The sequence below is a fragment of the Spea bombifrons genome, chromosome 3, assembly GCF_027358695.1.
Source record: "Spea bombifrons isolate aSpeBom1 chromosome 3, aSpeBom1.2.pri, whole genome shotgun sequence".
Classification (NCBI taxonomy): domain Eukaryota; kingdom Metazoa; phylum Chordata; class Amphibia; order Anura; family Pelobatidae; genus Spea; species Spea bombifrons.
Window position 1 is genome coordinate 17263345 of NC_071089.1, and position 144179 is coordinate 17407523.

Here is a 144179-nt window from a genome sequence, read left to right on the forward strand (position 1 = left end):
TGGCAAAAAGTAAGTTGTTAAGCAAGATATATGCTATACCTAAATGTGAATTTTCTGATTTAATTAAGCTTTTTATCTACACATGAATCATCATTACATTTATGAAACATGGTAACAGTACCTGTCATTTGGCTCAGAGGCTCCATCAGAGCTGCCCCTACTCTCTCCAAGGCGAGGATATTCTGTTTTTTCAAGAACTGCTTGAGGGATGGATGTATTACTTTTTGGCACACAAGGACATTTACTTGGTCACTGACCAAACGTTTTCCTAAAACATGCAGCTGATCCAACATAATACTTTCGGGATTTACATCACTTGCCAAGCAAAGGTTTCCTTCACCAGTATCAGAAAAGTCACCCGATAAGGAGACAGAAAACATAGCCAGCTTAATATCCGTAGAGGGTAATCCAGTGGAAGGGTCAAGTCTCCTCCAACAAAACTCAGGCATTTCAATAAGGAGGCCGGGCACTACAGAAGACTCCATAACACTCCGGCCTTCAACATGGACAATAACACTTTTTCCTATAGTAACGCTGGCTCCTTTTCCATTTGGGATTGATAAGAGGAAGGCTTGGACAATCAATGTGCTCACATACTCTGCTTCTTTGATGGTGAGCATGCAAGCAGGTTTGCTAGAAAGCACAGTATATGTTATCTGTAGCAAGGACTGGCTGCTGCCAAAATCGGCAGTCACCCTACACATACATCCATCAGAATTCAGATAATCAATACACATGGCCAAGAGACTTCCACTTATTTTAATCACAGTGTGGGGTGGGATGTTTAAACTAAGATACTTGTCAATCAGATTACAGCAAAGGATTGCAGTAAAGAGACCACAGTCACTAAAAGAGGATATATGATTACGGACAGAAGCCACTAAAAGCCTCAAGGCTGGGTGGGTGACAGAAAAGTTTCCAAGTAAGGTAGAGGACAGCGACGTTGTAAGAACACAGCCTCCTTTACCATTGTGTACCTGTTTGAGTCGACCAGAAGGGCCATAGCATGACATGACAATTCCTTGTAAAACACTCAGGGACTGCCTGATCGATTGACTGCTCAAAGGTCCAGTTGTACACAGAGACTGCGTCTTAGCTTCCAGTCTTGACATTATTCCACTTTAAAAAGATACAAACTCAGCCTGCACTTTGTTTATTCCATTTATTGGGATCACATGAAATGATTGTGTTTGGACAAACCACCAGGTTAGGACGTGACAAGTATCACAAGTAGCAGTGGATTTAGGTTAATTATTCTTTATTTAATAACAGAGAAAATTAAGCCATTGGAGACCGGTGCTGTCATTGATTGTTTTTAGAGTCTTTCAGCTCTAAGGTGGATTTGGCTGAACTTTTTGCCAGCTTTTGAATAAAATATGTCCCAAAGTGAATGCCTAAAAAGGATACTCCAGCCACTAACAACCAGTTCTTTCTCAACCACGTGCTATTTTTCATTGTTGATTCTTTATGTAGAAAATACACGAAACCTGAAAAACAGAAGCAAATTGTTTATCAATTAAAAAAATAGATTACTTTCAAAATGATTTTAAAGATTAGGCAAGATGAGCAATCACGGTTGTCCACCTGTTACTAAACTAGTCCTCGCCATAAAGGCTGAGCAGGAAAGGACTTGTGGACATGTTACTCACACGCATGAATCATGAAAACACGCAGAATGCACATTTTAGAGTACTGAAAAAAGTGGATATCATGTATAATATATTTATAGAATTTACAAGCCAATCCAGATTCTTCCAACCACATACAGTGGTGTTAAGAAGCTCACATAGCGGAATGCATTTACCAAACCTCTACGTTGATATAAAAAGAAAAATTGAGTAAATAGAATGAAAGTAGTATAATATATACACACACATCAAGCAGATACAAGTACGGACAAATGTAAGAGGCATTTAGGAACTAGACACAATCTTAGAAGCCAGGTTTCATTCTTATTAGTTAAGTAGCCAAAAATAAAATATATTAATGGACCACCATATAAACAGGTGGCAGCAGTAAAGTGGTCGTAGACTTCCTTAGATTTGTCCACCCTGGATTATATTACAGAAAACAGAAATTAACATAATTTTCAGATTTAAAAGGACAGAAGGAAGTTTCTGAGCATTCATAAGTTCTTAAAAGGGTAAGTTTAATGCAATCCCACTTCACACTAGACAGCCAAGCCTTTAAGGTTGTAAGTTTTAAAAAGGTCTGCGTAAAGAAACATACCTACAGTTTACTCAGTAGACAACTATTTGGCCTTTTTCTCTGCATCTTTGTCGAGAACATATCCAACAATGCCTGGTTCTGGGACATTGTTATCTTGTTCGGGGTGGAAGATTGGGCTTGATTTAATGTTGTACCAACCCCAATGTACCAGTCCAAGAGCAGTTCCCATTACAATCAAAACCTTGTAGTTCTTCCATATGTTTCTCAGTCCCATACCTCTGGTAACAATCTACACAAAAGAAAAAAGCTGCTATAAATCACAAGTCCATACACAACATGCTATTACAATCACAAGCCATATTCCACATGCTGTAAATCATGCTGCCCAACAGGACTTAAACGGTAACAAAGCCTAACTACAACACAAAGATTTATATGCACTTAACATTTTAGAGGTCACATCCCCTCTCCTTGCTAATGTAAAAGTGAATTATTTCCTTTTAGAGGCAAACGGGAGAAAAACATAAAAACATGCAAAAGTTGGTATCCGATAAAAAAAAAAATATCACGCATATAGATTGAATACTATGGTGGTAATATTTCCCAAAATACAATAATAAATACTTAAATGTTTAAAAAATATGTGTTTATGTTTTGCAGATTTCTGAAAAGGATATTGCTTTGAGAAATAAATTAATGTTTCAAACCAGCTGATCTAGCTGTCATTAAAAAGACTGCAGGTAATTAAACAAAGTAGACGAAGCACATAGCGATATCCAGAACTGCAATCCATCACTGCTTAGATCATAGATAGATATACAGATACCACAACATGGAAGTTTAATGACATTAAAAAGATTGTCCTTACAAACATGCGCCAATTCCAAAATATCAAGACATAATTTATAGGTAATGATAAGAAACCTAAGATCCATAAATGCCAACACAAAAAGCACCCAGTTTCCAAAAACAAAACCTTTTTTTTTTCATAACCCCCCCTCCAAGAAAAAAACTAGTTACTAAGGTAGCAAGAAAATGATTCTTCAACCAGAAACTAGCCAGACAAAGCATTGGAAAAAAAGAGTGCAAAAGTCAATACAAGAAGAAACCAAACCGAGTTTGTAAATTGGTCACAATACTCCTCCTTCAACCAAGGACAGTTATGGAACACGCCAGAGCTGCATTTAAACATCAGTAACCAACATAATGGATTTTTTGGCCAAGTCCCCATTAGCAAGACCATCTGGTAGCGTTAATCGCTGGACCTGATAAACAATGAGCCACCTCCAAACACCAAACATGAATGCAAATGGCACACAAGTCCTGCTGTAACAAATTGCCTTTTTGCTTATCGGCACTAATGCTATTAGATGTGCCAATGATATAGAAATATCAAACAACAGCCGAATACCTTTAAAAGGCCACAACATTCATCACAAAGTTATTCCCAATATGCCAGGACAGTACAGAACTATATAAACTCATTACAGAGGATAGCTAAATATGAGGTATTCTTGGGAAGAGGGGGGTACACTTTGATGAAAACAATGTAGATGACGTGTCCCTTAAATGGTAAGTCCCAAGGGAAGAATAAATATTTTTTTTTTTTATTTTAGCCTTAAATACAGTATCGAATACAATAGACTGATTATTAACCTCTTCATGCTTAAGGATTTTTCATTAACCTAAGGAACAAAATATTGTCGTCATTTCTAAAACCATAAATATACAAAACAGAATGTTTGTTGGAAATAGCTGAACAAGAAAAACCCATATACTAAATTTTGCTTATACTGTAAGTACTACAACTGGCCCAATTATTGTTCGGCAGAATCTCCCGATAACAGTCATTTTTTTAAGTTCCAGAGGGTCACATCCATGGTGTTTGGGGTAGTGATTTACTAAATATGTTTTTACTCGTATTAGAAAGAATTTGCAGAATGGCTCGAGATCCCTTTTGGGGGGTCTCTCATTTTTGATGCCAGTGATGTCATGGTGTAGCTTAGCTTTAAGCAAACTTGTTGTACAAGACTTAGAAAACTGGTGATAAATACACAATCTTTTTTGAGGCAGATTCTTCTGAAATTACAATTTCAATCTAGTTTCCCATTTATAATGTTTTAAATTACACTCGCACTGAGTTGATAAGAGAACAACACACATCTATTGTTATTTATAACAGTTGGTAACTGTGTGACTATAACTCAGACCAAAGTCTGTGGACACAAGCCGTGACCTCCCACTCCACTATACATTATAGTTTAATGACCCCCAACAATTACATGCAATAAGGCCTATTTTGGCGCTATCTCTATATATATATATATATATACACACACACACACACACACCTGTGCAAAATTGTATTTATTTCTTAACATACACTACTGTTCAAACATGTATGGTCAATTAACTTATTTTTATGCACAGAATTTGCTTTTCTTTCAAAAACAACATCGAATGGATCAGAAATACAGCACAGATGATGTTAATGTTGTACATGACTATTGTAGCTGGAAACAGCTGATTTTTAAATGAATATCTTTATCACTCCTGTGTTCCAATGAAATGTTGTGTTTGCTAAGCCAAGTTTTAGTTTAAAAGGCTAATTGATCATTAAAAAAAAACCTTTTGTAATTATATTAGAGATAAAAATGTCCTTGTTTTTTCTATAAAAACAGCTAAGTGACCCCCAAACTTCTGAACCTGTTTTCTCCTTGACCAGTAGCGGCTTTCCTGATGTATACAGACTACCATACATAAAGCATAACATACATACATACATAAATCTCACGTAGAAAGCTTTATTACCTGGTTATAGAATAATATTGAAAGCGTCCTGCAGCTGTACAGAAGGATTTATCCTGGAAAGATGCAAAATAATATAATTAGACTGCTGAAGTTATGAATCAATTCATTCCAAAAAATAAGTATTAGCAGTTAGTCCCTGTGGTACAGTAGTTTCTATAAGAGTGGAACTTCAGCACATCGACTTCATTATACATTATGCAGGGCATTCAAGATATCTTCAAAGTATTTCTGTACCAGTGTTGGCCCTTCATAATGAATAGTGAGAGTTAAAACCACAGCTCTCCCTTTAGTGAATAAACCTCATTGAGTTGAGTGAATCATGTAGGCCCAACTGCTGTACTAAGATCTGGCCTTGAAGTCTCCTCACACATTGAATTATTCATCAGCCCTCATAATGTATAACAAAACCTGAGGGAATAAGTCAAATCATGTTTGATGAGGGTGCGAAGGGCTCTGTGTCTCTAGAAATAAACTCGTTGGGGTCACAACGACTTGCTAGAACTGATACTAAGCGCACACCCGCTATTTATAATGCGATAATAAACGTTAACTGCCGGCTCACCCGTTAGATCCATATACGAGGACACAAGGTCAATGTAGCGATACACACAGGTTACTCACGCTTGACACCGGCTGGTAACGACCTGACGTCGTCTGCTTCCGGGGTCGTGACGTCATCGCGCCACAGCGCCGTCTTCACAGCGCTGCGTTCCAAATGTGTCACGTGATTGTGATTTTGGCATAGCTAAAGCTTATATAGAAAAATCAGACGCTGCAAATGCTAAAAATAATTTGTTAATAGCTTTTAATAGAACAGCATAGTAAATAGCGGACTCTGCATTAGAAGAAATGAAATTATTTGTCTTGAAACCCCTACCGGCCTGCGATTGCTGTCTTTATGAAGTTTTAATGTTCAAATTAATCTGTGATTAAATGAACAGAATTACACATAATAATAGGCAAAGTGAAATGGGTATTTTGCCTCTGTGAGGACACCGTAGGTGAGCGTCCATATTTTATTAGGGCAAGATTTCCCGGAGCGGTGGAACCGCACTGCCCTTACAAGGTAGCCATTTCCTTTTAGGTGGTGTACAGTGTTAATTCCATGATGAGTGAGACAAGGGTCTGACAGAGATTTAATGCAGTTTCACCCAAGGTAAAATAAACAATAAAACCCCAAGCCCTTTCTTTACGCAGTTGGTGCTGCGTGGTTTCACTAGTGTTTTTGTTGGCGGTTTTTTTTTTTGGGGGGGGGGGGGGGGTGACTGTGTGTTAAGAGCGGACGTAATATTTCAAACTGCGCGCCTTTTTTTAAATACAACACTGACGAAGAGTGTGGTTGTTGCGGCTCGGGTTATCTCCTCAGAACAGATGAGAGATGGGAGTGCTGTTAGTGGTAATTCATGGTGATTTATTGTAAAGCATCTGTGAAATAACAATAGAAACATTATGAACCGAGTCCTTAAAATACACTTTTACCCACCTTTTTTTTTTATTGGTTTCAATGCTTTGCTTTAAAGCTTTTGGTTAAAAAAAGTGGCAATACCTGAAACATACACCCTTAACATTCAAATGATGCTCAGGGAACTGGGCTTTTACTTTGTGGCATTGATTTCTATACATGCAGGTGACTAAAAGCCTGTGATAACACCTCATTTACAGAAATACTCCTATATTTCAGAAAAAAATTATAAACGCCGTTTTTGCTGTTTGTGTTGACATTTTTGAGACTCTGGGCTGTTGTATCCACCGCTTCTAGGATCGTGAAGTAGGCACGTGATATAAGCACTAGCGGGACTGGTCCTCCTCAACAGGGGCAGTTGGGAGGTATCACATTGTCATCTTGGTTTCAACCCTTTCTTATACTAATGCGCTGGTGTAAATTGGTAGAACCTACAGGTGTTGGATGTAAATTGGGGAGGCGTAGAATAGAATAAGTGGTAAATCTGCATAATCTATATTTGTCCATTAGGGTCCTTTGTGGGTGAAATATGCCAAACCCTGTGAACCATATTCACTAAGCTGCGTTCAGGTGATATGAAATGTTGCACTTGCTAGGCATTACTGATCTCCTACAGAAGGGCTAATGCTATTATCCCATTAATGACTGATGACGTGCCGCTAAATGAGCTTTCTTCACTCAAACAGTGTTCCAGCAACATCAAACACTGTTCCCGGGGGGGCACTTGTGATCCCTCCCCAGAGCATCCACGTGGCCCTATACAATATGGCGACATTCAGCAACACCAAAACCCACCCCAGGACGCCATGTGATTGCTCCAGAGTAACCACAAGCACCATAGTGAGAGCTGTTGCCCCTTGCAAGATGCTGGTGCCCATTAAAACATAAATGTGATCTGTTAGCCTCCAAGTAATCTGACTAAACCTAAGCATGGTTGGTATCGCTGTACGCAGGTTGGGGTGTATGATAGTGACATATCCCGGGAGCTACTGAACTACTTGTGCAAAAAAACACACCAACAAAAGTTACTACCGCAAATTTTGATAAAGGCTGTTGGTAGAATGAGTGCGTGGAAAGTGTTCAAATACCAGCACTTCAGATGCCCTGGGGTGCCTAGTTTAAAAAAATATATGGTTTGAAGGGGATAAATTGAATTGGCCAGCTTCAAATATGTCCTTAATAGGACATTGGGGCATTAAAACCATTTCTAAACTCAAGACAGAATCTATTAAGCAGGTTTTTCTTTAGCTTGTGTAGATGAGTCAACCATTATTCAAATAAGTCTTAAAAAGTGTTTTTTTTCTTAATTTTTCACCTTTTTTTGCTATAGTTAATTAGGTGATATGATCAAAATAATGGGATCTAAATAAAGAACTGTACTGAAACAATTTCTGACGTGCGTGGGTACATTACAAGAGGGAAAAGAAAATTACCGCTAAACATGAGTACCGCAGAAATCTTAAAACAGCCTCGTCGCGAAGGGTACACAAAGAAAAAACAGCCTGGTCATTAAGGGGGTTAATGCTGGAATTTGCAAGAAAGGGACTTATTCACTAAATCCAGCTTTCCAGGAGAGTGGAATATTTCACCTACTCGATAATATTTTTGTGCTTTCTCACTGCAAAGAAAAAATGGCTATGACTTAATGGAATAGAAATGGAGAAAAAAAGAACATCTGTTTGTATAATTGCTGCACTTCCCACCATTTACTTAGTGACTTAACTGTTTCAGTGCCAGAAGTCCTAGCAACGCTCCTCTCATGGCTACTGCTGCCAAAATAATTAAACATTTATTCCCAATAGTATTAAGTTGCAAGTAGGAACTAGCAAATGTGCTTATCCTTGGTTTAAAAACACAGAACGTTAATTCACTAATACCTATGCTTTATTTTAATTCAGAAATATATATTCTTCACTGCTTTCTCTGCATAGACATACAGTGATTTTGTTCAGCTGATAAATACATTGCTTTATTGTCCATATCTATTGTGTATGTAATTAGTTTTAGTGCCACCCTGTGGTAGCTATAAGTATAACAGTTTCATTTTCTTCCAGTGCTGCCTACTGACAATCCCATATCCACCAAAACATACCGTATTTCCCCAAGTATAAGACGCACCTTAATTTTGGGGGCTGAAATTTAAAAAAAATATATATTACATTGTTACAGGCCTCAGTATACTCTGTTTAATGTTGGATTTCTGTAATTTTTATTATTTTTAATAAATAATTACTATTTTGAATTCTCAGTCCTTTCTTATAATTGTGCTCACTATTTCATTTATTGAATGTGAAACCTAGCCACATGTATAAAATTAAAATTTGGTAACTTATCACTTAGGGTGGAGAATAACCTCTTTTTAAGACATTACATGGGAGGAAAGGTGTGAACCCATCACAATATAAAGTTATTATCCTGGTTGCCTGGGCATGATATGAGTGTGATTGATGTTAGCTGCTAGCAATTGTTAGCAATCACACTCCTATCATGCTCAGACAGCCAGTACATGCACATCACTTTCGGCCTCCCTGTGCCCCCTACACACGGATCCATGCTAACACACACACACACATATTCATTAATTTACTCCCCCACCTTACCTGAATTGCAGATCTTCTGGTGCCGCTCGCAGACTTCCGTGGTGGCCGCTGTTTCCCCTCTGCCTTGCTCGAACAGGAACAGGAACTGAGCAGAGTCGTGTGATGTGATTTGCATTCACGTGACTCCGCTGGGTTCCTGTGTCGCTGCGACGGATCAAGAGACGCTGCTGAGCAAATCATGTAAGCAGCCGATCCCCTTTCCAGTAAAAAAAATTCAAAAAAAATCTACCATCACTGTATGACGCACCCAATTTTTAGACCCCAAATTTTTCTAAAAAAGGTGTGTCTTATACATGGGGAAATAAGGATATATGGTGTTATAATGTTGCACATGAAGTGATTTTCACCTGCCTTAGAGGTGAGCCCTAGAAATTGGAGGAAATAGAGGAGATGTGATATAATATAGCTCTAAATACTTTAAATGATTAAACAAAGTCTAGGGGGGAGAAATGTTAGACTAACTAGAGGGTCAGAGATTATGATGTAATGTAAGGAAGTTTTACTTTACCAAGAGGGTGGTAGATAAATTGAATAGTTCCTCATCAGAAGTGGTAGAGGCTAATACAGTCGGGAATTTAAACATGCATAGAATAGGCATAAAGCTTCCCTTAATCCAAGACAAGACCAAGGGTTGATTAAGGTCTGAGTCTCTACATCAGGAACAATGGTCAGAGTAGATGGGTTCTTATCTGCTGACAAAGTCTATGTTTCTATCCCGGGATGTAAAACACAGCCTCACACAAACTATAGTTGCATCCATGCTGTATACGAGATATGCCCATTGAACCATTTCGACCACCTAGTCTACCATCTGTAAGACCCCTCAATCCTTAACTTGTTTCTTGGCTTTGTCCCATGCCTACGCCATATGCATTCTGTATGCATGATTAAATTGTCTCAGATTATTAACCTCTCCCATTTATGCTATTTCACAACATCTCAATGAAAAAAATCCTTTTTACATTATACAGGGTAAGTATCTTTCATCTAACCTCGGACAGCGTCCTCTTGTGTATCATTTCCTCCCTTTGGCATAAGATCACCCTTTGTATTTTGCTTAACGTTTTGATGTTCTCTTTTCAGTTGCATTTCCTCCAAGCTGTACATATAGATATTTGTTTCTGATAACTTGTGTCCTGCTCGGTTTTGTGTTTGGAATCAGTACGAAGAGTGCAAAGTAATACGGTTAAATAACGGCAGTTGCAAAAGTAAAAATTTCTTATTGGAGTGTATATTGTACAGGTTTTACCCTGTCTCTATTGCTTTGATGCTTTCTAAAAATTGGAGAAACTATTGTACTCTGGGTATTGGGTAACTCGTCAGTGATAATAAAACCAATTAGTGTGCTGTCATCCAGTGCACTATATAGATATGGGTGCAATTAGTAGTTAGTAGAGATCTTTCCTGGGGAACAGGTGATTTATGCTATTTATTTTTACTATCAAGGTAAATAGTGCTGTGGAATCAAGTATTGGTCAACCTATAATAGGATAGACAGGGGTTCATTTGTAAGATGCTTATCTTATGTCAAAAACAGGATAGTGATACAGCAATGCCCAGCAGTGACATCAAGAATAGACTTCTTTGTGTAAAGTTTGAAAAGTGGCTTTAGTTTTGCAATAACCAATGAGACGGTCCAATCAGAAGGAACATCCCATTGGTGTCCATGGTGATAACCATACCTGGGAACTTCTGTGCTCCGGCTACCTGGAGCCTTCCCTTGTGGGATGCGGCCAGGACTGCACACTGATGTCGGTAGGTATTTTTTGCAATAACTGATTATTTTTTAACATTATAAAACTACAGCCAGAAAAGAAATGCTCCATTTAAATGCCCAACTTCATCAGCTCAAGGCAAAGGTGTGATTACTCTTGTTCTATTGCCAGAGTTAATTAACATTCCAAACTCTCAGGACTCAACTTGTTGCTCACTGATAAATATTAATAACTATCTAAATAACAACCCTGTTTAGAAACTATGTCCTCTATATATTTCAGTTTACATAATATTTAGGGATGCAGAGTAGTTAAGGTTCTTTTGAATGTTATACAAAATAAAAACACAGTCTTGTCAAGTGCATCCAGAGCATTTATTTTTGCAATTTTGTTGGGATTTGCAGTAAATTTAACCAATGTTTCACTCTCTCAAAGGTTAATCGTGGTCAGTCAAATTACCACCTGGGTGCATGCTGTTTATATATGGAGGTCTCTATAGGAAGAGTGGGCAGGCCTCACATGCTAACTATGTATTGTATATATCATTTATAAAGTGCTTCTCTTCATTATGGGGGTTGGGGGTAATACCGTATTTGCTCGATTATAAGACGAGGTTTTTTTCAGAGCAAATGCTCTGAAAAATACCCCTCGTCTTATAATCGGGGTCGTCTTCTAATCAGACCTCAAATAGAGGTCTGATTAGGAGACTAAGATCCAGATCCCCCGCACCGCTGCAGGGGACCTGGATCCTCCTGTCGTCGCCCCCCCCCTCCCCACACACTTACCGGTGCTTCCGGAGGTGAAGTTGGCAGCGGGGGTTTGTATGCGTCCGTCGCAAATACCTTCCCCGACTGTCAGAGATCAGAATTCCAGAGTTCCTGATCTCTGACAGCCGGGGAAGGTATTTGCGACGGACGCATACAAACCCCCGCTGCCAACTCCACCTCCTTCCGGCTGCCGCGGAATGAGACGTCAACCCGCTGCCCCGGCAATACAGCAGGAAATTGGAAGCACCGGTAAGTAAGTGTGTGTGTGTGTGTGTGTGTGTGTGTGTGTGTGTGTAGGGCATTTCTGGAATGCCTTACACCCCTATATGCCACTCTGGCACTTAGGGAGTTAAAAGGCATATTATGGGGCAGAGTGGCATATAGGGAGGTATAAGGCATTTCAGGAGGCAGAGTGGCGTTAAGGGGGCATTTAATAGTGCACTCTGCCTCCTGAAATGCCTTATACCTCCCTATATGCCACTCTGCCCCATAATATGCCTTTTAACCCCCTAAATGCCAGAGTGGCATATAGGGGTATAAGGCATTTCTGGAGGCAGAGTGCTCTATATAATGCCTTTTAACTCCCTTAATGCCACTCTGCCTCCTGGAATGCCTTATACCTCCCTATATGCCACTCTGCCCCATAATATGCATTTTAACCCCCTAAATGCCAGAATGGGATATAGGGGTATAAGGCATTTCTGGAGGCAGAGTGGCACATAGGGGGTCAAAAGGCATACCATGGGGCACAGTGGCATATAGAAGGTTAAAAGGCATATCATGGGCCACAGTGCCATATTGGTGTGGCAAGCCTGGGGGCAGATGTGCGTAACTGGGGGACAGGTTGGAAAATACAAGAAATAAAAACAAAAAAAAAATATTTTTCTCAATCATAGCTTTTATTAAAAAAAATAGTTTACATGAATTAACATTTACTGGTAAAACTTTTTTCCTTTAGGGTCGTCTTATATTCAGGCTTTTTCTTTTTTTCCTAAGTTAATATTCAGATTTTGGGGGGTCGTCTTATAATCAGGGTCGTCTTATAATCGAGCAAATACGGTACATTTTCTCCTGTGAGTTTATTCTTCACATACCACAGGCAATGTGGGTAGTAGTCAGGAAGATGTAAAAATTAGACATGTCCTCGTAAAAATAGCAATGTATCACCCATGCATGATGAAATGACTGGGTGTAAGAGTTAGCATGCTGCGCGTGCTCGCGCTGATCTCCGGGTGGAGGTAGAGCTACAGTATCCAGGTGCGCATGTGCTGGAGTTTTGTAGACTTAAGAGACAACCCATGATTCTGACAGTGCTGGTTCTGTGGGGAGGGTGACTGACAGTAGAGCACTAAGAGTGGGATCCTATTTTTCTCACTTATGTCTATCTCTTAGCTCTCTCTTCTCTTTTTGCTCTCCTTCCTTATGTTCTCTGTCCTTTTTCCCATTTCCTTTCTATACCCTATTTTCTCTCCTCCTTTTTATTTTCTAATTGTTCCATGGTTCTCCCCTGAACTCTTTTTCTTTTTTTTTGTTGATTCTCTCCGCTAAACATTTTAGTTGTGACCAGTAAAACCTCCACATGCCCGGATGCAAGCTCTCAAAGCGCATCTAGGAAATTACAGCCCTTCTCCACATCCACAGCTAACAGGAGACCAAACCACATGGAAGTAGAGAGAAATGTGCCTCAGGAACAGGGGCTTGGGGTCTGATCACAGCAGCAACCTCAATGATTACCCTACTGAGCAGTCAAATGGGATGCCTGTGATAATACGGGTTCCAGAGTTTAAACTCTATTGTTTCTGTAAGTGAAAATTATATGATGCACTACGTGGTATGTCCTGTTTACCTATTGTACAGCACTGCGGAATATGATAGAGCTATATAAGACAAAAATATTAATCAAGATTTGTAGTCTCGAGTAGAATGATGAGCTGTATCTCACAGCACTGGATGCAGTAAATTACTGTGCTATGCAGCCTCCTTCTTTCTACCTGCTGTGCTTATAGCTCACATCATATTCATTTAGTATCTGGATGAACAGGGTGGGTACTACAGGGTCTGGGAGTTCCTGGCATCGTGTGGATGAGCTTGATGGGAGCTGTAGTTTACCACATGTCAGGCAGTTCTAATATTTTGCTTTTCCCATAAAGAATGCTTTATGAGCTCTGTTTTGCTGGTGGAGCAATATTTCTTGGAAACATTAAGTATGAAATCTGTTTAGCATTGTTGCCAATATGGGCTCTCTTTAGGTCATGTATGTGCTTAAAGTTGCACAGTCCAGCGTAATGTAGGTTTGACATATCTTGTTATACGATGTGCGATTTAACTTAGGTTTATGAATACCGAACTTGTATACTTTTTGTTAACTTTATTTTATGTGAAAAAAGCCTCAAGAGGATATGATAGTGTTCAGTTTTGAAAATGTAATGTTTACTCACAAAAGTACAGATTGTATCTGGCTCTACTTTGTATGTATTTCACCTGATTTTCTCACAGTAATTGTATGTTGCTATGTTTGCAGGTCTCTGCATTGTTTGTCATAATGTCGAACAAACTTGCTATAAAGGTGAGTGATTTTTATTTCTTTCTCATCACCAATAATTGATACCATTTTGAATTAAGAATCTTTGTCACCTGTAATGAGAGATGAGATAATGGAGAATGCTGTTGTGGTTTGATTCACTAAACCATACATTTGGCGAAAGGCATACAAGATGTAGTCATTCTCAGCTTAATATTAAATCTCTGCAATATTAAAAGGTCTCCGTCACATTCCATGTGATTATCCTTCCATTGTAGTTATAAATTGAGATAAATAAATTCACTTGCAATGATTGTTGAATTATATTCAATACCTAGCAATTTGAGGATTAATGAATAGACCACTAAGTAGTTTTAAGGAGGTCAAACCTAATTTTACTATATTGTAAAACAATCAATCTTTGTGTTTTTTGTGTAAAGCTTTTTATTTTGGCTTATTATGTTTAGACTGCTCTAAAGCTTAAGTTATGTTGCCTGGTGTACAGTATACACTGTGTGCACAATTATTAGGCAAGTTGTATTTTTGTGGATCAATTTTATTATTGAACAGCTACAGTGCTTCTGTCAGTCCAAAATATTAAGAAACCTTAAACCTGAATATTTAAGAAAGCACAAGCGAGGTTTTGGCTTAGGAGAATATCTGTGTGTGCTCAATTGTTGGGCAACTATTAGTGTGCAGAACTATCATGCAACTAAATGAAAATCGATAATTTTCCCATCTTACGTGTTTAACCCCTTTGCCGGTTCAGGACCGGCGACCTTTGCCGGTTCAGGACCGTCATGACAAGAAGGTCACTAAATGACCTTTGACGGTCCTGAACCGTCAAAAAGTTAAATAAGCTTAGAAAGTGATCAATGATCACTTTCTTCGCTTAAACGGCCTTGCTGCAATGCCTCGATGTCGAGGCATTCAGCAAGGCCGAGATCGGCATCGGGGGCCATGTCTGGCCCCTCCCCGGGGCGTCAACAGCCGCCATACATTGTATGGCGGCGGACGCCCGTTTTAAAAGCGTTTAGGAGGCGATCAACGATCGCCTCCTAAACTTAAATGGTGTCGCTGGAATGCCTCGATCAGGAGGCATCCAGCGACACCAAACACTTACCTTTAGGTGGGCTGTGACCGCTCCGGAGAGCGGTCACAGCCGCAGCTGCCGGTGATCTTCGCCATCAAGTAAGATGGCCGCCGCTCTGTAAAAAAAACAAACAAGAAAAAGTTTGCTAGATGGTCTCCAGACCCTCTAGAGAACTGGCTCCACTTGCTGGTTGAATACAGGTACTGCATTCAACCATGCAAGTCAATGGAGCCCAGCTTTCTAATCACTATGTGATTAGTAAAATATTCAAAAAAAAAAATGGAAAAAAAAAAATGTGCTAACATTTAAAAATAATTATGCAGTGATGTCACTAGATGAACCATCCAGTACCAGCAAAATGTGTAAAAAAAAATATAAAAAAAGTATTAAAAAAATAAAAAAATAAAAAAATAAAGTTTATTATTTTGAGCAAGTGCTAAAATTTCTTAAAAATCTCAAAGAGTTAAAATAAAAGCACTTCAAATACCCAAGGGGTGTCTAATATATAAAAAAAAATGGCTGATGGGGTAAATTGGAGTGGCCTAGCTCACAGATAGGGCATAGGTACAGACTGACCAAAATGGAGAAAAAAAGCGCACTTCCCAAATGTGGCATTTTAAATCTGAAACAACCCGACAAACCCATGCATGTCGGGTATCACTGCACTCAGGAGATGTTCCTGAACACATATTGGGGGGTTGTTTGACAGTGACATATACCAGAACCTGTATATCTATAACTAAAGTACAATTTGTGTGAAAAAAAATACTATTACAAAGTTTGACAAAGTGTAGTTCTATAATTGGTGCATGGAAAGGGTTAAAATAACAGCATTCGGAATACCCTGGGGTGTCTAGTTTTCCAAAATATATGGTTTGAATGGGTTAAATTGAGTTAACCGGCTTCAAAGATATTCCAAAGAGGAGATGGAGGCAGAATGACCAAATGACCACCTGAATTATGCATGCCCCAAAAGTAGCCTTTTACCAGCCAAACAATCTGACAAACCCATGCATGTGGGGTATCGCTGTACTCAGGAGATGTTCCTGAACACACATTGGGGTGTTGTTTGATAGTGACATATACCAGAACCTGTATATCTATAACTAAAGTACAATTTGTGTGGAAAAAAAAATAAAAAAAATTACTATTACAAAGTTTGACAAAGTGTAGTTGTATAATTGGTGCATGGAAAGGGTTAAAATAACAGCATTTGGAATACCCTGGGGTGTCTAGTTTTCAAAAATATATGGTTTGAATGGGTTAAATTGAGTTAACCGGCTTCAAAGATGTTCCAAAGAGGAGATGGAGGCAGACTGACCAGATTTGTTAAAAAAGATTTGGAAATCATAAAACGCTGCTTGTACTTATTGCCCTATAACGTACAAAAAACAGCAAAAAAACATAAAAACATTGGGTATCTCTAAACTCAGGACAAGTAGTAGAATCTATTTAGCTAGTTTTTTTACTTGCTTTTTTAGGTGAGTAAAAGATTTTTCAAATAAAAGTCATAAAATGTCTTTTTTTTTCAATTTTTCACCATGTTTTTTTTATTTGTTTTATAGTAAATAAGATGATACGATCAAAATAATGGTATCTGAAGAAAGCCCATCTTGTCCTGAAAAAAACAATATATAACTTATGTGGGTACGCTAAATGGGTGAGGAGAAAATTACACCTGAACACAAGCACCACAAAAGTGTCAAAACAGCCTCGGTCCCACAGGGTAGAAAACGAAAAATGAGCCCGGTCCTTAAGGGGTTAATATTCTCACTTTAATAGATGAAACTAAACAAACAACTCAATATTTACAAATAAACATTTGTGACATTTCCAAAAAAAACAAAACAGTGACCAATATAGCCACCCTTCTTTTCAATAACAGTCATAAGCCCTCCATCCATTTTTGTGCAGCAGCAACCACAGCCTCCCAGACACTATTCAGAGAGGTGTACTGTGTTCCTTCAGCATAAGTCTGCCGTTTAAGAAGGGCCCACAAGTTCTCAATAGGGTTTAGGTCAGGTAAGGAAGGGGGCCATGTCATTATATCTCTAAGGCCTTTACTGGCTAGCCACGTGGTGGAGTACTTGCCCGTGCGAATTGTAACCTCAGTTTCCTGTTCTTAGCTGACAGGAGTGGCACCCAGTGGGGTCTTCTCCTGCTGTAGCCCACCTGCTTCAAGGTTCGATGTGTTGTGCGTTCAGAGATGGTATTCTGCATACCTTGGTTGTAACGAGTGGTTATTTGAGTTACTGTTGCCTTTCTGTCATCTCGAACCAGTCTGCCCATTCTCCTCTGACATCAACTAGGCATTTTCATCACACAAATATCGCTCACTGGATATTTTCACTTTTTCGGACCATTCTCTGTAAACCCTAGAGATGGTTGTGCGTGAAAATCCGAGTAGATCAGCAGTTTCTGAAATACTCAGACCAGCTTGTCTGGCACTAACAACCACCATGCCACGTTCAAAGTCATTTGAATCCCCTTTCTTCCCCATTCTGATGCTTGGTTTGAACTTCAGCGAGTTGTGTTGACCACCTCTACATGCCTAAATGCATTGAGTTGCTGCCATGTGATTGGCTGATTAGCTTTCTGTGTTAAGCAATTGAACAGATGTACCTAATAAAGTGGCCAGTGAGTGTATATCACATGTATAACCTGCAGCAAATGCTTTTAAACTCAGATGAGTGTAAAAGGTGGTGGCATATGGCCAATTAAATGTACTTTCAGGTTGTCACATTCAGTTCCAGATCTACCAGAATAATTTGTTAACATTGTTTTATTTGAATCATAAAATAATCTGACACAGCATTTTTCATATATAAACTAATTGTTCCTTTAAAAAAAATATGCATTTTAATTAATTTTTTTGTGCAGTGTGAATAGATTTTTTAGTGCACTGCTTTTGTGAATTAAAAATATACATCTTTATAAGTATCTTATTGTTTTACAATTCTTATCAGTAATCTAGATAGTAGCAGATACCACAGTTTAAAACCAGGATCTTCACCATTTTAATTGTAAACATGTCCAAAATCCTGGCACCGTGCAACCACGTGTGGCATATAATTACCCCATTGGTGGTCATTGCTAAGCTTTCCCTTTCTATAAAGTTGCAGAGGATTAGATCATGCGGTTTTAATGGGGAAACCAATTCACGAAGTAATCCCTTGTCTGCAATCTGCCCCAACTCATTTACAAAAAAGCTGGATGTGTAATTGTGTATATGTGTGTGTGATCATGGATGTGTAAGTGGGTGAGATCGAGTGTGTGTTTGAATGTGTACGTGTGTGTAATTGTGTTTATATACTTGTGCCAGACAATTTTCGCAGCAGGGCCCTGTGGTCTGTAGTTACGCCACTGGCTTTAGCTAAAGTTAGTTGGGCAAATTTTTTTGCATGAACATAAATTAAAAAAATAGCAAAAATGATTGAGTCAAAATAACTCTCTTGTTGAGACTGAAACTTTTTCAGTTTTGTCTATACTGTGAATAGTTATCAATATATCATTTTATTCTCATATATTTAAAAGAAAATCCTCGCTGTGTTCTTTCTTTTCATGAGATTATGGATTATAACTTTTTTTACTTTACATACAGTGCCCTTCACTAATATTGGCACCCTTGGTAAATATGAGCAAAAAGGCTGGGAAAATGTGTCTTTATTGTTAAACCTTTTGAACTTTTCTAAAAAAAATACACAAAAATATTCTGCTCTCATGGATATCGAACAATTGCAAACGCAACACTGGTTTATCTAAAAAGAAACTTGTTAAATATATGTGTGGCACGGTTATTGGCACCCCTATGAATTCATATGATAAAAATATAGTTGATGTATATTCCCATTGATATTTTAAATGTTATGGGTGACACTAGGAACAGGAAATTGTTCAAACATGACTTCCTGTTTCTCAGGGGTATAAATATTAGGTAACACATAGGCCAAATTCCCTTAGTCGTTCATCACAATGGGCAAGACCAAAGAATATAGCTGTGATGTGCGGCAAAAGCTTGTTGAGTTTCACAAAATGGGAAGTGGCCATAAGAAAATAGCAAAAGCATTGAAAATGCCCATTCCCACCATCAGGGCAGAATTAAGGAGTTCCAGTCAACTGGAATTGTTATGAATCAACCTGGAAGAGGACGCGTGTCTATACTGTCTCAACTCACTGTGAAGAGGATGGTTCGAGAGGCCAAAAAATTGCCTTGGGGTCATATAGTCTCCAAAACTACAATCCAACATCAACTACGTCACCACAAGTAGTTTGGAAGGGATTCAAGAAAAAAACTCTACTCTCATCCAAAAACTCTCATCGTTTTATGGTCGGATGAAACCAAAATAGAGTTTTTTGGCAATACACACCAGTGGTGGGTTTGGTGAGAGGTAAATGGAAAAGTACCTCATGCCCATGGCTAAATATGAAGGTGGCTCTTTAATGTTTTGAGGCTGTTCTTCTGACAGAGAACCTGAACATTTTGTTAGGATACATGGCATCATGCACAAATATCAACATGTATTAACCTCTTGACGGCAATTGATGTGCCAGGCACGTTAAGGAAATGCATCCCCTTAACAACAATTGACAAAAATTCCCAGAGGGTCTCTCCAGCCAACCATGCAGGTCAAAGGAGCCCAGCTCACTAATCACTATGTGATCAGTATGTGATCAGTGAAATAAAATGTAAAAAATATATATAAAAAAAAACAATAATGTAAACATAGTGAAAAAATATATAAAAATGTCATAACATTTTAAAATAAAAGACCCAGTGATGTTATAAGGGTAATCATCCAGTTCAAAGAAAATATGGCCAAATGCACACCTCCCAATTGTGGCTCTTTGGCCCCCAAAACAGCTAGACAAACATGCATGGATGGTATCCCTGTACTCGGGAGATGTTGCTGAACACATATTGGGGTTTTTTTCAATTTTTTTTTTACCATATTTTATATTTTTTTAGTAAACAAGAGGATATGATCAAAATAATGGTATCTAAAGTAAGTGGTTCTTGTACTGAATAAAAACAATATATAACGTGTGGGTACACTAAATGAGAAAAAGAAAAAAACTACAGCTAAACATGAGCACCACAGAAATGTTAAAACAGACATTGTTGCAAAGGATACCAAAAATAAAATCAGCCATTGTCACAAATGGGTTAAATGAACACCTGACTGCTTCTGCCAGGAAGCCTGAAATGGGCCATGGTTGGATCTTCCATCAGTACAATGATCCAAAACATACATCACAATGAACACAAAATCCAAGGTCCTACCAAGGCCATCCCAGTCTCCTGAATTGAACCCCATAGAAAACCTGTGAGGCGAACAGAAGAGGAGAGTCCACCAGCATCAACCTCGAAATCTGAAGGCCCTGGAGAGATTCTGTATGGAGGAATGATCTCAGATCCCTCGCCATGTATTCTCCAACCTCACCAGACCTTATAGAAGGCTCAGAGCTGTTATCTTGGCAAAGGGAGGCAGCAAAAAGTATCGACTAAAATGGTGCCAATAATTGTGCCACACATATATTTAACATTGTTTTTGGTAAACCTGTGTTGTATTTGCTATCGTTTGATATCCATGAGATGAGGGTATTCTTAAAGAAAATATCAAGTAGTTAAGCAATAAAGACACATTTTCACAGCTTTCTTTGCTCATATTTAGCAAGGGTACCTATATTAGTGGATTGCCATGTATGTATGTGTGTGTATAATACACAAGCATAACAGATGCTCCTTTGTAACTGTACACAATAATGACTGTCAAGAAGAGGAAAAAAACAAACACTGAAAATAAGAATTTGATGGTCAGAAATTGCATCCCAGAATGGAATGTATTTGTTTCATAGCAAATCCTGTTCCTGGTGCCATAAGCAACTATATTGCATTCATAAATATTACGAAGGTAAGGGTAAATACAGTTATTGTAGCCAAAGCAATAATGGCTCCGAGATAACAGGGCTGTAATCTTTGTGTCAGTCACCTTGAGAAACAAGGGAAGAAAGATACACATTTAATGAAGTGTTCTCATGAACTTTGAACATAACAGGGATCTCAGTCAGGTAACTCCAGTGCAGATTCTCAAATAGGTGGCAGTAATGCCATGTTCTTTTAAAGGTTCCTTGAGGCAAATTCTGAGTTTGTTTCACACTTTGTTTTTTTCTGTAACTACAGGCAGTATCGGTCAACCTGCACTGCGTTAGTGTTGCTTTATCAGCCATTTCTCCCAGGACACGTCTAATCTTTACATGTTGCTGACCACCTCCTATGAAGTGCTTTCCCGTTTTATGTGGATGTATAAACTTCAATATGTGATTTTCTGTTTATACCGTACACATACTGCGGGGCAGCAAGCCCCTAATTAATTTGGATGGCCCAGTCAGGTCACCTATGTTGAGCTGTGTGGCATGAACCAGGAAGGGGCAGGGCCAGCAGTAGGCATGGCTGACACCCACCTTAACCAAAGTGCCACCTCGCAAGGCTCAGCTGCATAGAGTTGCAATGATTTTTACAGCTCCTTGGGGCAGTCGTGGAGATTAGAGGATCTCGTCAACTGGCCCATGGTTCCCAATGCATGCAAAAGCTGGCCAGATATGCAGCTGCCGTGGACAAAAAAACAGGTCTGTTGGGGAATATAAACAGTAAAAACTAGGAAAGAAACAACCCTACTATACACACTGAGGTTTTCAGTTTTGGTAAATTTGTTGTTAATATACATTGTTGAGGGCTGCAGATAGTATCATTCAAAATAATTAGGATAAAACAATAACTGAATCGCCTAACGTGACATCTGCCTCTACCGAAGACACGGAAGTAGAATTTCATGCACTTTACACTGGTTACACTGGAATACTGCTATTAACTCATTAAGGACATGAGCACATCCTGGACTGTTCAGCAGACTGCACATGTGCTTCTAACACTAGATATCTGTACAGCTGCTATCATGACTATCTGAGGTTATAGCAGCAGTTTAAAATGTGATGTGACAGCAAGACGGCAGCTTTCAATTACAACACAACATAAAAGTGGTGTGTTTTATATTACGGCTAATAGGAGTAAGGTTAGCAATCTGAAATGGAACATCTTTTCTTTAATAATTAACATGTGATAAAATTGGATCTCCAGCAGAGGGAGCAATTTCTCCACTTTTAAAACAAGATTCAATGATTGGATTTAATGCAATGGAAACATAGCTGACACAGTAGAAAGTGTTGCATACTTCTGTCACAAGAACAAAGCTAGTACCAAGTTCTAACTACATACGTCTTTCTTGCCTGAGGACTACATGGCGTGCCAGATGTGTTCCATAAAAGACGTTATGCTGTGGCAGCAGGGTATAAAGCCACTTTAAGATAACATGAGTGATTCATTCAGGTTTCTTATTTTAAAATAATATGCTCAGATCACAAAAATATAGTCTTTGTTTCATATAACTGCTTATACAAGAAAATATGTAAAGTATAAAGTGAATGTTAAAAGGGGGCACAGTAACATAATTACATAAGCATTGAAGTCGTTATAGTAGGGATAAGCTTATTCATATAAGGCTGAAAACTTTACAGCCTCTTTGTAAATGAGTTGGGACAGAGTATACACGAGGGATCATTTGGTGACTTGGCTTGAATATCACTGCATGCTTGTGTAGTAAAGGGCTTATATGCATCATTACTATGAACCCAAGGGGTTAAATGGACACTCAAGCCATCATATGCTAGCAGGCTGAGAATTTTAAATATTTAGGTGGTCCCTAATGCAAATACATTGAAGGATATTTGCAGAACCCCCTGTGTGTATTTGCCCCTTCCCCTGCCTCCCTGCTATATGGTCTGAAGAAGGTTTATTCATCCCAAAACATTTGCTGCCACGTTATATACTTACTGCCAGTCGGTTAGGGTTACGAAGGCAGGGACAAAATATTGGACCATGGAGGACGCTTTATGCTGCAGCTTCTCCTGAAGGTAAGGGATTTATTTGCAGGTTTAAGAAAAGTATATTAAAGTAGCATTTTTTGTTAATGAGGCTGCCTGAGACACTTTGTTATTCCTTTAAAGTGCCGGGCAGAAGCAGGGGTTGTCTGCGCGCATTATGCAGACTCAGACACCAGGGGGGAGTCTTGGGCACTGGGGGCAAGTCTGGGCATGCAATGGTAGGTCTTAGGGGCAGGTTGGCAAGTCTGGGAGGCTGAGTGGCAAATAGAAGGAAGTAAAAACAAGAAACGTGTTTTCGCTGTCATAGTTTTTATTAAATATGAAAATCAGTTACATGGGAATGAATATTTACTAGTAAACTTTTTTCATATGTGGTTCAGGCCTTTTCTTTTTCCATAAATTAATATTCAAATTTTGAGGTGTCATCTTATAATCAGGGTTGTCTTATAATCATGCAAATACGGTATATTCATTGTATATACACAGTGATACTGAAATTGCTGCCAAAGGCTGTATGTAATAATGTGAGGTTTTCTGCACTAGCTACAGGGTCACACATGCACATTTCCAAGATGAAAAAAATACGTTTTCACAGGTGACACTTGTCACGTTTTAACTACATATTCAGTTAGAGTATGTCAGAGTCCAAGTATATGTTAAAGAGGGCATGCACGATTGTGAGAATCCATGGATGTGTATGCATGGAAAGATTGCCCCCTAGTGTGACTCTTAATTTTAAAGTTAAATTACTATTGAATGGCTTATTACTTTTTCATTCTTTACCTTTGTGGTAACAGCTTTTGAAAGCTGTGGATGTAATAATCTGACATCCATCACTATTGTAGAATCCCCTCTTTACATTTGATAAAATATTGTGATGATAATTTAGTGCTCGAGCTGGGGTGTATTAATGACAATGTGAAGTATGTTAACATATTACTAAGTAACTCGTGAAATTGTTGTCGTACCTAATATTGACATTTTGACTGCATTTGGATTTTGGGTTGTGTTCTGTCTACCAATTGTTCCTTTATATAAGTAATTTATGGACATGAAGAGCTGATAAACCCTCTAAACAATTGAAAAGCAAGTTCATTTAAAAGCTTAATTTATCTTTGTGAACTTTGCACATTTTGTTATAAACCTCTACTTCCACATGTTCATTTACTACTTGTTTGACTGCGTCTTGCGTAGATGCGCAGAGAATGTGAGTAAAAATGTTACTGAAGGCCTTGGCACCATCCTACAGAATGCATGGGGTATAACCCAGCTGCCCCGGAGATTAATGTCACCATTCCTGCTCCGCATCACCTCGCAGATGTACTGTTCACCAGAGAGCAACGAAAGGCTAATAATGCGTTAACGTCTTTTTCCAGAAAGTGAAATTATGCTGGAAAATTGCCACACTATTACACGTTTATATATTTAACTATGTGAATTGTTATTCAACCATACTTCACAAAGTTTACACATATATTAATGCAATGCATGGGGTAATAAACTCACCAGAGATAAAGCAGCATGTATGGCAAAGAGGGCCCTGCTCACAATATGTGTGTGTGTGTATATATATATATATATATATATATATATATATATATATATATATATATATATATATACATATATACATAAATATAGATCAACAGTCTATATTAGGCATTCCAATAATAGCAACCATTGTTCAATGAAAAGAAATACACCTGAGGATAACCCTCAAGAGATAAATATTAGAGACGGAGTGCGTGATAGCTCTATAAAACATAAAACTACTAAAATCACTACGGTATTAAAAAAAAAATCAGGCATACATTTACCAGAAATATTTACCCGGAAAAGGAGATTGGAATAAAAAAGAAAAAACAGGAATGCTAAATAAATCTACCTTCTTAGCCTTATGTGTGATATATGTAATAGGTTCCCCTTCTCTAGGGGTAGGAATTGTACATATGTAGGATCATACATATGTATAATTTCATGCTAGTCTTTATGGAAATGCAGGCAATCAGAGAACGGTGTGGGCGTCCCCCACGCGGTGCCACTCCTGAGGTTTCTACATTACAGGATGTTGGCAGACGTAGCTGGTTGGTTATACTCACAGAAAAATGCATTGTGTACTCACCCGCTATGTTGGCATGTAATGGGATCACTTTGTTTCTCCACTAAAATGTTTATTGATTTGCATACTGAAGCATGTTCCAAGTCACAAGCCTTGGCATGAAAGAAGTGAACCTTGTATTTTGCTCTTTTTCCTTTGATTACTTAATTGCATTTCCCCTCCTTAGCTATATTAGAGGGAAAACCAGAAAAAAAACTAAATATGTTGAAATGTGGAGGAAACCCATGAAGACCATTCTCTGGTATGAAGAGTTTAACATAGATGCCGAGGCTTCGCCAGCATGCAGTTACATCTAAAGTAACCGGTTTAATGAACGATTGCCTTAGTTACACCACAATAAATGGATGTAAGCTTTCAGTTTCTTACGCTAGTACCTCACAAGAAGATGGAATTTTGTGCTATATTGGCACACAATGCAGGATTTACAGTTTTACTGATCAGCAATGAGTTATAAAACAAGATTTTAGAAATGCTTTTAGGATTTTATTGGAATGTGAAAGTTAATAGCTGAGAGCAATAGAATATTTTATGTATAGAGCCAAACAGAATGTTAATCAGAGCTGTAATATTAAAGAACTCAAACACACATGCTTTATATGTAAGTATAATACATATAACAATTAAAGTGATAGCCAACACTATCATTTTAATACTATTTGAACCACTCTTCAGAAACACTTTGGGGTGTTAACCTATATCATGTACTCTGCTTTAAAGATGCATTATAAGCGTCAGTGAGCTCCGTCTAGTGGATCATTTTCTCTCAGATCAGGATTAGCAAGATCTGTTACAGAGCCTTCCAGAAACTGCTGTACGAAATCTGAGATCAAGTCATCCTTTGTTTGTACATAAACTTCTGAAGGCAGTTGCTGGCACCCGAGCATAAATAGGGATTTCACGGGAAAGGAGTAAATAATTATGCAAATAGGGCTTTTCAGGTTTTTATTTGTAAATATGATCCTTTTTATACACAATACAGTGTGGTAATATGTACAATTCTGAGACAAAAAACCGCAAGTGTGCTTGAATAAAAGAGTTTGAAAAGTGATCTTATCACCATAGCAACCGATGGAGTGGTTTCGCTGATTGGACCTCTATATATCTAACATGCAATGTGGATTAGTAGTGAGATGACTCTACTAGAATGCAGCATACCTCCTACTGATGTTGTGGGATGTGTACTTACTCAATTTTATAGCATGATAAACTAAAAAAAAACAAAAAGGCCAGTGATATCACTCTAGATTGTAAGCTCATTTGAGCCGGGCCCTCCTCACCTGTCGTTTCTGTATGTCATCATATGTTATATACAACTTATGTCCTGTCTACCCTTTGTACAGAACTGCAGAATCTGATTGCACTATATAAAACAAATAATAATAAGTACATCAGTATTATACATAAATTAACAAGGGTTGTGACAAGTCATCACTCTGAAGTACCTCGGAATGCATGGGTTCCTTAGTGTGACAATTTCCTCTTTTTTTTTTTTTTTTTTACGTGTATAAATACCGTATTGACTCAATTATAGGCCGGACCCTTAAATTAAAAATACACAAATACATAGATATTCCCCTCTGCTCCTCTGATATGCCACTCTGCACCCCTGATATGCTCTATGCCCCCAGATATGCTTTATGCCACCCTGCCCCTAGAAATGCCACTCTGCTCTGCTCTGTCTGCGTGCAACCTCCGCTGCTGGCACTTCCGCCAGGGCTTCTATGGTGGAGCCCTGGAAGGTTATGTCACGCTGGAAGAGCCGCCAGCGTAGGTTGTCTATGCGCATCACGTAGACATCCACCGCCTGCCTGGAGAGGAGGATCCAGGTCCCCTGCAGCGCTTCGGGGGATATGGACCCTAACCCTGCTGCTTGCCCACACTGTTTTCAGTGCCATTACTGATTGTTGTTGTTGTGTTTTTTTTTTTTTTTTTTTTTACTTTTTCTCTTTGTGGGAACAGGAAGAAACTTGGTTTCTTGCTCTCTTCCCTCCAATCTCCCCTGCATTGATCACACTGTGATCAGCAATCAAGGCTCCATTGACTTGCATTGCCAATTGGCCAGCAGAGGAACTGGAGATCCCAGTAGTCTAGACATACCCTGCTTAGTATATCCTGTCCTCCAGTCACCTTCCAGAATCAGGCATTTCATATGTAACTGCATACCAGCACTCGCACCAAGCACTATTACATAGAAACATAGAATGTGTCAGCAGATAAGAACCATTTGGCCCATCCAGTCTTCCCAATTTCTGAATGCTTTCCCTAGTCCAGGGGTGTCCAAGTTTTTTCTGCAGTGGGCCACTTCATCAGATTTGTGTACGTGCGCGGGCCGCACCTCATTTTTCACTGTGACAAAAAATATGGCCTTTAATAAAATATGCAGATTAAAATAAAGTAAAATGACACAAAACCTTTACTCTTCCTCTCACTGATTTCTGGGCCTAGAAAGTTTTGCGACTACAAATTCAGGATTCCCTAGATTTATTCTAGGGATGAACTAAAATGAAAATTCTGGACCAAAACATTCAGGGTTCACTTAGCCAAAACCGAAAATGGCCCCCACCTTTAAAAATAATAATAAAAACTCACATTTTTAATAAAAGTAGGTAACACACAATTGGACAAAATTAGCAATATGACTTGGCAACCAGTAAATGCTGGCAACCCAGGCAACCAGTAAATGCTGGCACCTAGGCATGATGGGACTGTGCTCGCTGTGATTGCTGTTAGCAATCACACTCCTATCATGCCAAGTCAGCCAAAACACGCTGGTACAGGGTGGCTGTAAGTGATGAGCAGACCCCATACTGCTGGCAGCATCAATACACAAGGGGGGCAGCTAGCCAGGTTTCAGCATGTACTGGCTGACTTGGCATGATAGGAGTGTGATTGCTAACAGCAATCACAGTCCCATCATGCCTAGGTTCCAGCACTTACACATCCATCCAGTAAATGCTGGAACCTAGACATTATGGGACTGTGATTGCTGTTAGCAATCACACTCCTATCATGCCAAGTCAGCCAGTACTGCTGGCAGCATCAATACACAAGGGGGGCAGCTGGCCAGGTTTTTAGCATGTACTGGCTGACTTGGCATGATAGGAGTGTGATTGCTAACAGCAATCACAGTCCCATCATGCATAGGTTCCAGCACTTACACATCCATGCTATCACACACACACACACACACATTTATTCATATAATCATTCATTCACAGATTCATTCCCTCAATCACACACACTCATTCAAACACCCTCCCCACCTCCTTACCTGCACTGCAGCTCCTCGATGCCGCTTACAGACTTCAGCAGGAGGCGCGGCCTCCCTCTGCCTTCTCTGCTAAAGCACAGAGGAAGTAGGATGTCACGTGAACTCCGCTTCCTCTGTGCAGTCCAGAAGACCCTCCCACAAGTAAGTAGCAGGGCTTGAGGTGCGGCTCGTGTAAGATCGGTTGCCCTGGCTGCCGATCTTACGCGGGCCGCACCTCGAGGTCTCGCGGGCCGCATGTTGGACGCCCCTGCCCTAGTCCCTTCCCTTATCTTATATCTAGCTTAGCCTTATGCATATCCAATGCTTACTTAAAACTCCCTCACTGTAGTTACCTCTACCACCTCTACTGGATGGATATTCCATGCATCCACTACCACCTCCATAACGTAATATTTCCTAATATTACTTTTAAAACTTTCCCCTTCTAATTTAAGACTATGTCCTCTTGTTGCGGTAGTTTTTGTCTGTAGGAGATGTCACTGCTGCTGAGAAAATGCAGGAGGCACAGGTATGTCCTAAGGGTAATATTGGCACATCTTTTGAGAACGTACCTATATGTCCATACGGTAATGGAGGAGTTAATATGTATCCTTCCAAAACAAAATACAGCAATTACCTGATTTAGAAGTTAAAGTCGTGCAGCACTCGGTGCTTGCAAAGCCAGTGCTGCAGCTGACAAGAGGTGAGTATATGACGTGCAGTGAGATGTGTTCAGCCAAACTCATCTCCTGCAGGATATTTTCCTGGGGGGGGTGGAGAGTCCCTCCATGCATCTGCAAAATACACACCGTGAATACAAAAAGGGACCATGCAGCTCTGATGCATTAAACTGCATATAATGACTGGAGTGTTAACTGTTGCCTTGATCTAATTGATTGAGTCTTGTAATATTCTGTGCTGGACAGGCACGAGTGCCAGGAGCCGTGTCAACTGCATGTGACTTAAACAATCTCCTGGCTGCTAAAACTCAGCAGTATTTTTCCAGGCATGTGTATAAAGACACACACTTGCTCTTGTGTGCGTAGAGTGCTCTGCACGCTTTTTACGATGGCAAAGGTTTGTGTACCTATTATCGTAAACTTTCCAGTGCAGGTTCATATTTCATTAACTGACTGTCAACAAATGACCTTTACTTTGTTAAATGGCTTTTACTTTCTGAAAAAGCAAGGTTTTAGCTGTTAGAACACAACAAACCGAGAAAGCAAACAAAACAAAATCACACTGAAAGCACAATATCAATAATTCAGCTAAAGTGTATTTATTTAAGTTTAGTTGTGTGTGTTTTGTAGTAGTAATTGTTTTCTTCTTGAAGAAATCTTTAAGAAAAATGACATAAAATACGTTGGTCCTTTTGAATATGAAAACCCCAGGACTGAACGGATTAAAATGGAAAGCAGCGCGGTTACTATATTAAATATGGAGGCTTCCTATGTGGACAAGAGTTCTTGAAGCATCAAAAAGTAAAACGCTTGCAGCGATTAACCCATGAAGCAGGCAGATTAATATGGCCGATTGCTGCCACATAACTATGGTAAATATCTCCATATTCAGCCTGTTGGTGCTGGCTGTCTTTGTTAAGTAAGAGTGACTTGTGACTCCGGCCTCACCGTCACAGTGAACTCTGTTCTGTTGTATATAGACATTTTTTTTATGGCTTCTCCATTTTCGTTTAAACTTCGTACGTGGTTGATGAAGAATGTTTGTCTTATAATGCTTTCATGTAGCTGGAAATGCCAGCTCTGTGGCTTTGGTTGCTTTGTTGTGGTGGATAGAGTCAGGTTTTAGCTGTCAAAGAGCCATTGAGGCACCCGTTTGTGTGTGTTTAGCTTATCTGCAAACCTGATAATTGAAAGTTACTTGGAGGACAGGGGTGTTTCATATGCCCGCTTATCAGTGTGACTTGAGGAGTTAATGTCTGCTAATAAGTGGATGACTGTGACAAAAATGACTGACAGAACCTTTAAAGTCTTCCACATAAGAAAAATGTTTTTAAGCTCCTATAAACAGAGGTTAAAAGTTTTCTGCGTTAAATGAACCTGTTTGAATGATGTTTACATATAATGTAACGTTTTCTTATATCAAATGGATACTAAGCATTCACTGTTTCCTTGCATATGGCCCGGAGAATACATATGTGTGTGTATATAGTTATGTGTGTATAATAGTTAGATCCGCACATCAGGTTATAATATATTTACTGTCTCGTTATCTTGTGATTCATTACCTTCCTGTGGTTCGTATTCTGTGGTTAAGCTGCATTTACAGTAGGGGCATTCTATTACAGACAACTCAGATGTTCATAGACAATTTAGTATTTTTTATTGGGTTTTTTTTGGGTGGGGGAGAAATCTTATGCTGTCCCCCTCAAGGTAGATTCATCTTATAACATCAGTTTAAAACCCACAGTGTGTTGTTTCATTAGCATGCAGCGAGATTAATAATCACACCTTATATTAGTTAGTGATACAATTATATTCGTGATAATAAAAAAGGTTATTAATGGTCTATGTAAAAAAAAAAAACTCCAGCCACCATCTGCCATCAGGTCATAGAGGAGGTAGAGGGGAGATTTAACGAACATTAAAGGTGGGATTCTTATGGTATAGTAAGAGGCGTAACTGTAGAAATATGGCTTTATTTACACGCTGTGTGACCTGTTACCTTGATACGTACCACACGCGCTTTGAGAAAGCATTGTTATCAGTAGCATGCTTCCATTTGTCTCTCTCCTGAGAAGCGAGACTTTCAGTTAAAGCCCAAAAGCCCTCTCAAGCTCACTAAGCTGTAACCAGGGCTAATAATTATCACGAGATGTGAGTTGACATTATCCTGTACTGAATGTTCATTTTAACAACACCCTGGGAAAAGATCATGTATGCGGCTTTTTATCGAATGCTGGATTTCCGTCCGTGTCTTAAAAAGACCGAGTGCGTGGATTACGGCGTGTTAACACGTGGGCCAATGTTCATGAGCTATACAGAGACAGGTTGGAAGAAGGGTAGGTATGTTATGAGTCACGTGTCTTAATCAAGAGAGCGTTCATCTTATTATTTTATTATGTTTGGTTATTTCAGTTTCTGGTGAATTTACTTCATTTACTAGGATATGTTACCTTATATTCATCTTAGGCTGGTTGGAACTTCTACAAATTGCTCAGAACAACTAGGATTTTCAGTTTAAAGGCGGTGGTTCAACTAACAAAACCAAATAATAATTGCAAATATATAAGATCCTGGGAAAAAAAAAATATAAAAAAAATATTCACCACCACTGTGTTTCGCCGGCTGAAGAGTAGCATGTGTTATAGATCCTACGGAATCCACTGTAATAAATAGTCAAGGGTTAATATTTAAAAGGATCTCTACATCCACTTACTAATTATGCATATCATTTAGGTCTCAATATTATGGTTCAATCAGGATTTTTCATTTGAAAGCAAGTTTTACTTCAGTGTGATGAAATTCTGACTTTCCAAATTCAAAACATTAGTGAATGTGACAAAACCCCTTATTACTTATTTTAGTTAAAAAAAAACAAAAATTCAGAGCTGGAGTCGTCGGTCTGTATAGTGTTTGCATTTGGCATGGCTGTATTAGTATTGTGTAGAAGGAAAAACAGAAGAAAAGAAGAAAAACTTTTATGAGATTCCCATTTAAGGAAGTATGGAAGTAAGAGCTGTCATGCATGTTGAGTGCTTCACCACTTATGTGGCTGCAATAGTTGAAATGTAGCATATTACTCTTTTTATTCATAGTTCTGATACGGAATTCTTCGACCACACACACGGAGTATAGTCTCCAGTCACTTAAACATGTAAACAGTCTGGGTTTCCTACAAAGTGGAAATGATTGTGAATGCTAATGGGTTAGGGTAGTTTGTGTAATTGTATCAACATATTTATCGCTATACTCCGTGCTAAAATATATCACCAATGTTTATCACCTAGAGAACAGTTTGTTCATCGGAAAGGAAAAAATTGTACTAGTTTTTCTAGCATTATACAGCTCTATGCCCCCCCTAGGCACTGGGAGATTAAGACCCTCATACAGAGAGTGGGGACTTAGGTGTCTAGTTGTATGTTTGTTTGTAGTGACTGCTATAAACTGGAGGAACATTCTGAAAATGTGTCACCCAATGGGGCAAATTATTAGATCATATTGTTTATCAAAGTTAACTCTTTAGACACTGGTGTCTTTACACTTTAGTGTATTGGTTTATTGAACACTTTCATTGCAGTCTGCTATTTGGCTTGAATGTCTCTGCATGCTTTCTCACCCACCACACTGTTCAGGTCCAGACATTTAAAAATGAGAAATATATCATATCATCTGTCAAGTTACACATTTAAGTTTTAAAACTAGCGTGATATATATACGAGTGGGAGTTGACGGGAGAGTGTGCAGAAGAGCAGTGGTTCAACTCCCTGAATTTGCTGTGCATAATATAGGGTCATCCCTGGCCAATCAAGATTCTGCAACATTCTGTTTTTTTGCGTTCTTATACACTGGACTAATACGGCTACCCCAAACTACTGCCTAATGCATAAACCATTCAATAATATGACTTTCAAAAAAGCTCATTGATTTTAAATATGGTTTATATATGGCTATCCAAGCCAATAATGGAGCAGAATCTCACTATGATTGGCCCTTCATCATGTATAAAGTTAAGTCAGTGAGAAGAAATGGACAACCTCTCCTGCTAATTCCCTCAGTAGTGTTGCAGACCTCTGCTTGTGCCATTGATGTCCTTCTTAGTTGTATCATTTTGGGCTATTTTGTCTTCCACCTTACCTTTTACCTATACATTTTACTTGTCAATAGAGTAGCTATTGTATGGGTAAAAAGTTATTTAAACAATTAAATCTAGCCTCTTATCATTATACAGTCATTTATAAAGAACTAAAGACATTGCACATGCACACAACCTACCCCGCAACACAGCCCTGTCAAACCTCTGCACCATGTCTCCGAATGCTATGCGTGCGTGATTGTACACTTTATGTTCCTGTAAAACATTTGACATGTTTAATTTAACACCTCAGGTATAATAAGCACCCATATGCAATATGCTTGCTGAATTGTAGACTAAAGCTACAGTGGAACTTTCTATTAATATGTTCGTGTTTTTATGCACCCACCGTGCAAGTATACGAAAACATGGAGAAGCATATTATGCAATTTTACACTAGTTTTTAATGTTATATAATCACAGCTTACCCATTTCCCTTTATTATATATAGTGCTTTAAAGACAATGGTCATATATGTTATTAAATGTATAGCTGTCTGCTAGAACAGCTTAAAAAAACCGCCAGAGTACACAGATGATGACCTCCAACTCTTTCTTGCTATCTGTGTTATTCTCTTGTGAATCCCATCATGCAGCATGTAGTGAGAGGGACCTCTTTAGAACAAGGACAAAATTCCAAAAGTGAAATCCTTTTTTAACCATTTTCTTTTTGATATATGTAAATCTTGATGCACACAGTAATAAGAAAGGGACCAAAACAAGTTTGTTGTGTAACTCAAATTGTATTAGAAGTCGTTTATTTCGATCACTGCTCAAGTGTTAGGATAAATCACAATAGTGACAATGATGTTAAAGTGCATGGAGGTGTGAAGAAACATTTCTCATCTCTGCTGATGCTTTATTCCTAGAAAAACAGAGGTTGACAGTGGGAAACCGGACTAAAGATAAGGGGCGTTGAAAAGTTGCTTGGGAACCGTCAATGATGTAGAGCAGAGTCCTAATCAGGAAATTAAGAGAAAGGGACTTTGTGTAAATAATGGGCTAAAATTATTTGATCTGTGTCTAGGAATAAAAATAGAACTTCCGCATTATACAGCCATCCTTTACTCATTAATAACAGAGTGGTGATTCAAAGATTACAGCCTAGCTTGCGTTGGCTACAACACTTATCTTAAATGACTTACACATATAATTTCATAAGCATTTCATATAATTTTAAAAAGATTTTTCCTTAAACAGGAAAATGGAGGAAAGATTTCACTCGGTAAGACCTAAGTATTTTCTTAAAATATAAAATAAAAGCAATGAAAATTTGGAAAAGGGAAAACCCAAGTGAATACCATTTTAAATGTATTGTTTAATAATAATAATATTAAAAATCATGTCTGCAAATTTAGATGGAAACTAATAATAGACATAGGATAATAAAAAAAACCCCACAATATATGTTCTAAGTTCAGATATCACTACCTCTCTGACATTTTGTTTCTTCTTTCTTTGTATTCAAACATCTTTTATATATTATTTTGTTTTCTTTTAAATATTGTCATATTTACTGATTTTCTACCTTATATATGTTCTACTTACATTTGTATTTCAGTTTATTCACCTATCTATTTTTTGTTTTATATAGTTTAATAAACCTGTTCATAATAGTATCCTTTTTATATTACCGTATTGGCTCGGATATAGGCCGCCCCCGTATATAGGCCGCACCCTAAAAGTTTGGTGCTTTTTTAAAGAAAAAGTTTTTTTTCTTTAAAAAAGCACCAAAAAAAACATGCTGCCACTCTGCCCCCCCCCCGAGATACGCTGCCGCTGTCCTCCCTCCCCGCGATACGCTGCCGCTGTCCTCCCTCCCCGCGATCCGCTGCCGCTGTCCTCCCTCCCCGCGATCCGCTGCCGCTGTCCTCCCTCCCCGCGATCCGCTGCCGCTGTCCTCCCTCCCCGCGATCCGCTGCCGCTGTCCTCCTCTGCCCCCCCTCCTCGACTTACCGGAGCAGACTCCCGGGTGTCTTGCGGGGCCGGCGAGGGACATCTACGCAATACGCGTATGCAACTTCCGGTACCGGAAGTTGCATGCGCGTATTGCGTAAATGTCTCCCGCCGGCCCCGCAAGACACCCGGGAGTCTGCTCCGGTAAGTCGGGGGTGGGCAGAGGTAAAACGCTTAGATAACCTCCCGTGCCGGCACCCCCCCCCCGTGGGAAGTGCTGGCAGGGGAGGCTGTCTGAGCGTATCGGGGAGAAGGATGCAGGTCCCCTGCACCGCTGCGGGGGATCTGTATCTTAACCCCGCTGCCTGCCCGGCGCCCGGGACTGCATGTCCCGGGCGTCGGGCGCTAGAGCCCGAATATAGGCCGCACCCCCACTTTAAAAACTTAAAGTGGGGGAAAAAAGTGCGGCCTATATTCGAGCCAATACGGTACATCCACAAAAGCAGTTTGGCTGGGTTTAATTTAATCTGCTCTTCCTTAGATTGGTAGGTAAATACAGAAATAGATAGACGTACATACATATGTACACAGATGTACAGTAGATTCTATTTCAGATTCTGTAGCAAAATTCCGATCGCAACATTGCAAGAGGGGAAAATAAGATCAACGCATAGTAAAAGGAAACTCTAGTGCCTGTATGCAGCCCCACCATTAAAAAATGCACGTTAAAGTACTTTATAAGTTCTGCAATATACATTATTTAGCTATCAAATAAAACATTTTAAAAACCTGACCTTTAGAAGAAGCAGCAGCTCCAGAGCTGCAGTTCTCTGCCCCCTCCGGGGTCTAGTTTTCGCACCACTTATGGCTACTTGAAGCAGCTGACAGGAGAGCACTTTCATTGAAATCTATGGGCAACAATTTCTGCACTAGCCTAGATCACTGGAGTTTTGCTGGTGATGATTATAGCAAGCAGGAGATATAGTCAGCCGAATATACTTTTCTGTTTAGTTTGGTGTAAAATAGTTGTGAGACGGATATGTCGGAATGATCCACACAACTTCTTCTTAATGTGTCAAATGTTGTTGCATATGCTCTAGCATGGTGCTTCCTCCACAATCATCCATGTCACATAAAAATACAGAGATGCAGTGGCTCCTGCAACTGCAAATCGGTTGCTACGTGGCTCTTAAATTAATTTTTAAATAACACAGTACAAATCCCCGTATCTGTTTTGGCCAGCTGATAGAATCTCATGCAAATAAATGTAACCCTAACTTGTGGTTTTTGTGGCACTTGAAGAATGCACTGGCTCTGGAGGAAGAGTAAGAGCTTTACTGAGAATAGTTATCAGTATGTTGTGATGAAGCACAACTTTTGTCATCCTTCACCAATGCTCTATCAGCTGTCCCTGACACAGCAGGGATGGAATATGTAGATTCCATGCTTTTCCATTTAACGTTGAGTTGAAACTGTTCAATGACCTTTCAAGTGCGAGCCGTGTGAGGCAAATCACCATTTCCTACTAATGTGTTTGAATGTTTGGTTCCCATGTAAAGATAATTTCAGCAGCCATCTGCAATCTATAACTGGAAATCATCAGATGTGTGCCATGTAGAAATTGGGTAGTAAGTATGAATATATATAAAAGTATTAGTATTAGTGTACTTTTTTGAAACGTTATTATTCTTGTTTTTCAGTTGTCCAAACCTTGTCCTGAAATAATTATTCAAATCAGGTATTGCTCCATGGCAGGAGAAAATGTCTGTTTGTTTTCACATTGTTCTATCTTTCAAAGAATGAATGACAACGGATCTGTCTTGGTATGCTAAAGCATTAAGATTTCCCTTCACGGGAAGTAAGGGTCCAAACTCCTGAAAAACAGCCCCATACCATTATCGCTCCAAACTTTACAGTTTGCACATTGCAGTCAGGCAGATAACGTTCTCCAGGCATCCGCCAAACCATCAGACTGCCACACAGAGAAGCGAGATTCATCAATCCACAGAACACATTTCTACTGCTCCAGAGTTCAGTTGCGGCGTGCTTTACACCGCTCGATCTGACACTTGGCTTTGCACTTGGTCGTGTGAGGCTTGCACACAGCTGCTTAGCTATTGAACCCGATTCCATGAAGCTCCCACCGCACACTTTTTGGGCTGATATTAATGCTAGTGGATGTTTGGGACTCTTCAGCTATGGAATCAGCAGCATTGGCAACTTTTCTGCACCATGTGCCTCAGCAGCCGGTGACCCCTTTCTATGACTTTTCGTGGTCTTACGAGTTGTTGCTGTTCCTAAACACTTCCACTTTCCAATAATACCACTTACAGTTGACCGTGGAATATCTGATCACAGTACCACACTTTAATTCAGAAGGAATTTCTTTTTTTTGCAAATGTTTATAAATTCAGACTTCATGGCTAGGTGCTTGATTTTATACACCCGTGACAATGGGTCTGATTGAAACACCCAAATAATTGTATGTCCCAATACTTTTGTCCATATAGTGTATATCCAAGCCTGACTGTCTTCTCTGGGATCAGTTGCAGACAAATGAAACTTACAAATAACTTACTTTATCCATTTGTTCTATAGTAGTTATGCTATTACTAGCATTCACAAAATGTTATTATTTAGCGGTCTATAAATAGATTTTAATGCCACTTTCGTATCTGCAAATTAAGTCCTAATTTGTATAGATGGTGAAAGAGTGCAGCTCAAAAACTCCACTGAAGACGATTTACATCTTGTGGTTATATGGGATAATACTTCCAAAAATCTATAAGCCAAAAATATGTCCGCATTTCATTCCTTATCTGGTATTATCATCAACATTCATTTCCCAGGATTCTCTTGCTTCATTTTGGCTCTCAGTGTTAAATATAACCATAGGATCCAACACAATACATTGATTTGAATATCACCGGCCTATTGCCGCATCAGTCAGATCGTTTTTTTCACCAAAACAAAACTTAGTTAAAATAATTATATTATGTGGGAAACAGTAGAGTATCACGCTAGTTTTAAAACTTCAATGTGTAACTTGACAGATGATATATTTCTCATTTTTAAATATCTGGACCTGAACGGTTGTGTGGTGGGTGAGAAAGCATGCAGTGACATTCAAGCCAAATAGCAGACTGCAATGAAAGCAATTTTAATTTTACAAGGAAACCAACATTACTTTTACTTATATTGTACCAGCAGATTCCTTAGCGTTGTTACTATAAGAGGCAATACAAATAATTTAAACTCACACACAACAACACATACTGGTACAAAAGGAAAAGAGAGCCGTGCTCTTGCGAGCTTACGCTCTAGTCAGGGGTTGAGGGAGAAGTGAGACAGTGGGAGAGAAGGAGAGAACTACTTGGATAGAGATGAGTTGATCGAATCATGATGATCTGTAGAGGTTGTTGATCATTCAGGCGGCTTAATTAGGAGGCTGGAAAGGTTGTATGCTTCTCAAAAAGGGGTAAAAGTTGCTCTTTACAAAAAAAAAAGTGAACACCTCCTCTTTATTAAATTAGTGGTACATTCACTACTGGAGGCAATAAGTTGGCTGATTCAAGCCAATCAGCTGAATAAGGCTGATTCAAGACATTTCAGGCGTTGAAGTCTTGGAGCCACATTTCAATGTTAAGTAAATTATCATACGTAGAGGAGGCTCAAATTTGGCCTAGCTAGGCACACCTACTAGAGCACGTATCTAAAATATACACCGATCAACATTATGACCACTAACAGGTAAAGTAAATAATACTGATCATGGCACCTGTCAGTGGGTGGGATATATTAGGCAGCAGGTGAACATTTCATCCTCAAAGTTGATGTGTTAGAAGCAGGAAAAATGGGCAAGCCTATGGATCTCAGCAATTTTTAAAAGGGCCAAATTGTTATGGCTTTATAACTGGGTCAGAGCATCCCCAAAACTGCAGCTGTTGTGGGGTTTTCCCGGTCTGCAGTGGTCAGTACCAAAAGTGGTCCAAGGAAGGAAAACCGTGAACTGGTGACTGGCTCATGGGCGGCCAAGGCTCATTGATGCACGTGGGGGGTGAAGGCAGGACCGTGTGACAAATCCAGCAGAAGAGCTACTGTAACTCAAATTGCTGAAAAGGTTAAAGCTGGTTCTGATAGAAAGGTGTCAGAACACACAGTGCATCACAGTTTGTTGGGTAAGGGACCTGGCTGCAGACCAGTCAGGGTGCCCATGACCTCAGTCCACTGCTGAAAGTGCCTACAATGGGCACGCAAGCATAAGAACTGGACCGCGGAGCAATGGAAGAAGGCTGCCTGGTCTAGTGAATCACGTTTCGTTTTATATAACATGGATGGTCTGGTGTGTCTCTTACTTGGAGAACACATGGCACCAGGATGCACCACCTCACAATTTACAGGACTTAAAGGATCTGCTGCTTACGTCTTGGTGCCAGATACCACAACATATCTTCAGAGGTCTAGTGGAGTCCATGCCTCAACAGGTCAGGGCTGCTTTGGAGGCAAAGGGCGGGCCTACACAATAGTAGCTTTGTGGTTTTAGGGTTATGGCTGATTGGTGTGTGTGTGTGTACGCATGTGTGTATGTGTATATATATATATATATATATATATATATTCCATAAATCTTTGTAAGCCGTTAGTGTCATATTAAGACAATGTTTAGCAGCTATAATCTCAAAGACATCCTCTGTGCATTCTCCAGCCTGCACCCGGACACCATACATACTGTTACATCATTGCTATGTTAAGCCTACTGGCATATGAACATGGGGGGAAAAAAACTAGACAGCACAATAGCTACAGCACTCAAGTTTGGAACTAAGGTATATACAAGATCAGTATGTTGTTTTTGATGTGACATTTTAATCTAGAGGGTTTTTTTTAATTACGGTTCATATATAAAGAAGCCAAAATACATTGCCAAACCTCATTATACCCTTTCTTCATTGCTTCTATCTGTGTAGCTTAAAACATTTAAATTGTTTAACAAACATATGGTAAAAATAAACTCCGGTCTTTAGGGTTTGAGAAACCCACACAAATATATACGCAAATAACATTTTTAAATACCTAACTGGAGTATTATGGTGCCTAAACTTTGTGTTACATGACTTTCCAGATATACCTCCTCATTGTATTCACATACAGAAATCTATGATCTACCTTAAAGATACACAGATGATAGCTGGTGAAAATTAGCTTTAAATTGTTAGTATTTTTAATGCTTTTGTCACTAAAAACTGTGTGTCCATTTAGGAAGAAAAGGTTGCGTTCTCTGTTATTTTGTATGTTAGTGATGCTGTGGCATTTGGAAGGGGTTTGACAAATATAATTTTAATTTGGTGTTATAACACCCTTATTGCTATGAAAGAATTAAAGAATATCTTTATAACTCACATATGGGCATTTTTAAAATTTAAGTTTGATGTTAAAATTACGTTGCCATGCCAGCAAAATATGTAAAAACAACTTTGCTTAATTTTATAATACAAGCGTAAACGTTTTTCATTTTCTTATGCATCCAAATTGAAATCATATTTCTGTTACAAGGAGCTTGATTGCATGGAAAACCAGAAACAATACGAGAACAAAGTAGCGTGAATTAACATAGTATGGGACTATGGGCAGTGTGGTTTGTCTCTCCCCCCACTTATTCTGTGTGTTAAAGGACAAACTACATCTAATCAAATTGTTTTATGACTCCTTGGAATACCACTTTGCCCTCGTATAGCAGCTCTATTTGTAATCAATTGATTTGTATTAAAGATATATATTTTTTGAGAGTTACCAGGAGGTCTAATGAGACCCTCAGAATATATGCACAGAAATAGTTCCTATTCATCCCAGTGAGAGCACTTATTGCCAGTGATTGGCAAGTGCTGACAGCGAGGGGGCAGGATGCTACAGCTCTGAATCGCCACTCATTTCCATCATGTAAGCGTTTGTATTCTTCGTTTTTGGTTAGGAAAATAATTCATATTATATTGCTTACAAACTACTTTAATATATGGTCTTTGTTGGTGGGGCTGCAATGGACTGTCCCTTTTATGAAGTTTGTACCTGAAAAGATAGTACATATCTCTTCTTAGTACACAGATGAGAGGGTTAAGTTCATTTTGGATGAAATTACACATCATCTGCAGGGGACTTTATAGAAAATACCATTCATTAATCATTTTTGGAATAGGCCCAATCAAAAAGACCACATTCCTGGACTTTAATTGCATGGTTACCAATAATAGACCAAAAGTTGTTTTCTTCCCACAGGGCCCCAGTTAAGACAAAAAAGGGAGGGGGGTATGGGCTTTTGGAGTGTACGTCTTTTCCAAAGGAGAGACTGCATATAGTAGCTCATATTATGAATACCCCCAAAATGCCAGATGATTTATTTTTCTAGTTTTTTTTCCCCTTTCATGCAAAGTGTTCAAGTATAACAAATAAAACTTGAAAACAATAAGAGAAATCCAGGACACTCACAAAGACAAATTGTGGTTTTCTTTGTTGTTGTTTTTTTAAAAATTCATAAAATCCTTATGATACCCATATTGCTTGAGTTTTAAATATCTTGTGTATGGAAACCACAATAATCTGTATTAAATAAATATATCTGTACGTGTACATACGTTACACACTTTAGTCTTACCATTATGGCTTCCTTGGTTACCTGTTTGCTATCAAGTTGTGAAACTATGTGGCTGGATAAATACCTTCTTCTTAAGTAAGCAAGGTAAAACTGATGTGTTGTGGGGCATAATATATTTAATGTTTTTTTGGGGGTCATCATAGAAAAAGTTGCATAAACTAAGGCTGCATTAAGCTCTCACGCAAGCAACATACAGAAAAAGCAAATGGTGAAAATCATAATGCATGTATATGTAATTGTTCTGTTTAGTAAGAGCACAATTATGGTTCATTCCCCTGGTGTCTCTGGTTGTTTGACAAAGCACATGTAGTTCCCATCCTCATGCGTTCGTCATTGTCTTAATTTACCCCTAATTTTATGAGCTAAATTGAAAAGTTCCAGCTAGCTGATGAATGGATGTAAAACAAATGGTCTGCTGCCTCCAGCTGTGGGTCAAGTCATCATGTAACACGATGTGTTCCTTTTGAGTTTTAAGCTCCAAATGATTCTGGATGGTGGCTTCCTTTTTGTCTGCTGTACATGTGCCTTACAACATCCTGACGGTTTCATCTTTTGTTTTGCAGTGTGGGAACTTTGCTGTTCTGGTGGATCTTCATGTTTTGCCTCAAGGCACCAGTAAAGACACCAGCTGGTTTTCTGACCAAGAGAAGGAGGTACAACAAAACCATTTCAACTTCAAAAGCATCTAGCTGCAGGGAAGAAATTGGACTGCCCAGATTTGTTCAGATCTTATTTTCATTGTTATGTTGAGACTACTGTGAATTATAACTAACCTTTAACGGCTCCTAGGGGACTATTAGACATGTGCTCAGTTTCCCTTTAGTTAATGACTCTCTTTATTTCTGTCCTCATAAATACATTATTTTGCTTATTTATTTTCGTATCTCTCTAGTACTTTTTGCCTCACAATACTAAGTTTCCATAAGGATGACACAATCATAAAAACATCTTTATTTGTTTTATTTTGTAACAATATTATCTAGACTGTCTTGTACTTTTGAATATTCTGTACATAGGAAATATTTTAATGTATATACCATATTGGCTCGATTATAGGCCGCACCCTTAAAGTTTGCTGCTATTTTAAAGAAAATTTATATTTAAAGAAAAAATACACAGTGGAATGGTAAAGCATCATTTTATCTAATGAACAGTAATACATTTATTTTAACATTTTTGGTATCTATTATGCAGTTAGTCAGCATAGGCTATATACAAACAGAATTTTGGAAAACCAATAGCTAGTTTAAGCCCCCCCTAATTCATAATGTACTTATAGATGAGCCCCTCTGCTCCCCTTATATGCCACTCTGCTCCCCAGATATGCTTTATAACCCCTGATATGCCACTCTGCCCCCAGATATTCTTCATGTCCCCATAATATGCCACTTTTCCCCCAGATATGCTTTATGTCCCCCTGATATGCCCCTCTGCTCCCTGATATGCCACTCTGTCCCCCCCTAAATATGTTTTATGCCCCTAGATATGACACTCTGCCCCCCCTGATATGCTTTATGCCCCTAGATATGACACTCTGTCCCTCCTGAAATGCTTTATGCCCCCTAGAAATGCCACTCTGCCCCCCCCAACTTACCAATGCATCCCCAGACCCCCAGGTCTCAGCCGGTGGACGTCTGTGCGTAGACAACCTCTGTCATAGAAGCCCTGGCGGAAGTGCCGGCAGCAGTGGAGGTTCGACTCCTGCAGCGCTGCTGGGGATCCCCCTTTCTGGCAGCCGGCACTTCCACCGGGCTTCTATGGTGCAGCACCGGAAGGTTATGTCACCCCGGCGCTCTGTCACCCCGGCGGAAGTGCTGGCAGCGGGGCTAAATGCAAAAGAACACCTGCCCATGCGTCGGGCGATACGAATTAAGGTAAACCCCGCCTATATTTGGGCCAATACGGTATTTATGGTGGCAACTATCTCAAGCTTAGGTAGCAAACATTGTTAAAAATACCCAGAAGACAAACATATATTAATCGTATCGTGATCACTGTAGTCTGGTACAGTTGTAGTGCCAAATGGTTAATCCTTTTTGTCAAATTCTGTACTACTGAAATACATAATGGAGACTTGAATGTTGATACAAATCCATGTCTAATGTTATTTTAGTTGTTCTGCTTTGAAATTCAGTTTAAATACATTAGGTTTTATTAATAGAGCACCAGTAGATTCACATTAAAATAGTTATATGCTTATTATGTGTGCTTCCCCTGTAGTAATTTTTGAGCAAAGTTTAAGTTCCTGACCCACCCCTCCTATCACACAGGTTCCTCCATACAGGGCTATACATTACAGGAGAGTCTGATTGGGTTTAAAACTAATGTAGTATCACAGACTGAGCTCCATGGTAAATAATACAACCCCTCAACAAGAATTGGGGTACTTTAAAGTAGCGCTGGACTATGTAATATATGGACATATAATGTGACGGAATGCTGAATTGATACTTGAGTTAGGTGTTTTATCTGCTGATTCCCTGCTTGTTACATTAACTTTAGGTACAGCCATACATCTTATCCGGCCATCTGTTCTCCATCTATCAATTCCTTTAGTCGCGCGCAAAGGAGCCACTATGTAGAAACCCGGGATTTCAGTACAAACAGAGCCAATAAAGCATTGGACAAAGTCAGTTCTTGCTGTCTGTGGCATAGCCGAGCAAAACCTGGCAGATTGGTAAAATACAAGCAAGGGTCAGGAACCGGTATGCAGACAAGCCATGATCAGGACAAGCCTTGTCAGGACAGGAGACAGACAGGAGCTGGGGACAGGACACCGGTGGTCTGGACAGGAGACTGATAGGATGGTTGATAAACCAAGGTCAAAACCGGATCACAAGAACAATCACTGTAGCCAAGAAGCACCAGGCACTATCTCAGGCAACTAACAGATGCCTACTGAATGTTTAAATAGTCCTCCAAAACCTCTGGGGTAAAATTGAAGCAGGGAAAGCATCAGCGTCTTTAAGGGGAGGCTGTACAAAACCTGGAACTACCATTTCCCACGTACAGCAGCAACTCTAAACACACATGCGGATGCGTGCAAAGTCTGACTTCCGGTGGCCATTTTGGATTCACGGAGAGTGAATCTGGCGCATCAACCCAGGAGCACTCCTCTGAACCATAGCCCAACCAGTGGACAAGGTACTGCAATCAACGTCTGCAAAAACCTGGATTCGAGGATGGACCCCACTTCATGCTCGTCAGGACCATGGACAAGGGTCGGAGCAGGAGCAACGGCCAGAGAACAGAGTGTAAGAGACATCATTGATCTTGGATAGAATCTTGTATGGCCCAATGTATTTGAGACCCAGGGTTTTGGAGTCCTGTTAAAGGTCAAATATGAACAAGGTCAGTTCTTACTGTCTGTGGAGTAGCCCAGGAAATCTTGAACAACTAAACAGAGTCCTCAGGAGAAAATTTAGGCGTAAGAGAGCAATTCCTATCTGCTGCCCTTTTTTGCATCACCTTGGCCTTGGAAATGGTAGCTAAAATAGTCTTCCAACGGTGAGTGAGATTGCGAAAGTGGTGATCAGCCGCTGGATTATCATAAGGGAGAAAACCAGAGAGCCAGGGATGAGGTTTGTAGCCTGGAGCCATGCTGAAGGGAGTGGTTTTCAAGGATTTGTGAAATGAACAATTATAGGAAAGGAAGAAGAGATACCCAGTTAGATTGATCGGTAGAGACTTACAAGTGTAGATATTGCTGAAGAACCTGGTTGGTCCTTTCAGCTTGCCCATTAAATTCAGGGTGGTAGGCAGAGAAAATCCCTAACTGGCCCACAATCAGAGGTAAAACTCTGTGGAACCCCATGCAAACGAACAACTTCTCTCAGGATGATCTCCGCAAGTTCTTTGACCTGAGATAAATTGTCACACACGAAGGACCCACTTTGCAGGAACCATAGATTTCAGTACAGACAGAGCCAATAAGGCATTGAACAGTCAGTTCTTGCTGTCTGTGGACTAGCCCGGGGAAAACTAGCCCGGGGAAAGCTACTCAAGGGGGTGGAGCCTCAATTAGACTAGGGACCACTGGTATACACTGGGAGACATACAGGGATGTCACACCAGGTGGCACAAAGACGGAGAACGAGCCAAGGACTGGGCTGGAGAAGGATAGGTTGGTCAAATACAAGTCAGGGTCAGAAACCTGTATGCAGACAAGGCGTGGTCATGAAACGCCGTGGTCTGGACAGGAGATTGAAAGGATGGTTGGAAAACAAACTGAGGTCAAAGCCAGATCACAAGAACAAGCAATCACTGTAGCCAAAATGTACCAGGCACTATCTCAGGCAACAAACAAATGGCTTATGGATGTTTAAATAGTACTCAAAATCCCTGTCTCTGGAGTGGAATCATGGTGCATCATGGCGCTTGTGTGGCTTGAGAGGCTTTGCGAAATCTGGAAACGCCATTCCTACGTACAGCAGGAACTCTGTGACTCCCGGCATGGCAGCCATGTTGGATTCACAGGGAGTGTCCAGGCGGCAGTGTGCATAACGCCCCCCCCCGCAAACCTGTCACTTCAAGTATGGATCTCTCGCTGAAATTGTACCGAGAAGGTGAACATCAAATTTTAAATGAGGATGGAAGCTGTGCTGGGAATCTAAATCGCCGCATCTCGTTTGTTTGCTAATTTATGGCATGAAACAAATAAATTGGCAGATTTTATGGTTATCATGGTATAGTGCAGTAGTGTGTTTTTAGGTTGAATATGGGTGCAGTGGCCTGTTAGGTTGAATATGGGTGCAGGTTGCCAGATCTGAGGGGTATTAGTCGCTGGTCATCTTAACTAAGGGCCTGCGGTTTGGTGATTGGCCTTTGGCCATACTAGATTCTCCATGAGCCTGTTGGTGGAATCAAAGATGTGCAAACCTTTGTAGTATTGTTTCCTTAAGAACTAATGCAGAGCTCTGCACAAGAAGATGGGCAGCTGAACAGTTAAAAACAATATTTTGCTATATACATAGGTTCTCTTTACACCCATTGTGCATGCATGACACAGTGACATATAGATCTCATGATTTATGTGATTTCCAGGAAGTCTGCAAGTTACTAAAAGATACAGTTGATGCCAGAGTGAGACAACACATTGAAACCCGCAGACAGCAGGGTCAGGTGAAGCACAAAGAGTACTCCCAGTCCAGTCCACTGTTTTTAAAAGGTAAGCAGAAACATTTCCTTAGTGTACTTAAAGGGGAGCTGTCACCATCACATATTTTAGCAGTATATTAAAAATATCTGAAGCTTCTATGTTATTGAGTCCCTTGCATAATAATTAAGATGATTGCTCCCATGGTATACATTTAAAGTGCCCTTTCTAATTCTAATATATGTATTGCATTTTATTAAACTGTAAATAACAATAAATAGGCATATTTGGTATCTAGATATATAAATGTGGTATTTGGGGAAGGTGACACATCCATTTTCATGTCATTTCAATTTTTCCCCGCCTTTCAGAAATAACATATACTATACAAAAATCAATTGGAATGTACTATGAAATTCTTATAAATTAAAATTTTTTCTCTATAATGTTTTGTTTTACTTTCCTGTGTCCATTGTAGTAATAAATACGACATCATTTGGAATAGTGAGTCTTTTATTAAACATGTCATTTGTTATTAGAACTCTGCCTTGTTAATATTGAACTATAGTTTCAAAGGCCACATTATTACTTTAGTCTCTAGGCTTTGGTCAGTACTACAAAGATATCAGAGGAAGATTGCTTGCCACTGAAATGGACACCAACATTACTTTTGATATAATATTTAACCCAAGGGAGTTATCCCTTGTTGTGGGTAAACCATGCAAAAAAGGCTTTGGAACATTTGATACATTTGTTCTGTGTTGCCTGAGGCATAGGCATATTACATATTTAGATGACCTAACATTCTCTGTCATTCACGCAGACTAAGCAGACCTGTTGTGGTCTGAAATCCAGACTAATGTATGAAACATTGATTGTCATATTTCCTGGGATGCCATGAGAGAACTTTGGGTGCAAAAAAGTGCTAAAACACTGGAAGAATACCTAACATTCACCATTAAAGAAACACTTTTTAGCAGTCCCTAAATCATACCTTAACATGTTAACGCTTGTATGACCTGGGAAATTCTGGGTGATTGTACTTAAAAGCAGTCTGTGAACAATTTTGTGTGCGTTTTCATTTTGTCTCGTATGTCTACACCTTCTCTACATAAATAATAGCAAATGTTCAAATGGGCCAAAAACGATGTGAGCTAATTTGTTGGTTCGTTTTTCACCCATTTGTTTTCAAGCAGTGAATTACGTTTACTGGCCATTTGGTCCAGACAAAAATGGGGAGGCATTTTTAATTCGGGTATGAAATTTGTTGCCCAGTGCCCCCATTCACTCTCACACTCTCATTTTTGCTTGCTCTCACACGCTAGTTCATCTTCTCTCCCTTATCTTTCATTTTCTATTTTCGTCTGCATCTCCGTGGACATGACCTTACGTGAACCAAAATTGAGGGGTTTACGGCGACGTCCTCCACAGAGATCCGGAGGAACATAGAAGAGAAAAGATAAAGGAGAGAAGATGAAAGAATGTACATAGTTTGATCCATTTACTTCTTTCAAACTTTTTGCTCGATGTGGACCGGATGGGAGCGCAGAACATGTGAGGTACAAAAATAAATAGAAACACGCAATCGTGTAATATGGCAAAAAATATAAAGCAGTGTGAAGAGTCCTGTTCTAGTCCTAATGTAACAGAAATGGCCAACAAGACAATTGAAGGGAGGTCATGTTTCGCGCACACAGCCCAGATAGCTGAGCAGCATCGCACTTCAAGCTTTTGCAGGTTTCTTGTATCAATGTTACACACCTTAATGCTGCTATTTACACATCCCCTTATGGGTACTTAAAAAACAAACACCATTCATTTGGAGAAGCAATCCTGCTGTTCTTTTTTATGATTCATTTTTTGTTCATTTTTAGTATTATTCTTTGGTCTTGTTAATGTACTATAATAATGTAATTTCTTTTTTCATTTTTAAGACATACCATTCTTATTGTTGGAATTTGCACCTGCGTCTTTGTCCATAAGTACTGTATTTCAGTATACAGTATTTGTTGAATGGACTAGACATCCGTGGAGAGAGGAAAGGACCGAAGGACTAGTCCCCAGTTTATTAACCCAAGGACCAACAAGTTGTTGGTTAGGTGGAACCATGGGACTAGGAGTCCCTACCTTTGCATGTAGCAGGACTAAGGAACTTGGCATTCATTGGCTTTGTATAAATTATTACCCCTTCGTGTTCAGTTTCTTTTTTCCCTCCAGGGAATGATGCAACACTCTGGTTCTTTATTACATGTAATTTAGACACAAATTCCACATTTCCAAAAACCACAATTGCCACTCACTCAACACATCTCAGTGTCCTTTGTTAGAAAAATGACATACTGCTTGAGTCAGTAAAGTAGCGCTCTGTGAGAACAATCAATAGACACTTGAATACTCAACCTATTAGGAAACCGTTGCACTGCCCAGGGCAGAATGGAAACATGATACCGTGAAAACATCACAGTATAGGCACATTTAAATACATACGTAAGAGAGGATTTTAATCACTTTTTGTATCTTTTTATATTAGGAATTTGCCTTGGAAGGCAAATCTGATAACATTGTCATCCAATATATTATTTTCCGTGATCATCCTTCATGATGTATTAAGCCCTCAATAAAAAAAAAATTCATATGCTTTTGAAGGCATTTATTAGCTGGTGTGAACTGGACAGGCTGCGAGTGCAGTGAAGGATGAGACAGAAAGGGAAGGAAATTGCTGGATCAAGGACAGTTTAGCTCAGCAAGAACAGCAGGGAAAATATTATGTGACTCAGATATGCAGTTTTGCCGGGAATACTTTCACCAAGAGTTTCTTTATTTACTTTGGCTAGTTTGTGCCACGGGCACAGCTTTAATTATAGCATTAAGGGTTTCCCCTTAAACAGGGGACCCTGTAGGATCATACAGTAGCTGTTAATGGGAATCTGGCTACACTGTTTCATGCACTAATGTGGTATGTCTCAATTATCTTTTGATACAGCTAATTACCTTCTTATAATTCTAAGTTGTTTTTAAATGAATATTCACTATGATGTTGAGTCTGGCCAGTCTGCCTGTAGTAGAGGAATGGCCGCACACAGGTTACATTAGTCAAAGTGGGTAGTTGCTTCCTGGGCAGGTCTGATTTAAAGCAATATGCCGTGCATTCCCTGTTCCGAGGGCACTGTTTCAGTCCTGGGTTCCCTAAGTGGGCTTGTTGTGTGGTCTGGTGTGCTGGTGACCAGTGTGTGCTGCATGGAATCTGTGTTCATTTTGTTTTGTAATGTTACTAAGACATTTGGCTGGACTTGCTCTCTACATTAATTGTTGCCAGCCATCTAGTCTACTGTTTAGCAGAGGGCTAAGTACCCACAGATACAATATTTAATATAAACAAGGTCTCCCAATTCATGCTAAATATTTGGTGGATTTTTTGGCATCTTGTTTACATAAGGTGTTTATCTATTGTCAATATGCATAAAGTTTAATATTTTTGAGATATGCATAAGGCATGTAGAACCCTTATTCATTTTAGTGGGTCAGCAGTTTATCAGTAGTAGGAAAAAAGAGGTGCCCCTAGGGGGGGAGTTCTTACCTTCCAAGTTCTAAAATGTACCGACTGCTTTTAGAGTAACAATACATTTTCTTTATATGAAGAGTGATGAAAGCATCTGGTTTCAAAGCATTTTGAAATAAGATATATAATTTGTTGTTATGATAGTAAAACAGGTGTTCAATGCAATTCTTACAATTCTTCATTCTGTAACACCTTGTTTGTCCTTTGTAGTTGTTATTGATTCATATTATATGTCTCATATAATGTATAGACTTGATGACAGACGTGACTGCTGTCAAATTTACATTGTATGCTATGAATTGATCCTATGGATTAGAAAGTTGTGAGCAAGACTCTCTTTGCCTTATGTATTGGCTTGTCAATTTATCATACCCCATACATTCTGTCAGACCCTGTGTAAACTGTCAACACTATATATATATAAGTGATAATAATTATAATACAAGCATCATTTCTATATGTAGAGTTGGGTCTTCTCTTCCCATTCCTCTTAGTGGTGGGCCTCTCTAATTATGCAATTTCTTAGGAAAATATCAGATATGGTACGAAAACAGCTTTAAAATGTACTCTGGCTTTGGGGACCCTGTTTGGTAGTTGACCCAACAATGACCATCGTATAAAGGAACCCCAAACCCAACATGGAAGTACCCTTGCAGAGGCTTCTACAATCACATACTCCCTTCCTATCATTCACTCCATCCAAACCATGTAACTTCTAGCTGTCTACTAGCCCAATGTCCTTTATCGGTTCTTTTTTTTAGGCTTTACTCCTATTGCTGGGCATATAGTAAGGAGATGTCATGCAAAAAAAGCTATATAATTTATTTTACATCTGTGTAGAAGATAATGGGAATAGTTTCCCTTTAAAATATGCTTTCTCTTGTTTTGCATATATGTCATATGATTAGCAGTGGTTTCCAATCAATGAACATTTTAGGAAATTTTGCATGTTTTGAGTTCATCCAAATCTGAATAAAATGATTAATTCCTCAAGCTTCAGAATATCAAAGAAGGCAATTAAACTAAGTAGGACTTTAAGTTAAACCTTTATGGTTTGTATGGAAATCCTGTAGTGAGATGCAAAAAAAGTTATTAAACAAAGGTCTTTCTCTTCGTGCATGCTGTGACATGTATGAATCTGGGTTAAGCATTTCTCACCAAAAATTGGAAGTAGATACTGAATCTGGATGAGAACGTTCTGAGTTGAAAAGCTTGAAGCAGAAGTTTTTCATAGTCATCAGGGCATTAAACTCAAATAAGCGAAAGTATTTGATATAATATGATGCACAATATTGTGACAGACTGGCTTTTCCCATCCCTATTTTCACAGACATTAACAGGAGCCATTATGTCAATCAAAATGAATGAATGAGCAAAAAAACACATTCTTCAGTATTATTTTAAACCATTTTTTCATAGTATTTCTATTCAGTACTTACAAAGAAAAAAACACCTCACAATAGTTTCAGTGTTTTGTAGCAAATCTCATGGATGAAATTATAAGAAACCTGACAATTCTTAAAAATAAGAATTTACATAATTGCAACCAGAAGCTTGACCTGGAAGTGAAATGTTGTGAACTTTTAGTGGCATGGTTTCCTTCATGCACTGTGTAGGGTGTGAGAAAGTCATAGAATGGTTCTCTCAGATCACGTCTCCTTAACAGCTATAAAACTTAATTAATATCATAATATCATACAGTACGCATTAACGATAATTAAGTGCATAGGGTAATCTAGTCATCTATATAGATGTATCCAGTATTTCAAAAGTTCACAAAATCCTTTCCTATATCTTCTCTTGTGATGCTTATTAAAATGTTATTATTAGGTATAACTCTTTGCTGTAAAGCGCTGCAGAGTCCATTGGCCACATTAAAAACAGAGACCAAATGCCTAAAGTAGCATGCCATCTGTGCCTGTGATTTTTACATGGCAAGTCCAAGATATGCTGTCCCAGAGGGTACCCTGTCTTCTCTATAGGGGGCAGCAACTGGATTGGGAAGATGGCACTAGATGTGTATAGGGATGCTCTGAAGCTGAGTGACGCTCTTCAGTTAGGGTGGGCAGGTGGCCATACCTCATGCTCTGCCCCTCAATGCCCCTAACATCGGTGTGCTGATTTGGACACCTAACATGTTGAGGGGGAAATGGGTTAGTTAGTGTAATGAACCCTAAATGTATGATATTATAAATGTGAAAAATTTGCATTAAGACTGGTATACATATTTCCAACACATGGTGGACCTTTTAATCTCGAGTACAATAATGATGGAAATGTAGGATTTGGAAGCTAGGTAGTCCCAGTTTTTAAGTAAATCCAACTACTGTAAACAGCCCATATCATAGCTGGAATGGGTGTGGTTTGGAGGCCCACCTCTTACTGACATCACATCCGCTTCTGGAGGCACAAGGGGGAGCATGGCCCTCAGCTTGCCGTGCCTGGTGCAGCTGCCCCTCTTGCCCTGTGGAAGTTATGACCCTAGCACAGGTAACCTGGTAGGTTTGTGCTCCAGTTTGTTTTACATGCCTGATGTGTAATGGGAACCTGCCCTGTTCTCTATATTCTCAATTCCTGATATATCAGACCACACACTATTGTGTAGGCCCCCTTTTGCCTCCAAAACAGCCCTGACCCTTCAAAGTATGGACTCTGCTAGACATCTGAAGGTGTGCTATGGTGTCTGGCACCAAGACGTTAGCAGCAGTTCCTGTAAATTGTGAGGTGGAGCATCCCTGGATGCATCCTGGTGCCATGTGTTCTCCAGGTAAGTGATGCACATGCACCTGGCCATCCACATGATGTAAAAGCAAATATGATTCATCAAACCAGGCCACCTTCTTCCATTGCTCCGTGGTGCAGTTTTTTTTTATGCTCATGTGCCCATTTCAGCAGTGGACAGGTTAGTATGGGCACCCTGACTGGTCTGCGGCTATGCAGCCCCATACGCAACAAACTGTGTGTTCTGACAGAACCAGCATTAATTTGAGCTATCTGTTGCTCATCTGTTGGATTTGACCACATGGACCAGCCTTTGGCCCCCACATGCATCAATGAGTGTCGTCCATGACCCTGTTTCCTTCCTTTGGACCACTTCTGATAGGTAATGACCGCTGCAGGCCGGGAACACCCCACAGAAGATGCTCTGACCCAGTTGTCTATCCGTTACAATTTGGTCCTTGGCAAAGTCATTCAGATGCATATGTTTGCCCATATTTTCTGCTTCTATCGCATCAACTTTGAGGACCAAATGTTCACTTCCTACCAATTATATCCCACCCACTGACAGGTCCCATGATAACAAGATTTTCAGTGTTATTCACTTCCCTGTCAGTGCTCATAATGTTATGGCTGATTGGTGTATATTTGTTATGTATAACACATACATAAAAAATATATAAAACTGCCCTGTTTAAATTGTACAGCGCTGCATAATTTGTTGGCACTTAATAAATAAAAGATTACAATAATAATAAGTGCTGCATCTTGGCTGTGAACAAGACTAGCATTGCCTAGTACTATTTAAAAGTACACATTCCATGAGTTATTTTCCTCTGGACTGTTTATTTATGTTTTATACCCAGTAAACCGCATAGTTTTGAACAGGGAGACTGTATTCTTATTGCACTTAAATGACATTTACATTGGCACAGCGTGTCTAATGGGAACTATGCATTTTCTATATATATATATATATATTTTTTATTATTGGAATGCAGCTTATATGATAGCTTACAACCTTTACAAATGGCCCAAGAAGGACACTTGTTTTGGGGGGTGTGGTCAGGGGTGGGGTACCACCAAAACTCTTAATGTGACTTTCTGTCCTATTTACAGGCTAGGTCACTGACGCCTGTGTGCAAAATATTTTTTGGCACCCCCAAACAAATATTGCCCAACACCCAGATTGCACACATGGGAACTGCCACCTTTCTTTCTCCTCCTCATTATCTCTCCCATATATGTTTTTTTTTATTTCAATATTCTTACTACTTCTCCCTCCTTTCTCACCATCTATCCTCCCCCTTTCTTATTCACTTACCTTGCTGAAGCCCAGCAGTGGGGCACAGAGGCTTCACGCTCCCAGATGGACACTTTGGAGTTATTTAATACTAACGCATATACTTTCGCGATTACTTTTTACTTATTGTAAATTTACTAAAAGGAAATGCGTTATGGTTCTGATATTTAAAAAAATCTTATTGTTGTCCTAATTTTGACGATTTTTTTAATATATTCATAGGTAGAATCCACCCAGCCTCATACAATAGATATCTTATGTCACCCATCAGGAACACGTTGCCACATTCAGCTTGTGCTGAAACAAGCTTGAAGTGATAGGGTTACTTTTCTTTGGCTTTCTGCCCTTGATAACTTTTCTTTTCTGACACAGATTGAATGCTCATTTCAATGCTATTTAAAGATTACTTCCCATGCATTCCATGTGATATGATTTTATGTTTCTGTGAAACCATTATATCTTGCCAAAAAAGCCAGTTACATGTCAGTTTTGTTTTGTTTACAAAAAATCCTCTTATCCAAAGTCACTTAGAAAATATCCATGCACTGAAAAACGATACAGTATTTATGCAAATAAATGAAGGGTGAGGTGCATTAATCTAGAATGAGGATTCAGAGTTCATAATAGCAGATTTGTAAATGTAGATCAACATTTTCCCCATGCACAGTAAAATAGTATGCCAAGTTCCAGGTTCATATGGATTTCTAGTAAAGCAGGGTCATGTGTATGCTTGGAATTTATGCTGGAACAAGATCCTGGAATCTAATGTATTGCATCTTGAGATATTCCTGCATGGGAGGAATAGGCAAAAAGCATAAGGGATAGGTAATGAGACAAGAGTTTGTCCAGAAAACAAGCAGGTAGTTGGTAGAGTTATGGAGCCATGTCTGGAGGCACGCATATGGTACAGTCAAACACAAATATGGAAATGTTCTGATTAAGCAGAGTGAATTTTTTTTTTAAAGTCTTTAATGTAGAATGACCACATTTGAGATCCATATTCATCTCAAAGGTGTTCAATATCGTTAAGGTCAGGGCTCTGTGCAGGCCACTTGAGTTCTTCCACACCAGACCTTGTTTTATGTACAGGTACACAGTCATACTGGAACTGGAATGGGCCTTCCCCAAACTGGTACCACCAAGTTGGAAGCATACGATCATCTAAAATGTCTTTGTATGCTGTAGCATTAATATTACCCTTCACTGGAACTAAAGGCCCTAGTCTAAACCATGCAAAACAACCCCAGTCCATTATCATCCCTCCACCAAACTTTACAATAGGCACTATGCATTCCAGTATGTAGCATTCTCCTGGCATCCCCCAAACCCATCAGACTTTTGGATAATTAAGCGTGATTCATCGCTCCAGAGAACACGTTTCTACCTCTCCAGGCAACCCTTGGCATTGCACATAGTGACCTTTAGCTTGTGTGCAGCTTCTTGGCCATGGAAACACATTTCATTAAGCTCTTGGCGCACAGTGCTTGTGCTGATGTTGCTTCCAGAGGCAGTTGCTACTGTCTATCTAGCAATGGAGGGTAGGTGCTCAGCTGCAGCAAACTTTACTAACTTTTTAAAAATCTCTAAGCAGCCATACCTTCCTCTACCTTGTGACTTCCTGCATCTATTTAAATGGATGGTGCTTGGCTCTTTGCAGAGTGTCCTCCGTGCAACTTCTCTGAATTTGTTTTCCAGGTCCCATTATCCTTCTATACCTTCTCCTGTTTGGATTGCTCTACCATATTTGACCTTGGTCTGTCTAGTCTGCGGTGGTACTGCCTAACCGTACATGGACTACTGACTCTGACTACCCTAATGTGTATGACTTCGGTCTGCTACTGCCTGACCTGTTTGCTCTGCTGATCTTGCTTCCTGAACCTGCCTGTCCTGACTCTTTATTTTCTTATCCTGCCTACAACATTTAGGGTACAGTTTCAAAGCCTGGCGTTGGTTTTTTCTGCGCAAGGCTTCAGCTTCCCTGCGGGCTGGATCAGGTGGGCCATTCATACCTAACAGCTACAAAGGACAGGGGATTTGTATACGCCTCAACAGTACCAAACGCTTCCACACGGGTTTCTGATCATATCTGCTGGGCCACATAGAGACTATTCAACATCTGTAGGATAAACAAGCAAATTAAAACAACAAAATTAAAAACTAGACAAAATAGAATGTGCTGCCCGTCCCATTCCCCAAATCATCTGTAGTTAACCTGCCAGTGGCAAGTTTAATGTCACTGAGCTCTTAAGTTGTACTGTCAATGTTTGTCTATGGAGATGGCTATGTTGCTGATTTTATACACCTGTTAACAATGGATGCAGCTGAAACGTGTAAACTCAATAATCAGGGCGGTGTCCTCATATAATTTTTATAAATATACATGGCCCTTCACTAATATTGGCACCCTTGGTAAATTTGAGCAAAAGAAGGCTGTGAAATTTATCTTTATTGTTTTCTTCAAAAAAATATACAAAATATACTCTGCTCTCATGGATAGCAAACACAACACAACTTGAAACCCTTCCAAAGTAAGTACACTTTATGATTCAAAAGCTTATAGAACCACCTTTAGCAGTAATAATTTTCTGTATGCCTTTTTAAGTCTCTCACAAAGATCGGGTTGAGGTCTGGACTTTGACAGGACCCTGCAACACCTGGATTCTTTTTCAGCCATTCTGTTATAGATTTGTTGGTTTGCTTGGGATCATTGTCCTGTTCCATGACCTAATTTCGGCCAAGCTTTTGATTCTAGTATACTTTGGTATACAGAGGAGTTCTTGGTCGACTCAATGACTGCAAGGTTCCCAGGTCTTGTGGCTGCAAAACAAGCTGAAATCATCACCCCTCCACCACCGTGCTTGACAGTTGGTATGAGGTGATTGTGTTTTGTTTTCGCTGTGCATTATGGCCAAATATCTCCACTTTGATCTCGTCTGTCCAAAAGACATTGGTCCAGAAGTCTTGTGGTTTGTTCAGATGCAACTTTGCAAACCTAAGCCCTGGTGCCATGTTCTTTTTAGAGAGAAGAGGCTTTCTCCTGACAACCCTTCCAAACAAAAACCATACTTGTTAAGTCTTTTTCTAATTGTACTGCCTTGAACTTTAACATTTAACAAGCTGAGGCCTGCATAGTCTGAGATGTAACTCTTGGGTTGTATGCAATTTATCTGAGCATTGCACGGTCTGACCTTGGGGTTAATTTGCTGGGACGTCCACTTCTGGGAAGATTGGCAACAATCTTGAATGTTTTCCAATTTTGAATAATCTTTCTCGCTATAGAATAATGGACTTTAAATTATTTGGAAAATGGCCTTATAACCCTTGCTTGTCCTCCCGAACGCTCAAGGCCAGCAAACCGCTAAAACTTTGGCTTTGATAGAGGTGGTCAAACTTGCTGATGATCAGTTAATAAAGGGCATTTGATTAGCAGCACCTGTCTGCTACTTAGCATCTTAATTCCTATGGAAGCAGCACTTAGCAGTACATAGTTTTTAACACATGGCTTCTCCATTTTGGCTTTATTTTTGTTGAATAAATCATGAGTGTATTTACCTAATTTTTAGACCTGCTAAGGAACAGTGATTGTTAAAGAGGGTGTACTTTCTTTTTCACATGACTATATTTAATTTTGTTTTTAAAAAAGTTATAAACCTGTGATGTGTTTGCAATTGTTTGATATCCATGAGAGCAGGGTATTTTTGTGTATTTTCTTTTTTTTCTTTGCTTATATTTACCAAGGGTGCCAATATTAGTGGAGGGCCGTATATATCCATTCCAGTGGCTCCACACTAGGTCTACCCGTCACCACAGTCCCTTATCAATTATGCAAGTCTTTTCTCCTTTACCTGTCCATTTATGTTGGTGGCACATATATATAAATGCATTAAAAATAAAAATACACAGAAAACACAGTGTGATACTTAAGGATGTAACTATTATTATGAAGCTCCTTACCTGCCTGGCTGTCTTTTTTCTGCTGGTGTCAAGAACATGTCCTGTTTGTACAGTATATCTTATTAGGCCAATACTCTTGTCCTGAAGAAGACTCGTCTGGATGCTACAACAGAGTTAAGCAGGTGCCAGATTTTTCCGAGTCACAAACACCTGCCAGGCAACTTCAGATAAGTGAAGCTCAGAGGCATTTTCCCAGGCTTCCAAATGAATGGTCACTAATAGCCGTGGGAGAAGGCTTTCCACTGTTATACATTGTACCACAGACTCCTTTTGGCAGCCATGTGGAATATCGAGTCAACTTGGCTGTGACTCCACTGGAAAACAAGTGTTGCTGGATAGTTTTACAGTCAAAAAACTCAGTGTCTGATATTTCCTCTTACTGTCCTGGGAGTATGAATTATAAGCAGGGCAAATTAACCACTCCCTTTAAACTATTACTCATCCAAAACATTCAGACTTTTAAATACAAGCTTACTTTCAATAAAACCCCAATCTTCCTTCATCACATTTCAACATCTGCAGTACTAACACAGTAACGTTTAGGAGCCTTAGACATAGTGCTCGATTGTACAGCACATTGCAGGTAATGGAAGCTGCTATTGCGCTAAATCTTGTAAACGGTTTTTATCTTAACAAAGAACACAAAATGCTGTGAGTACATTCTAGAAAGGCAAATGTCTATAGAGTAAATTTACAGCTATGTGGCATGTATGAAATGCATATTACCTTATCACTCCTTCAGTGTAATTTTAGATGGGCAACATTTAAAGCAAGTCTGTCAGCTAGAAAGCATTTTTCATTAATCTTTATAACGTGAGATGCAAAGAAAATATTCTAAAAAATGTTAAACGTAATAATTGTTAAGCATTTTTTGAGATTATTTTACAGAATTGAACCTAGCTTCTAGAGTTTTTTTTAAAGGTGGATACCTTGAACGGATCATTTGACAAACTCTGATTTTAGAACCCTAGATACGTGTCCTGTTTCTTGTACATATTTGTCTATGGCCATTCTCTTACACCATGGCTGAGCCACACCTCTGGAACATCCTATACATTGCCGCCCATCTTCCATAGGCTATGTCCCTACTCGCCAACATTACAGTTTAGATAATGAAAATTATTGGTATGTCCTTAGTTATTAATGTATCTGAAAGATATGTTTTATGTATTACTTTACATTCCAATGAAACCCTAGTTTCAACGCTGGACCTGACAAAATGGAAGCACAATGGAAAAATGACCTAGGGAAATATGCCATTTTTTTTATCCATTTTTAATGTAGGAAATGAACAGCCAGCACCAATTATTCTGATCATAACATACTCGCACACAAAAAATCTCAGCGCTTCTCCACTAAAAGGAATCACAACTTGCAACAGTGTCTCTGTGTGACTCATGAAATAAAGGATATCTCGCTATCCAGAGCATCTGAAAATGATCATTTTTTTACAGCCACTTGTTGAGTTCAATTAGCAAGCTTGCCCACCCAAATAGTTGTAGTTTTGGCAGACATAGCATTTTCATAATCAGAGCTATAATGTTAGTATTCTCTTAGCTAACCGTCCACGGAGTGTTAGGCTGTTTTGGTTGGAATTAAATGCTTGATTTTTCTGTTTGAAAGGTATCCAAAACTAGGATTAAACCAACAAACTGTTTTACTTGTAGAACTATTGTGGAAATTAATTTTGGTTGTAGGATGTAGTTCTGCTCTTCTCTTGATGGTTTTTCCAAAGTAGAATATTATAAGGTGATCAGAGCTTTCCTTCCAGAAAAAAAATAAAAGCGGTCATTGTATCACTGAATTAGCTACCATTTAGGCCTTTTTTTCATATGGGAGCCATGAAGCGATTGGAGTGGATGTAATGAGCAGTGCTTAGGTGGGCTTTCTGTTTTACCCTGGCATATCTGAAGCCCTCAGGGAAATTCAGAACGTTTCCCAGCATTATTATGGCAAGCCAAAGCAGCACCTCTCAGCATGATGAATAAACCCTCCGTGTAAGCACTGGCTTTAATGCAATCATGTGAACGATACTGAACTTAAAAGCCTGCTGGGGGGCTGTCGCTCTCACAAATTTAAGCATAACTAAATCCATTAATCTGAACTACCAACAGATTTTTCTTAAGGCTGTATAATCGGCAGTATAATATTAGGCAGAGACACCATAATAGGAAGAAATTGAAAGTTAACATGGCTGCACCCATAGTATACATGGGGAACTATATTAAAATTATAAAGACCGTCACATAGTTTTGCTTAGTGTAGTGAACTGTGAACGTTACTGGGCAATGTAACAATGCTTTTTCTTAATCTGTTTCCCAATTTTTTCCACTATTTAGATCTTTCATCAAATCTGTAGGAAAACATAATTACTAGAATAACTATAAATGGTGCTGATATGTGCAACTTCTCCTGCAATGACTCCAGACTGCTTTCCCTGTAAAATGCATACCCACTTGTGGCCCCCACTTTGTGGGGTTGCAACTCAGGAGTCCGCCTGTGTATTTATGTACATTTACATGATAAAGAAACGTTTTACGTTAGTTGCCCCATGCTTAATGTACCCTGTAAAAATATTTTTCCTTCAAGTAACCCTGAAATCAATATTATCCTTTACTAGGATATGTGGTGGACAATTGATGTTCTATGGATCTTCACAAATTTTGCCATGGACACTGGTGTCCTTGTACGGACACTTTGACTATCTGTGTTTTGCCGTCCTGGAGAAACATTTTCAGTGTGTACAGAATATGGAGAAGATCTCTGGCCTTTCCAGTTAAATCATTTGGTCAGTGAACAAACCTCAATCTCAATATTACAAACACCAGAGGAATTTGATGTCACAGAAAACCTTCCATTCCATGACAATGTTTTGCCAGGTTATTCATGCTGAGCAGGAACATGGGACTAACCCCACACCGCAGTACGGTGATGACATTTTGACTCCGCATCTGGATGACCTTGTGTCATGACATATTTTGCCTGAAAGACCATGTCTGTCTAGTCTCAGCCATACAATAGTATAATGCCTTTGTTCTTTAGTTTTGTTCCTTGAATAGGCAGACAATGAATCACTTTATTATGCAAACTAGTTTGAGAAAATGTCTATGCAAATCAAGAGCTTTGATGAATTGCTGACTGTGCAACTTTTTCAGAAATATCTTTGTACTAGTTACACCGTACATTTAGAAAATATTTACATTTTGTTTCACTTTAGGGTTTTCACTGCTTGCATAAAGTAGAAAAAAAATACTTTGAGTACAAAAATAACAGAGAAGTGTCATGTTCACGTTGTTAAACACTTTGAGTTTGTTAATGTTATTGCTGTACATCCTTTTTTTATTTTGCAGGGTAATATGGGGGTTGGGTGGAATTGCTTTTCTTTTCATCTTTACATATTCATTGGTATGTATCTTCTTAAAATGGAATTCATATCATTTGTCCTAGATCAGTGAAGCTAAGTAAGTTTGCTTCACTGTCCTTTCAATAAAATTCTAGCTTCTAGGAGGAAGACCTCCTCAAGCAGCAAGCCTTTGGAATAGCAGGTATCGTGAATGTACCCAGTCAGCATGTCCATGTTTCAGTGTGCATTCACAAGCCCAGAAGAAAGGCATTCTCTTGGCTTGTTTCTGCCTGGGTCTGATGTGCACCCAGCAACTCTCTGTCTATGTCTTAAATAAAACACAAGCCATGTGTGTCCCTTTAAAATGTATTCAATATTTTAAATACACGTGTTAATGTTCTTAAGCGTTAATTGTTCTTGAAACAGAACTTTCATTGATTTAACCAGGGTCACACTAGAGACAAACAATTTGGCCCCGGCCCTCTAAGGCCAGCAGTTACTAAATGACACACATCTTCCATCTGGATGTTCGTGGCCACATGCAAAGCACTGACAAGTGGCTGCACTTATCTAGCTAATGGCTGCGCACCGAAGGTCCCGATCTGTCTCGGCAGCGGTAGTAAAGGTGATTGTACAGAGCCCACAACAACCGGCCTACCAGGCATTTTCCTGATTTGCCAGATGGCCAGTCTGGGCCTGGATTTCACTATGCATTATACCGGGCCAGGCAAGAGCTTCCTACAGCAGAAGCAGACTGGGGTTAATAAATAGAAAACTGAAATAATTAAAACGGCAGCTCTCTCTTTAGTAAATAGACCTCTATTTACCTGAGCGCTCTCATGCTAATAAAGCACTCTTATCAAGAACAAATAATGTGCTTACTCATGTAATTGCTAAATTAGTTCATGACTGTTTTGCACACATAATGTAAGAATATTATGGTAATATAGAAATTCTAGGGTTCAATGGCCCTTTGATTATTATTATATCTGAAGTATGTTTCTTTTTTTGCAGGAGACAGATTTCGAATTGCAGCCTATTTCATCAAGAGATGGGTTAACCTTCGTTGTGTTGTCAAGCAGCGTTATCGTGGTATGTTGTGGCCAATCCTTTTGGTTATTCCCTATCCATAGAGCCAGCAAATTCCCTGGGATCGGAGGATTGTCAATCTAGGATTTGCAGTTAGGTTTTTATCTGTACCACGAGTAATGTGCTGCGTTTATTTTTATGTTAAAGACTGCGTAGTAGAAAGCATTTGCATATTTCACAGCTTACACAGTTATTTAGTTTTTCATTATCTCCCAAAACTAAAACACAAGTAGCCGTCTATTCACACGTTCATTAAAACCATTTTCCACCCCACTGCTGTGTGCGATGGGGGTGAGAACTTTTCTTGACAGGCTCCGGTGTCTGCATGTGACAGTACGTGGTGAAAAATCATTTTGCATACAATATATTTCCATCATGGGGGCAGAAGTCTGATTCTTGAATATTGCAAATCAAGTTACACCTGAGCTAGTTTTCCCACCTTACGGCCATCAGCTGGACAGCACTCCTGCCATTTCTTCGTAGTCGCTGAGTCTGTGTAATAAGAGTCACATTGTTGTCATTATTACTCCGGCGTAACTCGAGACCTACGTTTTGGTAGCATTATCAAAGAGAACGTTTTTTCTCAGGCCGAGTCTGTGGAATTCCTAACCATGTGATGTCACTGTAAGAATGCAATATAATCCTACAAAGTAGCAGAAATAATATGCCAGTGAATGGAGAATGTGACCTATGGTACTACATTAACATATAATCTATAAAAGTGGCGTTTTCGTCATTTTACATATGGAGAACTGTTTTGAAAAGTGTTAGACCCTGGGGACAAACTGCCTTACCCAATTTAAATCTCAAAAAAGGTAAATAGGCATATCACGATATCATATATTCAACACAACGCTAAAAATGTAGTTTACAAAAATATTAGTTACCAAAATTAAAAGATTCAGATAAACTTTTTAATACATTTTAAATGGTCTTTTACTACCCCCAGAGCCCAGGACATTTACAGATCATTCAAATGTTTTTTGGAAAAAATGCGCTATGCTCATCATCAAAATCATCGTATTCACCATAATTATCCTTTTGACACCAGTATTAAAAGCAGGCTAGACAGTATTTACAACGAGCAATTCCGATATACTGGGTTCTTTTCACCCTAGCATGCAAACGCATTGTTCAGTCAGCCGGAGCATTTTGTTGGTTGCTATGGTGATAAGATCGATTTTTTTAAGCATGGACTGGGAAATAGCCCCGGTATATGTAAATTATCTGAAGGTATCTGATAATGATCCTATATCCTCCCCTATTTGAAGCTGAAGTTGGAAATGTATAACCATGTACTTGCATATCATCAACCTCTTTTGTCTTGGTAAGTTCAAATTGATGCATTACGCCGTATAAATCAATAAATGGGTGTAATTCATGTTGACAGCCTTCTTGTGTTGCCGTGGGAGAATCTGTAGCACAGTAGCGCCGTTTTATTTTCAGAGGTATGGGCTTTTGAGCCAACATGTTGCAGTGGCTATAAATTATTGATTCCGTGTAACAGAGAACCGAGTGGGCCTAAATTCCTTCAGGTTGTAATCTAGCTAAAAGTTTCATGAATAGACATGATCAGTGTATGTCTGATATAATAATATGGAAGGCAGGTGTTCTCTATTACAGATTTTTCCTGGTGTAACGGGCAGCGCTGGCCCTAGGCATTCTAACTGCTTAGGCAAATGTCTCTGGCGCCCCCTACCGTATGCACTGGCTGGCTAAAATAGAAGAGAATCCGCACCCTGGCCATGGACTAGGCCATCTGTCAAAAACTGCAGTATTCTGACTACAGTCACGGTTATCCTTTAAATAGCATCTGATAAAATCTGATATGTGGTTACAGACTAGATCATGTTTGTCATGCAATAGTAATAGTTTATCTGGACATTAGTGCATAAGGGGCTAATTGCAACTAAACAGCTTCTTATTTGTGTTGAGATTATAATTTCTTTTAATTTTCTGTTTGCTTTTGGGAAGAATTGCACGTGTTTCCAGAACGATTTGTGGTATGTGCCAGTCAGCTCGAGCTTGATCCTAACACACTAGAGGTAGATATCGACAAAACTACGGGCATGGTGAGTATATCAGCAATAAACACTTTATGCTGGTATTATTGTTTTCCCATATATGTTCTTAATAATATGTAAAGTTAATATATTTTTTTCTCACAATAGTCAATATATATATATATATATAATTTAAAATGGGAGAGTGCTCTTACTTTAATTCTGTTATTTCTCGTCACGGTGATGTAAAAGTGTTTTTTGAAATGTTTTTACAGACGGAATAGTCAAATCAGCATGATCAATTCTTTGGTTGATGTCATAAGACTATATGTAAAACAATTGCTTTTTCTTGTGTACAAATAAGTGAACTTTCTCATCTGTGCGTTACTCAAGGTTAGACCACATGATATGTGTGTGGGGGGTCCTCCTTTAACACCTTTGCAACCTAATCAGGGCAAGTTAACAAATGTAGTTTGGGTATTTTCTTGTAATTGGTATTTTTACTTGCTGTGTATAGTTTATAGACCTGTAAAACTGTGAACAAATGTGTTATTTCCTTCAAATCCAACTTTTTTTTATTCATAAAAATGTCTTACATTTATGAATATAGCTAAAAAAAAAAAAAGCCCTGGTCCTTAGGAGGTTAAAATGTGTTTTATTTTATTTCCCATTCCCTCAACTTAGCCGTATATTTCCTGAAACTAGGGAGCATGCTTATTCCTAAAAGGGTTAATTTGTTCCCTTCACTGTCAGTAAGAACCACTTAGTGTTCCCGGCTTGGAATGGAAAAGAGATACTCTGATATGCAGAACTACAACACATTGAGTGTGAGTGACCATCAAAATGGACTCTGCTGTTTTCCGGCATCGGGCAAATTTAAAATAAGGACAACTAAACAAAAATCTACTATAAAGACCATCTGATTTTTTTATTGTTTATGTCATCACCTTTATTTATAGTCTGTACCATATTTCCTCAAACAAAACTAACATAATTCCATAGATTTATTTTCTTCTGGAACATTTGAAGTTAGTTTCCTTTAAGATATGTAACCGTATCAGTCCTTATGGGACTGCATGATCACTGCAAACAGAACAAATGGCTGGATGCCACGGAACATTACTGGAACAACGGCGATGCGGAATTACAGCAGAAATCCTTGGCCGTGGGTGGATGTAGACCTCGGGGAGACTGATCATTTTTCTTTGCTTTGTTTCAATGCTGCCGTCAGGGCTAGGCCTTAGACCGCACTCATCTTCCCAGGTCTCTAGGTCGAACTCACTTGGGAAACTGAAGTACGCCCGGAAGAGAGGAGGATGAACAAACAAATGACCACCCAAATGCTAGCTCTGAATCTGACAGCAGATGCAGAGGGACGTATCCCCATGATATCTGTATGAGAACCTTTGACTTATTAAGGAATTGGTAACGGCCTGAACCATAGCATTTTATTTAAAAATTACAACAGAATAAACCATTAGAGCAGGGTTTATATAGTCACACAGTATAATTACACTGTGCACACCTACCAACATTTTAAACGGCAGAAGATGGGCACCTTAGAGCCTGCGCTTAGACCTTTACCAATTCCCAATATGTAACTTTCTGACCTTTTGATATCTGTTTGTCAATGTGACACAATTTCTGCTGTTCCTACACACTCTTGTGAACTTTATGGCTGCAGAAGAACACTTTTTCCTAGAAAAAGGAGGTACTCCAGAGGAGTGATGACTACGAGACTTAGTGTATGACTACAGATATTTTCAGTCATATTCCATACCATATTAAGGGTAATTCCAGCATTTCACTCAGTGACCCATTTAACCATATGTAACCCTTTGTATCCCTACACCGAACCATGCAAGCAGACAGGTGCGGGCAATGATCAATTTATGATTCAAATAACAAAGGCTTTATTAATTTTTGCCTTAATTTCTTTTTCCAGACCACTTATGACCTATAACTAGTTTTCAGCTCTCTTGCCAATTGTATTTGTTTTCTAGGAACTCATTTTCCAATGTCACACAAATTTTATTTAGTAGCAGACTTTATTCGTCATAGGCGAGAGCAACTAATGGAAAGGTACTTTCTCCTAGAATGGAATTCAGATGACCTGATGCTTCCCTTGATCCTCTGATAACATAACAATTATGTTGAGCCAAAGCTCCATATGGATTGTATGTAAATATTGCTACTGATTGGGAAATCATTTCAATCAGTGTTGTGGGCTTGTTCACTTTATAAGCGATATGCTAGTATATGGATCCAGTTCATCATCTAAAAATAAAATGCCGTAGAATGACTCTGAACTACATCTGGTAACTTTACATCACAGGGTGGAAAAAATGTCTGAAACTGTGTCAGTTTAAAAATTTTAGCTTTTTTTTCTGTGTAATGGGAATTATACCGAGAGTTTTATTGGTCATCAGCACCAGCTGGCTGAAAATGTACTTTACCTTCTACTTAAGTGAGGGTTAGCTTGGTAAAAACCACAATATGTGTGTGCGCTGTCAAAGGACAATTTATAAGAACAGCTCACAGCCTTTTTACACCACTCAAAAATGCCTTGGTATCAGTGAAACATTCTCTTCTTAATCTCTTTTCCCTAAGGGATGTCAGGGCCATAACCCTTCCCAAGAGCACATATTTGGAGTCAGAAATGTAAAATAACCTTATAGTTGTGTGAACGCCGAATGTCTAATGAGTCTTGACAGTTCAAGGGCTGGAAAAGCATGCTAATCTTCAGTGCCCACCCAGTCTTATGCAAGCGTAAATACGCCAGGAAATGTGCTTTTCATTTACGAGGAGGGTGAGACAACATTTAACATGTTTTTTTATTTATTTATATTTTCCGTCTAGTGTTACCGTTTAACTTTTTCCGCACGAGAGGAGGGACCATCATATAGCTTTTCTATAAGCGTTGCAGCCCCGTGACACCAAGCGGCAGACTCTTCTCTGACTCTGTTTACAAGTTATTAGAAAACTGCTGGTAGATAAACAAACCAATGAATGCCGACATCCTCCTGAGGTTGAAACGTACAGTGTGTATCATATCATAAGGCGACGTTTGGTAATATAGCTGGATGCAGGGATATGTAACTATTTTTATTTATGTCTGTTTCTGAATACTGTTGTAGGCTTTGGAAGCCTTAGGGAGTTTACATCACGCTACACAGCAAAAGGCTCGCTGGTTCCCACAGAATTGTTCAAACACTGACTCATGGTCTGTGTTAATTGTTTAGCTCTCAAAATACAGCACTTTAAGGGTGTGGCACGCAGAGGAAAGTCTACTGTACTTATAGGGCATGTACAGAAATGTTTCACACATAAATCATGTTTTGTTCAACTTCAAAAAAAAAAAATGCCAAAAAATGATCTCAAAGTAAAGGTTCCACCTTGTATGTTGGATAAACTTGTATGGTCATCTTCTCACATATCTCATATGTTGGGATTAAATTTCAAGTGAATTGTCTTATTGGGGTGATGTCATAGTGACAGACAGACAGACACATTCAGATACAAGTGATAATAATGCAGTTATTGTGATGGATTAAGCCAATGTTTCCTTTTCAAGTATTGGTTATGATTGAGCAATATTTATGTTGTATATTGTTCTAAATCACCAACATATAGCTCTCCAGTCTACAACTGGTCAAGCTAGTGTGAATGGCCGATAGATGATGTCAGGAAAGGTTATTGGAAAATGTATTTCTTCTGATGAAGGTGCTTTTCTAATTGAATCCTTCATAATGATTATTTCTTTGACTAGTAAAACAATTCAGATAATGGGCTTTTTTATTGCGTGGTTATTAATATATTTGCTATATTCTGTCGTTTTAGGTATATTTATTAAGGTATTTTAAATGTCGTATTTTGATTATCCCCTAAAGAGATTTACAGAATGTTTTTCATTGTTGAAATCTCCGTGTTATTTACAAGGCATGAGGAATGCAATGCCTCTCCTAAGTGATTATTGTGCAAGTTTTGCTTTGTTCATGTTTATGTGCAAGTATATTGACAGTTCCAATTTAAATTATTATTGGTTATGGCATCTATGATTTTTTGGGGGGGGGTGTGTGTACTTTATCAAATGTTCTGGGTTGAATAGTAACTAGAATCGGGAAAAAAATTACGAGGAGTACAGCAGAGTACAATCTACAATCTAAAACACATCGATATCTTTGACTGCCGCGAGTCGTATTCCATGTAAGTGGGGTCGAAATATTGATACCCTTATGTTTCTTTGCATGCACTTGTGTACAATAATGTAAGTTGAATGACATTGATTTTGTTGTGTTACAATGTTTCCCTCAAAGAAACATTATAAAAAGCAACACACACATAGATATAGCAATAACAATAGCTTTCATTTAATACCTCACATTTTAGTGTCTACTCCCACTTAATATCCTTTGCATTCACGCTATTCTCATCACATATGAACTCTATTTCACACTCCTTGTATCATCCTGTGGACCACCTTGAAGTGTCCTGTGGACCACCTTGATGTGTCACGAAGATCACGGGTGGTCCACGGACCGAAGTTTGAGTACCAGTGTATTAGGATATACTCATCTAACCCTGGGGTTGTTTCACTTGAATGTGTTAATCACAGCAGCTATAGATTAATTGTGTTGTTTACACTTATGTGTAGGTTCAGTTATTGTGTAAAATGTATTAATACACTGCATTTCATTTATTGTGTGTTTGTGTGCACATCATTTATTTTTCAAACTGCTATGAAAAGCCTGAAACACGATCTTGCTGACCGTACGCAGTTCAAAGCTGAAATACCTGGCAAGTGTGAAAAAAATACCTTTCTCTTGCCAGCCCTGAAAAAACCACAAGTCAGAGTCCAAATTATTTATTCCACTTATATATGAAAAAAAAAGATTATCTGGAAGCCAGTAAACACAATTGCATGCTGGTTGCAGCTAAAGACAATGATAGCGAACTACTCTCTGACTTCTCTCCCAAAATGTCATGTTGTCCAGATGTTAATGACATAATGAACATTTGGAGATTGCCAGAGAGGACGATTGGATGATATACTAGCAATAGAAAATTGCTTGTCTTACAATTAAAAATGATAAACTTCAATCTATTAAGGATTTCTTTTCAAAAACCCTTGGGGCATTTCAGATCATTTCTTTTTTTTAATGTAAACAACTTTTGTGAAGCAAGCTAATAAAATGATTGCAACATAAAAGCTATCTATGCATTTTGCCAGTGACTGCCTGTTCCTATGGAGAGATGAGACAGAGAGGAGATTTAAATGCTGAGCTTAAGTTAAACAAGCGCTCTCCAGTAATGCCTGTTCTTAACATGGACAAAATAAAATCTCCTGTGGTCGAAGTAGGGAGTGTAGCCAAAAACCACAAACCATGATCATCAAAATGTTACCCTTAACAGCTTTAACTCTATCATCTCCAGAAAAACACAGAAATTGTTAATAGAAATTGTAAACATGAAAAATGTGCCTCCGATCTCAAGAAACTCTATAGAATGTTTTGCTGAATACAAGAGGAATTAAATAAGCAACATATTAGCCTACATTTTGTGTAGAACAACATATTATGACAGCAGAATAGCCCAGAGTTGGATCCCACCCCCCACCTACTCTGCTGAATATAACACTTATATAACTAAAACCTGCATTAGAGATATCATTTTTATCAGCATTGTTGAATGCCAAAACACTAAAAGCCCTTAATATATGTAGGTGTGCGCATGATCAACAACACAAGTCTTATGTCAGGGAAATGAATGGAAATACTGTTAAATGCCTGGATATAAGTGGGTTGCAAGTACAGATTTACTGCAGGGACATGCATGCAATACACATAAAGCTATCCTGAATCCAAGACAAGACCAAAGAATGATTAAGATCTGAGTATTACATCATGCAAAGCGCAGGCTAAACAAGTCAAATGTTTCTTATCTGCCATCAAATTCTATCTTTCTGACCAATAAGCATTCATTTCCCTTCCCTGATCATAGCCTCTGCGTTCAGCTAGAAATACAAGTCTTCTGTCGATAAAGGAAGTCTTCCATTTACACTTAAAGACGAGAGACGGGGGATAACTAGAACACTGTCAATTGGTTCATCTGCATCCTAGTACGCTAATGAAATGTATAACTCTAGATATGGAATATGTAGTCGGCCTCCTGGGTCTACTTTGCCTCAGAGGAAATAATAATAAAGTGACAGATCTGTTAAGGCTCTCTTAACACGCTAGAGAGCTCAATTAATGTTGTGTGACAGCGGAACAGCACGTTTAAAGGAAGCCATAGATGTATTGGAATGTAATAAAAAAACAAAACAAATGTCTCACTTTGTAACCAACCTCTGAAAAGACATGACCGACAGAACCGTGGTAGGCATGTTTTTTTGCTGTGATTTCATTGCAGGCTTTTTATCACCCCTGTTAGTACTAAGTTTGGTGTTTTAGCAGCCTGTGGATGATCTGAAATGTGACAGTTCATATTTAACTAAAAGCCTTTAGACATATTTGTAACTCTGTGTATGCGCAAACACTTGCAATTCCCAACATTTTTCCGAACTATAACCTTTACTTGTATCTGTTCTGGTCATATGCTGTTTTTTGTATTTATTTCTTTATACTTTAAAGTTTCATCCTCTGCATTCATGGAAATGTTTTTCTCCCTGGCTTCAGTCCCACACCGTTCTATCATAACATATACATATTATGATCTTTTTTTTTAATTTTTTGACAAATCATCCAAAAAAATGTATCTGAAATATAAATCAATATAATGAACTATACAGTTAGATAAAGCATAACAGGCTTTTTTAATATGGTACTCTGCTCTTATTCTAGTTCTTTCAGATCATAAAAAGAAACATCTGTACATGTTGGACACTTGCGCTTTACGGTCATCTCAATAATGCATACTTTCCAGGGTCCATTTCCAATGTGATGTCTTGTTTTATTACTATTTATTTATTTCCATTTGGTTTTTATAGATAGAAAGTAGTTCCAGGGGAACATCAGAATATTTTGCTGAATGTAGAGGAAATCAAATAAGCAACATGCTATCCGCCCCAATGCAGCAGGCAGTACTGAAAAACATGTAAGTTCTTCTTTCAGGTGACTATATCACTTAGCCAATGTGAAGTTTGGATTAAGGTATTAAATGTTCCAAGATACTCTCATAAATCTAATAAAAAGACACAAGGCCTGCAGAAAGTGTGTTTTTTTAACCTTATAAATTGGCTTATATCCTGGTTATTTGCATAACTTAATTTATATATGTAGGTGAAAGGTTGTATGATATATTAAATTTTAGTAAACAAGTCTTATTACTGCACTAGGCCTCTAGTGATTTATTCTTCATTCTTACATACACTGCAGAAAATATGTCACTAGCTGAAAATGCATTGAGTAACCTCATTAAGTGCCTTGGGATACATTCTTTTAAAATAAAATCTATTTGAGCTATAATATTTTATTCAGCCTTTACTGAAATGTGATACGGATTGACCCTAACATCTGTAACAAATTTATCGAGTACAACTGGAATTTCTTCAAATTATAGTAACTACGTGGATCTTCTTATTTACTGTATGTATACATTGTATGTGTTACATAGATACATGAATATATATATGTGTGTGTGTGTGTGAATATGTGGATTTCATTAGATAACAAAGTATGTTTCTTGTCAAGATGTTAAATGTCTGTCAGTTTTGCTTCATAATCGTGATGGTTTTGTTAGCTTGTTATCGTTGTAATGAATTAAATCAGTGGTATAGAGAACAATCTGTGTCTTAATCTTTACTTTTAAATTACAGAGTAAAGAAGGCAAAGTCTACTAGAATTGCCAGTTGTGAAGCTGAAACAAGCACAGACAGGAAAGTGTTTCCTTGCCTCAGGCCAACGGACTCTGACAAAGGGAGCAAGGGCAAGAAAGATCAGGCTTTGGCCAATTCAGAATCCGAAGCAAAATGTGGGAGCTTGGAACAACCAAAAGATTGCATAAATACTACTGAGAACAGCTTGGAGCTTCCGGTTCCAGAAGTGGAAAATCATGTTAATTGCAGACAGCCATGTGAAGCTAGCAGCCAACAAAAAACCCAATCTGTAGAGTGGTTAAAGGCACAGGACCTAACCAAGGCTCTTTCCTGGATCTGTGAGTCAGTAGTGCCAGAGCAAAAACAACATTTCAGGACTAGCGTTATGCAACAAAAGAGGAGGAGGCATAGCTCGGAAGGGAAAACAAATACAAGCAAAAAAGCAGATTTGAGAGATGATACATTTCTTCTTCATGACCTACACACACGGAACAGTTACACTGGTGAAGTAGAAACTTCGGAAAACATACCTCTAAACACAAAGTTAAATAGTTCTATAGGTACAAGTGACTCTTTGACAACTGGGACCAATATCCAGCCAATACAGTGCAGAACTGACCACGTTCAGCCAGAGGCTGTATTATGTGGTGCGAAAAAACTAAAGCTTCAGAGAACCAAAAAGGTGCAATGAAAACTTTGAGATTGATTGCCCACTAAAACAAGTGTAGGCAACCTGTGGAACCCAAGTTTTTTAAAAAAAAAAAAAAAAATAATATATAAAACTAAAACCCCCATAATTCCCCATCACCACAAAAACAGATCTGGTTACTGACTGGCCTCGGAATATCTAGATATCAGATCAGAGAGTGACACGCTAAAAAGAGTACAACAGTAAGTACTACTGTATTGAAGGGTAGGGAAGAGTATGTACATAGTATGTGCAATCATCATCCATATGATGTTAAAGGGACGGTCTAGTCTCCAAAATATTTTTATTTTTAATGTATGTTGGAGTCCACATAGCATGGACTCCATTGTGTTTTACTGCATGCAAACCTGAGCATCCCTACTTTAGTTAATTAAGTTAGAAAATAAAACGTCTACCACATCTGACTCCTTTCAGCTTTCAGAAGCATAGGGTAGTTAATTTTGTATTTGATAAAGTCCCCAATACACCCTCATAAATATTTCAGTATGTAGAGTTTTAATCCATTATCTTTACATTGTACCCAAACATTCCATCACTCCACTGGTTTTATTGTTCCAACATTTAGGTGGAATGGCTGTCTGTGTTTACCTTATGTATCTATAATAATATGTGCACTAATATACTTTAGGAAGTTCTTATTTGTTCAGGGTATTTTGTGTTATATTTTTCAAATAAATCATTGTTAACATGGCATTCTTTGTTGTATTCAAAGAATTATTTGCACAGTTTATAAACTGGAAGTGAGTACTCATATAAATACAACAGAACGTGTCCCTGTGTTTGCTTTTAGTTTAAACAAGATAAAGCAGTGTATAAGAGCTTGTTTCATTCTCTCTTTAAAACATCACTGAGTAAGTAGGGTAGTGTAATAGATTTGTTAATTGCTGAATTGTCTGCAAGTTTGGTCTCTCTAAACAAGCTAAGACTCCATGTGGTTTTCTTGACGTCACAGAGCACCATGAGGTTGGTCCGATTGTCTCAACTATGTATTGCCAGACACAAAATTAATAAAAGTAGGATAACGTTAACAGGCCAGTAATTGGAGAAAAATATGTATCGGGTTTTTAGGGGGGAAAAGGTAATATAATTGTATGATGATCATGGGAAAATATGCTTTTTCTTGAGCAAGATATCATTAGGCTGATTCCCCCATATTGTAACTATTTGGGTCTCCCAAGTTATCTGTCTGTAAACGGTGGCTATCGGTCTTCTACCTATTTGTTACACTGCTACATTCTGCTGTCAGTCCCACAGCTCAGGTTATTAAAGGGATTTTGGTTAACACTGTACAGGGCACATAACCTCAACTTAACTACAACAAAGGAAACTAGTTATTTAAGCAAATTAAGAAGGTTGTTTCATGGAAACATACAGTAAGCTTCAGTTGGCAAACTTAAATTCTTGTGGTGTAATCTGTGTATCTGATGTATCATTTTATATACACACACTACCACACGTATACATTCATGCTTACACACATACTTACACTAACACACACTTACACATGCTCTAATGCTAACATACACTCCCTATTACGCACACCTGCACACAAACACACACGTTCATTCTAACACACATCCACATTCATACTCACAACTTTGTGGCACCAGTTCTAGCATGTCAACATCCGTGTCTGTCCTCACAAATGTTTTTTTGGTTGAATGGGCACAAATTCCCACAGAAACTCCAAAACTTTTTTGAAAAGCCTTTCCAGAAGAGTTGAGGCTGTTATAGGTGCAAAGGGGGGGGGGGTCATCTCCATATCTCCATCACACGCATTGTTTGGCAATAGGATGTCCAAAAATCTCATATGTGTGTGATGGTCAGGTGTCCATAACCTTTGGTCATATAGTGTGTATATATAATGTGTATGACACTGGAAGGCTGTCCTAAGGAGCATAGGTTAAAACAGACCGTCTGTGCCAATCCCTGTAGAATAATGCTGAGAGAGGATGAACCCCTCTCATTGCTCTCCCTTCCCAATATACAGCAAGTAGCCTTCAACAGTGGGAAAGCTTTATTATTGTTTTCTGTCTCATGCATTTGGCTCCATCTCTGATGTTCCCCGATGTATTGGGATTTGTTACCATTAATGTCTTTCAATTAATCTTGGAGGGGCCTGAGAAACTGTCCCTGTACATTAGGGCAGTTGGCAGCATTTTAATTTGCCCTTAAGAGCGGGACTTTGTAAAATCTCCTGAAGATGCAGAGTTCTGTCCCAAGTTACTGATCAAGAACTGAAAACTGTTTCTTGTGTTGCCGTACATCAGCCTCTCAAAGATATGGTCAGCACTAGACAGGAAATCCTCCATGTCCAAGATATTTTCAAAGATGTCCTTTTTATGACAGGATGTCTGGACATAATCTTCTGTTTCAAAGGAAGATGCTGCTGTTGCTTTATAAACAAAAAATTGCTTCCTGTAGTGGAAAGATTCCTAAATGAAAGACAGAGGGACGGTGCAGTGTCTGTTTGTTAATCATTACTATCTGATGGAATACCCTTTCTACCAGTAGCACCTTAATGTGGCGTCTTCTATGGAATCGCCGTCTTACTGGGAAGACCTATTGTGCATTATTTTTTCTGTGAAACCTCCTTGACCTGATGCATTTCATATGGAGGACTTTCATTTTCTCGGTTACCACTGGGGGTCAATATACAAAGCTATGATGAGTTGAAAATGTTGATCTTGCTATATAAATTATGTATTTAGGATGTCCAATAACTTTTTCATAATCTCGTTTAATGGTAACTATGGAGACTATTTTACCTTTGCAACCAAGTTTATTCTCGTTTGATCTGATTAATATTTTACTCCAATTGATTTTACTGTATGGTTCTCCGCAAGCTTTTTCTAAGGCTGCCAGACAATCACTGCTCACACTGCACACACACAGTTCCGTATATACACACACACACACACACACACACACACATATATATATATATATATATATATATATATATATATATGTATATATATATATATATACATATATTACTTATTTTGATCTGTAAACATGATTATGTGGGTTTAGTAAGTATAGTAATCTATAAAATAAACCATATAGCCAGATCATATTTAAGGTTTCCCCAAACACATGCAGATTTGTAGCATAAATGGCCACTTTAAAAATCTAGTATTAGTAGCCTAGAAAATAAAAATGCCAAACACAACAAAAAAGAACAAAACCTATTAGAAATTACAGTATCTAAATGAAAACTCCATAGGCCTATGTACAAAAAACAATACTGCTTTTTTTAAACGCAATTACCATAGCAACCAATATTTTTGCTGATACATCCTTTTTTCCACCAGAGGTTAATGTTTTCTGCTGCATTGTATACTTTCTATAAATGTCTACAGGGTAACTAACCATCTAGCTTTTGACATGCGCCAGTAAATGTACAACAGTGTAAAGTGACATAGCAGATATGTGTGAGTATTATTTCTTTTCACAGATGTATTAACCTTGCATTTTGGTTTGTATGGATAGATTTTGTCTTAAGAGAGAGGTTTCTGCCACCTCTTCCTGTAAACATCACACCAAGGTGCCGCCTCGTGGCATTTTTGCCTTCTGTGTTTCCTCCATGTTATTTTGTGGCACAGAAAAATCCATACATTTTAACTCTTTGTACACTTTTATGTATTCTGCAAAAGACAAATTAACTTAAAACCCTTAGAAGATAGGTGGCTTTAGCTCAGTATTTATTTGTGCGCAGCAAACAGCAATGAATGTAGGAACATCAAAATGACATAAATAATACCTCAAACATTGAATCTACTTGTCTCCTCAAGCAATGTTGAAGTACATTTATAAAAAGCACATTCCCTCTCTGTTTTTGGTTGGCTTAATTGTTGGCCTAATTGTTTTTATAAGGAATCTCCACCTTTCTTCCTTCTCGCTATGTATGGCAGCTAGGATGAGCAGATCCACACTTGGAGGAGGTGAACATTGCGGCAAGCAGCACGTGAGAGACCGGGCAGATCCAGAAGCTAATCCCACCACCAGATCAAGAATTTTAGATCTTATGGAGTTTTCCATGACCATAGCCTTCGGGGTAGTGTGTTCCACAGCTGGATGTATATTCTCAACAAGTGCTGATTCTCAACCGAGAGAAACATTTGTACCAGCCCACTGGTGTCAGCTACTCACCCACCGACTAATGTGCCTAAATAAGCTGGTTATTTGTCTTGTATTGGTCTTAAAAGTGGGACTACCTGTGATTTGCAATGTTGGCCATTTCATCATTCCTTTTATTGTTATACAAGTAATGTACAGTGTTATATAAGTAACGTATGTTATATTTATTAACGATTGTAATAAAAAAAATTTGCTTAATATTATTTGCAGTTTATAGTATTCATTTAAATGAGTTGGTTCGGCATGACTTTCTTGCAATTAAGAAATAGATAAAAAGGTAATATTATAATAAAATACATGGAATGAAATAGCTAAAATAAAATAGAATGGAATAAAATGGATTATATTTCTTCCTTTCTTTTGGCTTAATGCATGTGCAGATGTCTACTCTAGTTATTAATTGCAGCTGCATTTGGGAAGGTTGCATAAGAATTGTAACTGAATTCAATTTTACATACAGAAGGACATCTTAGATGGAAGGGAGTAGGAAAATAAAAAACACATCGATGGGGAAAGATTGTTCCTGGAGTAATTAGCCTTAAAAAAACTGTCAAATACTTCAGCTGTATATATGACTAGGAGTGTGGAATAACATCACTGGTTATAATGGGTGCGAGTCCATTGGGTTCCATTTCTCGCAAGTCATCCAATTACTATTCCGTAACACAATCGTACCAGAAACCCTATTTGGAATTGTATCTATTTTAATATATAAACTCATAACCTTTTTATTGTAACATTTTACTATAGAACCCTCTACTAAATTTAAATGTGATTTGTCTACATAATGAGGAATTGATGTGCTTAGCAGTATAGGGCACAGACTTGGTAGAACTTTTTTTGGCAAATTTATAGCCTTTTCTGTTTCTTACTTGGTTGGAGTCCTACATTGAATGGAAATAGGTGCCATTGAAGCTTGCTCTTTAGCTGGTGCTCCATTGGACAGATGAATGCTCTCAGATGAATGCTCCTTCAGTTATATGTATTTATACTTAGGTGAAATGACATAGCTTCTCCAGTGTGTTGCATTTTGGCTTTCCATTAGATTATTAATATCCAACCTAAAAAAATACCTTAAAAAAAGGGATAAAAACCTTGTTACCTTGGCCCACACCTTTGCCTGCACAGTGTTGGCTTTAGCAGCTTCCTAGTTATTGCTCTCACTGCCTTCTTTCTTGGTGGTGTTTAGAGATTTGTTGGCTAAGTCTATATTTTCTAAATAATATAATATCTTCCTAGATCCGTGAGTTACCATGATGTCATAAGGATTATGAGGAAATCTCTTAATGTAGGCCTCACAAAACCAGTGCTTATTGCAAACATATCAGAGCTACGTCCAAATTTGACACAATGGAGTCACAATTCAAAAGGACTAACACCTCTACTGCCGGATGTGTGGGGGAAGATGTCTTATTACCAGCAGGGGGGAAAAAATCCTAACAAATCCCAGCATAAATTTTTTATTTTGCAATACAAAAAGAAAATGTAAATTGAGTTACAACCAGAAAGTTTCTTGGTGTGTAAACTTTTTTAATGGTATACAATAGAAGAGGCTGCAAGCTGCAACCTGTCTGTAATGACAATGACATACTAGAGATATAACTGGGAACTTTCGAAATGAGATGACCCTGAGACTTTTAATATTAGTCCTTTAATAGCCCATGATGCAGATTCTATATAGTGACCCCCCCAAATGTGCTAACCAAATGGCTTTAATACTGGTTCTCATGGTAATCTTGACTTGTCACTATTTAAAGATAATTTTGATTGAGTCACTTGCATTCAAGCAGGGATATCTATATATCGATAGTAGTATACTGGTAGCAAAAACACCAATTGGCAGTCTCATATATGATCACATCTGTGTAGAATAGGAAGGAGTCAATTCTGTATCTGCCCCCTCACTCTGAGACCCTGAGATTGGGGCCATAACCTTAAGACTCAGGGTTAAGCCCTGAGAGTTCCCAGGTATGGCTTGAGAGGGTAATCAGAATTAGAATAATAGAATGGAACAACTCCTCTAAAGGGAAACCTAATCAAAACTAAACTTGAGCTTGTTTTACAATCATCAGTTTAAACACTAGACTTGTGCATGGCAAGCAAAATCGATTCAGACACATTTTTCGAGCAACAGCTTTGTTTCCTGGCCATTCAGGAAATTTGGGCACATTATCTGATTCAGAAATGACATTCTGGGTGGGGGATCCCAAAGGGGGAGGTCCTTGACACATGGATACAAATATCCAGCAGCATGCCATGAGACCCAGTTTGATTAATTGATCCCTCAGAGTAAGGAAGGAGGTGCAGCAGCAGCAGTAGTTGAGCACTGGGAGTAGATAGACACTGGCACATTTCCAGTCCCAGTGTACAGAATATTAAAATTCCCCCCAAATTAGAAAATATTTATTCCTCAGAATAAGGAAGGAAACTGCAGCAGCAGAGACAGAGCAGGGCACAGGACAGGCACTGGCAGACAGACTGAATCTCCCATATTAGAAACAAGAACAAGAATGGATCCATCAGAGTAAGGAAGGGTACTGGGCCTTTGCAGGCAGACACTGGCAGATGATAGGCACTTGTAGGCACGTGGGGCTTTTCCCAATATTATATATTACAGTATAGAATAATTTATATGATAGAACAAAAAAAAAACTTGTCCACAAATTTGAGGTCTGGTTGGTAGTGTAAACGGGCAACTGAAACTACTCAGGAACAGGTTTTAAATTTTAAACAATCGAAAGACAGTCACGCTGTGCGCTAGGCTAGTAAAATGACTAGTTTTGCCACCAATATTTATCAATGAAGATGAAGAATAATATATGAAAGAGAGAGAGGGATAATAAAAAATATTTATTTTTTTGCCCGAAAATAAATTGGCAAAACATGATACAGTCCCTGTAAGTGGTATATAGATTATTTACATACACTACAGTTTCTCCCACAGCAGTAAATTGTCTGCCCTAAATAAATAAATAAATAACTTGCAGTATGGTTGGTGAGTAATGAACATCAATCTCAGCCTCTGCTAGTCACTGTCTCACACACCAACTCTCATCAGTCTGTAACTGCTGCTACTGAAGTTAAAATGATGTCAGCCATAACCATCCATGAGACCACCTCTTTTTTTTGGCTACTTCTACCTATCAGTTATTGATATGTACCCTTCTATACACACTCAAACTTTACCTCCTCAAAGAGCGCCAAAAGTGCTTGTAATGGCACCAAAATGGCTTGTAATGGCAGCTACATGAGGCGACAAATAGGCGAATCCTAACAAAATTTGGGCACATTTGCAATTTTTTTGTCAGTTTCGTCAGAGATCGCCCCAAGCAAACCTCTTGGAAGCGGAGATCAGAGGTCAGACTACTCCATAAATATTGCACGGAATCCTGTCCAGCGGAAGATACTGACAGCGCAGCTGCTGCTTCTTCCCCAGTGTGGAAGTGGAAGCTGCACACAGGATCACACCCAATCTGAACAGGCAAACGAGCCAGGAGCTCTCCTCAGCTCCTTCAGGAACCCAGCTTGGAAATGTAGTACAACGACTGACATGACTGATTGCACTCCACAGGGCCCCTCAATGGACGAATAATACGTATAACTACCATACTTTAAGAAAACAAAAGTAAAGGCAGCTTCTGGTTAAATATGAGTGAAACAAAGGGTCTGGACATGGTAGGAAATGAGGTGGATGCACCAGTTAGTAATAAGGTGAGCTGGAGTTGGCTGACTCAAGTCTGTCTGTACACACAGAAGTCCCCAGACATACACCACAGTTCAAAAATTTAGGGGTCACTTAGCTGTTTTGATGGAAAATTAGGATATTTCTCGCTGTGCTAACATAATTACAAAAGAGTTTTATAATGATAAATTAGTCTTTTAAACTTACACTTGGATTAGCGAACACAACGTGCTATTGGAACACAGGAGTGATGGTTGTGATGAAGAGCCTCTGTACGCCTATGAAGCTACTCCGTTAAAAATTTGCAAAAACAAGGGAACCAAGTGACCTCAAACATCTGAATGGTTGTGCATCTAGAAAGACCCATAGAAGCTGCAGAGAAAGGGTCCAAGCTTATGTAAATGCCGTCCTGGCTGCTGGATATTCCCTGGCGGCTCTATGTGGAAATGCAAGTAAAACATAAAAAAGCTTCAGACGGTGGATCACAGGAGACCCCTTTACCCCTCTTACCAGCCCTTTCCTGAGCTCTTGTAAATAAACGCTGCAAGCGTCCAGAGAACCTTATGAGAAACCATGACATCAGCAAAACATCACTGTTTGCATAACTAATTTTAACCACTTCGTTTATTTTAAGCTCCAGTAAACTTAACAAACACGACTGGGGAAAGTAGGAAGTAAATAAAGGAAACCAAGTCATGCCGGATCCAGTTTCAGAAATTCTCAAAATTTCAGTTTCCTTTTGTTTGTCTTAGTTTACTTTTCACATGACTGTTATTTATTCTTTATAGAAAGGATAAAAGGGAACTGCTCCTCATTTTAGTAGACTCAGACATAAATTTGTTTCCGAAAATGAACTTTTCATCTATAAATAGCTAAAAATAATAGACCTTATTCAAGATAGCATAAAAGCTAGGGTATGGTTAAAGTTTCTCCCCAAAACTCATTACTGTATGCCGTCCCATATGGTAGCAGATGTGATGGCTGCGCAGGTGCCAGGGGCCCTAGGCTCTGCCTATATCCATTATTCTATCTTCACCATAGGTAAGTGTCTTCTCCCCGGCCTTCTGGAGTATAGAAAAAATCATTTCCATCTTGAATGTTTCTAAAGTCTAAATATTCTAAACATTACCTTTTACCTTGTGCCGATATTTTTTACATTGAGATCCATAACTAGAAGTACAAATAATTTAGGGCAAGTTCAATGCATTTTAGTGATAGTAAGCTATTTCATTGCCATTTACTAAGGCAAGTCTTAGTTCTTCCCTGCGAAGCTTATACTTACTGAAAGACACAGACTACTGCCCCAAGCAGCCTTACCGTTGAATGTATTAGTAAGTACTTTAACATGCATTTTTTTACCTGTAAGATGAAACTCTACAGCGTACCCCCAACTCTGCTCTTCCCACCAATTTTGGCTGCTCAAATATATCAGGATAATAAAGAAGAAAATAAACAATCTACACTCATTTTATTGATGGGTTTTCTCTGGTACCCGTGGATCAGGATTCGGTTGATAAACCCTTGTGCTGGACAGAAGGTGATTCCGATGAGAAGCCTGGCTGCTGCATACGTTTGTCAACTTGTTGGAGGATCTCTTGGTTTATGCAAGTTTATGGTGTCAAGCTCAACCACTACACAGCCCTGTGGTTTGGGCTTATTTGGATCTAAATTGGGAGTGGGTAAGATTTATGGCAGTCAGTGCCTGCTGATGTACAATGAGCAACGCCAGCAAAAGCTTGAATGTTCCCCAGCAATGCTTTGGGATATGCTTTGGGATACTATTAAATGGGGGCTACTAATGAACCCTTAACACCCATCTTCCTTTACTACTGCAAGAGGCTCGCAATCCGGTGGGCCTGCAGGCGGAAAAAAAGACATTTGCTGGCCGTACGATGACTGTTGGTATGCAACGTGCCAATTTCAGCATGAATGTTCCTATTGTGGAGGATCACATCCTGCTGCTTCCAAAAAATCAACTCCCTTCCTGCCCCTGTACTTTCCCTAGAAGGCTACGTTTAAAGTAAGAGGGGCTTGTCTTAGGTGGTCTGTCATAGAAATGGGTATGGTCGATCAGTTTGCTAATATCCTCCTCAGCACATATTCCTGTTTATGATGTAGTGGTACAGGTAACTTGCTCTTCGTTTCCAGGTTTCCATAGGGGTATGTAACAGATCCTGGCTGTCGCAGGCACAGTGCCATGATTTCTTTGCCGAGGCTCTGCCTGATTGCAGGTGCTAACTATATATTGTCAAACATGCTGTTTGGAGCTTTTTGGCAGAATGACCAGTAAGGATGAAGTCATAATCATATTCTCATGAGTGCAAATATTTCTCATACATAGCAACGGCATTTTCAAATGAAAATCTACTGTTTAATTCCCTTGCTCCATTCTGTTCTTGTATATTTTCCACGGATATATATATATATATATAAATATATATTTCTACCCCATGTTAATTCTGGCTTTCTGTGGTATCTTCGTATTTACTTATTCTCTAGTTCTTTTGAGAAATGTCTTTACATGTTCTTATTTTATGTGTGGAATGTTATTATTTATTCATTACAGCAGGACTTCTTAACGCACTATAAAGGCCCAACCGCAGTGACCATACCTGGGAGCTCTCAAGTTATCAAATAGAGTCTCTGGAATTAAGAGCCGATTACCTTTTAACTATTGCCAAAAACCCGATGTAACCGATGTTATTATTAACAGACAGAGCAAGAAAAAAGTATAGATGGGGTAGTCCTGCCCACTGGCAAATTCTTTGTATAATTACAGGATTATTTCTAATATTTTATGTTCCTCTTTACAGTAAGACCTCATTATCCTAATAGTTCATCACTTCTTGTTTCTATGTGGTGCTGCCTACGCACTTGCCGTTGTGCACGACAGAACATGCACGGACAATGAATGAGCCCTTTAATGTGTGTGCAGCGCTTTGGTATTTTACAGAGGATGGAAATTAGCAAAATGATTTCCTTGGGGTTGCGCTGATCGTTTTAAAGGTCTCACATTTCAAATGCCAGTGAAAGTTCTAGCGATCGTAGATACGGTGAGGTTTTGAAATATACCACTAGCAGTACAAAGTCTCAAAATAATAGATGTTGTGGTCACAAGAGCTGACATTTCAGGATTTGCCCCTTCATTCTATGACTGTATGCTTTGGTACTTGGTTTAGGAAACCACATTGCTTCCTCAAACAGCGGTGACTTGAAAAAATGGAAATAATCCTCAGAAATGGGATTTTTTGAAAGTATGGTGTAATAGCGTGTATCATCTGAAACACCCTGCCTAAAAAAAGATTTCATTATATTCTGACTTCGTTGTGTTTTAACAAGTCTCCTCAATCATTGTTTTGAAAGGATTTGGTTATGAAACATACGTTTTTGTTTCCATCCTTTAAATGAAATGTAACAAGTTTTCACACTAGTGCACTAGAGCCACCCATATTTAATGGTCCCATTTAATAAATATAGGAGAACCATCCAATAAATATGGGTGGAACTAGGGCACCTTGGAAGTTAAGGAGCGTGTGCTATCATAGGACCATTCGGCCCATCTAGTCTGCCTGTTTTTCCTGATGTAAAGACTCAGACCTTAATCAGTTTTTGGTCTCGTCTTAGATTCAAAAAAATATGCTGGGCTGCCAGTACAGGTGGGAAGAAACAAGTGGATTTGTTCAGGCTCGCCCTGTGGGCTTATTAGGAAACTGATGATGCTCTGCCCAAAGTGCTCCAGGAAAACCCTATATTGTTTATCGAAAAGATGAATGAGACAGAGACTCTTACAGTCCTTGTGATAATCTATTGTAATGCCACAGTGGATACAGCAGTATACTCCAAACCTGTACAGGATCAGAACAAAAAGTGGCAAACAAACCGAAGCGTTACGCGTTTCGCATACATTTCTTTGTAAGTACTCACTCCCTCTCTGCTATTGTGGAAAATTAAACATGAAGTGGGTATAGTTGAGAACTCTCCGGGTTTGGCCTGGTGTCTCTGGGTTAAGGCCTCTGGGTCAATTTCTTCTTTCTCCTTTGGGCCGTGGCCACTTCCCACCTACTGTACTCCCCTCCGCCTCTCTACACAATAAAGGCTTCTGGGGTTAGCTGCCCTCCCCTTTCCATTGATGTAGATTTGGGGAAAATGGGCAGCTTACCTTAACAAAAAATGTCAAAATTGCTAAATACAGAGAAGGCATAAAACTGCAGGAAAATGGGAGTCTTGTTACTTGAAACAGGAAGTTTTCTTGTGTGTGAGTGTTCCCATGTTGTGTAATAAGTTCTCTGAAAATGTAATAAACAATGTATGAATTATACAAGATTCCCACACTATCCCTCCACCATTGTAAAGCTATCTAAATGGATATATTTTAATAAATGCTTTTATTGCAGCTATTATTAAACAAAAGGCTGATCCCTTCTTCACTGGGAAAGCAAGTCTATTTCTGTTCTGGTTTGATGAATCATGCTTTGCAAAGAATAAACATACGCCAGCAGTGGGACACTTCCCGTAGTCCATTTCCCTTTTTTTTTTTTTTAAATCCTTCCTAGCCTCCTTGACACTTTGAACTCTGTAATTACCATAAAGCCAATAAAATGGAAAGTTCAATCTCCACATTTCATGTTGTTACCAGCTTTTTAGTTTCCCTCTTTACATCTGAGAAGTGCATTCTTTTTATTTAACCCACTATCTATTCCACCGTGTCTCCATGGGCCAGAGCTTGTAAAACACTAAGTTGGCCCACCCAAGTTTTAAAGTTTTTTTCCATAGAAAAAGAGGCTATAAGTTTTAAATTCGAAATAAAGGCTGCAGTAGTTTATGAAACTATTCCTTTAAATGTGTTATTTTTGCCAAGAAATCTAGATTTATAACTAAACCTTCTGTTAATCTATTAAATTAAGGCAAAAGCAGAGCAAATGATTTAAAATAGATGACCTTTCACACTCAGCCAGGCCAACAATATCTATTGGGCAACATCAGACTCAAAAACGATGTCTTATTTGCGCACAGAAGAACTGAAAAAACTCAAGAAGCTTGACTGTATCACGAGCAGACACACAACATATTGTCCCAGTGGGTCTTTTTTCTCGTACTTATGTGACACAGACCAGATAGAGTTGAACATTTGCTTATCACTGCCCTGGCAAACAAGGGATGACCATACCTACAAATCCATCTAGGAGGATCAGTCGCTAAAGCCAGTGGTTTAGCTGTAGATCATTCTAGGAGCTTACCATTGGAAGGGTATCAATGGGAAATCTAGCAGGTGCGACAATGTATCAGTGCTCTTACTAGTTAGACTAGTCTGACGATCATACACATTGCAGGCCAACAGTCTCTAAAAGAACTGGTCCTCGCGTAGTCATCCATTGAGTGGTCAATTTCAGGCCGTTTTTTTTAGGATCTTGAGTGCGAAAAAAATGTAACAGAAAATACTGAATTTATTTTATTAATCCGTATGGTTGTTGGGTCCTGATTCTACCAGTATACATAACAACTGAAGAAAGTAGCCATCCCCCCAAGGGCAATGTGTAAACTAATCCCAAATCAAAGATAATCATCTACGATTCTGCATCCCTCTCTTGCCCAGCTAAAGTTAGTGTTTTTAACCAGCCATTAGATGCTACTGTAAGAAGAAAGTGAATGTGCCCCTAATACTTTGATCTGGACCACTTGCCATCATTGAAGGGGCCACGAATTATTTATCATCAACCAGGCCAGCTTTGAGACTTTGCAGTTAAACCAGATATTAATAGTTTAGTTTGTGCTTGGAAAACCCACAAATGTCACAGAGTTAAAGCGGTTAAAGCGGTACGGCATGGATAAATTGACAAATTCCTTCAGGAAGCTCGAGACTGACCAAAATAATTACTGCTTAAGGGTGGCCTAACCAGGTTTAGGTCTATAGGTGCATATTATATTTTACATACATATGTTTAATGATAACATTACGTAGCGAAACAATGCGTTTCTTCGCCCAGGTTTCATTTTATATAATATTAGACAAAAATGTAAATATAGAATGATACTCGCTGTTCGCCTTCAAGAGAGGTGGCACATTAATAATAGGGGACCCTAAAACCTTGTGTGTAATGGTTTTGGCTCTTAAATAAATATGGTTCACAGGAGCGCACCAATCAATCTTTCTAGATATCTAATATTAGGATTTGGTTGATGATCTCATAGCCTTCAGCGGCATAAAATAAGCAGCAATGAGAAAGACTAAGACTAAGACTGAGGGCAAATAACATTTCCACACAACAGAATGTCGATATTGTTTATGAATGCCCCAAATATGTATACTTACACAATATATTGTAAGCAAAAAAGCAAACAAATGTTAGGTTTTCATACAAAAGAAATTTAATAAATATTACTTTCCAAAAATTTGTCGCCTGAACAGCACATCAAAATTGTATTGAAGTTTTATATAACACTAATATCACAATACAGGATATCTTTAGCATCTCAGTGGCTAACTGCTGATCACTTTGTTTAGGTTTTGAAGTATACTTAAGCAAAGTATTTTTTTTTGTATACCATCTACAGTAGCAGGGGTGTTACAGTCAGTTGCTGTGATAAAAACCCTCTTGTACTCCACTCCACCACTGCAGGTGTGACGTTATTCAATGTTAAGGCAGGCAGTGTAAGGTATGGAAAAGCAACAGTGATCACTGGATTTCTACTGTTCAAGTATTCAACGACTAGCTTAATGGAATACTCCCTAGTATCACCAGATTAAAAAAAAAATATTAAAAAAATAATATCTACAAGTGGTTCTGTAGTACATTTTCATACTGGAAAAATTATATGAATTTACAAAAACAAAAAACAGTATTGCTGTGCTTCCAACTTCACACTTTTTTCATTTTTATTTTGCACACCTTATATTTCTTGTACACAAAGAAATAACTCAATTTACTCCCTTGAACTGCCTTGTAGCAGAATATCTGCCAGTCACGTTTTATTTTTATTTTTTTAAATTTTGTATTTTATAATAAGAAAGCCAAAGCAGCAAAGACTGTTCTAAAGTCTAACTTTCAAAATGGTCATTCTGAACTTTACAAAACAAAGTCTTAAAGTGATACTATATAAAGGTGTTTTTTGTTTTTTTGATTTTTTTTTGTTTTACATGAGACATTGTACAAAAAAAACAGCAACAAGGTATCTGAGCCCTTCCTATTCTTAAAAAATAAACTATTTTTAGAACACCTTAATTTTGGCATATAGGTAACATGTAACATGAACTGAATTTAAAAAAAAAAAAAATTAAGCCCCCCCAAAAGCTTACAAAAGCTATCAAATACCTTCAACTCTAAACAAGTATAAATAAAAAGGAATGATATTTAAGGCTCTTGATTATTAAGTTAATAAATCAAATATACACAGTGATTAATAAAAAATAAAAAAAAATTATTTACATTTCTATACAAAAAAACTACTTGACATTTCTTCATTTTACCAGCAACAGCTGACAGTCCCTCCCAACCCCTTTTCCAACAAAAAAATACAAAAAAAAATAAAAATAAATACATTTTCGATAGTTGCTGTGGTTCTGACCTACAAAGGCACTTTTCAGATACAGAACTAGTTGTACATCACCATAAAAACTAATATACACAAAAATAATAAATATAAATAAAATTATTCTAAAGACTGTATTCTTACAGATTCCTGCTGAAAACCTTGAAGCAAAATTAAGAGCTAAGACATTTCCAAAGGCTATACAATATCATACGATGCTTTTCCACGATGTTTCAGCCGCAGTGGAGTTTACATTAGGGCACTTTTGACTAGTTTTGCATAGATGTGAAATGCAGCACTTAGTATTCCAGCCAACCACAGCAACTATCATTGCCAGTGTAAGCCAGCTTGTCAAAACTTAAATTAACATAGGGATTCTAAGTAAATAATAGCCTTAGACTCAAAATATTACACAACAGTTTAAGAACTAGAAATTCCGAGCCCCATACAGCAGATCACAAGCCCTGCACGGCAGTGCCGCTGTCTGCTATACAATGTATTCCATTCGGTTTAAACTTTGTGCAGTTTCTAAGTCTCTGTTGTCTTGTTTATTTGTCCAGTTTGGCTGTTTTGTGGGGGTGCTGTTGGGGGGCTTTTCGTCTCTGTCCACCAATGTGTAAGCTGGCTGCTTTGCAAATCGGGCTTTCTGTTGGTGCTTGTCCATGTCGTCTTCTTCTACTTCAGAATTGTGTGTCCTTATTTTTGCAATTTTGGAATTTTTGTTCTCGTAGTCTTTGATGGGAACACCGTTGGCCCCGTGTTTATCTATGGGATTTTTGATTTGGTTCAGCTGCTCCCGCACGTTGTTGGTGGTGTTGTCGTCAGAGGCCGTATGCATGTGGCTACTTTGCTTTCTCCGCTTCCGAATGCACCAATAAAAAGCCGTTACCAGGCAACAGATCCAAGCCACGGTGAGAACGGAACTCAGCAACGGCACCAGAAAATCTATGGAGAATGGAGAGCAATTAGTATTGAATTTCACCATTTAACAATGCTTCACCCTGCTGTTAGCATACCATTGTAATTTAACTCTTAATAAGTCAGAAGTAAAAAAAAAAAATAAAAACCCCACGAAGTATCGCAACCTCATTTTTCTCATGGCTTATTGGTACCAAAGGCGGATAAGATTGCATAAAAATAAATTGTTAAATGAAATGCAACAACTAAAAATATATATTTTAATATTTATAAATATGTATTTATTTAATAAAAGGAGTTGCGTTAAAATAGGCCGCAAGACGTTTGGGACAATTACACTGGGATACTACTGAACTAAAGAGAAGCATGATCTAGAAATGCAATATCCTTTCTGAAAAGGGTGATTAATCTATTTGTGTTAATATTTTATAGTTGCCTAGAGAGCACTCTATTGCCTGATCATCATGCTCACCTGTCTTGTTCTTTGTGTGTCTTCTCTGCACTCTGACCTCTGCCACAGATGCGATGAATGTATTATTGGCATCTCGTTTGCTTACTAGTTCGATGATTCTATCAGTGATGTCTTTCACGGGGTTTCTGCCATCCTGGCCTTCTTCAGCAGACTGAAAATAAAAATTCAAAGACAATAAATAAATAAAAGCATATAAACAATCACTTTTTTTTTTTAAAAGGGAGCAGTAAGCCAGATTTGTACTTTGTAATGTTCCCATCAGCAACGCTACCAGAGCTTACTTTTTTTTTTAATGAAATGACATGGTATTCTGAGAACAGCTGTCAGATTTCACAGCAGGTAAACAGGTTTAGTGAATCCACCCATATTTACATGCACACCAGTATCTTTACATTCCTTGCAGGTTTTTGCCCATGTTTATATACTTCCTCTCCCCGACAGTATGGGCGCCTGGCAGTGCCCATTATGCCCATAATGTCGGAAGTTGCGATCTGACAGCGTGTATCGACACTAATAGAGAGGGAGCAGGCGGCATAAACTGCCCAGAGTAAGGTAAGTAACATTTACTTAAGATAATTGTCCAAACCTCAAGTCAAGTTTTTTTTTTTTTTTTTTTTTTTTTTTTTAATAGCTTTCGTAATGGTTAAAAATAAAAAGTTTAAATGTCACTTTAACATGGTATCAGAAGACATTGCTAAATCATATAATGCGTTCAATCACTTTATGGTAGCGCTGGTTTAATACACGCATCACTGTCATTGTATTTTATGTTTTAGTATAGTGTATTTTTCCATAAATAAAACCTTTCTACTCACTATAGCAACATGTATTTCATTGTTTGCCAGAGGAGACGGCTCACAAGTGATGTAGATGGAATATTCAGCAGAAACATTCTTCAAAACGTTAAGATTCCTCAGTTCGTTGCAAATGCTCTCTGTAGTGAGGCCCTAAGAAGAGAACAGCAAATTTAGTGATAAAAACAAATAAGTGACAACCTTGGAGCGAGTGAAAAACTAGCTTATTTGCATAAGAAGAAGCAATTTAAAAGAAATGTTTGTTAATATTCCAAAAATGCTTCTGACTGCCACTAGGCTTTTGCAGAATAAGATACATAGGACTTGATAATAAAAAGTTATTTCCTAGAATCCATATGCTTGTTTCCCTAGCAGAAGCTCATCCAAATGCTGTGTCAGTATTTAACTCTTCATCTTCACTTACCGGAGACATCATCTCCTTGTTGAATGTGAAAGTGATGTTGGCACAGCTGCGGTCTTGGTAACTGGTATTTGCGTTGCACTTAGTCTTCACCGGTGGCTGGTTGGAGGGCCAGCATTCTCCCACTCCAGTGCAGGGAGGAACGAAGCAGTGATTGTCTTTAATGGGAACACACGACTGTCCAGTAGGGCACTCACTGCCACTTATACTGTGCATTTCACAACGTTGAGGGCCGCACCACACCTGGGAAAAAAATGCATAAATAGTCAATATACTATGCTCCCAGACATCCAAAAGGGCACCATGTGCATAAAATAAAGTGTTAAATGTATTCATTATAATGGCATTGCCCCTGAAACAGAAGTTAACAGAGTCTACTGGTTTTACTGGAGAAAATGTCTCTGGCGCAAAGAATGCTAATCAAATAAAATAGCATTTAACAATTTAGAATGAAAAACACGTACCTTTGAGCATGTAACCTTCCCGTTCAAACACTGGCAAGCATTGCAGTCGTCATCCCATTTTGCACCATCTGGCATTATATGACCACCAGTTATGCAAGGCCTTCCTGTAACTGTAAATCAAACATTGTGTTAGCACGTAGCGTCTTCATTTAAACAGAAGTGTATATAAACACATATATACGTATGACTTAACCCCAACCCCCAGATCGATTCAACATTTATCATTCTCACCCAAATAAGCTGTACCCCGAGAGCTTAGTTACAACAGAGCAGCAAGATAAAGTCCAATGTCAACTTTTGAGTTAATCCTTCCAGGCCATGACAGCATAGAAAGAGAAATCCCTACCTTCTTGACATCTTGGGCCAACACGACCAGGTGGGCAAACACAACGGAAGCCGTTGATCTCATCAATGCATGTAGCTCCAAAAGCACAGGGGGAAGACTGACACTCGTTGATATCTTCATGAAAAGAAAAAAACAAAAAAAATTGTCAGACATTGCAGAGCAAAACCCAAGAACTTCATAAAGTTGTTCGGTCATTATCAGAGAGTAGGCTATCTTTACATTTTTCCAAACCTTTATAAATAGATTGTGACCAGGCTGAGCACAGATCAACACGTGTAACGTACCTTACAGCTAGACTATGCACTATAATGTTATATACAAAATAGAGTGCGCGTGATGAGCTAGAGTGCAAGAGATGCCGGATACCACCATGATTTATTGGATTCAGGCATTAGACAGCCACAAACCCTGCCGCCACTGTACCCCCAAGTCAAAAATCATCCAAAAACGTATTATGCAATTATAGGTCCAGCAATGTGAGTTGCTTTCTTTAGACTCCATAGGAGAAAAAAAAAAAACAAAAAAAACCCACAACGTTGGAGTGTTGGTACTATTACTCTAAAAACATATCCCCTTTAAGATTATGTTGTATATAACATGCAGAGATTTAATACTTACTAATCCTGCAGTCTGGGCCAGCAAAGCCGGGGGCACATTCACAGCGGTACCAGTTGTCTCCATCCACACATGTTCCACTGTTGTAGCTACAACAATAAAATCAATATATGAAGTATGCACATGCAGTTTTTAGGTCAACTCTTTAAGGACAAATGACAGTCTTAAGACACCATGTTGCAATGCAATGTCAAAACACGACTTTACGAGTGTTCGAGATCTGTTTAAATAACACGCAGTACAACAGAAATAAGCCTATGTAATGTATGGGGCAAGCCTAGACTGGTTGTTGGGAGCGTTAGGGAACTATGCAAAAGGCCGTGGTCTAGTACGTGGTGGCAAGAAAGTCACTGATTTGGTGAAATCATCATCATTTGAGACACAGGAACTATGGACATGTAGCCCACAATCACAGAAAATGAAAATATAGGGTTCCTGCACCAGGGGAAGTTTAAAAAATAAAATTATGTTTTCTATGTCCCGTCTACCCAGCGCTACAGAATATGATGGCGCTATACAAAAAAATTCTAACTCTAGATTATGCTCTTTTTCATTGGGTGCTTATTAGCCTTATTAAAAAAAAAGTAAAAAATACAACTAAGACTATTCGGTATGAAACATTTTTATAGGTGGTATAGACATATTAACACCTAATTACTTTTGTAACAGTGTTTTATCTGGTGTTGGAGCCCCCCCCCTTTCTTTAAATGGTTATACTTACCATGGATGTGGATTGCAGTCATTAGTATCTAAAAAAATAAATAAAAAAACATTAAGAAAGAAAGCAAAAAAACCTTGGAGGTTTGCAAATTCTGTTTCTCTATAAACAAAATTAATCATGCGCATGCTATAATTGAATGTATTTAAAAACATGCGAAACACAGGAAGAGATCCTTATATTTAAAAAAAAAAAGAAGAAAAAAATATGAGTGGAAGCAGAACCAAGTTTTTGGTTAAAAAGAATGTAGGAAAAACAGGACAACATCTGTCTCTAGTTAGCCGATTTGTAACTTTCTCATGCCCAGGTCAAACCTCTGTTACTTAATGTTATAAAGAAAAAACAGAATTCAGGTGATGCTTAAGTTAACATCAAAAAGCTCTTGCGTTCTGGTTTTAATTTAAGGTATCACAGGGTGGTAGCATGAACTGGCCGTCTCATCGGATAACCCCCGCATCACCCACCCGTCAGCAGAAGAGCTAAAGCAAACTTACTCTGAGAGCATGTCGGACCTTCCCAGCCTTCTTTGCAAACACAAGTGAAGGAGTCCCCACGGACTACGCAAGTTCCACCATTGAAGCAGGGATTTGGCAAACAGCTGCTGTTTCTCGCTACGAAGAAAACATTGCAAAGTAAGCATGAAAGCCGAGCAGGGAACAGACAAGTAATGAAAGCAAGCAGGATGTTTTCCTTCTTTTAAATTTATTTTCTGCACTTTATTGCTGGAGTCGGCAAACTCTGTAACAGCATAACTAGGGGAAATACAATAAATACACCAAACACAATAAATACAATAAATACACCAAACACAATAAATAAAACCAAGCTCTTTTCGCAAGGATGGACTTTACATAGCTGATTGCCCAACTCTCCCAGTTTGATGAATATAAGGTAGGGGTATAAAGGTAGGGATTGGGCATTCTTACCAATATTACATGTTGTGCCCTCCCATCCAGCAGAACATATGCATTTGAATGTATCGCCTTCATCATAGCATGTCCCACCATTGTTGCACGTGGTTTCGTCACACTGGCTGTCCTCTGCAGGGGAGAAAACACAGATTTTACATAGGGTTTAAACCCAATGTCACCATTTAAGGCTTACTAGTGGAAGCCAGACTTACGGGAGTGGCATGTTTTTCCTTTCCACCCATTCTTGCATTCGCAGTAAAAATCGTTAACCAAGTCCCGACAAGTACCTCCATTGTGGCAAGAATTTTTACTGCAGTTATTGATGTCTGAAATAACAAAAATGGATGCTTAATCATTTACTCTCACAATGCCCATTAGTCTGTTTATCCAGAAAATTGGGTAGTATCATCATTATTTTAACCCCAAGAAAAACCTCACACAACATTCACCAGGTGACTCGAATGATTCATCTACAGGATCTCTTTAACGAGGCTTTGAGTTTTACATATATTCAGGCAGCAAAACTTGGCAAATTCACTATTCATCAAGTTCACAATAATTTATGGCTGGCCCAATAAAAGATAACTCTTTACACTTAGCAGACTGTCAACTGACAGCCTGGTGATCTGCCGCAGCGACTTGTGACACTCGTCATGTGCTTTCACAAACACAATAAAAACGGCACAAATTGAGTTATCAATTCTTACTATTTTAAGGTGCTTTCATGCCAAGATTTCTTAGAAATAGCCCAGCGTACAGCCGATTAGCACTTACTCGTTTCACAGTATGTTCCTTCCCATCCTTCACTACAGATACATTTATAAGAGTTCACTCCATCAATGCAGGTCCCGCTGTTCCTACAGGGGTTGCTTTCGCAATCATTGATATCTGCAAGAAACACGAGTATTGTTACCACCCGCTCATAAGAATAATAACCAAGGATATTATCAATCGCAGCAACCCAATACCTATGTATTCACAGAAGCAGTTAATTTAATAACATAGGACTAGGCATACAAACACGCACGGTTTACGCATGAATCACCGTTTCACAATTACAAACATCTGGACAGCGGAATAAAAGTACGCAGTCTGTCCAACTCAGAATCAAAAACGGTAATTTAAGGCGACCCCATATAAGTGCATACAAAGACAGGACTTACTCTCATGACAGTAGGTTCCTGTGAAGCCCTTGTTGCACTCACAGGTGAATTTGCCACCCGGTTGGCTCTTGCATTTCCCATGGGGGCCACAAACATTTGAAGAAATATACCGCACGCCTTCTGGGGTACTATTTGAAGCCACTGCCACGGTACAACTGTCAATCACTGGAAGAACAAAAACGTTATTATATGTTAATGCCTTACTACGCATGGGAAACTGTTCATATTTGGGTAAAGCTCCCCTCATCACCCAGCAGCACAATTTAAAAACGCCTGCAAAAAGGCAATGACAGACTTTTCTAAGGGTTCGTAGAAGTGATCATTTTTAAAACATTAGCTCTAATGGCTGCAGCCATCAAGATCTTTCTAGCCTCAGTGCTCAATTACCTAACAAGTTGAAACAGACTCTAAACGGATTTAAATTGGAGTCGCCAGAGCTGCGTATAAATACCAAGTAAAGCAAACGAATTTGCTTCTTTTGTCAGGAGTAACTATTGCATTGCTAACCCTTTTCCAACACACACACAGGGTTAAAGTTGTTCTGAAAATGTCACAAAGCAGAAACCAGGTTGATCAGAAGTTTACTGCTCATGGAACACGGAGCAAACATTGCTGAAAGAGTAGAGTGGAAGCTCCACAAGCAGCTGGAAATGATTAGCACAGCGTGTGGCTCATAACCACTTAAACGGTCACAAGTGAAACCATGAATGGGACAACCCAACCCGAGGAGCTCACACTAAGCCAACCAGCGGACTTCACCTACCTTCACAGGGGGTCGTGCGACAATGATCCTTTAAGTGCGAACAATTCTTCCCCTCGTAGTCCTCGGAGCAGTTACAGAAGTAATCTACGGCGAGGTTAAAGCACTGGGCTCCATTCTGGCAAGGGTTGGGCTCGCAATAATCTATGTCCAACTGTAAAATATCGAAGGGGAAGCAGAAAGAAACAAAGGTTTTATTATTATCCTATTCAATGCTAAAGAGAGCAGACACTCTGGAATCTGACCTTTCCATCTAACTGCCTCCATTAATTTTACTTAAGGCAGAATGTACCGAGCCTAGTTCGCCTAGATCTGAGCAGACAGATTTGGGATATAAAACAGCCAACTAAAAGGCCAACTGTGAACATACAACAAAACTTAACATGCAAACATTTGCGATCTGTTTAACTGAATAGATCCGATTTCTCCCACTCACCCCCACCCCACCAACGCTTTATTGGCAGACAGCTGTTAGGAGTATAACTTTATAGCAAGCCTCAGTGAGCACAAGGTATTCAGCGTACAAATCATTAGAAAGAGGGGAAAAGAAGAAAAAAAAAAAAAAAAAAAAAGGGCTCGGTTATCTGTGGTTTGGATTTCACCTGCGCTCACCTGACAGAGGTTTCCTGAGAAACCAGCAGGACACAAACATTGAAATCCATTGATTTCATCCTGGCAGTGACCTCCATTCAAACAAGGGTTGCTAGCACATTCATTGACATCTTTCTCACAACGATCTCCAGTATAGCCGGGTGGACATATACAACGAAACCCATTAACAAGGTCCTGCGGTGACAAAAAAATAAAATAAGATTAAATACAGATAATTACTAGAAAAATCAATCTATACTAAAACTTTATTACGGACCTCTTTGCCATAACCCCCCGCCGCAGAATAAAATGCATTACTAATGCCATTCCATAAAACAAAATTTTACCCTGCAGGTTCCTCCGTTTTGACATTGATCGATGCAATCGTTAATATCTGAAAAGTAGACAAAAGAAATATAAAATTTAAAAAGAAGGCCAAAGTTACACACGGCGCAAAGCTTTGTAATGCTACTGAGAGCCACAATCGTGCAGCCCAAACCCAGGGAAACCAAAGGGTTAATTTGGGATCATGAACCACAGTATGCCCCCTTCAATGATGTTGAAAGAATGCAATTCTGTATGGTTAGGCTAGATAGAACTTTTGTTGAGTTTCCTGCATGCTTTCCTTTAGATAAGAGTATTATAATGGGTGGGAACCTTAAGGAGCACTTTCTACTAGTCTAGAATCACTTCACATCATTGTTTTAAGCGCGTTATCAGAATAAGACCACGTTACAGGCTAATAAGTCCGATAAAATTCTATATTTTCTTTCCAGACTGGCAACTCCCTTTTTTTTTTTTTTTTTTAAATTATGTCAAATAGGAAAACCTGCCTAGCTAGTTATGAGAACTTTTTTTTTTCTTCTACAAATAGCTAGCGAGTTAAATATCGCCTAGAAAATGAAGTGCGGAAACAGAGCCCTTGTTAAAATATGCTTACTTGTGTCACAGTTCTGACCAGTCCAGCCAGGAACGCAGTCACAATAGTAGCTACCGATCAGGTTTCTGCAAGAGTTTGCATTCACGCAAGGTTTTGCTTTACATTCGTCGGCATCTATAAAAAAATAAATATATATATAAAAACTGGTAATAAGAGGAGATGGATCTATTTGCAGATATCTTTAGTTTGCTGGGTATTTTTACCGCAGATTTATTCTTTGTTTGCTGGCATTACAGAATGTAAGAAGAGCTGGCAATCTAATAACTGAAACGGGAGCATGGACTTTGATGGCAGATAAGAGCCCATCTAGTCTGCCCATGCATCTGGTTTGCTGGTTTCCCAACCAAAAATCATGTTTGTACAGCAAGTTTCGCAGAATTCTTAGTTAAACACAGAAATCTAAAGCAATGCAACACTGATTTCTGACCCCCCCCCCTCCAGCCATACAGCCTACATTATAAACATAATCCGCAAACACATAAGTTTCCAATTATACCAAGAATACCGTCCCCTCCTTCCCTATTGTCTTAGAGTGTCTAAATTTACTCTGGGGTTTTACAAATAAACACACTATAAATAACCTCAGTAATAATAACTACACCAAGAAAAACATGTGTGTTTGATTTTACCCGGTACATATAGGGGTACGGCGTACATTTTTTCAGAAAGCATCTAGCGATGTGGGCCACACACTCTCGCTGCCCGGCACCAGCACATACGGCGTTAAACATCTCACTTAGATGACTGGTATTTGTGTGATCGCTCATTAGGAACAGTTAGAGGCAATTGACCATCGCAGAGTAGAACTTCCTCGGCCATTGTCAGCCAGATTAGAGAGTTTTGAAAAAGAATGCAGACAGCTCATTCTTCATGAGATCATCCACATTTCGGAGCCCAGCTGTAAACTCCTTGGTCTGTGGGAGTTGACACGGCTGAAAAGATACTGCTACTTTCCCACAGGACCAAAGAGGGGAGAACCCGAGATCATCGGAGATTGGATTTTTTTTTTTTCTACAGCACGGTGCTTAGTTTAAGTGGTTCACATACACTGCGTTGTTTTTGGTTAACTGTTAATCCAAGCCTTTCAAATGCCAGCAGATGAGATTTTATATTATAATATATATATATATATATAAACAAAAAAGTGTATTTTCTAAAGAAATGTCCAGTAAAAGCAACAATGCTGTAGAAAGAAAACCCAGAGACACACCATATAATAATTATTAAATGCAATGGTTGCAAAGAATGCCAAACTTTTTTTTTTTTTTTTTTTTAAAGGGCGTGAGCCGTGAAATTAAAAGCACTTTTTCCGCCACTGGATTGAAAATAGTTGTTTAAAGCAAAATATCTTTCCTCCTGCCAGAAAACTCTAGTTCTCGGGTTATTCTAGATTCTTATGTACTAAACTTGGGGAGGTTTGGTAAAATTGTGGAATAAAATATTCCAGTATCTTACACATTGTTACAACTCTCATATCTTGTACATTATCAGTGTTCACACTGATCGCGCTTTTTACAAGGAACCCCCCCCCCCACACACACTTTCTGCATTGCATTGTAGACACATAGGTGAAAAATTCATAAAACCAAGATGCCCCAATATATGTATTTAATATAATAATTCTAGTTACCGATTTGACAGGTTTTTCCTGTCCACTGAGAAGGACAAGCGCATTTAAAGCCATCCACCAGATCCTGGCAGGTCCCGCCATGTCCGCAGGGATTAGGGGAGCAATCATCAATGTCTGCAATTTAAAGGAGGTACAATGTATTACAATATGCGGGCACAGCAGTCACTTTTAAAACCAATGTTTTTCAGGAAGAAGGTAGTCATGTAGTTATGTATACGTAGAATAAAAGCAATACATACTGATGGTACATGTAGGGCCAGTCCAGCCTTGGGCACAATTACATTCAAAACCCAGAGAGGTCTCCAAGCAACTTCCTCCATTGTGGCAGGGATCAGAAAGACAGGCATGTTCAGCTGAATTAAACAAAAAACAACCTTAATTGTTAAGCAGTCAGGAATGTCACAGGGAACAGGGGGGAGGAGGCGGTGGAAAAAGGGAAAAAAAACACAACTTTCACTGATTCTGCTCTTTAAGAGAGACCACCTTGCTCTCCACGATGTGACCAGCGCTAATGCTTCTATATCTTATTCTCATTAAGACTGCTTGGTTTAACACAACTTCAAACAAGGAGGAAATAATCTTTCATGCTAAGCTGACCTGATAATAGCTTAGATCGGCTTGAGTCTGAGCCAGGACTAACACAGATTCCCATAGCCTCTTGAGAAGCCTTCATCGCAAGAGTGGAGTGGAGAAAAGCCACACGCAATACTAAAACATCTAAAATGCTTTAACGCTGGATGAACCTACAACACCCATTCAGAGAACCAGCAACAATACTGTCTACGTAAAAAAAAACAAAAAAAAACACAAACTGACCAATTTCACAGTTTTGACCCGAATAACCCTCAGGACAGGAACACTGGTATTTGTCTGGGCCCGTATTACTGCATGTGCCTCCATTCAGACATGGCTGATATGTTCCGCAGTAGTTCAGATCTGTGAATAGGACACAGTTCAGTCGCACGTTATGTAATAAGTGTGGTTGAAAATAAAATACATGTATACATCAAAGCTGGCAATGGCAACAGGAAGACTGGAAGTACTTTGTTGTTACAGAGAGTGTCATTACCTTCCTGACAAAAGCTTTAACAACAGTTTCGCACTGGAGAACTAGGCTGGGCCGCTTGCAGCCCATCAAGCAGTTTTTGGGCAGTAACTCCTATCACGTTCAGCAGGCCGAGTCCCTGGGAGTGATCAGAAACAGCCAAGGACCACACACTATATGGCATCTCTGTTCTATACAGGCAAGCTATTCTTGCATTGTGTGGAGAAAGCCAGTATGGTTTACTTTAAAGATCAGTTGACGGTTGCCAATTTACTGCCGGGGCGTTAATATAACCAGTGCAAGAAAGGGGTTTACATCACAGTTTATGGGGTAATTAAGCATACAACATCAGAGTTTATGGGGTCATTAAGCATACCTTTATCACACAGCTGGCCACCCCAGTTAGTGTCGCACAGACACTGCCACGGCTCGATGCATGTGCCATGGACACATCCAGGGTGCGGGATGCACTTGTCACAGTACTGGCCTTGCCAGCCGTATTGGCATCTAGAGAAAGAAACGAAAGAGAATTTAACATCACATCAGTGTACCTTGGAATCTCAAATCCTTTTCATAATACAAGAAGTCATTCCGTTCCTGAGAGGGTGTATTTGGTAGTTGTCTTGTAAACAAACCTACTAGAGGTTTTGCCAAGGTCTCCCCGCCAATCCCATGACAAAAGAATAACTGTTCTGGGAGACCCTACATGGTGCCATTGAATACAATAATAGTCTATTCTAAGGTCATTCAAATGAGACTTGGTGGGTGGGTGTACACTACAAATCAATCTCCAGACTATGTCAGAATGGACAATCAATTGCGTGTAAAAAGAAAGTCCTCGAGAACAATGAAACCCCTGCTTTTCTGTACTAAAAAAAAAAAAACAAAAAAAAAACCCACAAGCCAATGCATGTTACAACAAGTCTTTTTATATAATGAAAAAAGTTAGGTATCGACACTAAAATAAATTTGTATTTCTGAGGACAAATTATAACTGTTCATTTTGGATTCGCCAAGTAAATAAGATCTACCTCCTGGCCTCCTGACCCACAAAAAAAAAAAAAAAGACAAAAACATTCGTCAAGCCCACAGACTAATGATTGAAATTGAACGCGGACAGCGTGGATGCCTAAAACAAACACATTAGTAATACCCAAGGCTATAACAGACCCCACCACCCCATCGAGCTTTAAAATTATAAAAATAAACTATTTGATAGAAGTCATACAGACTTCAAAACATTAATCAGACTGAGAAGATCCATAGTATGGGAAAGTTAGTGTTTTCAAAGGATGGTGGGGTAGCAGTCGGTATTTAAATTCCTGGTAAGGATTAGGATTGTTTTTCTAAAGGTTATCAATCCGATCTGTATTGTTTGTCTTATCTTAGATTTAAATAGCTTTAAAAAAAAAATTGTAACTTTAGAGAGTACATTACCCGATCGTCCCATTTGGGAAACATTATTTTGGTTCACCTTCTGTTGCTTATTGTCATATGACAGAAACAAACGAAGATATATTTCATATAATGTATTAAATAAAAAATGAATAATAAAAACAAGCAACATTATATATCTCCTAAAAAGGGTGCCACTATAGCTTGAGGCCACTCCGCTAAGAAAACATTACTCAAATAAAAATTATGTATAGTAATCCAAAACGGCTAGATTTGTTTTTATGCTTTGAGGATGCATATGATCAGGTTTCTCACGAGAACTATTTTGCTTAAACAATCAAAGAAGACTTATCATTTTGTTAAGGTCTGATCGCCTAAAATGAACCGGAACCACGGCTATTAAAAAAAAAGTTAAAAACGTCCTGGCATTTTTCTTGCGGAAGAAGAATTTGGTTATACGCTATAGAATTTCTTCCTGTACTTTAACCACATAAAGAACAAAAGAAGTCATCTGAATTGAACACAATAAAATGGCAGATCTACTGGGATATGGGGCGAGTGGTTCTTATCTGCCACCAAAGAAAAAGCAAATCACACAATATCAAGACTTGAGTTTGTATGGAATGGGATGTTACTATTCAAGGCCTTCCCCGTTACTTTAGATTGCAAGCTCACCTCTCCCCGCATCAAGCTTTCTTCCAAAATATGTTACATACACACACGCGCACACACACACACACACACACACACACACACCATAAAACTATGCTTGCCCATTGCTGCTGTATCCCTTAATACCATATATTTTTTAAAAGATTAATTTTGTTCTACAGATTTTGAACACTTTTTTAACCAATCCATCAACTTAATCCCCCTGAAAAGATACCAGGACATTTTCTTTTTTTAAATATGCAAATACAGCGTGGGAAAGTTGCACCTTAAACAAATATGATCACTAATGCATGTTTGGGCATTGAGTGGGAGGTGAGATGCAAAAAAGGGAAAGGCCTAAAAATCCATAGACAATGCCTTTGCTTCTATGCAGGGACACAGTGAGACATGTTTATTTTGGTGACAACAGTGCAAATCATTAGCCACCTTAAAGCTGCCAATCATCTCATGATCTGGGATTAGTGGAAGATGATTATGACAACTGCGGGTGACATCACACCTACAGAACATCCAAAGTGATGAACGTCAACATAAATGTTTACAGGAAGTATTTCCATACCACCTAAACCCAAATAATATGGGAGGACAGCCAAGCATGATACGGTACACGCCAAACTTAATGCCAAATTTCCAGTCTATTTACGCAACGCAGACCGTAAACATATCGTGATAGTACCAGAGCGCACAATGCAGCGGCGGACTAGTCTAAAATGGTGAGATAAAAGAAGATCTGTAACTCTAAGTCGGGCCAATATTTTAATTATTAAATTGTTCGGGTATGTCTAAGACTTGCTTTCCATTGTATCTTCGCCAGGACGCAGTCAACTTCAAAGCAAAGCAACAAACAGTCTCTACTGACAGGATTCCATACCAGCTATTAACCTCTCAGCACTCAAATGCTGGCTCACAAGAGCAAAGAAACCCATACACTTTACTAATCCCGTTCTAAAGAATGCCGGACTTTTTTTTTTTTTTGCCTATTGATGGGGTTTGGGTAGGGTGGGGGGGGGGGGTAGTGAAGTTTGTTAACCTTTGTGGTGCCAGAGGTTCCAAAATACGTTGTACATGCAACGACTGACTAATACAGCAAAAGTACTTTCCAGAGACAAAATTTCCTAACTTGGAGCGACTTTTGGCCGCGGTTCAACTTGGATCATTAAATCCAAAAAATATGAGTGCGTGAAACTGTGCTTTAACGTAACAGACGTGTACAGTTGTAACATTAACTTGAAATTCATTTAAATCAAAAAAATAAAAAAAGCGTAATCCAATAGTAATTTACCTGCAATCTCCTGGCGTCTTGCAAGTACCGTGTTTTGGACTGCAGCCTTGGCGACATATTGCTGAAAATAAAGCATAAATACAGTGTAAATGTCACCGACATTCCAAGCACTACATATATTTGGAAATAAAAAGTTAAGGTCTATGGACTTGGAAACTCTGCTTATTTTCTGTAAGCGTTTGTTAGGGCTTCCCTCCTACTTAACGTTGAACAGCAGCTTTTCCACATTTGTTACCATTGTCCATGCCTCCCACTACAAAAGATATAGTAAAATTCCAAATGGAACATCAGCCAAAAAAATAAAACAAACAAAAATACCTTTGTTGCATTCAGGTCCCATCCAGCCTTCAAGACACGTTTTGTTTCCGTTCTGATCGCACGTATAATGTCCAAAGAAGTCATCTCTTGGTCGACAAAACTTGTTGCAGCCAAAACCATAATAATGCTCGTCACAAATTACTCTGATTTGGTATTCAAATTGTGTCATTGCGGCATTCTGCTTCAGAGTCTGCCATTGTCGGCTTGGGTTAATCATCCCGGAGTGAAGGGCTTTCTCTATAAGTTCGCCAGGATCTATTTAAATAAAAAAAATAAAATAAAAAAAGGGGGAATAAAGATGTTTAAATCTACATATTTCTCTGATAGATATATATATATAGATATATATATATTTTTTTTTTATATATACACACACACTACTAAACACATACCACAAACTCTAGGGTCATATATACCGATAACTTTTTATATCTATATGTCACTGCACAATATACATTATTTACACACATTTCAGACCTGCATAAGAAGAATCATCGCTAGTATATTGCATGCCAATGTTCTCAATAAATAGCCTGATATCTCTTATATAGAACATTTAACACACCTTATGTAATTATTTTGCAAACTACACGTAGTGTATTTTCAGGAAAGCTGAAACAGACATAACAGCCATCTTATCCAAAACACCGGCCTGTTTAAAGTTATAACGTGAAATAATATTTCACAGTAGCCCGGAATATTGTACACATCTGTGGTATTTCACTCGGTACTTCAGGGCTTATGACTTAAACGATCTGACACAGTCTTATGACCTTAAGTAAGCACTACTGACTGCTTAGTGAAGAATTAGCATAAAACATTTAAATTAGCCTGTACACAGTGAAAACGCACAAGGGTAAATTGCTTTCCATAGCAAACACAGAAGGAACCGAAAAAGAAGCCCGTAGATGGTTTCCTAAAGTGTCTGCCACCGAATCATAATAAAAGCTTTAAATATAACAAATATGCTTGTATGTTCTGCTGTCCTGACACACCATATGACCATGCTTAAGATACCTAACCTGGTTTAGGAATCTATATATAGGTTGACTATATTGTCCATGGATTGTCCATGTTCTGTTTAGGTGACAAAGCCACCGACGACGTTCTACACCTCAGAAAAGGACTTCTGTCAAACCGAGGCCTGTGCCGATTAAGGTCATACATAAATATGGCCCATGGCGCGAGTTCATTCGCTGTGTAATGATTACTAATCTGATATTGGGTGCTAAAAGGGGGGAAATGGAAAATGCATGTCCAAGGCCCTGTGCCTATTAAAGATATACTTTTAGTTAAGGGTTAGTTTATATCCCCATCTCCCCACTACATTTAAAACGTTTGGCTGATCAGTAATCATCTGCGTATGGGACCTTTAATTCATGCGCCCGCTAACGCTTATTAGGGATACCGCAGGAAGACGAGAAAGAAAATAAAGTCGTGATATAAAAACCATCCCAGATTTACTTGACGGCTAAAATGCAGAAGTCTTTGGGTTACAGTAAACCACAAACAGACATAATCCTGAATTATTAATTTGCTTTCCTGAAAGTGGTAGAAGAGGGAATTTGTTTTATTACAACCCGGGTTAAAATTCCATGAATGAGAATGTTCTCTCGACAACCGCCTAGGTGCTGGTGAGTATGTATCAAAAAAAACGTAAAAAAAAGATTATACCTATATTATATAAAAACAGAAAAAATGGCAAACAAAAAAAAAAAAAACACACGCAAGAGCCTGTGGTTTGGTGATTGCGGTGCAGACATTGAGATTATCAGTCTACGAATCCATGGAGAACAAAAAGGATGGTGGCCTGCAGGTCTCAAAGCTATGAACTACTCATTTTAATGGCACAAGGCATAGTATGCAACACAGAAACATCTCCTGAAACTCGCTCATGTTGCGTGCCTTCGAAGCTACACGGTGCGCTTGGTTTAAATGGACCTTAGAATATACGTCTACGCATACAGGAAGAACAACATACTTACCGTTCGTGTCATTGTTGTAATCCCATGCTTCTACCACCAAAGTATAAGACCTCTGCAAGGGGGAGAAAAAAGAAATTTTTTTTTTTTTTTCCTCGTATGGGGAAGACGGCAACAACAATATTTACACATAACAAACTTTTGATTTATTTTTCTTACGCATCAGTATATAGAGGTACAAATCCTTCTCCCAAAAACACTGATTTTGTCAACAGAAAGTTAAAATCGGCAACAGATTATAGTCGAATCAAACCCGATCCTCTTTTACCCCTCTAAGCTACCTTATCCAGCCTGATTCAGCAGAGACCTTTCACCTTAAATTACTCATCTTTGTCAACACTAATGAGCCTCATGCATTTATCCAGGGAGGGCCCACACTTTCCTAATTTACAGGGGGGGGGGCAGAAAAAAAAAACACATGAAAAAACACGCATGTTAAGACGACCAAGTCTATCTGGGGAGTGGGCAGAAAAAAAAAACAAAAAAAATCCCTCAAAAACAAGCAGGATGCCTTTGAAGGAAAAAAAATATATATATTTATATTCGCAGTCTTTGCAAACAGCGCTTCACCGAGCATCTGAAATAAAGTCTCACGGGGCCGGACGCTTTTCAGCACCTCTTTGAAAGCTTTGTCTGCGATAGACCATCACTGCTCCCACAAGTATCAGGTAACGAAGCCAAGAACGGATGAATTTTAGGGAGGTCGGAGGGAGGAAGGTCTCTCTGATACAAAAGCTTTAGGGTCCTAAGCATTGAAAAACGTTAGGGCGCAGCTATGTGTCACATTTATAGGCACGCTAATCTCCCCATGGGATCTCCGACATTCCTGTAATAATCATAAGCATCTAGCGCTTAAAACTACTCCTTCACGCTGGAGGGATGCCAGCTATTGTATCTAGGCGCTCTTTTATCTCTGCTTCCCAACAGCAAGTCACAAGAAGCCAAACCTTACTTTTTTTTTTTTTTTTTTTTAATTTAGTGGCCACAGGTTTAACCCTTCGAGTGTCCACAGGGCAAGCAAAAAAAAATACGACACACCTCTGCAGCACCTTTACGCCAGATAGAAAAAGTTTACAAACCCTTCATAAAAAACTCCTTTGATCTCCGAATAACTCGAGCCGGCGCCCAGATAGGGCACCAACGTTACTCAGCTAATTTGCAGTACCGGGCCACGGATTATCAAAAACTGGCAAGCAGGCAGAATGTGATAATTACATAGAACGTTAACAGGTGGCACACTCGCATTTATGCAGAAAAGATAAACAACTTGAAGGTGTAGACATTAAGGCAACTTCAAAAGTCAGCATAAAACCTACTTCTAGTAACTTGACAGAGCATGCAGCCTTTGAAGGAAAGCCATTCTCTGCGAGAGACAGCCTTGGAAGGCGGCCTAAACGTGCCTCAAGAGGCAGGATTCCATTTTGTTCACAGAGAACTGTGGGAAAATACTAGCAGTAGTCAGCAAAACCGAGACAAGTACGGACATGTACGTCACCTGCGTCACGACAAGGCCGAGATGAGTTTTGCATTTAAAAATAAAAACAAAAAATGGTGTGCAATCTAACAACAATGCTCGTTACCCTCTGCAGAGTGAGGGCACAGCAGCAAAAAAAACCCAAAAAAAAACACGTAAAAGGTTTCTAAAATAAATAACGAAATAAAAATTCTCGTGGGAATCCTCTGGTTTATAGGTGTAGAAATAATGCATTCAGAATTGTTTTCGCGTTTACAATGCTCGACACTTTCTCTCGCCATCACAAACACGCTTCCGGCGCTCTGTGGATTTGAAAGGCTGAAATCCAACAAGCCGAGACAGGCAATAGATATATAACAAAAGGCCTATAAAAATATATATATATAAAAAAAAAAAAGTTTGAGAACGCGAATCTTTCGAGTCATAACCCCCGCACTGAAAACAAAATTTCTGCAGTCTAAATTCTGTTGAGGATGCAGACCACCACTGCAGCAGCCTCAATTGTTTTCTTAACTACAGCTCTTCCGCAGATCAATTTGTTTTAATATGATAAATTACTATAGTTATCTACAGATCATTTACAATTAGCCTTTGCTAATCTTGAGACAAAAGTATTGTTAACTAAATATCTGGGGGAAAAAGCCCGAAAATACACTAAATACAACTCCCTTTAACAGCAGACAAATTATATTTTCAGACTTCTATATGGATTATAAGCATTCTGGGTGCAATGTATTTTTTTTTATATATATATATATATATATATATATATATATATATATATATATATATATATATATATATATATATATATATATTAAAAAAAAAACTTCCCCAATATTAAGTTTTTAATTATAGAAGCTGAACTGACTGCTGCAACGATTGAGGAATTTTTCTTCATGATTTGATTTAAATGGGTACACGTTGATGCCACGGTCGGGTATTTAACTGTATCCCTTCCCAGAGATGAGATCAATCCCTCAATTATTTCATGTGCTTACACACGCTGTGATTGGAGCTCAATTCTGGCGTCCGCATAATACAGGATAAAAAAAAAAAAAAGGGAAAATCATTCACAAATAGAATAGGAACTGCTGCGTTAGTAACGGGTGAACGGCCAACCACATGCCCTCCCTGTGCATTCAGGTTTACTGAACATCTCTGGAATGAAGGCAACCAGCAGGTTTTAATGTTCCCATGACCAGAGATGACCTCCAGATCATCTTTAAATATACATTTAACCACAATAATAAAACTACACAGTCAACGTATTCAAATGAGAGATATATACAGAGTCAAAGATCAGCTGTGTTCTGATAATGTCACACTTAATTAGCCACTAGAGGCCTGACCCTGAGCCAAAAGATATGCCCCTCCAGGGATAAGCAGACAGAGTATTGAGGGAATGAGAAGTGGAGTGATGCGTGATGCACTTCGGAGCATTAGCAAAACGGGTAAATAGTTTGTATTACAATTGGAACCGCTACAGCTGTAAGAATTAAAATGGATTGCTCTTAATGTAAACTCATATGTCAATTATGAAAGCGTAAACAAATGGTCTATTATGGCATAAACACAACTGAAAGCTGGTTATAGGCATACGAACGACCTAGCGGATGCTTACAAAGGGGCAAAACAAAAATAAATAAATATATGGATCAGTGAGAAGATTCCATTGGTTGCTATGGCAATCGCATCCGCTTTGCTACTTAACCCAAGAAATGGTCTTCATATGGGATACTCATAACATGAATTTATGATTTATAAGTTTTGGTGTTTCTATAGTCACATCAAGTATGTTTAACACATTCCATATGATTCCAGAGTTGCAAAAAAAGAATAATACTCAGAAAAGTACACAGGATGATTCACTGCCCCTTACAGACGGTTTTAGAACATGCTGAAGGTCAAAAAGTGACAGAGGAATTGAAAGACACTTCCCTCCTTAAGACATAAGATCAGCGTGTAAACTATCAAAGCCACTTAACCTACATCAGAAAAAATGCAACAGAGTTAGCTGCACGCATAGGTTACTGGTTGCTACTATGGAGTAAGATGGACAGACAATTTTTTACAAAAAATCTTGGACTTAGATGGTCAATTGCTTGTTAAAGAACATCCATTCTGGGTGTAAACAACAAAAACAAAACCAAACCAAAAAACAAAACAAAAAGCAAAACCACAACAAAACAGAACAACCAAAAAACCCAACCATGAGCGCACTCAGGTTGGGGTCAAAGCTCTGGCCTTGTGAGTAAATCGCTGATTTTACAGAAAGCAAGCTTTAACATATTTCCTGGAAAAACAAAGAAAAAAAACAAAACAAAAAGGTGATGAGCAAATAAAAAAAAAAAAACAAAAAAAAAAAAACCACCTTTACTGATGGGGCAGTAGATAAAGCTGCTTAGTCAACTGGCAACACATCCACCATCAAACTGTAGCATCCACAATCACACATGGTGGACGGTTGTAGCAGAAAACATACTAAACCAGGTACTAATCACTTGATTACATTACTGCGCGATGAGTCACCACCACATCAACAAAGGAACGGTCAATCATCTCTCTCTCTTCTTTCTACAGATCTAGAACCCTGACCCAGATAACAAATAATCCACCATCCCGTCACACAGCAGGATTTACCTAGCCATACGATAGATACAAAAGTGTCACCATCAATACTACGTGTTCACTTCATCCAATAAAGCAGGCTGATCTCTGATCTGGCAAGCCTACTGGAATAATGAACATCCTCTCAATACATAATGTGCTAAAGTTGCCATTGTGTGAATTAAGTCCATGGTTTGTCTGGGAGCAGAGCTCTGCTGAGTCTACTGCAGCTTCCTGTTGCTTGTCCTGTATTCGCATTATTTTTGGATGGGACCCATTATGTTCTGTAATCCTCACTGCAGTCAGAACGGCCACACTATTGTTCTTGGTTAATATTAGCAGTCACTGCCTGTCTGGGTGGCCAGACTACAATGCATTCTAATCGCAAAACTAGTATGTATTTAAAAACCCAAATGGACAAGAAAGAAAGAAAGTAAAAAAAACTAAACAAAACAAAAAAAAACACAATCAAAATGTTACAAGAATTACCATTATATAATCTTAAATAAAATTAAAGAGGCAATTCTGACTATCACTGATTTTTGGCAAGAACTAAAATTGATTTTAAGCCAAATAAAAATCAATGAAAAATATTATATAAAAAAAAAAAATGTTACAAGAATTAAATAATCTACAACAATATATATTAAAAAAAAATGAACACTTTTATTGCCACCATATCAATGACTTACTCACAATTTGACATTAACTACCTGTCCTCAATACTCCTACCCATAATTAAACACACTGGTTAAAAGGGTGGCGAGGTTAATAGGTAGAATACCACGTAACCAGCCAAGCAAAACAGTCAGGTTCACACACAGCAGGCATGAACAAGAGGCCTTTCTGCTTATTTACCTACAGTGCACAAGACCGGGTCAAGCTGTTAGGAAAAAGGACTTTGAATGTTTGGCGATTATCATCCAACATTTTATGATTCCTTCGCTAATCCACAAGATTACGAAAGTTAAGAGTCATATCAATGCAAGAAGCTCTTCAATGTGGAGAGGAAAGAAAGAAAAGAAAAATAAGCATGTAAAATCCAAGAAAACTGTATTAAAGTACACATGTATAATTAGCCATGCGCAGGTTCCTATATCCTTGCAAAACCTGGGTTTTAATTAATCTGTCCAACAAGGAAAGGGCCAAAGAAGTTTTTCTTTTCTATTTAACATCAATTCTCAGGATAAACCAAGGGGTTAAGGAACTCTAACACGAGTTAGCCACTTATTTAAAAAACGGTAATTACCAAGTGCATTAATTTGACCCATAAAGTCCTAAAAAGTCCTACTGTTTTAGATTATCCAGTGCTGAGATCGATAGTCCCCTCCTCCGCTAAAATGATATGGAGACAAGCTGGACGACATTGGTCATCACTTACAGCAGCCGTAAAGCGATGAGGTCTACACATTTATCACAAAAACAAACATGAAAATATATATTAACATGTAAATATTCTGGGTGTCAGAAAATGTTGTGTGCAATCTGCTTTTGGAAACTAATTGAGAAAGATGATGCTGAGGACATCTTCAAAGAGCACGGAACCGAACGCTCAACGTAGCAGGAATCCCGAAGCCAGCGCGTAATCTGCACAGGATACCGGGAGAAAACTTGAAGATTCAGCCTTAATGTGATGACAATCTCATGATAACATTCCTTGAAGTGTGATAAGATTTAAAAAAAATGCCCAAAAGGAAGTCTCTTCCTGGAATGATAGCATATCTACTCAAATATCTGGCTTCTAAGAGAACACCTACAAACAGCATGAAACCAACGGGAACTTTAACAAACCAAGAAAAAGAAAAAAAAAAAAGCATAAAGACTGGAAAGAAAAAACATTCCAGATATCCCATAGCAGCCAAACTTTGTTTGCTTCGAGACCAAGTCTAACTTTCAAAAATGATGTTAATGACGCGTGGAAGAGCTGCTCTCAACTTTGACCCAAACCGTGAAAATGGCCAAATGACTCTTGCGATATTACATGGTAATGAAACCCTCCTTAACAAAAAGAAATAAAAAAGTAGTTTAAAGGGTTTGTTTACACGCTGTTAAAAATTTGGTACAATTCCAACAACTCCTATCTGTTGAGAAACCACAAACAAACAAAAAAATGGGAGTTTAAATCCAAGCAAAGAAATGTACGGTAAGAATTGGCTCATACTAAGCAAAACTATTATAGTAAATACAAAAAAAATAAGTAAAAAAAAAAAATACAGGGAACCCATTACGGTTTGGGGAAAAATACTTAAAGATGTATTATGCCCTTCTGCAAGAAAGTTCTATTGTTAGGCATAAAAAGTGCATTTGTATTCCCAAACACTTAAAAGAGTGATGCATTATGGGACATATGGCTTTTAACGGGACATAAAGAAATACACGTTTGGGAGATGCGACAAACTTTCCCCCCCATTGCAGGTGCTTTTCTTGGGCATTGTTTAAAGCCCCAGTGAACCATCGCCTAGCAACTTCAAAAGCAAATGACTTCAATCCCTGTAAAGTTGTCGGGCGTCAGACTCATTACTCACGCCTTTACGACAGTGACCGCCATGGGATTTATTCACTAACGGGAGAGCTGCGTTTCAGCTCATTGGACTTCACTGTACATTACGACAAGCCAACTCCACTGAGCTTCTGCCGCGGCAACAGCTTGGCTGGCCCTGCATAATGTATAGTTAATTTAGCAAGATTTCTTCATGCGGGGTCTGCTCAGGTCTTCTTTCTGGAAGAAACCATTCTCGTGTTGGGACTTAATGATTAGTTAAGTGAGCGTTAAACCCGCCACTTATTAGATCCCTTATTATATAAAAAAAAAATATATAATAATGGGGAGGAGAAGCGAAGCCTTTATTTTCCATCCTGTATAAACCCTTCAGTTTGGCATGAAGCTCTTCTCCACACAGCCCTTCACAGGTGACAAGGAGGATAGAGAGGGAGGAAAGCACTCTCCACCGCGAGTGTGCTCAGGATCAAACACCTGAGTTTATTTCCTCAAGTTGGAAGACAAACATCCGAATGAGTCCGTCCTTCAAAAGGACGAGAGAAAAAAAAAATGCCCCAACCATGAGGCACGGCGGTGGCTGGCAGCACTTCAAATACCACAGATTTTATAAAGAAGAAAAAAAAAAACCTTTTATCCCTTTGATGGCATATTTGATAACAGTTTTATCTCACGGTGAGCAAAACCTGGCTCTTATTCTCCAAACAGAGGCTACTTGTATGAACCGAAGTATTGTGCCAGTATCTCCCATAAAAATGACATTTCCTTGCCAGATCTGGCGGTTCAGGAAGCCACGCTGACAAAGCACAAGGAGTACGGAGCGGCGCATGTTCAGACGATAGAAAAAAGAAACCTGTCCTTTTCTCTCTTGTTAATGCATTTTTATGGATGCTGTAACGTACGCTCGTAAAGACCGCTCAACGCAAACTTCAAGAGACACTGACGGCGTAGCGGACCCACAACGCACATCAGGGCCCGCGCACGCAGAACTACAAGGGTGGCCTCATTACTGTATACAAGAGTGGTCCCTTTGGGTCTCGGCAAGCATGCAAACCACTAGAAGAGAGACGGAACTGCCCTTTGAGCCAATTAGACTCCCTCAAGGTTAAGCATGGGATGCCCACACACGGGGAGGAGGGCTACGGAGTTGATGAAAGTGACAAGGGTGGGGGTGGGGTGGGAAACAATACAATTAGATCAGTAGGCCTGTAATAGGAGTCCTTAACCCATCGAGCACCGGGAAGGCCGGTGGGAAAGTAATGGCCTGACTTGCAAAGCATTAGTTGACTCTCTGACACTTGAAGGGTTAATAAGCTGATAATGTTTTGCAGAAGCCGATACAATAAACACCGTACAATATTTACATTGCTGAAGCGTAAATACAAAATATAAGTCGGATAAGGAAAGTCCTCTGCTGTCCACCACGAGACATCTTCTCCAAGGGGTCAGCAACGAGCTGGATGCGGGAAATAACTCGGTGAAGTTTATTACATGGAAATGGAGTTCTGGAATTACTCGGCATGTGCCCACAAACCACACGAGGGCCGGGTTTCCAGGAACAGAACCGGTGCTGTCGCGTAATCGCCCGGCTCTCACATTATGTCACTCGTAGCCTGACTAGCGCATGGGAGCGACGAGTGGGAAGATGAGCCCCGCTCCGGGGTTAATATCATAATATAATATATCAGCGCAGCAAAAACAGAAATGATTAATCGAAGACGAGGTGCCACTCCTTGAACCACAGTCAGCGCACCCACCTCTGCAACACCTGGCTGGGATCGGAGGACACAGCTGGAGGGGAAGGGCTGGGCCGGTAGGTATGAGGATACTGTATAGAACCAAGTGCTCTTGGACGGAGGCCAGGCTTTCAGAAGCATGTGGGGAAATGGCTAAAAGGGGGGGGTAGTTACCACCAACGCTGGCTTCGTATTTGATGGATCTGGACCCCATAGGAATTGCCCCGTTGATAAAGGTATGGAGTTGTGTTAGCCGTAGAAAGAGCAGATTTGGTAAAGATGATGCCATATTGGCCAAGTGGAGTGTAATGGATTGCAAGCTTTCGAGACTATCTAGGTTTGAGGCTCCAGGCATAATTGGGAATAATATAGATATAGTCTCGAGAGCTTGCAATCCATTATACTTCAGCTGGCCAATAGGGTATCATCGTTACTAAAATTGACCCCAATACCTAATGATACTTTGACATCGCCGCTTAGGGAGCCGACTCGCTGCTGCTGGACGAGGTTAGCCAAGTGGAGCCTGTGCTCTGAATACATATAACATATAAACCGGGTACACAACAGACGGAGGCTCGAGGACCTCCTGGGTGCGGAATCAACAGACATGGAGCATGAGATCCGCATATTATAACCCAGGAGGAGGAGGACTCAGCCCAACCGGACAGCGCTAGAGAGGTTTACAGGAGATTAATCTGCTCCCGGCCACCACGCAGCGAACTCCTGACCTCATAAATACATCCAGATCCACGTGTGATAAGAAAGGCACACTCTCCAACCACACACATCACTGTAAGCCAGCCACTTAATAAACCCATCCACAGGCAGACAGCAAGCTCAGTATAGGAAATATATAAGCACCCAGCACCCCTCCCTCTCGCATGGGGATCTTGATCCATCCCCACTGGGGTTTATTCACTAAAGGGGACTGCCTCATTCACCATTCATTATGACAGGGAACACTGGCAAGTCTGACCCTGTATAATGCATAAGCATCGCTGATTACACTACACATTATACAGGGCCAGCAGAGCGCTCCCTGCAGCATTACACTGAATCACAACTCTCCTGCAAACTCTGCATTTAGTGAATAGACCCCACTGTCACTGCACAGACCCCCCACCTACTGAACTGTAACACCTATACCAGCATACAGCCCGAGCACAAGGATGATGGGCATTGTGGTCAGAGGCACATTTAACCCCTTCACCACCACCCCAGGGTGCCATGTGGCTCTCAAATCAATATATCTTCTCCCGAAATCAGACCCCTTAACCATGACATTTTCAGTTAACCCCTTACCACCTGAAAGAATCAGACTGTAACCCCTTTGCTGCCAGAGAGGATAGAGCCAGACCTGCAACGCATTCCGTGCCATACATTTTGCAGCACAAGCTCCCGGCGGCGGCCTCGGTATACACGGGGATTCACACCAGAAACCATCCAAACGCATTGTTCTCCGATGTACTGCGCCGCGGACCATGTTGGCGCTGCACACAATGGAAGGCAGTATTGCTTTTCTGCAATGCGTTGCAGGCCCGTTTCGGAAGCAAAGGGGTTAACCAAGCCAATTGTTGCTCAAGTTCCCAAAGCAACTTTTTTTTTTTTTTTTTTTAAACATAATAATAATAAAAAAACTGATTAGCCTGGGATGGAAAAAACAGCAAAAAAAAAATGCTGAGATGACAATAATCCACTGACTCACCGGCCAAGCAAAACTGAACGGGAGCACGATCCGATTCTTTTCGTGATTGCGGCTGGGTTTTAAGTTAAAGGAATTGCCTCCTATGACAGGGGTAGATCCGGAGCCGAAGCTGCAGGGCCCTCCCGCAGACACCCTGGACTGATATTCCTTCAAGCAAACTTTAAAGTAAGTGTCACACTCGTTCCTGGTGCACTTTCTGTCTGCCGGGTTGCGGATTCCATCGCAGCAATTCCCATTCTGCAACTCTCCATTGGCATTCTGCATAGACAAGATTTCCAACTCGAACTGCCCCGATGCTACAGACACCTGTTAGCCCCAAAACAAAAAGCAGGAGAGCAAATCACCAACACATTCAAACCCACACATTTACTTTACCCAGAGGGTGGTAGATAAGTGAAGCAGTCTCCCATCAGAAGTGGTAGAGGGCTAATACAGTAAGTGAACTTTAAACATGCGCGGGGTAGGCATATGGTTACCCCGAACCTAAGACAGGGACTGGATCTGCCATCACGTTCTATGTATAAAAGTATCCCTATAACAAATACATTGAAACCTCCCATCAAGCACACTGAGAAAGTTAAAACACAACGTGGGATCCATGCAGGGTCCGCAGCCTATGATCCAGATTTAAAAGCCCCAGCTCGGTATATTAACAGCCCCATCGTGGTGCAAAAAAAAAAAAAGAAAAAAGGATCAGGGGTAGTTTTTCCTTTTTTGATCCGCGATCCAGCGCAGGAAGGAACGTACCTTCACCCGTAAGCATAGCAAGACAATGATAAGCCTGAAGGATGTATCAGCCAGCAGGGCTCTCCTCCGTAACAGCATTGCCTCCTCTCTGCGAGCGCTGCTCAGACACCAGTGGGAGCCGTGATCGATGCTCAGCACTGATATACCCTGCCGAGATCAGCATGCACGAGTGGAAAACGGCACTCTCCCGGTCCTCAATGCAAAGCAGCCGGCCTCCCTTCCTCACAAGTTTCCCCGGCTTTTTATTATTATTTTTATTATTATTGATTCGATCCCCTTTTCTCTCTTTTTTTTGCTGTTGCAGAAGTTCGATGAGACAGACAATAAGAAGGCGAGAGCTGAGAGCCCGTCTGGGAAGAGACTGACTGACTGCTTAATCTAAGCAGAGCTTGCAGGAGGAGCAAAGAGAAGGCGGGGGTTAGAGGAGAGGCGTGGGTGCTGTTTAATATTCATGAGGTAGGGTGGGCATAGGGTGTTGGACACACCCCCTCCCTTTAAGCTAATGCACTAAAGGGATTGGAAGAGTGACAGCAGGGAAAAGCTGTCTGAAGGTGAATGAGACAGGTAGGAAGTTGGGATTAGCTGGTAACAGACAAACCAGGTGCCAGCCACAACAAGGCAGGAAGATGAGATGCCTTCCTGGAGCTAGTGCTGACTTGTGCCATGATATATGAAGCCTGGGGAGGAAAAGCCAATTACAAAAAAAAAAACACCAAACAGGGACTTTGGGGATTTCAGTGATTTGACTTATTACACAAGTATATACACAAGCAGTGATCCTGTTTCCTGAGGGCGGTTATTGGAAGGATCCTGGAGGGTGAACAGATAAACTGGGTTGAAGCTGTGAGAAGCTCTGCGGACGCGGCCAGACTTCCCGGTTAATGCAGAATTTATAACCCCCCCCCCTGGTGATATGTTAGGATTTGCATTAAGGAGGTCTGGTCACTTTAAGAAAACAACCACACACACAAAACCTATCTGGAATTAATGATTTGGAGCTGGAAGCACTTTAAGTTTGTCACCTGAGAATGATGGGTTAATTAGCGGTCTGTATATCACTTAAGTTCCTGTGGATAACTCCTATGGTGCTCAGCGAGCCTTAATAACTTCAGAAACTTATGTGCCACGAGGCAGTGTCTTGAGTCTTGAGTCTTGAGTCGTGACTCGTGTTGGATCTCAAATCTAAGCCCTGCGCTGATAGTTTTACAGGCACTTTTCCATAGACAAGCATTGACAGAGCTGTCGTTTCATTATTTCTCCTGACAATTTAATCCCATAAGGTGCTATGAAGCTAGTAATGACCTATCAGTGTCTGCTATTATGTCACATGACACGCTGTCCCTGAAAAATTCTGAATAAGGCCAAATGTTACGTCATTAAGGAATTATTTATGAGAAAAGTTTGGACGATCAACGAATGCTGTCTCTAATGCAGAATTATGCTGTAGAAATATTACCATCAGCGGAATAGACGGAGCAGCTTGGTTAATGAAAGAGTTAACTTTATAGTTTGAAACTGTTCTCACAGTACCCGGTACCATAGATTACGCTGTGCAGATAGAATACAAAAAAGTATAGAAGTAACAAAATTAGTAATAGACACACAGACTCCCATCATCAGAAAATCAATGTGAGCCCTGTAGGCCCCTAGAGCTATAATGATCTCATCATCGTCCAAGCTGCTTAATGGCCCCGTTGGGTTCTTTTGTAGTGTTTTTCTAGCACTGTTTACATTCTTGAGTTGTTTCTTATCCTGTATGTAAGTGTGTATGGATCCTGCTGTTGGGTGTCTTCCCAGTGTTTGTGGAACGGACACCAGTTATCCATGGTAGGAGGAAAGAAGAGGAGCGTATGGTCCTGTTGCGTCCTCTGCTCCTGGGGCTGACTCGTCATTGTGCAAGCACACCGCGCCATGTCCTAAAGATGCTGACCCTGACGGCTCCTGATTTATGAAGGCCATGGACATCAAGTTGGGGAAACCATGATCTCCAAGCAGCCCAGCCAATAAACCAAGAAGCCGGGGCTTGTAATGTCCCACTGATGGAAAGACAGGAGGTGATACCTTGACCAGTTGGCAAGTAAAACTGAGGATCCGTACCATTTAGGATTATGGATTATTATTATGTCAAAACATTACTTTGGATCTTGCCAGAAGATCGAAGTCTATCAGCAGTTTAGTGATGCCTGTGAAGGGTCAGTGTTTGGCCCAGAGTTCCAGCGTTTTGACTCCACAGTCAGGGTATGTGGCCAAATTCCCAGGGGCAGAAAGTCTTATGCTGTATCGGCGAGGAGAGGTGTGAGAACCCGTTTATCAGAACAAGTGGCAAATCTCTACATGGATCCTGCGTTATTTACATTTTAACATGTTCATGAGTCAACTCAACAAGGACGTTCACAGTTCTGTACAAGCGATAAAATCACAGACAGTAATAAATGCCAAGAGTATTCAGTGGCTCTTTTGAAGGTGTGGTTACCTTTAACACTACAACCTTGTCAACCTTTCTCCTTTAATAATTAATTAATAGAGGCCGCAAGACGCATTGCAAATATCTCATGGTCACCTACGTGAAGCATAATAAAGTCTAGCGTTGTTATTGGAGGGCACCCGTATCAAGGCAATAATCTGAGCACTAATAAGCAGTAAGGAAAGCACTTCCGAGGATTGTCAAACATCAGTCAACCACTTTTACAAAGGAGTCCGCTCCACACTCTGGGCCCTGAGGATCTGCCTGAGACGAGGTGACATTTCCTAAAAGACACTTAAGACACCGCAATAAGAGTCTGTGTTTTTAGGCAAGAAGACGTGGTTAGACATTCCACCTACGGGCTCAGCCTGGGGTCATTCTTCGCAAGTTCACAGGAATCTCATTATACTATCAGTATACTGTGTCATATCCCACCGCTTCACTCTATTCTGAGAAATCTTCTGACGAATGAACGTTAGGGTCATTTTTCCTCTTCGTACCATTTTCCTGTGCAAACGAGTAAAAACAAGCCCTGCTACCTAGTAAGGAAGTGGACATGGTACATAACGCACCGCCTTTGGTCATGAGAAATGTTCTCACAGGAAAAAAATGAAATTTGGTTTCTGTGAAAGGATAATTCTCCAACTTGCATGTAGCCCTCAGCCATAACTGTCTGTGTCTGAAACCTTAACTGCTTGATTATTGTGTGAAACACTAGCACCTACAGCCTACTTATCACGCTTACGCTGGAGGGCTTTGCTGACTAACTAGCTTTAAAGGTTCTGTTCTACTCATTTATTGCATTTTCTAGAATGTAAAGCAAATAAACCGTAGTAGAGCTGTCAGTTTTTCACCACATGAACAACTCAAACTTTTAAGAAGCTTTTTCAATTTCTATGGCAACAGCCAATCAGTGCCTGCTTTTGCGTCACAAGAGAATTAAGCGTTCCTGTAGAAAATATAGGAATACATCTTTCTGGAATGATGTTTCTAATGTAAAATTTAGTACATTAGGTGGAACAGGGGGCATAATATCACTGCAAGTTAGGTGAGAAGTATTGTTAATGTGGCCTCTCTTTGGGCATTAGGGATTAAGATAAAGTGGTATGACAGGAAGTAGTAACGTTCTCATTCGCAAATTTTATTTACATCAACAATGTATTAATCCTATGCTTTCAAGTCTCTTAGACAAGGACCCGATACTTGAAATATCAGTTTTAGGAAGACAACCCCACCTTCTCCTCAGGCTTTATGAAAGGAAGACCCTATTGTCATTGTCACCGGGGTGGTTCTATGATGTCACTGCGAGATCTAATAACCTCAGGCTTGGACAATATATTAGAGCTTGTAAGATCTGACAGAAAACAATTCATCCAAGAGACGAACATGAAGTATACAGTCTATCATAATATTTTATAATCTTTCTGGTATTTTTATATCAATCTATAACGACAGTGTGATTAATTGTGATGTCAGGTGAGGACCCATGTATTCTAGAATTTTGAATAATGAGGAACCAATACTAAGTGGGGTGATGGCTATTGATCCTTTGGTAGAAGGAGATGTATAGGGAACCATTTCGCCCAAAAGCAATACAAATAAAACGGACGTCCAGGTTTCAAACTACGTTGCTTGCTGGCAATAACAAAATAAAGCTTAATTAAAACATTTTCAAACTAACGTCAGCTTTCTACCTTTAACTGTTTTTATGGTATTGAATTTGGAGAACGCGCTCACAGATCGAAATAGTTGCGTTATTTCGATTAGCAGGGGTCTCTCCTGGAGTAACCGTGTGTGAGACTGTTAGTGACATGGTGTTTCTGACACCTACTATTGTCACACATGGAAGAAATCAGATTGTCGTTGCTTTATCTGGCGTGTGCGGCCTGAAGCATGTTATAAAGCTAATAAAGGACTGAGGTCATCAGTAGAGCAGACAGTTCCAAGGGATTTGCAGGCCCAGGGGACGCGGTATTGCTAATGGAATGGGAGATGAAAGATGCGGCCATCGTTTTGGAAACCACAATTACATCTTACACGTCCTCTCGGCTTCATGTTTTTATTTTCTGTTAAGTATTCATAGTCACTTCCGTGTACTTTTTCAAGGTATTTCTCCCAGATAGTGCTTCAAGGCATCCTTTCCCCCATAAAACATGAATCACGGATTTATCTGATACATATAAAATCTTATTTTATCCAGAATATTACCCAGCCCAAAAAATCTACTCCAGGCATATTCGTCATAGGAGCGTGCCGTGGCTACAGTATGGAAAACACACGCAAATACAGTACGAAGTCACACGTAAGGCTTTATTATGCTGCTTGTGAAAAATACAGAATAAAATTGCACGTTTTTCTAATGGTTCTCCACCTGCAGAGAATGAAATGACTAATTCTTGGTCATGAAGCTGCCATTCGGTATAAGAAGCCAAAGCGCCCATATTGTGATATCTCAAACCAATGCAGCGCAATCTGCCCTCCAACTCCCATGAGGTTTTATTCTTTATCAAATTCTCCACTTGCCCCCTCCCATCCTGATAGCCATTCTTGACACACGCCCTCCTTCTGTCACCCCAGCCTGGGGCGGGGAGCACGAGGCGGGGGCATGAATGATGATTATTCTGACTGTGGTCTTTTCTTCTTCTCTACTTGGGAGTGGTGCCGTGCATATGGTGTTTAATTCCGGGGGATTTTATTTCTTCTTATAATAACACATAAATATGTCCAATTTCTACTTGTGACCTTGACACAAGCTTACGCATAGCCGTGTAAATAGCTGGGGCCGGCATTTGATATTATCTGTAAAACAGCAGGTAAATTACAAAAAAAAGGCTTTCCATTCATTTCATTGGAACAAAGGGAAAGGGTTGGAACCGCGTCGTAGCTGAAAAGCCGTGAATTCTTTTAGCTGAATAGGAAACTTCATTATTCCTATAGATCGTGCTTCTATTTTACTTACGGAGCACAGTTCATAATACAGCAAAGTGTATTGAAATAAGCTTAGCGTGACAATAATTTGTAACCTTCTGTATTCATTAGGTCTGTTAACTACACGTGTCTAAACCCATTGGGTGGCACAGAGCAGTCAAAGGGTTAAATAGCAAAAACTGAGGTTGTGCTTTGAATGCCAGACAAAGAGCTCCGTTCCTTTAATAGCATTTAATTTATAAAGAGTTTTGAAAATGGTATCGGGTACTTTACCCAAATACCAAGCTTTTAAGGCATTTATCTGCGAATTAATTTTTTATTGCAGCGATTAACCAATGGTTATTTTGAGCAGCATCATGGCCTTTGAAGGACATTACTGTGTCCAACTTCAGTCGGTATACATGAGACGTTTGTTATGTCTCACTCACACACATACATACACACACATATATACAGACACATATATACCTTGTTACATACCGTAGCAAGTGGACAACAAAAGGAACAGATGTCCATAGCTCTTTGAAGTGACTTGGTACCCATTAATTTAGACGTTAGAAGATCATCACTGAGGTTACTGATGAAGGTCACACAGTTACATGCTTCTTGATGATATCCTGTGCTTGTTTTCATTCTTTCAGTGAAACACGCTTAACGCCATCTGCTAATTAGACACATCACAGGCCACAAGCCGAGGCTACAAAAACCACGTCCCATGAAGGTTTATTTTGGGGGGGGGGGGTTGTGTTCTTATAGATTAGAATAATACATATACAAGTACTAGAAATCAACCTTGCATGCCTTGTAACACAGCCACCTTAACTTCCTGATCTCGTGATTTACATGGTACTTAATTCTCCCATTTTGTTAATTTACTGTTCTCATTTAGTGGAGGCACTGGCAGCTTTAGAAGGGTCTGTAGAAAGGATAGATGAAAGAAGTCATTATTTGGTGGTTTTGCCACTGAACGCAACACTTCTAAGCCAAAGTAGCGCTTTACTATTAAACAAATACAGTGATTGAAAATGAATATGTTCAGAATGCTATAACTTGTGACAATTATTCTTTAAGTAGAAGACAGAAGATCCGATCCCTATTACTGGAACCCAGTAAGAAGGGCCAGCATAAAAAGGTAGGAATCTGAACGCACAGGGTACTACAAGCATTTAATGTAAGATCTGTTGCACATATATATATATATATGTATATATGTATTGTTTTACATAGTACTGCACAATAACTGTGTGCTCCCAACATCTATGCACAGCCTACCGATATTTAATGGTATACAACGCGCATGTTTTCTTAAGACCTACATATTTTGTACTGACCTGTAAGAAAAAAATGTGCAAACCCGCCTAACTATTGTACCAAAACTAATTATCCAGCCCTCAGGCTTTGAAAGAGCTGAAGCATTCATAGCTAACCAGTTGTATACCGAAGTGACGCCTTAGGCTTTGAGATTAGTCTGTAGTAGCACTGAAGGTATAGGTAGGATTAGTAATGGCAATTTGCTCAGTAAGATTTGCACCCCCAGCAGCCCAGTATGTTAACTGATCTGTAATTTGCGCACTGCAGTGTTACGTGACTTTATAGGTCCCAGTCACGTATCTCTTTGTACTACATCAGGGCCTCCCAACTGGTGGCCCTAGGGGCCAGGTATGGACCTTTAATGGTATACTTGATGTTATACTTGTAAAGGAATTGTGTTCTAAAAGACTGTTGGCCAATCACAGACAGTGGTGCAGGGGCGTACCTAAAGTATTTGGCACCGAGGTTGGATCCAATATTTAGCACCCACACTCATGCTCCATCACACTCACTCACGTTCCCTTGCACTCTTACTCACTCTTATGCACACTCTCTCATACTCTCAGTCAAGCTCTCATACTCCCTCCCCGTTGTCTCTTCCTTCTCTGTCTACCATTTTCATGTCCCTGTCTCCTTAGCTACAGCTCTGCTTCTTCTTTTGCCTCTTATGTCTTCTTTCTTCTGCCTTCTTTCTTAGTCCACTTCTCCGTGAACCAGGCCTCTCTGGGAACTGCCACAACAGGGCAGAGCCTCTCCCCCATTGGAGGAACCGGAGTTAGGCTGTCCCTGTGGCCCCTCTCTTTTGATGTAAGTACCAGAATAATGAAGAAGGATTAGTGAAATAGGAGTAGCCTTTTTTGCACCTCTCTTTCTCCGTGAATCTGTCTGTGTTATTCGAGAACTTCCACAAAATGGCGGAACCACGGGACAGCCTCTTCCTTGTTTCTCCAATTGGGGGAGGGTGTGCCGCAGGTTCTATCTTTAGCGGAAGTGCCCCAGGAGGCCTGGTTCATGGAGAAGCCGATGAATAAAAGAAGACATGGGGGGAAGCAGACAAAGTAAGAAGACAGAAGAACTAGGAGGCAAGAGAAGAAGCGGAGATGTGGGGAAGGAGACAGAGACGCGGAAGCAGTTTGCAGACTTGGTAGGGAAATACTGTGAGAGAGCGGCAATTTCCAGCGCATGTTCTATAGTGTTCCCTTTAAACCAATAGGAGCAAAGCTTCCATTTAAATTAATACAAGTTCAATTCACTTGCTTGCAGGTTTAGTGACAGCAAATCACCTGTATGCATACTGTACTAAAGTATGCTGCCTGCTTCAGTGGAAGCAGACAGGAGAAGGAGGAAAACGAGTCAGAAGCCTCATTTTCTAACTCCTATAATACATGCATCTATTTACAAAATATGTTTAAAAAAATTAAAAATAAATCAGATTGTCTCTTTAAGGCTTCAAGTTTGGATTGAACAGGAATATTTGTTTCCTTAATGTAAGCAGTGTAAGCAAAACAAAAAGAAAATATTTTAAGTAATTGAATGTTGTGTAATTGCTCATGAATGGCAGTCACATATCTGATCTTATTGTCGATCTGACCTTTGTAGGCATTAGCAGACACATTGTTTTACATTTATTTTGTAAATACAGAGTGCAGAGATATGGGATGATTTTGATTTCCTGTTGCTCTTCCTTTCTGTTAGATGTCCATGTGTTTTCAGCAGAGGTTGATATAAGCAGGTTCTGCTTATCTTCCCTTCACTAGTTATCTTTATTGTGTCTCTGATGAGACACAGAGGAAAAAAAACAAATAAAAGTGGCTTGACGCAGAGCAGCGCCTTCGCGATAAAGGCCTTGATATAGAACGTTAATGGCAGAGCGACCACTTTCAGGAGGTAGCCCCCTTTGCTAGGACCATGCTAGGGCTTGCATGTTGCAGGATCTTTGACAGGAGAGGGCTGGCGAGTGGACAATTGCTTTAATTTTTAATTTGATGCCTTTTCTATGTATTTTATTCACAGTTAGACATATAGCCATTATTAATAAATGCAGTACCCTAACACTCATTGTTAACCCTTGCCATAGTTATCCAGAGTTTTTGGGACACTCAATTATTGGTCATCTAGCTATTGCTTGCCCCATGGGCTGAATGGTGTCAACACTTCCCTGATCTTTAAACTATTACATTTATAAAAAGTTGAAAGAAGTGGTTGCCATATTAATCATCAGTTGTTTTACCTATCTCCAGGACTAGATTGCGCATTATGCTACATGCTAATACATGCTTCTAATAAAATGGCAGGCCATTGGGGTCAGTGACCAAGGAAATCTCACTGAAACCAAGAAAGTGCACACCAGTAACAGAGGAAAGCGTGTTAAATGTAAACTGGAATTAGAGTATGGTTGTGCTGTACAAATAAAGGATAATACGGGTAATATAGATCTCTATATGGCCTTTAAAAGATCATTTTGCCATATAATGCAAAATTTAGCAAGATGAGTCAAAAACAAAGCAGCAGCATTTTGTTGAAATGTTACAATAATAGGCGTGAAACCAAGGTAGAAGTGACATTTGAAGAGTCTTTAACCACGTTGTGGACTGGTCCAGAGCTACGCTAATTATCTGAGAGCACAAAGACGCATTCTAAAATGTCAAACGCTTTCCTCACAGAAACGCAACAATGAAGTCTTACATCTCACAGTGTGACCTAGAAGTGTTGTCTACTTTCACTGCGACTTTCACTTGGTCTGCACTGAAATCATTAAAATCTTATATAATCAGTCAACCTCTACATCACCGGCATCATCATTACAGAATAAAAGATCACAAATCTATGATGTTTGCTTTGTTCCATCAATAAATTGGGATAACAATGAGAGACAATCTATGAATGGGCCTGCAACAGACTGTAGATGTGTCATGGGGGATTAGATAAAAATAGTGCTTAAAATAATTTCTGCGGCTAAGACAAAGAAAAATAATAAAGTGTCAATATATGTTTATAACATACACCCCCCAACATTGCAGGTGTCTGATTTGGAGACGTGCCAAGAGGACAGAGATGAGTTGCCGCCTTATCAGAAGAGCTACAGAGCGTTGTTAAGTGGCCACATGGGTGCTGATTTTACAAAGTCAAGAGAAATCAGAGGTTCTCCCCAAATGCCCACGATCCCCACTGCCCAGCTATGCTGATCGTGGCACCCCCAAAATTGGGACTGACCCACGGAAACTGGGACTGTTGGGAGGTATGTTATAGGTCACTTTATTGCTCTAAAGGTATCCTTATCAGTCCTATGTACAAAATATTCAGAGTTGTGCATTTTTTAATTCTCATTAATAAAACCTATTCAAGCTTCATTGCTTATAACATACACAGAAACAACAATCACATAGATAATGCCTTGAATGCTAGATTGTAAGCTCGTCTAAGCAGCGCCCTCCTCACCTTTCTGTAAGTCAATTGTTATGTTATATACTACGGGTTATGTCCTGTCTACCCATTGTACAGCGCTACAGAATATGATGGCGATATAAAAAAACTATAAATAATATATATATATATATATATATATATATATATATATATAAATCTTAGCTATAATTATCACCACCGGAAATGACCTTTATCTGCTTTTAAATTGTTATATCGGTGATGAGTTGTTGAATTTTCTTTTTGCCATTAGGTGATTTAGGTTCACTTGGTTTCTGGCTTAGCTTAAAAGGTGCAACACTGCTTTCAAACACCACTAGGCAAATCTATATGACTACATAGCAAGCACCTGTTATTTCCATGGTAATTGTGCTTTATGAATACAAATAGAGCAATTGTACTACTATGCATCACTTTCGTATTCCGGGGCATTTAAGGGGAAATTCCTTAACCTTCTACCAAAACATGATTAAATAACTAAAAAAATACAAAAGGATCCTGTGCGATAAAAGTGGAAAAGTGCTTTCTGTCCCGAAAGTCATCAGAGCAAGAAAAATAAATAAGTTAAGCTGTTAACATACATTCCATTAATGCCCTTCTTTAAACCTTTAAATAAAATGGGGGTGAATCAGGGAGAAGGAAAGTGCTGCACCCACCCTCGTTTACTGGCAAGGGTTAACTCATTAAGTGCCAGACAGATGTGCTATGTATTGCACATCCTTACCACCCCGTGGTGCACAAAGCAAGGCATCATAAAACTGAAAGAATGCATCAGTTAAACTGTGTTCTTACTACGATCCAGAGCTAACCCATAAAGTTGTTGGTCCTTGTGAGATAATTGGTAGCACAACACAATGCAGGGACATTAGATGGTGACGGCTTTGAATAGAGCAATTAGTGCTGACGGTATGTAATGAAATGGCAGGGTGAGAAGGTCTCTGCTAACTCCTGAACTCTCAGTCAAAGGATCTTTCTTTCTTGTAATTTGAATCAGTTTTCATGTGGGCGACTGTAATGGTTTTTTTGCTGGAAGCCATTTACCCCAACCCAGTGCTAATAACAAGTGCCATCACACCAAGGTACTTTGAATAAGGGTAATTATAGCAATCCCCTCGTGAAAAAGGGTCTAATGAGAGTAACTTTAACTCCAGAGCATTCCTGGGAGCTGTGGAAAAGTGCTGAATTCATTTATTCTCAGGAAATATCTCGTTGATTTGCCATCTCTGGTCTTTCATACATACTGAAGTTATTACATAGCTTGGATGAAGCAGCATAGTCTTGTGAGAAGATAATTATTTTAGCACCTACTTTATATATTTATTGCTTTCTACAAAAAAAACCAATAATAAACTTTGTTTTACGCAAGAAAGTGAAAATGAAACCCTGAATTATTTAAAAAAATAAATCAAAAAAACTGCGATTTGTGATGAAGACTCATAATGATTAATGAGTAATGGTAATAAAAAAAAATCAACCCACAAGAAGTCCCTACAAGAGTCCATATGGACACTCAAGTGCTAAATGAGAGGAGTTTGAGCCGACTCCGCTCTCACTCCTCTGATGTAGACCATTTCGAGGCAGGTTTTGGCTTAATACATAGTTTGTGCCTATTCCATACTTTAAATCCAGATGTCTTGTGAGAGAACATTTTTATCTCATTACAAAATGTGTGAAATGTATGCATTTATGTATTTATTTGTAAACTTTGAAATCGTAGGAATCTGCTTATCATTGCCTTTAAATAGAACCTGGTGGAAGACACGCAAAGATAACTTTCTGTCACCCACTCAATACACAGTTCTGCCCATCCCCCCAACCTTTGTAGAGGATATTACCATATCTCCCAACAGTCTTGGTTTGCCCGGTACAGCTTTTGTAGGCAATGGGGATCATGGAAAGTTGGAGAGATCTTGTAAACTCCTGACCACCCCAGAGAGCTGTAAAGACAACGGTCTGCGTAGTTGCAGCATCGTCCTTCTTTGTAGCTCCCGCCTTATGACGCTCTGCAACTGAAAGGAAAGATGTGCGGTGGCTCCGCTTTTGACCCTTACTACCCTTACCACCTCAGCTGCCAGCATCACACCTCCCCGCCTCTTGCCACAAACCTCGATTCGGCCTCTGAAATGTTGGGGGGTATAGCTACCACTTTACATCGTATCAGGAGAAAGTAGATACATAAAAAATCTAGTTAACTGTAGTTGTCACAAGTTATTTTACATTCGGCTCTTAATATATACAAATTTCACATTTGTTCTGGAAAAAAGAGAGAGGTCAACTCTAAAAAAGTACATAAATTCTACAAAAGCCCCCAAACCTGTAGGACTGAGATGTTCCCAAACCATCATGAGATAATTGAGTGTGGTAAGCTCTGTGTAATACGAGATAGAACCCCGGGTAGTGTCTTAGTATTGTCCTGGTATCCCCTGCAGTGTGAAGGTTTCCTGGTGTGACCTAGTTAACTGGAGCTGTTTCTTGAAATCCTATTTGAAGTTGAAAAAGCAGTCACTGGACTGATGTAACGTCTCATAGACCATGCATTTAAGCTGCTAAACTGAACACCCGGGCTTACTGATGTATATCTGTAACTATATCAGTGACCTTGCCACCCAATCTATGGAGGTGGTGCAAGAGCCATTCTGTCTACTGTCTCTTCTAATGAATTAGTCATATAATTCCTCTGGAAGGCACCTCTATGACTGTTAGACTACTAGCATAGACTACTGTAGGCTTTACGTTTAAGAGTCCTAGTACTGAGAACTAGCTTGCTTGAGATCAAGCCTAGTAAGTTCTGGTTTTGGTGATAGTTCTTTAGATCTGCCGTGCCTAAGTGATTGTAGTGAAGTATTGAAGACATTGTTCTATATATCTTTTTTAGCGTTTTAGCTTTGTCCTCTATTATACTCTACTTAGAGCGTGTGTTGTCATTACACAGTCTAAAAGTGCTTGGAAATTCAAATATATATTCACAAAGGCTAATGGGTATTTTTGTCCCCTGCTTACATTTGCTTTCAAATTCCTGGATTAACAAGGCCTGTATGTGTCACTTTTTGTTCATCGATGACATTTTTTGGCATCCGGTAGACAAGAAACCCATTGCCTTGTGTCACTCAAGAAATTAACTTGCTGCCAAACTGTACATCACCCTGTTTGCCAACCCCATTGTTGGACCCTGTAATTAAAAAGTATTGATAAACCCATTATTTTTTCCATCAGTTATATTCTATATTAATCATTAAGTACCATGATTTACGGGCACTCTAAGCAGGTGTCATAAGTGTATCAATGCATCTCTTGCTTGCATTACACAATTGTCTAACCTGTTGTTTTCATCCAACATGTTGTTTTCCATTCTGCCATCGGCTTCTGTTCTCGTCCACCTTCTTCTCTTTAATTATTTTCTTAGATCTCTCTGCTACGCTGACGCTGTTGACAAACATTATGCTGCCCTCCGGGACATTTCCCACTCCTGACTCAGACTACAATTCAAAGCACTACCTCAATATCGTATTCAGTGGGTTCTTCCACTCCGTTCTGAGTCATCGCTACAATGCATTTCTTTGTGAAGCTGCTACCCACACACTTGTCATGTCTTGCCTTGACTTCTGTAACACATCATTGCTGTCTCCACTCTAGTCATAAACATATCATGTCCATTTTCTTCTTTAGTTCAACCTTCAAACCAAACGGCTTCCCATCTGCTTGACAGATATATTGAAAATCACCATAAACTATTAAAAATCATTGTACAAACACTAATTTAGTGATTTTTTATAACTTCCACTATTATATGTTTTTATATAATTATTTAGACTACAGCCACTATTCTTTCTTTACTACTCATAGCTTCTATTGGATTTTATGATTATAAACAAGGTGAAAGGAGAAATTGGGATTGGCCATTCCTGTTTGTGAAATGATTCACAAGTTTGGTAAGATTCTGGTTAATGTCCTCCATGTTATGATCAATACATTGAAGGAAATGAGACTTATATTCAGACCCAATGAGTGTGTTTAGTCTAGAAAACAGAATACACAAAAAAGCCGATCTCGTTACAATGTACAAGAACGCAGCATCCCAATACAAGAACCTCTCAGGGGATATTCATATCCTAGAGCAAACAGTTGTGCAAGATCAGAGGGTAGTCTATTAGTAGATGGGATTCTATTCCACAAAGGCAGGAAAAATACGGAAAAGAAACTCGGATGGACACATCTAAAAGGAATTGGGATATTGTTTTCAAAAAAAGGGTATGTTTACATTAATTTAAATCTATTGAGATGTTTACCCCCAGGGTAGCACTTTGGCTTTAATTATAAACGAGGAAGGAAAATTTGCCTGCTATGGGAAACTAGTATTTTAAGTGTTAAGGTAATATTTGATATTAACTATTTTATTTCATTGTATTTTATGCTTAAATAAAAAAAATATATATATTTTTTTTACAAACATTTCGTAGTCACAAAGGTTGGCATTGCGCATTAAAGGCAATTTGTTTTTTTTTCACCCAGTACAATATTTCAAAAACTGAACCTGACATAAAGTATATGTGTAATAGTGTTAAAACACTCCAATCATAAAGTATAAAATTCACCTTTTTTTTACGATGAGTCCCTGAATTTTCCATAAAATGTGATTTATTGCATAAATCAAAATCAATCAACATATTCCCTGAAGTTCTTTCCTGGAATTATGAGACTTACACAAGCATGTTCTATGATTTTATTGTTCGGTTTTTATTTTAACTATATGCAAAGTATTTCATTTCATGCAATTTCACATTTGATTTCAGTGAAATTGGGAGAAGCAGATCCCCTTACAAAGCTCTGACTTCCCACCAGAACTGTTTGTTGTTTTATGCGTTTCTGCATCATTTGCAAAGTTGACTTTGATCCGCATTCTTGTTGGATCTGCGGTTTCCTATTTAAGCCACAAAAAAGGAAACTTGTTTTGTTTAAAAATGTGCTTATTTGGATAATTTACTAATGTTAAGTACCTTGTTTCAGGATACCCAGAGCTTACGGAGGTTTTACTTTTATTTTGTTTGTTCCAAGTGAGACAAAAATAATTGTCCCCCCCCCCCCTATCTTCAAATCACTGGTGAGCTGCATTGTCTGTGCAGAGGGTACCGTGGACCTGGAATACTAACTTTTTCTACTGGATTAATTCCTTTAAAAGCTAATAGCTTTCCAATTGGTTGTGTTACTCAGGCTGCTCTAATTTGGAAATAAAAGAATACAGCCTTTTGTCACTCAGTCTTTATCTGCTATTGATCTGAAAATTTTCTCCCCTCCTTTGGTTCTTTTCAAAGTCACATCATCTACAGAGATTGACCCTGCAGGAGCTGTATAGAGGATTGCACTTGGTTCAAGGGGCTGAAACTTAAGTCCACCCTCTTCTGTCTTTTGCAATTAAAGGTATTGTGAAACTATGAACTCAACAGATGGACCTCTGGATTGTGATTACCTCCTGCCCTTCCCTCTTTCCATTTTCATTGCAATCCACCTCGTGCTCGTAAGCTTGGCAGGCTTTCGGCAATATCTGCACGTGCTTGCAATAAATCTGGAAGAGAACCACGGTGAATTTTTAGTTGGCCGCAATATAATTTAGTTTCAAATGAACAAAGGGAAGAGGGGAAGCTTTTCACGTCCAATGAAGGTTTTATGTTACAACCGCCATTATTTTAATGCAATTACATTAAAAAAAACTCTCATTAACATATTGAGCAGTAGCTTCATAATGTTTAAGTTCAAATAATATGTTAAAGCAAGAACGTTTTAAAATGTAAACTCGTATGGCCGCCATCTACATTACCCTTTAGTTTATTACCATGTGTCAGATTATTCTATGGGATGTATAGAGAGATGTATTCACATACCAGGGAACTTTCTGGCTACCCAGAGTCCTCCGTGTAGAATGCAAGTAGCAGGTCCCGTTGACGTCATTGTTGGAGGGAAGGTGGGCAGGGAGTGGGGCTCGTCGCACCTGGATTTTCCCCATAGTGACCTGGAAAAGCATTGCCCCCAGCCTACCCTCTCTGCGATTGGCATCTTCCCTGCATTAAAATGTTTGCGCACCTTCTAATGCTGTCAATGTTGGCTCTCCATGGTCTCCATAGTGCTAGAAGGCCACTGAACAGCAGGGAGACACCTGGACCTGCTGCCCTAGGTTTGGGCCTAGTCAGCCTGAGCCAGGATACCTCACTGGATATACAGTATATTATATGAATAATGATGATAATATTTTGTTACCATGTGTCATGTAGTTTGTAGAAATAAAACAACTTCTCAGAGTATAATTTACAGTTCATTGAATATCTAATTACTTCACTTAAGCTTAATTAATTTTGAGGTTGCATTTTATATGCTCAAAAATCTTTGGTTAATATACCCTTTTGCATGTGTTTGATTGAATTGACCTACAAAGCATTCTATAATCGTGGACCTTGCAATACTTCATGTCTCTCTTTTTTAAATAAATTACCTAAGAATTTAACTTGTTAATCAACTGCTTCATAATGAATTCTACGTCACCTTATCAGAGTTAAAATATATAAAAACAACCCCCAAAAGCCAGAATTTTCAGGGAACATGTTAGGTGAATAACTACTCTCCCTCCATCATCAATCTGTGTTCATAGCTGGGAATTCTTTGGGTCGCTGCAGAGAATCTCTGGGTCGCGGAGTGGTTTTCCCTCCTACTACTTTACATTTTTTTAGGGGACCGTCTCCTGATGTTAGCAGGACTGCCCACTGATGCCAGGAGACCCAGCAACACGCATCCTGAACAGAGAAGACTCCGAGTAGCTGGAGCCTGAATGTACCCAGGGATGCCTGGATTCCTCTTTATCTGAGAGGTTCTCCAATCAATAAAGCAGAGGTCTTCCAGGCCTCAAAGGTCTCAAAGATGCAACAGTCTTGGGCTCTCCCAGCTTAAGCATTAAAAATTAAACAAAATTACTTGTTTTTATGCAAGAATGCACAGCCCTACAGGCCATTGCTCTATAGTGTAACTCAGCAACCAATTGTTTGTTTTCCATGCCTGAAAAGGGATGAGAAGCACTGGATATTCCCGTATATACAATGGTGACTTCTTAGAAAAAAGATATCTGATAACCTCAGTTCTGCGTGGGCTTCTGTTCCTCTTTTGCTGTGTTAGGCAACAAGCTGTATGTGACTTCACTGATGTCATGCGTGTATGTGCATGCTGAAGTTGGTCATAATGTTCATGGAAAGACAGTGATATAAGTCTAACTCATGAAAAGTTCACATCAAACTCAATCTGGTCAACATCCTCACCCTTTTCTCATAAAGCAGACAAGGTGCCCATGTTTGAGTGGTGTATCAGTAGTTAAATGGGTATAGATTTAAACCCCACTCACAATTTGCTTATAGATATAGATTTAAACCCACCCCAACCAGTCCTGGATCCCAGGATGATTTAGGATAGCTTTATGCATATCCCATTCATGTTTAAGTTCACTTACTATATTATCAACCACCACTTCTGATGAAGAAAGGCTGTTCCATCCAATTTGCCAATATCTTTCTGGAGATGGGGTCTCCAGAACTGTACACAATACTCTAGGTGAGACCTGACCAGAGATCTGTAGCAGAACCACCTCCCTTCCTGCTACTAATGCATCTCGCTTTCCAACCCAGGATTCTGCTTTTTCTGATGCTTTATCGCATTGTCTGCTTACCTTACTTGTAAGTCCCTAACTTCTGTTGTCACTGACAAATCAGTGTCCTCGGTGCTATATTCTGCCTTGGCATTTTTTATGTCCCAAGTGCATTTTACATTTAAACTGCCACCTTTCTGCAATCCTTCTCATTTACTTAAATCATTTGCCATTTGACTTGCTCTACCCAGAAGGTCTACCCTGTTGTAGACCTTTGTATCAACTGCAAAAAGCCATACCATTAAAAAGTACAGGTCCCAGTACTTACCCCACTAGTAACTAGTCCTTCCTCTGGATACACACAATTAACTACAACCTTCTGCCTCCTGTCACTCAATCATTGGCTTATGCATTCAACTCTTTTGACATCCAAACCCAAGGACTACATGCCAAACAAGTTACTGAAATCTAGATAGGCTACATCAACAGCCCCTCTCTAATAAATGAAGATCTCCTTGCAGTAAACCTGTGCTACTATTTACATACCGATATTTAACAATCCTATCCTTTAGCGTGTTTTTCATTAAATTCCCCAACTACTGATGTAAGACTTACATGTCTGAAGTTGTTCCCTGCTACCTTTTATGTGAAATATTACTATCGCCAACTTCCAGTCTTCTGGAACTACTCCTGCCAATAGTGACTGGGTGAATAAGTCCATTTTGCCAGGACACTCCGTAGCTCTTTAAGCTTGGTGGGTACGAGTGTATTGCTGTACACAACATGTATGCCAACAGTGGAAATTGTGTCTATTATTCTTCTTAGTCGTTTACTGAATAATTATCAATAGTGGACACAGTCACATTAAAAGCTTTTAGTATTAATATTATTTTATTACTAATAATACATTCTGAATATACTTTTTTTTAAATAGATCAACAATTTACGCAGCACTTCTTGTAGTACATTTATCAAAAGAGGTCCTGCTCGCAAGCTTACAATCTAGACTTTACATAAGTAAATATATATATATATATATATATATATATATATACACATACATACACATGTATAGAATAATTTTTGACTTCTTAGATTCCTGTCATTTTCTAATCACTATAAAAGCCCCTTCATAGGGTTGCTCGTTAGTTTTTACAGATACGACAGTGGAGGTACAATTTGTAAATGGATTTGATCCCCTTTAATATTCAGTAGTTTCCTTATTATGATCAGGTCAGACACAGTGACTACACGCTGACAGCCCAGATTAATGGGAAAGAAACATTTTCTATGGTGAGCTTCACATACATGTAATCTCCATTTACCCTGTTTGTCAATTGTTGAGTGCCTATAGGTTATCCACAGGAAGGGACCCAAATAGATTAAGATTAATATTATGAGTATTTCTCGACAAAGTGCTAACCTATCTAGCAGTGTTATACACCACAAAGGGAACGCTTAAATAAATGCTGACATTAAGCAGCGAGAGTTGGAGTGTAGGAAGAAACGAAAGTGTTGCTTATAGTTGTGGAAAAATGCCATTTTTTGCAATTTACATCTTTATCGGCCTCTCTATCCATACAAAGATCTGGGCTGTCACTACACACTATTTGTGGGAAAAGCTGCTTGATCTACACCCCTGCAGAGCTAGCTGCCCGAGCAAGTACTACCCCTGTAAGGGTGAATAATTAAAGTGAGCTGCCTCGAACACTAGTGTCTGCTAACATTGGGGTTTATTCACTAAACAGTGAGTTGTGCTGGGGTTAACTTCTTACAGCACATAGTTAATAGAGTAAGCTTCTACTTTTCATTTTATTATATTTGTTAACAGCTTACTGTTTAATACATCTACAAAAAATTATGCATTTACATTTTTGATATAATTACCCAATATTAAAGACTTTATTTGGTACAATTTCCCAACTTTTAATTTTTTTTATTTTTCCATGAATCTAATGGCCAAATCAACCTTTGGTAAGACATGTTCCCTGGCTGCTTTACTAATGCCTCTCCAATACACGGAGCGGAATCCTGCCAACATTAAAGTCAGTTTTGTGCGTCTGTTTCATTTTATCACATTTCACGTCGAAAATTTGATTATTCCTGGAACTGTTTGTGACACTTAGCAAAATAACTGCAAACAGAGAGGCAGAGAGCTCCCAAGGGAGCCATTCAGAGAATTAAAAAAAAATAATGTCCTCTTTGTTGCCAGCCATTCCCAACATCGCTTTTAAGACCTTTCAATCCGACAGCTTTTAAAGCGGGTGCACATTTTATAAATCAGCGCGTAGAAACACTCTGCATGGCACTGGGAGGCTGGGGACTGAAATTTGTAAAAAGTAGAATTATTTCTGTTCCATTAAAGCGATCCAAACACACAAAAAGTGCAATTCAGTAAAATCTATTAATACACATGGCTACAGTATCTAAACATAGTGTTACCTTCTCTATAAGGCTTACTAGGGATGTACCTATAGATGGCCTTTTCCCATGCCCCTTACCTTTCCCACTTATGCCTGACCTACAGCAACCTTTCATTTTTTTTTTATATATATTTTTTTTAAAGATATGGGGTGTGTGTGGAATTGTGCTTAATAGATACATCTGATTTAATTTTATTTTCACTAAAGAAAAAGCGATATCACATTCCACATAGATAATTTTAGTTCAATTATTTTATGTTTTGACAAAAATAATCATAAAAACGCTAAGCACATACCTAAATTTATGGGCCTAAGGTCTCAGAAAAAGAAAAATATATTGCCCTGGGATTTTAGGGGTTTATACCCCTTAAGTGTCTTAAACTCTATTAAGACCATCCAACCATGGAGGAGATAACAAAGTATTTATCCATTCTCCCTGACATCCTGGGGTAAAAATACTCAGACTCATTAGCAAACAATGAACATTCCAGGGGTGTGAGAAAAAAGCATGGAGTCGCTGATTGCCCATTCACGAGAAGGGCCGCTCTCCCGTACATTCCATGAAACTATCCAGTTCACACATTTCTTTTCTCGTCTTGCAGACTCCTGTCTGGAATAATTAGCATATATTTGAATATATCCACCAGTTCCAGGCATGGGACAGCTACCATAGCTCTTACTGGAAATATACAGCATATTGTTACTTTTTTTGTTTCACTGCCCTACGCTGCCCTTTCATAAGGCCCTTTGCTGTATTATGCTAGCTATACATATGAGTTTGAATAACACCTGCACATCTGACAAAATAGTACAATATATGAACCAATTTACTATTTTACATTATTAAAATGATCTCAGAATACTAATACAGAATAATAATTCATTGTTTGATATGAAATCATTACCCTTATTTTTTGGGGCAATTCCATTGGTATCAGTACCTCTTATACTGCACTTTGTGTTTGTATATATTTTGTATATATTTGCAAAAAAATGGACTAAAGGATGTGGTTTGGTGGTTTGTGAACACTAGTAGTGCCACAGTGGCTTCGGTTTCAGAAGATCTGGCATTTTGCTGGTGGTGTTGTGCTTGGTTTTTGGCCGCCATCTCCCCTTGAAGACTTGGAGGACCAAGAAGATTTAGTTCTCCCACTGACCTTTTGGCAGAAGAGCAAAGGAAGGTGCCACATATACCTCTACAGAGTGTGAGGCCAGAAGAGCAAGACTGGGGACTCGATTATCCACAGTTCTTTGAAGAGTTAAGTACTAGGATTTCCACCTCGCATTCTTTAAACAAAAGTGCAGTACCTTGGGCTTCAATAAAAAAGGGACATTTCTCATGAAAACTATTGCAAGACTCAGGCCTATGAGAGCCTCTATTTTTCTCTATTTTTTAACTTCTAGATCACTAGGGTTAATACTATAGCACTTGCTGACTCCTGGTATCGCTTGACTGTAATCTCTGGAGAGCCACTTTTTATGAATATACATTGCCATTCTTTGTTCCCAAATTGTACTGAAATAAAGACTTTTTTTGCGTGTCGTTAAAAAAAATCTAATACTAATCTCTATATACTGAAGTCTCCCCTTCCTGTGGATAACCTACATTCACTTACTGATAACAGCAAGAAACTAAATGGGAATTACAATTATGTGAAATTCTACATAGCATTGTTTCCTATAAATTAATCTAGTGCTGTCATACTACAGCCACTGTGTCTGACCTTCTGTTCATTCATTCAAAAGAAACAGTTCAACATAAAAAAACAAAATGTGCAAAATACCATCATTTCTTTGATGTAGAATTACACCTTTTCTCAAATCTGTTCATATTTGCTTGTTATAGCTGATATACTAATATATATATATATATATATATATATATATATATACTAATATATATATATATATTACTTGAAAGATTATATTATTTATATAATATTTTTATTATTATATTATATACGGTATATATATATAATATAAAAATATTATATAAATAATATAATCTTTCAAGTAAGAGAGTAAGGTTTATTCAAGGTTAATTCAAGGGTTAATGAACAGATTAGTAGTAATTGTTTCATATGTTTTATAATTTCATATGCATACATACCTAAAGTTATAATGGTCAGTTATCAGTATAATATAGGGCTCCAGTAACCTATGTATATTCATGATGGGATTGGCAGAATGAAAGGTAACATCTATTTATTGGTTTATAAAGTGTCATCATATTTCCCAGCACTGTACAATGTGCAAATGGGATAAGTAGTTCATGACATAACAAAGGGCACAGCTCAAAGAAGTTTACTTTATTCATGTTCTTCTTTTTTCCTGAAGATGTGGTGCTTTTTGTTGTACTGCATTAATATTGGAGCCAGGCAATTGCGTAAAATAAATGCGCACCTCGCATGACTTTACATAATAATTCAGAATCTTATTTCAGTACTTGTGATCAGAGTCACATGGTAAAGAATTCACATTACACAATGGTAATGACTCACATTATTTTACACAATAATTATACTACCACTTCCCCTGGAATTGCATTGACTTTAAATTTGATAGTAAAGTGAATGACTATTTTGGCTCTCAACGTGGGATATATTTAGCAGATGGAGCACTATCGCCGCAGTGTTACTTAAGGTTGTCTGAAACCCATTGTACAACAAGCAGGTAAATCATTACGGCCGGGGCAAGTGTCGCATTTCTGCGTGTGACAGTACCTTTAATACTGATACTTAGGCAACCTCTTTAAACTGTTCTTCATGCTTCATTAAAAACTTGAGAATAAAAGTCTTTTGCTAACATCAATTGGGAAGAAAATCACCACCTTACCTAGCCTTAATTAGCGGCATTGTTCAACAGCAGGTGTGAAATAGTTTGAGCGCAGGGCTCTCAAGGTGGAGAACATTCCTATCACCAGTGACTGAGAAGCTTCTCAGAACCTTTGTGTCACGGTGAGCCGATCTCCAGCCCCCGTAGTTTATTTACCCGTTTTATCTTTTGGAGTGGTTTCCCATAACCTGTCTGGACTGTTTCAGATAAGCTGAAGGAACCAGGTCACTGTGAAATATTGTAGAATAAAACAAATAACACCCACCTAAAGTGTTGTACTCGTTTCAATGTATGTATTTGTTCCTAAGGTGATAATTTAAGCCGTTTCCAAGTCGGAATTCCAACGTGCTCTGTGTTGTATCTGCAAAAACTTCAAAAGAGCATGTGGCTAATCGCTATTAAAAACGAGTGATGTGCCGTCCAAAGCAGAGTAATATCGTGGTGTTTAAAAACATTAGAAATAAATCCCTGAAATGCACCTAAAATTGTAGAGCTGTCAGTAAGCCTTCAGTTTTGATAGATAAAATTGTCAGGATAATTTGTTAGCATGGCAATGGGAAAAGCCATAAATGCTACTCATTTAGCTGTCAGACCAGACAACCTCTGTTGATCACGCACTACATCGAAAAGGGTTGCGATCACTGCTGGGTTTTTTCTGTGGAAACATCTATATAGGTATCTATCGCCAAGCATAGGAATGTTAGTAGATCAGTAACCTCGAGTATGCTCTTCGGGGGCAATAAGCTTCTTAGGATGAAGTAAAAAATGTAGGTTGCGTGCATGTGCCCTCTGACTAAAAGCCCCCACACTTCAAGCATGTTTCTGAGATCATCCGTCGCTGAGCGTAATGGATAACAGCGTAAATAACAGCTGAGATTTCCTATATGGATCATCAGTGTTGTCGAAACACTCACGTTTTATTGCTATAAACCAGATCCTTCACGATTGTGGACTCCACTAAGTGCAACCCAAAGCGTATTGGTGGCCTTCAAGAAAGGCTAAACTCTAGGGACACTAACTGCTTGCTAATTAAGACCATGATGGGGTCATCAGGATGAAGTACAATGAGTCATATAAATCAATAGATCATAGTAGAACGTTTTAAAACATTATTGGAACATAGAACATTTGAAGCGTATGGAGTGAGTGTTATAAAATCACCGACACTCTCACCCTCGTGTTGTGGTAGTCTAACCACTTGACCAAGATCCACCCATTTTCACTCATGATGTTCCAAGTTCCTGCCCAGAAATCCATCTATTTCGTTCTTAAGTGAGTGTAAGGGTGAAAATGGATTGTCTGTGCGTCTATGGGAGAATGGAGTGTAAATCCATAATTCCAGACAAGATAATTGATCTTATATCTCATATGCACTTTTAGATTGGTTACTGATATTCTTCTTTGGAACGAACACATTAGGAAATGTAATTTAAATACACGAGAAAAGAGGACTCTACCAGCTATCATTCAAAAGTGGATTTACACATGAGAAAAAAGAAACTGCTTGATTGACAAAGGCGTCGCATGGCTAATAGAGCGTTAGCTTCAAGGTGACAGAAATATTTATTTGGTGTGTAGATACTCAGTAAGAATGTACTGAAGGAATTTGCATTGATACAAAGTTCTAAGGGCTACCACATGACCAGCAAAGTTCGCTTTGTATGTGATAACACCTTACATTGACCAACATTTTATAAAGCAGTTTGCAAGTGTTTTTAAAAGCTAATGAGTCAGGGAACGTATCCTAGGGGTAAGCCGCATGTGGCCCCGGGACCTCAGCAACTGCTGTTTTTGTAACACCCAGTGGTTCTATTTTATATACCTTCTTAGTGTATCTGTTTGTTATAAAATAAATTAATTAAAATGTGTTCTCCGCTTGAATTTTTGGGCCTTTTAAACTGTCATTGAATACTGTAAAAATGACCTTTAAGTGTGTTTAGGTAGGTCGCTTAATGCTTTAGTAGTTGCTTTCTCATATAATCACGCCATAAAAAATAAAAGCCATTAATAAACTAAGCTGCCATATACATTATTGCTCATTAATGGCTGGTCATTTAATTCTGCCCAAAGTGCACTTATTTTTGAGTTAATTCCAGGATGTACTGTTAACAGGCTTAGACCTATAAATAAATGCATTAAGAGATTTACTTGCATTATTTTAACCCTTTCAGTACTAAACAATGCACTGATATATATATACACTTGGATAATGGACCACACAAATCATTCCCTTACAGATAGATTTAGCTGAATGAAAACAGATTTAGATCCTTAGACGAGGTATCATAACATGCCAGCAGAAATAACACGCGGTGTTAAAAGGAAACTACAGCACTTTAATGCATATGATGATGAGGAGAAAGGGGAGTTGCAGCACTGTAGTTGCAGCCTCTCCCTAAGGTAAGTGTTTTATTCACGTTTGAAAAAATGCATATTAAAGTACTTTATATAGTACCTTAGTATGCATTCTTTATTTTTGCAAGGCTGTTTAATTATGTCACTTTATATTAATAGCTTTGCAACATTGTGATGATGACTACATACAGAGTATGGCACCTAAAGGGTTAAACGTGATGTATAGCCCTCAGTAATTGAATTTGGGTGATGTTAATGGGTGTCTGCTGTAGGTATTGCTGAGTAGCATTTCATATTATTCCACCGAACCCCCCCCTCGTTGTTAGACCCTGTGGTTTGAGAGTTTGAGGTTATATTTCAATCTCAATCTCTCCCACGGGACGATAGATTTCTAGAGGTTTAATTTAGAAGCACATTTTTAGGATGTTTCCTACTGTCTTAGCGTTGGGATCTCTTTCCCCCCGAACATTAAATGATAGCCATTGTCCCGAAAGTACATTTCAAATGAACTTGGTTACTAGTGAATGGAAAAGAAACAGACCTCAGTATACAAAAAACACAATCAACTTCTGTTTACGGCGTTGGAGATATAAACCCAAAAGGGGAAATGAGTGGAAAAGCAGAAAAGGAATAGGAAAAAAAAAGAAACAAAATTGAGAGGGGGCAACTACAAATCCCAAGGAGCTCATAATTCAGTCTATTACAGCATAATTGTAAAAATAAATCATTCTATCTTTTGAAATAGAACCTGTTGTAAATCATTGCAAGTGAATGTTTAGGCAGGACATCTGTTACTGCAATCAAGGTGCCGTGTAAAAAGGAAACACCATTGTAGCATTTTAATGAATAGTCATACAAATTTATTTGACTGTACGACCAAGATCACGGGCATTAAACGCCAGGTCTCAAGGGCTACAGAGAGGCCTGGATTGTTTGATTTCCACGTTTGAGTATTGGCAATTCAATCAAGATGGTTAAAATTAATTAAACTTCTTGAGTTCAAGCAACAAAAAAACAGAATTCCTGGTCGGTTTGAGGCCGCCAAAGCTTGGCATTCAAAAACCGCCAAACTAGGCGATTGCTGTGCTGCTTAAGATTTTTTTTTAATGAAACTTAACCCATATTTGCGCATAGGAACGGTCAATACATACCCTAGATGCCCTTTCTAGAGATCTTCATTTGTGCTGCACTTTTTAATGGTTTTAGAAGACTTTTAATGTAAAGTAAGGTTCATTAATTGATGAAAATCATTGATGAAATCCAGTTTATGGCAAGGGGTGCTTTTTAAAAATATTTTATTTTATTGGACGATTCACTGGTTTCTAAAGTAAAAATAGATGTCATGTTGGTAAGAACAATAAAATTATAGATTGTTATTTTTTAATATATAAGAGCCACACCTTTGAAGAATACGGCTCCCTGTTTATTGATAATAGTCATTTCCAGTATATGCTTCATAAATATTATTGACGTGCACATGCGTCCTTTTGGTGCGAAACTGTTGTCTGCAAGTGTTGAAGGGACAGAACCAAAGACCCTCCTATTATGGGAATAAGAGAACTCTGTAGTAATGTGATTATGGTAATGATCAACAAGTCGAAGTCTGGTGCTTTTGTTCGGTATAATTAACTTCTTGGAATGGGGCAGTTGATTTCTCCGTGCTCATCAGATGCCCTGCTTTTTAAGTTCTCAGTCTGTCATTTTTCCTACAGGGACCACAAGCCTTCCAAAGGCATGACTAAATGAATTCATTGCTGGAACAAAGATTCGGTGGTAGAATAGAGATTGATATCTTTTGTTGTCAGACATTCAATACCATACAGCAATCCAATTACTTAAGCTGTTTCTATCAGTCTTATTACTGCTTACTATTGAGG

At 39.0% G+C, this 144179-nt stretch overlaps 3 protein-coding genes across 3 annotated transcripts in view; 1 reads left to right on the plus strand and 2 right to left on the minus strand.

The window, feature by feature from the left end:
* Window positions 1–1123, minus strand: part of LOC128484693 (molecular chaperone MKKS-like) — a 3350-nt gene extending 2227 nt beyond the window's left edge. The window contains exon 1 of the mRNA XM_053461174.1: window positions 122–1123. Coding sequence (XP_053317149.1) covers window positions 122–1112 — 991 coding nt within the window. The 5' untranslated portion in view covers window positions 1113–1123. The remainder of the gene's footprint in view (window positions 1–121) is intronic.
* A 9655-nt stretch (window positions 1124–10778) lies between these two features.
* Window positions 10779–73402, plus strand: SLX4IP (SLX4 interacting protein). Its single transcript, XM_053461175.1, has 8 exons — window positions 10779–10797; window positions 14046–14090; window positions 42362–42451; window positions 46842–46965; window positions 62785–62862; window positions 64834–64931; window positions 71851–71957; window positions 72679–73402. Exons 1-8 carry the CDS (start codon window positions 10792–10794, stop codon window positions 73367–73369), a joined length of 1239 nt encoding a protein of 412 aa, XP_053317150.1. The 5' UTR covers window positions 10779–10791; the 3' UTR covers window positions 73370–73402.
* Window positions 73403–87555: 14153 nt separating this feature from the next.
* Window positions 87556–117380, minus strand: JAG1 (jagged canonical Notch ligand 1). Its single transcript, XM_053461173.1, has 26 exons — window positions 116946–117380; window positions 116199–116504; window positions 106180–106231; window positions 104195–104449; window positions 103877–103937; window positions 100904–101034; window positions 100299–100418; window positions 99722–99835; window positions 99483–99596; window positions 97853–97966; window positions 97260–97306; window positions 96934–97107; window positions 96325–96475; window positions 95562–95726; window positions 95173–95286; window positions 94611–94724; window positions 94414–94527; window positions 93982–94098; window positions 93491–93518; window positions 92773–92858; window positions 92155–92268; window positions 91809–91918; window positions 91348–91587; window positions 90945–91076; window positions 90130–90280; window positions 87556–89684 (listed from the first exon to the last, which is right to left on the minus strand). The coding sequence occupies exons 1-26, from the start codon at window positions 117021–117023 to the stop codon at window positions 89227–89229; spliced, it is 3660 nt and encodes a 1219-aa protein (XP_053317148.1). The 5' UTR covers window positions 117024–117380; the 3' UTR covers window positions 87556–89226.
* Between the last annotated feature and the right edge of the window lie 26799 nt (window positions 117381–144179).

Excerpts from the sequence above, each read along its gene's own strand:
- SLX4IP (XM_053461175.1), top strand. Across the intron at positions 62,863-64,833 it reads TGTCAAGCAGCGTTATCGTG|AATTGCACGTGTTTCCAGAA; the intron begins GTATGTTGTGGC and ends GCTTTTGGGAAG. Across the intron at positions 71,958-72,678 it reads CAGGCAGTACTGAAAAACAT|AGTAAAGAAGGCAAAGTCTA; the intron begins GTAAGTTCTTCT and ends TTTAAATTACAG.
- JAG1 (XM_053461173.1), bottom strand. The coding sequence starts at position 117,023 with ATGCTGTTACGGAGGAGAGCCCTGCTGGCTGATACATCCTTCAGGCTT. Across the intron at positions 100,419-100,903 it reads TGGCCAGCTGTGTGATAAAG|ATCTGAACTACTGCGGAACA; the intron begins GTATGCTTAATG and ends TCCTATTCACAG. Across the intron at positions 97,307-97,852 it reads TGGTCAGAACTGTGACACAA|ATATTAACGATTGCATCGAT; the intron begins GTAAGCATATTT and ends TCTACTTTTCAG.